This window comes from Megascapheus bottae, chromosome X (assembly GCF_031878675.1).
Source record: "Megascapheus bottae isolate mThoBot1 chromosome X, mThoBot2.hap1, whole genome shotgun sequence".
NCBI lineage: Eukaryota > Metazoa > Chordata > Mammalia > Rodentia > Geomyidae > Megascapheus > Megascapheus bottae.
In genome coordinates this window covers 79,632,637-79,776,815 of record NC_143547.1, presented here as the reverse complement: position 1 = coordinate 79,776,815, position 144,179 = coordinate 79,632,637, and the positions used below count along the sequence as shown (strand labels likewise).

At 41.3% G+C, this 144,179-nt stretch overlaps 2 protein-coding genes and 2 long non-coding RNA genes across 5 annotated transcripts in view; all 4 read right to left on the bottom strand.

Annotated features, from left to right (window-relative positions):
* LOC150041404 (uncharacterized) overlaps positions 1-44,764 on the bottom strand; it is a 47,648-nt gene extending 2,884 nt beyond the window's left edge. Inside the window, exons 1-5 of the long non-coding RNA XR_016533727.1 lie at positions 44,644-44,764; positions 14,229-14,381; positions 7,418-7,539; positions 5,804-5,979; positions 581-642 (exon numbers count right to left, since the gene is read on the bottom strand). This is a non-coding gene — a long non-coding RNA (uncharacterized LOC150041404). The remainder of the gene's footprint in view (positions 1-580; positions 643-5,803; positions 5,980-7,417; positions 7,540-14,228; positions 14,382-44,643) is intronic.
* On the bottom strand, positions 35,831-37,977 carry LOC150041405 (uncharacterized). The gene is made up of 3 exons (XR_016533816.1): positions 37,892-37,977; positions 36,432-36,496; positions 35,831-35,918 (listed from the first exon to the last, which is right to left on the bottom strand). It is a non-coding gene; the product is annotated as an uncharacterized LOC150041405 (long non-coding RNA).
* Positions 44,765-56,468: 11,704 nt separating the features above from the next.
* On the bottom strand, positions 56,469-59,391 carry Zcchc12 (zinc finger CCHC-type containing 12). The gene is made up of 3 exons (XM_090327061.1): positions 59,010-59,391; positions 58,728-58,838; positions 56,469-58,233 (listed from the first exon to the last, which is right to left on the bottom strand). Exon 3 carries the CDS (start codon positions 58,110-58,112, stop codon positions 56,922-56,924), a length of 1,191 nt encoding a protein of 396 aa, XP_090183187.1. The 5' UTR covers positions 58,113-58,233; positions 58,728-58,838; positions 59,010-59,391; the 3' UTR covers positions 56,469-56,921.
* A 12,571-nt stretch (positions 59,392-71,962) lies between these two features.
* On the bottom strand, positions 71,963-143,889 carry Il13ra1 (interleukin 13 receptor subunit alpha 1). 2 transcript variants are annotated; one of them, XM_090325676.1, is made up of 11 exons: positions 143,706-143,889; positions 120,201-120,340; positions 106,744-106,882; positions 103,609-103,729; positions 95,079-95,266; positions 92,443-92,594; positions 89,452-89,493; positions 89,044-89,179; positions 87,815-87,911; positions 86,520-86,604; positions 71,963-73,051 (listed from the first exon to the last, which is right to left on the bottom strand). In XM_090325676.1, exons 1-11 carry the CDS (start codon positions 143,770-143,772, stop codon positions 72,956-72,958), a joined length of 1,263 nt encoding a protein of 420 aa, XP_090181802.1. In that variant the 5' UTR covers positions 143,773-143,889; the 3' UTR covers positions 71,963-72,955. The 2 variants fall into 2 exon arrangements, with proteins under 2 accessions (XP_090181802.1, XP_090181803.1); XM_090325677.1 differs by having other exon boundaries at positions 71,963-73,048.
* Positions 143,890-144,179: the final 290 nt, after the last annotated feature.

Below are 144,179 nucleotides of genomic sequence, written 5' to 3'. Positions count from 1 at the left end.
TACCCTAAAATTCTCTCATAAATAAGATTTCTCCACCGGAGCCTATGGAGATTTTTGCTTGGTTTTATCTTGCTTTTGTCAGTCATGGGGCTTGAACTCAAGGCTTGAGTGCTGTCCATGAGCTCTTTTGCTCAAGGCAAGCACTCTATCACTTTGAGCTGAGCCTCAGTGCTACTTCCAGTTTTCTGGTGGTCAATCAGAGGTAATCATGGACTTTCCTGCTTGAGTTGGCTTTTAACCACAATCCTAAAATATTAATGTCTTGAGTAGCTAGGATTACAGGCATGAGCCACAGGCTTCTGGCACGGGGCCTATTTTTCCCTTATTGAAGAACCCTTTCTTTGGGAAAGGTATTATTTCTATAAGTTCTCCGCTAAAATAACAATAATCTTTAAATCAAACTATCAGTGTAATCAAAAGAGTATCCTACACTGAGAATTTGAGTCTATGAAATCTGTGGTTAGCTGCACTCCAAAACATGTTACCTTTTTAAATCTTCAAATAATTTATGAGGCTCTAGAGAAATGTCTACTTTTCCTTCAGAAAATGGCTGTAAGGCCCTAAAGGAACAAATCCCTACCTTTGAACATTTTCAGCCTGTGTGATGGAGGACAGGTAGTGACTGAAAGGTGGAAACATGGCCTGGAGAGAAGAGAACAGAGTAAGGCCTCAGCAGGCCCAAGGCAGCAGCATCAGTGAATATGCCTAAGTCAAGGAGACCCAGGGGAAAGGAGGGAGGGAGGCAAGATGTTCAAATGGTAGAGACTCAGGATACCTTGGGATCTTATGGCACAATAATATAACTTAAATGACCATTAAAGTCTATGTTTAGATTTTTAATATTGATCGCAGAGCAACAGGATTTATCATAGTTGTGATGGGGAAACGTTTTCATTTTGAGAACCTTTAGAAGGTTCCAACTGAGTTTGGAAACCTTAGGTATTACATACGGCTAAAAGGCTGGTATGTGTGTGTATACACACATATATAGTATCATCTTGTTATTGATATATTACCAATCTAGTAATATTGATTTGTTATCAGCAATAAAAACATATACAATATTTTATATATTTATACATTTATGTATATTCAAAATGCAGATTTTCTTGATAAAATGTATATGCTTGTTTGATTGTTCCACTCAAGATCTATGCAGCAGATTAAAATAATCACTCTAGGACAAACTTGGGAAGGGGAGAATATGACAGCTGTGTGCTCATTCTGCACAATTCAGTGGTATCTTCTCCATTCCCTAAATATTATAAACTTGAAACTGAAAATTCACCTCAGCAAAATAAACCTGCAACAAATGCCATGTACAGCATGTCAACCTGGTTATAAGCACTATATTCTCCATGTATCTTTTTTTTGCCAGTCCTGGGCCATGAACTCAGGGCCTGAGCACTGTCCTTGGACTTTTTCAAGGCTAGAGCTCTACCACTTGAGCCTCAGCACCACTTCTGGCTTTTTTCTATGTATGTGGTACCGAGGAATTGAACCCGGGTCCTCATGCATGCAAGGCAAGCACTCTACCACTAGGCTAAACTCCAGGCCCTCCATCTCTTTTATTTATTCTTTTCATTTCTTTTTTGCCAGCCCTGGGAATTGAATTCCGTGCCTTGTGTTTGCTAGGCTAGTGCCCTGACACTTGAACCACAATCTGCAATGCTTCTGTCTCCTTTTCTTTCCTTTCCTCCTTTTTATTTTTTTCCTTTGCTGGCCTTGGGCTTGATCTCAGGGCCTGAGCACTGTCCTTGGGCTTTCCTTAAGGCTAGCACTCTACTGCTTGAGCCACAGCACCACTTCTGGTTTTTCTTTTCCTTTTTATTTTTTGGTCATTAATTAGAGATAAGAGTCTAGAGAACCTGCCTGTGCGGGCTGACTTTTAATCCTGATTCTCCGAGCTCAGTTTCCTGAGTAGCTAGGATTACAAGTGTAGTGTGAGCCTCCAGAATCCAACTATCTCCTTTTCTTAAGAAAATAAGTATGGGTTGGGGATGGGAGTTTGGTAAGAGTCCTTACCATCTCCTCTAGACCTCAATATATACCCTACTTCTTGCTTGCCCATTGGTCCAAAAAGCTTAGATCATGTCATTTGGAAGGTTTTCTCTCTTCACATTTTTTCTTTTAACCAGTACTGGCCTCGAGCTCAAGGCCTGGGCACTGTCCTTGGACTTTCTCAAGGCTAGTGCTCTACCACTTGAACCTCAGCACCACTTCCAGCTTTTTCTATGTGTGTGGTACAGAGGAATTGAACCGGGGTCTTTGTGCATGCTAGGCAAGCACTCTACCACCAGGCCCTTCTTTTCACGATTTTAATTCCTCAAGATAACCAGTTGATTTATTTGCACTTCCCAGAGGATAAACTGAAAATATAGGAATATATATATATATATGTGCGTATATATATATATATAACTTTATTGTCTCATATTAGGCTTATTACCTTAAACCCATTTTCTTTTTTATTGTATTCTATTGTTGGGGTAATGTATAGCAGGGTTACAGGAGTAAAACCCATATTCTTGATGAAGTGAATCCTTTGCAGAATATACAAAGGGGGATGGTGAATTAAGAAGGCTCTGAAAGGGTTTTTCAAATTCTTTTTCCACATTCACAGAAATAGGATTTACCAAATGTTCAAAAATAATAATGATGAATCATAATCGTGAAGAAACAGTTTTGTCGTTATTACGAAGTTATTTTTAAAGTGTTTCTTCATGAGTCATACAAAATAACCAATTGCAAAATAAATTGTCATTTTCAGAATTACTTGAGACAAGGTAACTCAACTTGAAAAAAGAAAACCAATATTAATTGAAGAATAGCTCTGCCAAATAAAAGAAATGATGTAGTAATAAACAAAGCAATAAACTTCCCAAATGTAGGTAATACCATTATGAAAGACTACTTCTCAAATTTGATTCAATTTTAATCCCTAGTATAGCTTTACATTATCTTAGAGAAATTGCAAGCCCTTTTAGATGGCTCAATTCTTTTAGGATAACAGAATTTCTACTGTAGTTCTTTAAACTGGAAGTTTTTACACAGAGATATATTAATGATCCAGTTTATGGATGTCTAGAATTCTATCTATGCACAGTAAACCAACATTGTATACATCCAAGACATTAGCATGGCATGCTTTTCCTTTGCTAGAAAAATATTAAAAAGGAGGGACCAGGAGTTTGGCCTAGTGATAGAGGGACTGCCTAGCATGCACAAAGCCCAAGGTTTGATTCCTCAGTGACCACATACATAGAAAAAGCTGGAAGCGGTGCTGTAGCTCAAGTGGCAAGGCTCTAGCCTTGATAAAGCCCAAGGACAGAGCTCAGGCCCTGAGTTCAACCCCTAGGAGTACAAAAGAAAAAAAAAACACAGAAAGTATCTTACAGGCTCACGCCTGTAATCCTAGCTACTCAGAAGACTGAGATCTGAGGATCACGGTTCAAAGCCAGCCTGGGCACCAAGTCCTTGAGAGTTATCTCCAAATAATCACTAGAAAACCAGAAGTCGAGCTATGGCTCAAGGGGTAGGGAGGTAGCCTTGAGCTGAAGAACTCAGGTACAACACCCAGGCCCAGAGTTTAAGTCCCACGACCAACAAAAAAGAAAAAAGTCCTTGTAAAAGGGCCAGGAGTTTGGCCTAGTGATAGAGTGCTCACCTACCATGCATGAATACCTGGGTTCAATTCCTCGGTACCACATACATAGAAAAAGCTGGAAGTGGTGCTGTGGCTCAAGTGGTGGAGCTCTAGCCTTGAGAAAGCCCAAGGACAGTGCTCTGGCCTCGAGTTCAAGCTCCAAGACTGGAGCTTGTATGTATGTATGTGTATATATATATATATATGTATATATATACACTTACATATAAAATACTTTAATAATAATACCCAGGTCCTTCGGTTTTCAGGACTCCTCAAAACATCCGGCATGTAGTTGCATAGACATTCTTGTTCTTAGGACAAGTGGCAGGCTTATATAATGAGATCTCCCAAGCCTTGCACTAGCTCAGCTTGCTTGCTCAGTTGGTACCCTACCATTTATATCCAGCCCTGTTTTGTTTATTTTGGAGATGGAGTCTTACTGGCTTCTCTGCCCAGTCTGGCTTTGAACTGCAATCCTCTGGCTCTCAACCTCCTAAGTAGCCAGGATTACAGGCATGAGCTACAGGAGGCTGGCTCCCCACTTTTAACCTGGTAACATTCTGAGCATTGGAGAGATAAAGTAATTTTCCGTTATAGGTATTATATGTCAGCAAAACTCACATCATTAGTATATGAAGGTCTATCTTCTTGCTGTTTGGATATAATTTTCTTTTGCAATTCTGGGGTTGAATTCAGGGTCCTACATTTGCTTAGTAAGCAGTCTATCATGTGAGCCATGCTCACAAACCTGTTTTGCTTTAGTTATTTTCCTTAACTGGAGCTGGAGTTAGACTGTGATTATCCTACCTCCAGCCCCTGATACAGATGGGACCATAGGCATATAGTGCAATACTTTCTGGTCAGAGCCTTCCTTGAATCACAATTACTCTGCACAGTTTGTATTGTAGGCACGAGCCACTGCACTGGGCCTTGCTTTGGTAATTAAAGTACTTGAATAAATGTATCAAATAGGGCCTAATCAAGAGTAAGCAATCACATTAGCTATTTCATAAAAATGTAATATACACAATTATTCATTAAGCATACAGTTAACTAAGTAACTGAAAGAACAAAAAAGCAAATTTTTACCCAATAGAGGTTAAACTGTCACTATTTATGCCTTACGAGTATTTGAAACCTGGTTAGTGCAAATAAGGAACTGCATTTTAAATTTTATTTAATTGTAATTTGTTTAAATTTAAAACCTGAGATTAGATAAGCCCAATTCTGGCCAATCTAGAATAGCAAAGACTTGATTTATTCTCCTTGACACAACTGAATACTGGACAAATTATATGAAGTCATTTTTTGAGGCACTGAAAAGCAAGTAAGAGCAGAGATTCCTGAGAGAAGGAAAGGGGTGAAGTAATAAATAATTCGGGGGGTTGGAAGTGTATCCTAGTGATAGAGTGCTCACCTAGCATGCACAAAGCACTGGGTTGGACCCTTCGGTACCACAGACTCAGAAAAAGCCAGAAGTGGTGCTGTGGCACAAGTGGCAGGGTGCTAGCCTTGAGCAACAAGTATCCAAGGACAGTGCCCAGGCCCTGAGTTCAAGCCCCAGGACTGGCCCAAAAAAGGAAAAGAAAAGAAAAGAAATAATTAGGGACTGTCCTCCAGCTTTATTTACTTAAGGGAGTTTTCTGGGCATGGAATGTGGGGTGGGCTAGTTTTAGAGTGCTTGCCTAGCATGCATGAAGCTCTGGGTTCGATCCTCAGTACCACATAAACAGAAAAAGCTGGAAGTGGTGCTGTGGCTCAAGTAGTAGAGTACCAGCCTTGAGCAAAAGAAAGCTCAGGGACAGTGCCCAGGCCCTGAGTTCAAGCCCAAAGACTGGCAAAAAAATGTGCTCTTTACCTGACTTATAGAGCTATAATCTCTCTGTACATCATCTTTATAGTAACAATAAAAACAATTTTTAAAAATCTATACTTAAAAAAAAAGTTTCCTTGGTTGTGCTCCAGAGAAGCAGAGGCAGAGCCTGGAACTCTTTGACTTGAGAACAAAAGAGCCACAAGTTCACGATGCTCAAAGCAGTTAGATTTTTCAGGACAAAATACCATGAAGGCGAGCATGTCCCAGAAAGATAATTCCAGAAAGCTGCTGAAGGATCATCCTTGAGTACATGGAAAATATGTGAGGAAACTACCAACCTATTGATGAACCTAGAAGAGCACCTCCTTATCCCCAAAGGCAGACTGGAAAACTAATCATTCATGGTGACTTGAATAGAATACTCCAAAGGGTCTTGTCTCATTAGAAGGGGATATTTAGCTTGGCAGTGGAGGAGAAGGGCGAGATAATTCTTTGCTGCAACCTAAAAGAAAAACTGAAAAAGATAAAACTATGTGTAAGAAATTCAAAAAAGAATTAAGCTGACCTATAATTATCACCGATGGTAGAATGAGCTAACCAGAACATTTCTAAATAGTCAAAAAGTTATGGAGAGGCATGCAAGATATTACAAAAATGGAAACTGAGTTTTAGACATGAAAATCATAACGTCTAAGGTAAAAACACTGGATAAAGCTGGGTGCCAGTGGCTCACATGCATAATCCTAGCTAGACAGGAGGCTGAGATATGAGGATAATGACTCAAAGCCAGCCTAGACAGGAAAGTCCATGTGGCTCACCTTTAATTAACCATCAGAACACTGGAACTTGTGCTGCTGTTCAAAGTGGTATAGTGCTAGCCTTGAGTAAAAAAGCTCAGGGATAGCGCCCAGACTCTGAGTTCAAGCCCCATGAACAACATTAACAACAACAACAACAACAAAATACTAAGGAGAAGAAGGGATCAAATATATGTCAATACATCAACAGATTTAGAGAAAAAGACTTAGGCTAATTGCTTGAAATATACAAACTATTTCACTAACTGGACATGAAATAGACATAGAAAGAACCAAAGTATACAAGAAGTGCACATTTCTTTATTTTTAAATAATTGCTTGTATGCAAAAAACAAAAACAAAAATGAAAACAAAACCCATTGCAACTACAAAAAGGTTCTTCATTGGAAGTGGCTCCATCCTTCTCCCATGGGGCCTTGAGCGTGCTACCTGGAGGGAGACCCCGGATGCCAGGGAATATGAGGAAAACTTAGTCATCTACTTCTCTACACTGAGCCTATAAAATGACCTCCTCTGCCCTGCTCTCATTCAGAAGCCCTTATTTCAAGCTGCTTCTCTGGAGCTACCCTGGAAGCGCAATTCTGTTGGAGTTGGGAGACATCCACAGTCCCCACTCCCCTGCAAGTGCAGCTGTGGACATAATAGAGCACTGAGTACTGATGCCTGTCCTCCTTTCCACTCTCCAAGAGATAAGCAAGCTGCCTGGGATAGACAAGGCGGTTGCTTACACTCTTCCAGAACATGTGTCAGGGCATCAGGGCCTCTTCAGTGGAGGCCCCTGAGCTCCATGGAGCCATAGGTTGAAGGGGAACAGCAAGGAAGGCAGGTATTAACACTGCCCCCATATCTCTGAAATGAATCGACATTGCTGAGTAGTTCAATATATAAATAACAGAGCATTTACAATATGTAAAGATGGTGGAGAGAGTGCATTTGTGCAAAGTTTACTGGGAGAATTATGAAATTATCGCAATGAAATCCCTTCAGCATTACAAATATATGTTAATTCAAAAACAAAGTAATAAAATTTGAATAGTTATGGATAAATCAGACAAAAGATGCCTAAGATGCTTTTTGTTGGAAACAGTAATCTATTACTGAAACTAAAGAAAATCTACATAAAGAGATTTATACCATATTCATGTGTCAGAGGATTCAATATTGTTCAGATGACATTCTTCTTTCCAAATTGATTCACACACAACAAAATCTCTTGCAGACTCCCAGAAGACTTTATAAAAACTCACATGCGAATTCTAAAATTCAAATAGAAATGTAAATGACCCAAAATAGCCCAAAGAACTTTAATAAAAGAACACATTTAGGGGGGAGGGAAATGGGGACCAAGACATGTGAAAGGGTATTAATGAATGGGAATTAATGCACCATCTATCTGGCAAATATCATGTAACCCTTCTATTAATTACAATAAAAATATATGAAAAAATAAAAAAAAAGAACACATTTAAGGGCTGGGAGCTAGCCTAGTGGTAGAGTGCTCACCTAGCATGCATGAAGCCCTGGGTTCGATTTCTCAGTACAACATACACAGAAAAAGCCAGAAGTGACGCTATGGCTCAAGTTCCAGAGTGCTAGCCTAGAGCAAAATGTGTTCAAGGACAGTGTCCAAGGCTCTTGGTTCAAGTCTCATGACTTGCAAACAAAAAAAAAACAAAACAAAACAACAACAACAACAAAAAACAAAAACAAAACACATTTAGAAGGTGAACACTATGGGCCGGAAGTTTGGCCTAGTGGTTAAAGTGCTTGCCTAGCATGCACGAAGACCTCGCTTCGATTCCTTGGTACCACATACATACAAAAAAGCTGGAAGTGGTGCTGAGGCTCAAGTGGTAGAGCTCTAGCCTTGAGAAAGTTCAAGGACAGTGCTCAGGCCCTGAGTTCATGGCCCAGGACTGGCAAAAAAAAAAAAGAAGGTGAACGCTACTTAATATTAATAGTTATTATAAAGTTGTTGATTTTAATGCTTACAATAAAGCTATATTATATTCAAGATAGTGCGCTATTAGTATCAAATAAATATAGTTATGGAACAGAATAGTGTCTAGAAATATACCCACAAACATATAGACACTGCTAATGTTTTTTGTCAGTCCTGGGGCTTGAACTCAGGGCCTGAGCGTTGTCCTTGGGCTTTCTCAAGTGGTACTGTGGCTCAAGTGGTAGAACTCTAGCTTGAGAAAGCCCAAATACAGGCCCTGAGTTCATGCCAGGGATGGAAAAAAAAAGACTAGAATGATATGTGATTATTCAAATAGCAAAACAAGAAAACACTAAACTAAATGCTGATGTGAATGCCAAGAAATAAGATTTCTCATACTGGTAGAGATGTAGAATGATATAGCTACTCTGTAAGCCATTCTGATAGTTTCCTTTAAAAGTACATACAGTTATAGCTGGTGCTACAATGTTTCATGTCTATAATCTTAGCTACTCAGGAGGTTGACATTTGATGATTATGGTTTGAAGCCAGCACAGGCAGGAAAGTCTATGAGACTCTTAATTCTACTAAACTATATTAAAAAAGCCAGAAGTGGAGCTGTGGCTCAAAAGTGTGACCCTTGATCAAAAGAAGCTCAGGAACAATGCCCAGATCTTGAGTTCAAGCCCCAGGACTGGCATACACAATAAGAAGTATATACAGCTGTCATAAGGCTTAGCAATCACACTCTTAGATATTTGTTTAATTATACATTCATGCCTACCCCAAAACCTGTACCTGCAATTCTAGCACTCAGTAGGCTAACGCAGGAGGATTGAGTTCCAGGCTACACTGCACTCCATAACCAGACTCTGTCTGAAAACAGTCAAATGTTCATAGTTCTTTCTTTTTATCATAGGGCTTGAACTCTGGGCCTAGGTGCTGTCCCTGAGCTCTTCAGCTCTACCACTTGAGCCACAGAGCCATTTCCAGTTTTCTGGAGGCTAATTGGAGATAATAAATAGTCTCATGGACCTTTCCTGCCCGGGCTGGCTTTAACTGTGATCATTAGATCTCAGCCTCCTGAGTAGCTAGGATCACAGGCATGAGCCACTGGTGCCTGGCCAGATTTTTTTTGTAGTAGCCATTTTTTTTTAAGAAACCAAATGTTCTTCAATAGTGGAATGGTAAAAATACATGATCAAAAAAAAGATTTCAATGAATCTGAAGGCAGTTTTATGCTCAGTAAAAATGTCTGTCTCGCTGGTAGCAGGTGGCTCATGTCTGTAATCCTGGGATCTGAGGATTGCAGTTCAAAGCCAGCCTGGGCACAAAATGTCCATGAAACTCTTTTCTTTAATGAACAACCAGAAAATCAGAAGTGGCATTGTGGCTCAAGTGGCAGAGCACTAGCCTTGAGCTGAAGTCAGAGCTCAGGGACAGAGCCCAGGCTCAGAGACCAAAAAGAAAAATAGTCTGTCTGAAAAGGTTACATCTTCAACCTGGAACTGGACAACACCTAGGTCCTGAGTTCAATCCCCAGGACAAACAAATCTTACACACACACACACACACACACGCACACACGCACACATGCACACACATATACAAAAGGTTATAGCCTCAAAATCAAAAAAGAGATGGAGAATATATAAGCGACTGCAAAGGAGTAGGTCAGAGTAAAGGTAGAAGTGATTATATATCTAGTGATGGAATGATTCTATCCCTTGATTGTGGTGCTGGTGGTAACTTTACACGGCTGAACTTTGGGGAAAATGCCATATAATCACAAAGATATAAGAAAATGAGCTGGATGCCAGTGGCTCACAACTGTAAGCCCAGTTACTAAGGAGGCTGAGATCTGAGGATCATGGTTCAAAGCCAGCCTGGGCAGGAAAGTCTCTTACCTCCAATAAACTACTCAGAAAAAGCCAGAAGTGGTGTTGTGGTTCAAGTTCATGAGCACTGAGTGAAAGAAGCTCAGGGACAGTGCCCAGGCCCAGAGTTCAAGCCCTAGGACTGGCTAAAAAAAGGGAAGGAAGGAAAGGAAAGAAAGGGAAATGATATGCACATGCTTAAATGGGTGAAATCTGATTGAGACCTTTAATCTACTTTGTTGTCTGATGTCACCAACGGGGCAGGTTGTGTAATGGGTATCTGGACCCTTTCTCCTGCTTGTTGCAACTTTTTGCACCTAACTATTTCAAAACTAGACATTAAAGTTGATGCTCAAGTATTAGAAAACCTTTAGGTATGTCTAGAAACACTTGTATGTGAATCTACATTTTTCAACTCTAACTTTCGTGAAAACCAAAAAATTGCCATTAAAACTGAGCTATACTAGAGGTGTAAAAACAATATTCCTGATTTCAAAGACATCATATAAAAATGTAACCATCATCTTATTTGTAATTTTCATACTAGAATAAAAGCAGTGCATATATAATGCATGAAATATACCATTAAATTAAATTCACTGGTTTCTTTTTATTACTTACTGAGGCTGCTAGAAAATAAAAATCTTGTGGACCATGCATCTTCTATTCCTATTGGGGAGTGCTATCTCTAAGGTATCACAAAAATAAAAGATGAGGCGCCAGTGGCTCCCTACCTCTGATCCTAGCTACTTACTCAGGAGGCTGACATCTGAGGATTGTGATTCAAAGCCAGCATGGACAGGAAAGACCGTAAGATTCCTATCTCCAATTAAACCACTAAGAAGCTCAAAGTAGAACCTTGTCTCAAGTGGTGGAGTGCTAGCCTTGTGCACAAAAGCTCAGGGATAGTGTCCAGGCCATGAGTCCAAGCCCTAGCACCACAAGTAAAGAGATATAGTAAGCAAATATCACCTCTAGGGTATGGAGTGGGTACAGGGAAGAGTATATAATTACTTAAACTTGAGAGAGGGGTTCTGTAAGCTAACACTTGTATTTCTGAAAAGGAATATCCACTGACAGGTTCTGGAATCTCTGGGCTTAGATGAGGCTGCCTGGATATTCTAGGACCCAGACTTCTGAAGAAGGGAACAAAACTTTGGTGCTTCTGAGAAAAGTGTAATGAATTACTGCAAACTGGTTTTGCTGATGTTAAAGGAAGGGCCACAGACACACAGGAAATGCACAAGAAGTAAACAGGTAGAAAAAAATCTTGTCCTCCTCCACCATTTTTGCAGCCTCTCTTCTACTGTCTTCTATTGGGAAAAGCAAAGTCAGAGGCAACAGACCAAGCAGAAACCTACTTTCCTGCATCAAATCACTAATATAAAGCGGGGTACAGACCAGTCTATTTATTACTGAGACAATGGCTGGTACTATAGAACGGGGACAAAGGATGTTTGGCTAGCCTCCAAATATCCACACCATTCCTTTATCGTGCTTAATTGTGGCTTTGAAGGAAGTGGCTCAGCACATGGGAACTGCCATTTCTCAGATTCTCTTCCATCAAGATGGGACTGGCTGTGAAATTCTCAGCAATGAGATGGTATTCAGACCAAAGTCTGAATCTCCATTCGTGCTCATTTTCCATCTGTGGACTGCATCTAGGGTGAGTTGTCTCATACTATTTTTCTGGTTGTTTTGCTCAAGGCTAACACTCTACCACTTTAGCTATAGCTCTACTTCCAGCTCTGTGTGTGCATGTGTATACTTGCGTGCACATGTATGTGCCAGTCCTGAAATCTCAATGGAGGGCCTAGACTCCCCCTGAGATTTTTTCCCCTCAAATCTAGTATTCTACCACTTGAGCCATAGCTCCACTTCTGCATCTTTTCTCCCACGTCTGGTAGTTTATTGGAGACTAGACTCACAGAAATCTTTCCTTTCCTGGGATGACTTCGAATCTTAATCATCAGATTTCAGCCGCCTGAGTAGCTATGTAATCACTAGTGCGTGTTCAGCTTGCCAAGAACATTTTAAAATGTATCAGAAGGGCAGTCACAAATGCTTATCACAACGACTCCAAATCTTGAGCCACTTTTTATATAAGAACTGCACTTTTTTTTTGTTTTCCCCCTTCCCTATCCAATTTCAAATAACCAAATACAAATATATCTAATATATCAGATAACAAAGTAAGATACTGTGGGGGTGGGGGGACGAAATGGGGACCAAGACATGAGAAAGGGTATCAATGTATGTGAATTAATGCACCTCTATCCGGCAAATATAGTATAACCCTTCCATTAATTACAATAAAAAATATATGAAAAAAATAAACGGGGTTACAGTCTAAAAAAAAAAGAACTGCACTTTTTGCCTTTTGAACTTATTTAGTTGAGGAAAAGTGGATTCTCTTAAGAGTTTTTAAAGAATCCCTTCACGCATCCTAAGTACTTTTTAAAGTACTTAGCATTGAGAAGGTTTCTAGTATAATACGGAAATTACAATAGGGTACTATTAAAGCTGTTAACAAACTCTATGTAATTTTATGTAAAACACTGGGTGGGGAATAGAAGGTAGTGATGAATTCTGGTCCTCCACTTGAACAAAAGTGTTTTGTTCTTAAATGAACCAATGTGAAAACATTAACAAGATACCTCTTCAGAGTTTTACTGAAGTTATATATTAACATACAATTTGAAATTCTACCACCTTCACTCAACAAGGGTGTAAATGGTAAAACTTTGTTATGGGAATGGCTTTTAACCATCAATTTTACACAGAGCTATAGTCAAACTTCTCTTGAATATTGGGCTCAACTCAAATATAACAGTCACTTTAAAATCTTCCATCCTTTACAAGAAAAAGTTTGGATTGGCCAGGAGTTTGGCCTAGTGGTAGAGTGCTTGCCTAGCATGCACGAAGTCATGCGTTCAATTCCAAGGTACCACATACACAGAAAAAGCTGCAAGTGGTGTTGTGGCTCAAGTGGTAGAGCTCTAGCCCTGAGAAAGCTCAAGGACCATGCCCAGCTCTGAGTTCAAGTGCCATGACTGGCAAAAAAAAGAAAAAGGAAATGAAAAAGCCTGGAAGCTCTACAACAAAGCCACAATTCTCTTCTAGGTGAACTGAATGTCGTTCCTTTGAGCCTAGCTTGGAAGAAGAAACTAGAAATGGCTAACATAGAAAGGAAGTAAATGCCATGGGCAAACACTGTTGAGAAACTTCAGGTTTGTATCAGAGGACCTGCAAACTTCAATTCTCTTTGACTTTGTTGAATTATGTTCAAAGTTCATATTTTCAGCCTTTAAATTTTGACAAATTGGTCTCATGTTCTTAAAAAGGTACCCAGGTTGAATGTTGGCTCAAGACAGCAGAGAATAGGGTTGGATGTGTGTGGCAGAGCACTAGTCAATGAGTGAAAGTGGCAGGTACCAAGTTCAAGTCCTGGTTTTGAAAAGGAGGGTGGGGAGCAAGCCAGCTGGGTGGTGGTGGCTAATACCTGTAATTCTAGCTTCTCAGGTGGGTGAGACCTGAAGATTGCAGTTTGAAGCCAGCCCAGGCAGGAAAGCCCATGAGACTCTTATCTCTAATTAACTAGCAGAAAACCAGAAGTGGAGCTAAGGCTAGCCTTGAGCAAAAGAGCCCAGGTCCTGAGTTCAAGCCCCAGGACCAAAAAAAAAAAAGACTAAGGCAGGAGCCGTGGCTTTCGCCTGTAATCCTAGCTACTCAGGAGGCTGAGATCTGAGGATCAAGGTTCAAAGCCAGCTCGGCACAAAAGGGCCTGAGACTCTTATCTCCAATTAACCTCTAGAAAATGGGGAATTGGGGCTTGGCTCAAGGGTAGGGCAGTAGCCTTGAGATGAAGAGCTCAGGGACAGTGCCCACGCTGAGTTCAAGCCCCATGACACCCCCCCCCCCCAAAAAAAAAACTAGGAAGAGAATTCAAATGACTTTGGTAGCCAAGGACAAGCACCAGGAGGGCTCCTATCCAGTTAGCAGAATCCAGTTAATGGGTATGAGGAAACACCAAACTTACACATATATTCATTCCCTACTTTCCTCCTTCCCTGCCTCCACCCTCCTCCCTTCCCTCCTCTTCCTTTCCCTCTATCCCTCCTTTTACCTCCATGCTCCACAGGCTCATGTTTGCGGGCTCTCTGATATAAACCCAAAGTTTCTCAACAGTGTTTGTCCATGACGTTTACTTCCCTTTCTATGTTAGCTATTTCTAGTTTCTTCTTCCAAGCTAGGCTCAAAGGAACGACATTCAGTTCACCTAGAAGAGAATCAAACTTTACAAGGTTTGGCAGAAGTATATTAAAATAAAACTTTATTCAAATTCTGTGTCAGTAGCAAGAAGTTGTTTTTTTGTTTTAAAAATTTTATTAACACTGATTTTTATATCATATTTCAAATGTCATGTTAACAAACAAGTATTCAAGAAGGGAATTTCTATATGCAATCACTGGCACATAGATTTTAGAACTTAAAATTAAGTTGATGTTTTCTATGTCATAGATACATATTAATTTATATAATAAAACACTATATCTATAGAGTACATATCCAATCATAGAATTTTATGTCTATGTAGTTATGTTTATATCTCCAAGACCATGTCTATAACCTTGGGTACCCAAAGATTGAGTAATTGCTCTTGTACTGTTTGGATCTAATATCCACATATCAAGGAGACCATGTGCCTTTTGTTCCTTTGGTCTTGACTTATCTCATGCAACATGATTCGAGTAGCAAGAAGTTTTACAAAAACAGTTAAACAGTTTACCCACAGACGCTTAAAGGGCTATCAAGTCATTCAAGATCAATGTGGATTAAGGGACACAAAGAGATTAAACTAGTTGTATCTAGTATCAGTTTGCGGTCTCCAAAATATTTCCTTCAGCAGCTTTCTACCATCCTTGAAATTTTTTTTACCAACAGAGCCACTTGTAAGGGCCATCTCAAGAGATAAAAATAAGATTCTAGAATCTTAATCCCTAGAACTGCAAAAAAACAAAAATTCTCTTTTCTAGCTGGGTGTGGTGGCTCACTCAGGCGGCTGAGATCTGAGGATCTTGGTTCAAAGCCTGCCTGGGCACTAAAGTCTATAAGGTTCTTATCTCCAATTAACCACCAGAAAACTGGAAGTAGCGCTATGGCTCAAAGGGTAGGGCAGTAGCCTTGAGCTGAAGAGCTCAGGGACAGCACCCAGGCACAGAGTTCAAACCCCACAACTAACAAAAAAAATCACTTTTCTGTCAGGTGATGGTGGCTCATGCCTGTAATCCTAGCTACTAAGGAGACTGAGATGTAAGGATCAGGGTTTGAAGCCAGCCAAGGCAGAGAAGTCTCTGCAAGACTCCTATTTCCAATTAACCACTCAAAAACTGGAAGTGGTACTGTGACTCAAAGTGATAGAGCACTAGCCTTGAGCAAAAAGCTCAGGGACAGCATCCAGGCCTTGTATTCAAGCCCCACGACCAACAACAACAACAAAAATGCTCTTTTCTGTATTTTTTTGTCGGTCATGGCTCTTGAACTCACCTCACTTCTAGCCCAGTGTTGTTTTATAGGGGTAAACATTTTAGAATTCTCATGTTTCTGAAATGATCAGAGTGTGCTTCTGACAATTTGGACAGAAAAACAGATGGCTATCTCAACCTTGTTCTAAGCATAAAACCTTAGCTAATTATGTGCACTGTGTATACTGGCTCACAGCCAGTCCTCTTTCTCACCACCTGGGATCCTCTGCTAATCATTCTCATCTAGACAGAGACTTTCCTGACCAGGCTCACATTGCAGCCATCATTCCATTGCATCAAATTCCATCAGTAACTAAGAATTTAGAGCCTTCTAACCAGTCATTTATTTTTTGTGTGGTGGTGGTTATAAGGTTCATGGGAGAAGAGAAAAAAAACTGGCAAGTCAGGTCCTGGTGGCTCAAGTCTGGAAGCCTAGCTACTCAGGAATTTGAGATCCGAGGAACATAGTGCAAAGCCAGTCCAGGCAGGAATGTGTCTACGACATTTATCACCAATTAATTACCAAAATAAAAGCTGTAAGGACAGCTATTGCTCAAAAGGTAGAGCACTAGTCTGGAGCATAATAAGCTCTGGAACAGCATCCAGGACCCGAGTTTAAGCCCTAGAAGTGGACCAAAGGGAAGAAAAAAAAAAGGAAAAGTGGCAACTGAACATATCAGAGGTTTAATCAAACTGCTGGATTTTAGGCTACAACTGGGATCACATGCTCAATTCCATTTATTTCACTTCCTTTTTCCACCACAGAATTTTTTCTGAAATGTGCTCACTGATGGTAATGGTTTGACCTAGAGGCTCTGCAAGATCCTGAACAAAGAAAAATCAAGTTATTTGATCTCCCTTCTTAATGCAAAAACAGTAGGTTCTGAAGCCAGAAAAGATTTTTCCTCAATCTGCAGGTAAGCTAAAACTCTGCCTTCCATTCTCATCATAAGTAGGTTGTCTTATTTTCTGGTAGACATGTTATGCCTATTTCGGCTTTCTTGTTGCTCCTAGATACAAGCACATGGGCATTTAATTTAAGCCTGGGATTTTTTTTTGCCAGTCCTGGAGCTTGAACTCAGAGCCTGGGCACTGTCCTTGGGCTTTTCTCAAGGCTAATGCTCTACCACTGGAGCCACAGCACCAATCTGGCCTTTTCTGTATATGTGGTTCTGAGGAATCAACCCTGTTTCGTGCATTCTAGGTAAACATTCTACCACTAGGACACACTCCCAGCCTAAAGCTTTTTTCTTTTTTTTCTTTTCATGATGCTTTCCAAAGGTAATGAGGCCATGTGTGACAAGTGCATTTTTCATCCAGTTACCCAGGGAAATTTCCAGCAGAAAAGATTTAAGTCATAGGACACCTCGGAAGAAATCTACATAAGAATTTCACAACCAGAGGGCAGGGAGTTTAGCCTAGTGGTAGAGTGCTTGCCTAGCATGCATGAAGGCCCGGGTTTGATTCCTTGGTACCACATACACAGAAAAAAGCTGGAAGTGGCACGTGGTCTCAAGTGGCAGAGTGCTAGCCTTAAGCAAAAAGTGTCCAAGGACAGTGCTCAGGCCGAGTTGAAGCCCCAGGACTGGCAAAAAAGAGAGAAAAGAATTGCAGGAGATTAGTTCTTTTTTTTGCCAGTCCTGGGCTTGAACTCAGTGCCTGAGCACTGCCCTTGGCTAGAGCTCTACCACTTGACCCACAGCACCACTTCCAGCCTTTTCTGTGTGTGTGGTATCTAGGAATCGAACCCAGGTCTTTGTGTATGCTAGGCAGGCGCTCTACCTTTTGGCCCTGCATAAGATTATTTCTCATGTTTATGCTAAGATATATTTTAGTTATCTGAGGCAAACTAAAATTGTAATAATTCAATTCAAATGTTTATTTCTTAGGTACCATGCTGGTTTGCTAGATAGAGACAATAATAACCATCAGGAATTACTAAGAATATTTTTTTTTACTGTGAAAGTCACTCCACCATGTACTTTAAAGACATGATCCTATCAGGAGTGTGGCCTAGTGGTAGAGTGCTTGTCAAGCATGCATGAAGCCCTGGGTTCAATTCCTCGGTATAGATATAGCAAAAGCCAGAAGTGGTGCTGTGGCTCAAGTGATAGGTAGAGTGCTAGTCTTGAGAAAGCTCAAGCACAGTGCCTTGGCCCTGAGTTCAGGCCTGGCACAAAAAAAGGACACCATCCTATTTTGTTTTTTCCAAGGTTTTTGGATTGCCATTTGCCCAGATGTGAAAAAAAAAAGAATCATACAATGGTTAAATATTATGCCTATGGCTGAACAGCTAGTATATAGCACAGATAGACTTAACCCCAGGTCTAATTCAAAATCCTATGATTTTAACGACTATATTATGTTGCCTCAGATACTACTAAGTTTAAGAGATTTACAGTAGAGCAGCAAAATCATATACAAAGGCCTGTTTTCAAATTTTAAGGACAAAATATTATGTTAAGTGAAATACATCAGGCCTAGAGAGAAAAAAAGAAAAACGCTTTCTCTTATATATGGAAGGTAGACTTAGCTTATCAACTCATAAGTAAATATATCGAGGGATATGCAAATATAGACAAATGTATTAAAAGAAATATGGTAGATTCAAGGGAAAACCCAAAATGATGTAATTATTTAGAAAGACAAAAATCAAAGTTCAGCAAAAGAAAACAGTAGGAAGCAGGTACTTGAAAAAGGTTCGAGGGGAAAAGAATAGACAAATAAACAGGAGAAAAGTGGAAAATGCAGACAAGAATCCAATATATAGCCTACAAAGATAGGAAGAGGGAGGGAAGGGATGGAGTAGGGGAGGGTAAAAATATTGAAAGGAGTGATATTGACCAAGACACATTGTTATTCATAAGCTGCTTTGTTAAACAGCAACTCCTTTGTACAACTACTTAAAGATAATAACTTAAAAACACAACCTTACAACTTCTACATTTACAAGGTAGATGTAAACCTGTAAATACATGAACAATTACTGGCATCACTTACATATTAAAGATACAATGAATAAAATTAAATTCAACTTACAGTAAAAAAAAATAATAAAAACAGAATACAAAGCTGGGTTCTGGTGGCTCATTCCTAGCTATTCAGGAGGCTGAGATTTGAGGACTGTGGTTCAAAGCCAGCCTGGGCAAAAAAATTTGTGAGACTCTCCATCTCCAATTCATCAACAAAAAAGCCAGAAGTGGCACTGTGGCTCAAAGTGGTAGAGAGTAACCAGGCCTTGAGTTCAAGTCACACTACCACCACAACCAACAACAAAAAGGAATCCAGAAGAAAAGTTATTGAGAAGCAACATAGCAAGCACATGGATTAAGAGCATATGGGGACCAGGAGTTTGGCCTAGTGGTAGAGTGCTTACCTAGCATGCACGAAGTCCTGAGTTCGATTACTCTACCACATAGATAGAAAAAAGTGGTGCTGTGGCTCAAGTGGTAGAGCTGTGTAGCCTTGAGAAAGTCCAAGGACAGTGCTCAGGCCCTGAGCCCAAGCCCAGGACTGGCAAAAACAAACAAACAAATCAAGAGCATATGGATTGCTTGAGCCCAGGATTCCAATACCATTGTAGGTAACATAGCAAGACTCCTATACCAAGAAAAAAAAGAAAGAAAACCAAAACAAAGCAAACATATGGAAGTAAACTCCAAACCAGACAGCCCAGGCTCCAGGGGGATATCTGACACTTACAAATTATGTGAACACAAGCAAGTTAAACCTGTAATGTTTCTAGTTCCTCATCTGAAAATGGGATAATAATAGAACCTAATTCATAAATGTGTGAAGATGAAAGGTGTTTAGAATGATTCTGGGCATGCAGTGAGCACTAAAGTATTAAACAACTAAGCCTCACTCTGAAAGGGTTACAGGAAATCATTTTGAAGGGGCTGCTGCCTGAGCTGAAATCACAGATGATGAATAAAAATGAGCCAAATGAAGAGAGCTGGGAAATCTGCCCTAGGCAGAGGTCAAGCATTAGTCCCTATCACAGGCAAACTGCAGTCAATACTTTTTTTTTGCCAGTCCTGGAGACTGAACTCAGGGCCTGAGCAGTGTCCTTGGACTTTCTCAAAGCTAATGCTCTACAACTTGAGCCACAGCACCACTTCTGGATTTTTTTCTATGTATGTGGTACCAAGGAATTGAACCTGGGTTTTTGTGCATGCTTGGCAAGCAGTCTACCACTAGGCCAAACTCCTGGCTCAGTCAACACGGTAAAGGCCAGGTCTTGGAAGATATATATATAAAACTTAAAGAAAGTTGAACCTTACTTTGTAGGTAGTAAGGAACCAGAAAAGAGAAAGGTTTTATGTGAGAACAATGTGGCAGAAATACATGGAAGGATAAATTAATTATCTACATAAATATGTACACAAGTCCACATGCAGTTAATATCTGAAATACCCCCCAAGAAAGAGCACATTGTGGTGGCACTGAGTTCACATCTGGGTGACCTCAATTAATATAGTCCAAGTCCGGAAGCAACTACTGGAAAGCTTTAACCAATCTTCCTAAGTCTACAATTGACATCAAGGAATCTTTCACTGGTGAAATAAATGGTATTCTGTATGTATGGATCAATCCTTCAGTCTGACCTCAAATGAACAAGGCCTAAGGAGCTGATAATTGCAGAGCAGCATTTCTAGGTCTAAGAAATCAACCAGGTTTCCCATTCTGACACTTGGGGAAAGATTCTGTTGCCTGGCCTAACTAAACACTTACCTAAACTATTACTCATGGAGAGTTGCTGAACTTGCTTCAAGTGAGCCTTTCCTCTTTGGGCTCAATGGAGCTTATGAATCCAAGGTACAGGGCTGAGAAAAGTGTATGACTGGCAGAACTGGGTCACTATGGTGTTTTCATTAAAACCTATCATCCAATGTGGATATTAGCAGGGATGATATTCACTGTAAAATCCTTGATGACATGAAAGGTTAAATTGTCTTAGACTGAGTTATGAATAAAGAAAGATAATTGCTTAAAAATATCAAATCTTAGCCAGACACCTGTGGCATATGCCTGTGACTCTAGCTACTCAGGAGATTGAGATATAAGGATTATGGCCAACTTGGGCAGGAAAGTCCATGAGACTTTTTGTTGTTGTTGTTGTTGGTCATGAGGCTTGTTGGTCATGAGGCTTGAACTCTTGGCCTGGGCACTGTCCCTGAGCTTGTCAGCTCAAGGCTAGTGCTCTACCACTGGAGCTATAGCACTTCTGGTTTTCTAGTGGTTAACTGGAGATAAGAGTCTCATGGACTTTAGTGCCTGGACTGGCTTTGAACCAAGATCCTCAGATCTCAGCCTCCTGAGTAGCTAGGATTACAGGTGTGAGCCACCACACCTGGCTTGAGATTCTTATCTATAGTTAAAACACCAAAAGAGCCAGAAGTGGAGCTGTGGATCAAGTGGTAGAAATCAAGCCCAGGACCAGTACTATACATACATATACATATATACATATATACATACACACACACATACACACACATATATATACCAGTACTATATATATGTATATACATTAGCACACAATAATAATATAATAGTAATAGATATGATAATCACACTGATTGGTGTTCATTTCACAAACTACATGTATATCAAAATATTCAGATGCCTACCTTAAAACATAAACAATTTAGCTGGGTGCGGAGTAGCTAGGACTACAGGCATGAGCCACCTGTGCCCAGCTGCTTTTAACAAAGTTTAGTGGGCTTTATGATACTATTTTCATACATATATTTCTACAGTATTCACTCCATCCCCCACTCCTCCCTACCTCCTGCTGGTGGCTGTTCCAGCGATTCCCCCTTTTACAATCATGTCGTATCATATTTTTTCAGGTCTGGATTCTACATTTGAACAAAAATATGTCATATTTGTCATTCAGTGCTTGGCTTAGATGAAATAATAAGAGCTACTAAATACAAAATCAAGAGATGACATTTTAAAATGTGTGCCAAGAAATAGCAAGCTATGCAACAGTATGGCAATATTTCAAAAAGTAGTACAACTACTACATGAGTCACAGTATCAGTCACTAACGTCAAGAATTGTTCTTCTAAAGTTGTCCTCTCAGAAGTATACACCCCCAAAAAGTAAAAAGAAGGACTTGAAGAAGTATTTGTACAATTCTTCTTATGGCAGCATGTTTCTAATAGCCAAAAGGTGCTAATAGCCCAACAATGTGCCGCATTCTTATACAGGAATGTCATTTAGGAAATTCTGATCAATACTATAATATTGATAAAGCTTTAAAACATTATGCTGGGCCGGGAGTTTGAGTAGAGTGGTAGAGTGCTTGCCTAGCATGCACTAACACCCGGATATGATTCCTCGGTACCACATACATAGAAAAAGCCAGAAGTGGTGCTGTGGCTCAAGTGGTAGAGCTCTAGCCTTGAGAAAGCCCAAGGACAGTGCTCAGGTCCTGAGCTCAAGCCCAGGACTAGCAAAAACAAAACAAAACAAAACAATTTTGCTGAGTGAAAAAGAAGGAAAAATCTTGTATGATTCCTAAGAAAGCAAGGCTGGGCACACTTGTTGGCACACATCAGTAATCCTAGCACTTCAGTGGCTAAGACAGGAGGATGGAAAGTGTAAGGATAGTCTAGGCTACATAGCAAGACTCTAGCTCAAAGAGGAAAAAAAAGAAGAAAAACAGAAATAATGTCACCACAGACTAGAGGAAGAAAGTGGTCTGCGTGTGTGTGTGTGTGTGTGTGTGTGTGTGTGTGTGTGTGCGCGCGCGTGCGTGCATGCGCTTGTGCACCTGCCAGTCTTGGGGCTGGAACTTGGGGCATGGTTGCTATCCCTGAGCTTGTTGTTGCTCATGGCTAGTGCTCTACGGCTTCAGCCACAGTCTCAATTCCAGTGTTGGCTTTCTGATGGTTAACTGGAGACAAAAATCCCATGGACTTTCCTGCCTGAGATGGCTTAGAACTGTCTTCGGTCTCAGCCTCTTATCAGCTAGGATTAGAGGTGTAAGCCACCAGTGCACAATTTACTCTTTTTTCTTAAGTGACTGATGGGTTTCCCACATTTTTTTGCCAGTCCTGGGCTTGGGCTCAGGGCCTGACCACTGTCCCTGGATTTTTCTCAAGGCTAGAGCTCTACCACTTGAGCCACAGCACCACTTCTGGCTTTTTGCCACATATGTGGTACCAAGGAATCAAACCTGGGTCTTCGTGCATGCTAGGCAAGCACTCTACCACTAGGCCCAACTCCTGGCCTCGGTTTCCCACTTTTTTTATGAGATAAACTGTTCTTCATTCACAATTCCAGATATATATATATAGGCTGGGAAGTTATTTTTTCATGGATAGAGTTTCAGTTTGAGATGAGGCAGAAGTTGTGGAGCTGGAGAGTCTTGTTGATGGCTATTCAAAAACATCAGACTTAATGCCACTGAAACATACATTTAACGTACTTAAACTAGTAAGTATCTGTGAACATCTTACCTCAATATTTTTTTCTTTTTTTTTCCAGTCCTGGGGACTAAACTCAGGGAGTGGGTGCTGTCCTTGAGCTATTTTTGTTCCAGGCTAGCACTCAACCACTTAAACCACAGAACCACTTGTTTTTTTTTGTGCTCCTCAGATCTCAGCCTCCTGAGTAGCTAGAATTGCAGGTGTGAGTCATGGGAGCCTGGGTAACATTGACATTTATTTTTTGCCAGTCCTGGGGCTTTGGCTCAGGGCCTGGGCACTGTCCTTGGACTTTCCTCAAGGTTAGTGCTCTACCACTTAAGCCGCAGCACCAGTACTTGCTTTTCTATATATGTGGTACTGACGAATCTAACCCGGGTCTTTGTGCATGCTAGGCAAGCTGTCTACCACTAGGCCAAACTCCCGGCCCCAATAATGTTTTCTTTTCTTCCTTCCTCTTTTTTGTTTTTGGTCAGTCATGGGGCTTGAACTCAGGGCCTGGGCGCTGTCCCTGAGCTCTTTTACCCGTTCTACCACTCAGAGCCACAGCTCCACTTCCGGCTTTCTGATGGTTTATTGGAGATAAGAGCGTCACACACTTTCCTGCCCAGGCTGGGTCTGAACAGAAATCTTCAGATCTCAGCCTCCTGAGTAGCAAAGATTACAGGCAAGAACCACCAGTACCTAGCTTTCTAGCTTGCTTGCTTCTTCCTCTCTTTCTCCCTCTCTCTTTGCCAGTTCTGGGGCTTGAACTCAGAGCCTGGGCACTGTCCTTTCTCAAGGCTTGCACTCTACCAGTTGAGCCACAGCACCATTTCTGGCTTTTTCTGTGTATATGGTACTGAGGAATTGAACCCAGGGCTTCATGAATGCTAGGCAAGCACTCTATCATTAGGCCACACTCCTAGCTTTCTCCCTTTCTTTCTTTTTCTTTCCTTTCTTCTTTATCTTTCTTCTTATTTTTCAAGAACTTTTAAAAGAGAGAAGTAGTATATTTTCTAAACAAATAATGTAAGTAGCCTAAAGAAAATCTCAAAAAGTGATTGTTTCTGGGAAGTCAGAAATGTAATATGGACCTCTGGATAAAATTACAATCCTTGGCATTCTTCAAAAAACTATGAGCATGTATGAAATTGATGGAGAGGAAAAAAATTAAACTATAAAAAAGAAAGTAGATGAGATCACTCAAGAAAAATCAGAAGAGTGTGGAGGAAGAGGTACCTTGGGGAAAAGACTGTAAGAAAAAGCAATCCTCTAAAATAAAGTAATAAAAAGAGAAGGTTATTAGAAAGATAGAGGGGAATAATACTTCAACTTAATGCAGCAAGTATAAGCACTGCAGAGAAAGGTTTCTGGGTATCTTCTCATAAATGTTCCCCCTTCCTCTAGCAACACTCCCCTCTCTCCTTTTACTGCTTTTCACATCTCTTCCCCTTTCTTCCTTTTCTCCTATACATCTCATGATCTATTTTCCGTATTCTCCACGAATATGAGCTTATTTAACTTACTCATTTATTCATTTTTAGGACAGTCCTGGGCCTTGAACTTAGCCTGGGAACTGTCCTGACCTTTTTTGTTCAAGCCTACTGATCTACCACCTGAGCTTGAGCCCTAGCTCCACTTCTGGGCTTTTTGATGGTTAACTAGAGGTAACAATCTCATGAACTTTCCTGCCTTGGCTGAATTCAAATCATAATCCACAGATCTCAGCCTCCTGAGTGGCAAGGATTACAGGTGTGAGCCACCAGTGGTGCCTGGGGGTATTTTTATTTTTGTCACACACATGGTACAGGTACCTTCTCACTGCCAAGCAGCCTCCCCTATTCACTCACCCACTCTTACCTGACCACAGGGAGTCTATGTGACCTCCTGACCCGGCTCCCTCAATTACGTACCTCATCTCGCCACCTTCTTAGGAAAGAGAGTGTACTCCTACATGCCAGGTATTCACTGCAGTAAGAAACCCATTGCTAGTTCAACTAGCTGCATCCCAGAGCTTTATGACTACTCCATGAAGTAGCTCAATAAAGGACAATTTAAGCTGAATATTAACCTCACAAAATAACTGAAACCAGATTAGTTCCTTGAAAATAATCAGAGGAATACATAAATGCAAAGAGTGGTTTAAAAAAACTTTGGAAGAAATTATATTAAGGAAAGTAAGCCAGACCCAGAGAAGTGGATTGCATCATTTCTCTCACTTGTGGTAGCTAGAGCGTGCCTATAAATCTACAAGTGAACACACTGGGTGGTAAGCAAGGGGTTACAAATGAATTAACTGGAGTGTAATAGACTCTAAAAATAAAACATGGGGGGGCAAGAGTTTGGCCTAGTGGTAGAGTGCTTGCCTAGCATGCACGAAGACCCGGGTTCGATTCCTCGGTACCCCACATACATAGCAAAAAGCTGGAAGTGGTGCTGAGGCTCAAGTGGTAGAATGCTAGCCTTGAGAAAGTCCAAGGACAGGGTTAATGCCCTGAGGTCAAACCCAGGACTGGCAAAAAACAAAAACAAAAAAAAAAACAAAACAAAACATGGAACAGAGAGTTCTATGGAGGTAAGTGGTTGAACAGTGATGAATCCTGCAGAGCAAGATCACTGAAAAGAAGAGAAAGTTTCCATTGGTTGTGGATAAAAGAAAAAAAAGAGGTGGGTGCTGGTGGCTCACACTCAAGAGGCCAAGATTTGAGGATCATGGTTCAAAACCAGTCTGGGCAAATAAATCCCTAAGACTCTAATCTCCAATTAACCATAAAAAAAAGCTGGGAATGGAACTTAGCCTCCATTAGAGCTCTAGCCTTGAGCACAAAAGCTCAAGGACAGGGCTCAGGCCCTGAGTTCAAGTCCCAGGACCAACACACATGCAAACATGCACCCACGTGCACTAAGGAAAAGGAAGGAGGCACAGTATCATTATAAATTATTCTTTTGGCCAGGAGCATGGCCTAGTGGTAGAGTGCTTGTCTAGCATGCATAAAGACCCCGGGTTTGAAAAAAGCTGGAAGTGGTGTTGTGGCTCAAGTGGCAGACATCTGGCCTTGAGAAAAAAAAAGCCCAAGGATACTGCTCAGGCCCTGAGTTCAAGCCCTGGGGCTGGCAAAACAAAAACAAAAACAAAAACCCTATGAGTGAGTCTCAATCTGATTGCTCAAAATGAATAATAAGTGAGTCTAAATTTTCCTATTGTTTGTATGGTTCTGAATGTTTCCTTAATACTTAATTGGCTATACTTCCCAGGAAGCCCATCTAATGACCTTTACAGATCTTAGATAGCAAGGATAAGATGTAGCAATGGAGTCATATATTCTGGAAAAACTATAGGAATGGGAAGGGAGGCAGATCTCATGATCCCATCTCTGCATTTGTTTTGCCATGTAAAAGTGAAGAGAAAATTCAAAAAATCCTAGATAATCACAAATTATAGTAAGTAAAAGGAAGTGAGTCAAAGGAGAAATGTGATTAATCTCTAGCTCCTTCCTATCTTGTGCCCAGCTGAACAATAGTACGCTGTTTCCTCTTGAGATGAGATCATTGGCTGACTCAAAGGGTGAAACTCAAATTACTTTTTTGGGTCCTAATTAAAAGAATATTAATTTCTCACACTGCTAATTTCGTGTTTGTATATGTCTGTATGGTAGTCTTGGGACATGAACTCAGGGACTGGGTGCTGTCCTTGAGCTATTTTTATTCTAGGCTAGCACTCAACCACTTGGGCCACGGCACCACTTCTGGCTTTTTTTCTATGTATGTGGTACCGAGGAATCATATCCGGGTGTTAGTGCATGCTAGGCAAGCACTCTACCACTAGGCCAAACTCCCAGTCCCAGCATTGCTGTCTTTTGAGGAGATATTGGAATTGTTCTCTCTACAATAAGGCTGCCTTGATGTAGTATAAGATTATAGTATAAAGTAAACAGCATTTAAATATTGTGTCTGGATAAGTACACTGTCTTATCTTACCAACTCATGCTACCAAATGTTCTAAAGCTTCACTGGTGACAATGAAGGTGGGAGTATAAGACTGGGATCAGTGCCCTGTCTATCTGTTTCCATACTTGCCAGCTAGACATATTTTTTTTCTTGTGAAACGGCTATGCTCCTAACTTCTACTAAGAACATTGAAAATATTTTAGGGTCAGGCAATGGTGGCTCAGGCCAGCTTCTCAAGAGGCTGAGATCTGAGGATCATGGTTCAAAACCAGCCTGGGCAGAAAGTCCATGAAACTCATCCCCAATTCACCATCAGAAAACCTGAAGTGGTACTGTGGCTTAAAGTGGTAGAATGTTAGTCTTGACTGCAAAAGCTCAGGGTCAGTGCCCAGGCTCTGAGTTCAAGCTACAAGACTGAAAAAAAATCCAGGAGAATAAATGTGAATAAAGTCATATTATCCTGTCTATGGAAAGATAGCAAACTGATTTATGAGTAAACCATGTCTTTTCAGTTCTTTTTTTCAGAGGTAAGGATGGGATTATTCTGTATCTTCCACATTCTCTCATATGACCAAATAGCATTGAGTGTGTGTCCAGTATTAGAGATAAATGCAATTACCATAGTTAACTACTTCCTTTATACCTGCCAACTACTCTGATTAAATTGGCCATGCTATTTGGTCTGCGACTGAGGCAATATGTAACATATTGCTGAACCAACAGAGCTGAATCTCAACATTTTGGTGTGGAGCCCTATCGACAGAGGAGAAATAATTTGGTTCTTTCTTTTATTTTTTGTCGGTCATGGGACTTGAACTAAAGGCCTACGTGCTGTCCTTACGCTCTTTTTTGCTCGACTAGTGCTCTACCACTTTGAGGCACAGCACCACTTCCTGTTTTCTTGTGATTCATTGAAAAGTCTCTGGACTTTTGTGGTGGCTTTGAACTGTGATCCTCAGATTTCAACTTCCTTAGTAGCTAGGATGACAGACGTGAGCCACCAGCATCCAGCTTGAAATGAATTAGGTCTAAGTGTCTTCTCCAACCTGTGAAACTGATTCAGTTGCTTGAGCAGGGTCCAGGGGACATCTCATGGCCTTCTGCTTCGTGTAGCAGGGCAGGCAGCGGCAAGCCACAAGTTTGGAAGCCGAGGATTGCTCATCTGCCAGCTTCTTTGGCAGATGGTATCGCCACCATGAGATAATTAGTGTGCAGCCCCACAGAGGGCTGGGTATGGAAAGAACAACTGAAATGGAAAATTAGATCAACAGACATGGAGGGAAGGTTGCTGCTCCAGCTGTGAATGTTTGTGCCTCAACATGAAAGGGTCCTAAACACATTAGTCCTGTATATGCATTTCTGTCCTGCTTTCAGTGGCATCTCAAAAATGCCTTCTTAGCTTCCTAGGTATATTTATTTCTACTCTTCTTCAAGCAGTACTACTTTTTTTTTTACTGTGAATTTGAATTTGGAGTACCTGAATTCTCTGATCTCCTTCTTCCTGGGTCATATCTAAGCATAGGGACCTGGCATACAGGTATGCCAGGACTCTTCATGAATGAGATGTGACTCTTTACCTCAGTACTTCTGCTGTCAATTTACTGCGTTGCTTATTTAACGAAGGCCTGTCCCTAAATGGTTTGAGTCTAAGAATTAAGAAGCCAGCTCCTGGTGTCTCATACCTGTAATCCTAGCTACTCAGGAGGCTATGATCTGAGGATTGGGGTTCAAAGCCAGCCCCAGACCAAAGTCCATGAGACTCTTATCTCCAATTAACCACCAGAAAACCAGAAGTGGCACTGTGGCTTAAGTGGCAGACTACTAGCTTTGACTGAAAGCTCAGGGACAGCACTTAGGCCCAGAGTTCAAGTCCCATGGCCAACCAAAAGAAAATGTCTCAGAGAATTTCCTAACTGGCTTTGAACCATGATTCTCAGATCTCAGCCTCCTGAGTAACTAGGATTACCAGCATCAGCCACTAGTGCTTGGCCTAAATACAGTTTTTCATTAAATTGTGTTTCAAGGATTTTATCTGGTAGGAAGATGAGGCAAATGCAAGCAAGGCACCTAGATATCCAACTCAATAGTAGGGCCCATTGGGGCAAAATCGAGATCCATTTATGAAATAGGCCAATTTTGTTCTCAGCATGGTCTAACTCCTACTCTGAGGAGTCCAGTTTACTGTGTGACTCACTGCCTCCAACTGATAACAGATAGGCCTGTTCCTTGCCTTAACTCTTCCTTTCTGCTAAGGTTCCCATTCCTTAGCACTTATCACATCTCCAGACCTCTACATCCTAGCTACTCAGAAGACTGAGATCTGAGGATCACAATATGAAGCCAACCATGGAGTAAAGTCCATCGAACACTCATTTCCAATCAACCACCAAAAAGCCAGATATACCTCTGTGGGTCAAGTAGTAGAGTGCTAACCTTGAGCAAAAATAGCTCACAAAAAAAATCCTGAAGTGGCACTATGGTTGAGTGCTAGCCTTGAGCATAAAGGAGGCTCAGGGACAGCTCCCACTGTTGCAATTCATCTTAGGAACTCCCTCTGCTCTTCAGTTTTGTGAATTAAGAGTCCAGGTTTCAACCCAGCCATACCATTCCTGGGCATCTACCCAGAACATCACGAGCTAGGATACCACAAAGACACTTGCTCATCTGTATTTATTGCTGTACTATTCACAGCAGCCAAGTTGGGGAAATAGCCTAGATGCCCTACAATAGGTAAATGAATAAAAAAAATATGGTACATATACAGAATGGGACTTTACACAGCCATTAGAAAGAATAATATTATGGCATTTGCAGGGAAATGGATGAATCTAGAACTAATCATGTTAAATGTGGTAAGCCAAGCTCAGAGAGACAAATGCAGTATATTTTCTCTCGTATGCAGAAGCTAGAATTAAAATATACCATGACATAATAAATCATACAGGGGTCTAAGCATTCACACACAGCAAGAGCAAAAGAGAATACTCTTAGGGGAGGAACACAAAGGTACAATATATATGTGTCTCTGGTCATATAAAATAATATTTATGAACATGAACTCCAGGAAATGGAAACAGAGGGGTTTTTTCTTTCATTTTCATTTTCCCTTGTTTGTTCATTTATCTGTCTTGCCTATAATCCTAGCTACCTAGGAGGCTGAGATCTGAGGATCTCGGTTCAAAGCCAGCCCAGGCAGGAAAGTCCTTGAGACTCTTATCTCCAAATAACCACGAAAAGTCAGAAATGGAGCCGTAGTTGAAGTAGTAGAGTGCCAGACTTGAGCGCAAAACAAAAAACACCTTATACTCGCTTAAATTTCTGTTTTGAGGGCATCAATTACCAAAAATAAACAACAGTGCTCTTTAAAAAAAATTCCAATTTTACAGGGCAAAATAGGTATCTTGTTTTCCTTTGTATGACTTTAATTATAAAGAATGGTAAACATTTTAAGCTCTCTATTAAGCTTATATGGCAATTGTCTGTTCCCAGAGCGGTGTGTGTGTGGGGGATCCATAATGAAACCCTTAAGAGATTTTGAAATCTTCATAGATTCTGAAGGGAAAACAAGGATATTTCTATAGAAATAATTCACATTTGCATACTTATTTGTAATCTCTTTATTTGGTGCTAATTCTGGAGCTTGATCACTTAGCTTATTTGCTCTATCACTTTTTTGGCTCTACCACTTGAGCCACCGTGCCACTTCTGGCTTTTACGGTAGTTAATTGGAGATAAGAGTCCCATAGAATTTTCTGGCTGGGTTAAAACTGCAATCCTGGCTGGGAGTTTGGCTTAGTGGTAGAGTGCTTGCCTAGCATGCATGAAGACCCGGGTTCGATTCCTCAGTACCACATACATAGAAAAAAGCTGGAACTAGTGCTGAGGCTCAAGTGGTAGAGCTCTAGCCTTGAGAAAAATCCAAGGACAGTGCTCAGGCACTGAGCTCAAACCCAGGACTGACAAAAAAAAACAAACTGCAATCCTCAGATCTCAGCCTCCCGAGTAGCTAGGATTACAGGTGTAAGCCACTGGTGCCCAGTCTCACAGACAATTTAATGCCATAAAATTTTCAATTAGCTGTCATGCCTTGGAGAAGCAGGTGAAGGGCCAGAAGAGAGGAGGACAACGAAAGATTAAGCCAATGCATTACAATTGCAAGGGCTGAAACATGTTTCTGACTGCTTTATGGGTTTCTGCAGCCTCACTGCTCCTTTGCTTTGAGCCAAGTCAGTCACAGTCTGTGTGATAGGGTGGGGGTTGGAGGCCAGTGAGAGGAGTGAATAAAGCAAACCTTCTTGCTGACAGTTACGTGACCAGGCTATTAATCAGCAAGCAAAAGAAGAGAGGTAATTGCAGATGCATGTGATGGCAGCAGAAAGTTCTGGCCCAGGACTTGCCAGTTCACAGCAACTGATGAGAAAGCTCATGGCCATGTGAACAGGATAGGCTGCAAGAGTGGAATGTGCATACCAGCTTCCCTGCCCCACCTGATCTGACTCAAGAGACTAGTTCTTCAGCACAGTGAATTTGGGAATAACCAGGCAGGGATGTATCTAAGGTTTGGAGTTGCTTCCTATTTAGGATCCTCAACCCTGATTTATATTCCCTTCCAGCTCAGGCTTTGACAGAGGATCAGTGGCTCATGAGCCATGGGAAGAAAAGCCATCAGGAAGAAAAGCCCATGAGCAGCTGAGGCAGCCTCTGATAAAGTCTGAAATGTCCTATGGAACGGGAATCACAAATGTGGGCTACCAAACCTTGCTTATTAATTGAGATGCGTTCTCGTGAACTTTTCACCTGAGCTGGCCTCAACCATCTACCCCTCCATTTCCATCCCCTCAGTATCTAGGATTATAGATATGAGCTACCATTCCCAGCCTCTACAATTAGGAGAATTTTGAAGTTTTATAATATTTGAGATTTTAGAAGTCTTCCTTAAAAACTTTGGGGGTGGGCCAGGACCATGGTGTAGTGGTAGAGTGTTTGCCTAGCATGCACAAAGTCCTGGGTTCGATTCCTCAGTACAATATACATAGAAAAAGCTGGAATTGATGCTGTGGCTGAAGTGGTAGAGTGCTAGCCTTGAGAAAGCTTAAGGACAGTGTCCAGGCCCTGAGTTCAAGCTCTAGGACTGGCAAAAAAATTGGGTAGGCTGGAGGCATGTCTTTTGTGTTTTCCTTTTTTGAATGTTTGTTTCTGTTTTGCTTTTCTTTTTATTTTTAAGTTGTGGGGCTTGAACTCTGGGCCTGGCCACTGTCCCTGAGCTCTTCAGCTCAAAGCTATTGCTCTAGCACTTGAGCCAGGATGCCACTTCTTTTTTTTTTTTGCCAGACCTGGTCTTGAGCTCAGGGCCTGAGCTATGTCCTTGGACTTTCTCAAGGCTAGAGCTCTACCACTTAAGCCTCAGTACCACTTCCGGCTTTTTTCTATGTATGTGGTACCAAGGAATCGAACCCGGGTCTTCATGCATGCTAGGCAAGCACTTTAACCACTAGGCCAAACTCCCGGCCCAAAGGATGCCACTTCTTGAAGGTGAATTGGAGATTAGAGTCTCACAGACCTTTGTGCTGAAGCTGGCTTTGAATTGTGATCCTCAACTCTTAGTCTCCTGAGGAGCTATGATTATAAGCATGAGCCATTGGCCCTGGCTTGTCTTTGTGTTTTCTGTTTGTTTGCTTTTTGGTAATGATCCTGGAGCTTAAGCTCAGCCTGGGCGCTGTCCCTGAGCTTTTTTGCTCAAGGCTAGCACTCTACCACTTGAGGCACAGCTCCATTTCCAGGTTTTTATGGCTATTGGAGATAAGAGTCCCATGGACTTTCTTGTCTGGGCTGGCCTCAAACCATGATCCTTAGGTCTCTGTTTTCTGAGTAGGTAGATCTACAGGCATAAAGGAGCAGCATCTAGCTGGCTGCATATCTTAAGAGGCAGAGAGCTTGCCTAGCAAATACAAACCTTTGAGTGAAAACTCCAGTGCCACTAAGTAAAACACCTTGCAGGGGACAATAACAAATGCAATTTATAGCAGTATTCATCATGTGTGCACAGTTTGAGGATTTATTATAAATATAAATAGGAAAGTGACTTCTAATCTATAGAAAAGGCCATTCCCTTTCCCAAAACTAATAAACCAATCACTAAATTGAGCTTAGGAGAGATTTCTCAGAAGAGGAAAGAATGGCAGAGAAACATGTGAAGGAATATTCATCCCTAGCCATAAAGGAAATTCAAAGCAAAACAACCCTGAGATTCGATTTCACCACAGTTAGATTGGTCAACATTAAATTCAAAAAACAACAAATGTTGGTGAGGTTGTGGGGGAAAAGAACTCTACTGTACTGTTGGTGGGAATGTAAACTAGCACAACCATTCTGGACAGCAGTTTGGAGGTTCTTAAAAAAAAAAAAAAACAAAACTGAAAACAGACCTTTCCTATAATCCCGTACCACTTGTAGACATCTACCCTGATCATCATAACCCAGAATATGATAAGGACACCTGCTCAGCCATGTTCATTGCTGCACTATTCACAACAGCCAAGCGATGGAAACAACCCAGATTCCCCACTACAGATGAGTGGATCTAAAACATGTGAATGGAACTTTACCTAGTTATTAGAAAAAAAATATTATGCCAGGAAATGGACCTAGAAAAAAATTGTGTTAAGTGAGGTAAGTCAAGCTGAGAGAGACAGATGGCACATGTTTTCTCTTATATGTGGAAGCTAGATCTAAAACACACCAGGATATAATAACTTACACACAAGTCTTTAGGCATTCACACACAGTGAGACCAAAGGAGGGTATTCTTAGGGGAAGAACAGAAAGGCAGTACCAAATGAAAAGAAGTTCAAAATGCACTCCAGGAAATGGAAATGACTTTTTTTTCTTTCTTGCTGTTTTTGTTTTCTTTGGTTTTTGTCTTATTTCTTTGTTTTTGGGGGGTAAGTAGAGATATAAATGGACAGGGGCTAGGAATGTGGCTTAGTGGTAGAGAGCTCGCCTGGCATGCATGAAGCCCTGATTTCTCAGTACCACATACTCAGAAAAAGAAGTGGTGCTGTGGCTCAAGTGGCAGAGGGCTAACATTGAGTAAGATGTGTCCAAGGACAGTGCCCAGGCCCTGAGTTCAAGCCTCATGACCAGAAAAACAATAAATGGAGGGACAAAGGGTGATCAAATGCAGCAGTGGATGTTGAAAATGGACTATGCAATGTGTGGGGGGAAGGGATGGGAGAAAATGAGGGAGCGGTGACACTGCTCAAAAAAAATGTACTCATTATCTGACTTATGGAACTATAATTCCTTTGTATATCACCTTTATAATAACAGGGGCTGGGTGTTTGGCCTAGTGGTAGAGTGCTTGCCTAGCATGCACGAAGACCTCAGTTCAATTCCTGATACCACGTACATGGAAAAAGCGGGAAATGGTGCTGTGGCTCAAATGGCAGAGTTCTAGCCTTCAGAAAGCCTAAGGACAGTGCTCAGGCCCTGAGTTCAAGCCCCAGGACTGGCAAAAAATAAAAACCATCAGTTACTACATTAAGAAATAACACTTGAACACTTCTCTATTGCTGTGGTCTACAATACTCTCGGTAGTGAACTGCCTACTACGTGTACATTCTCCTTAGCATTTCACTGGGAAAGCTATACCACACATCAACTGCCAGTTGCGCAGTGTATAAAAGGGATCTGAGGTACTATGGTCCCTGCCTCTGAGCTCTGCCTCTGCCAGAACATTTTCCATAGTAGTGCATAGCAGTCTCTGTCAACGGATCTCAATCTTTTCCAATACAGAAAGGAGATAATAATGCAGAATTCACAGGCCATCATTTCATTATTTTGTGGTCTAGACATCAAAGAACCAACAGGATACAACAATGAAAAAGTTATTTACCACCACTGAGTCTTCAGCTATGTATCTTCACATTTATATGTAAAATGACATAGAAAATATATGTATATTCAATGTACAACCTATTTTGTTGAATTTATACACTGTATCCTTTCTTAAATTGCAAAGGATATGTATGACAGGACAGGTGTGGTAGTGCATACCTAAAGCCCTGCATTCAGAAGGAAGGGGTAAGGCCAGCTCAAGCTATGTAGTGAGACCTTGCCTCAAAATAATAAATATGCAAATAAGGCAAAATTGGTCCTTGCCCCATTCCCAGCTATTTGGACATGGTAAATGAAGAATGATGGAGTATTTAGTTTTTAAGTGGATTACCTTGAATCTCTTGGAAAGATCACATAAATCTGAGTGATTCTAACTAGCTTAAGTTAGACATAACAACTTAAAACTTTTATTACAATTCATACACAAGAATTCAAAGTAAGGATACAGAAAAGAAAAACACTTAGGATCTGATTGTGAAGAAGGGAAGAAAACTTAGTGAAGAAAAAATCAATAGCAGGGACATGAAAATGTGTAACCGGTGAATTCAGATGCTGATAACTGGGGGAGAGGGAAGAAATGTATAAACAAGTTATCCTAGGCATAAAGTTTGAGAGACAGTATCACAACACAAAATGCTGGATTCAATGGTGCAGTTGGGAAGCACTAACAGGAGGATCATAGATCAAACTCATCTTGACAAAAAGTGAGACCCTATCTCAAAAATAATCAGAGTAAGAAAGGACTCAAGGCATGGCTTAAGGTAAATGGCATGCCTAAGTAAAAACCAATCATCATGGCCCTATCAGCTAGGGCCTTCTTTACCTTTCCCTTCTTACATTTGTGCCCTTTCCACTCTTCTAAATCAACCTATCAGTTTTTTACAGAATAAATAACTTACAAGGGCTTACCTTTCAAAAAAGAAGTATATATGCCAGAAGCAAAGAAGCTGGGACTCAGCTCTGGTAGATTTCTTCTCCTTGGGTTGAACTACACTGCCATCTCTTACTTATTTCCCAAGGAAAGCTCTAAAAGCAGTAAGAATGAATTATTCATTTCTTTTGTTCATTCCTGAGATTCAAATGGAAGAGGTGGGCCAAAGCTGGGTGCTTATAGCTCACAGCTGTAAATCTAGCTACTTAGGGGGCTGACATATTAGGATCACTGTTCAAAGCCAGCCAGGGCAGGAAAGTCCTCAAGTCTTTTTTTTTTGGTAGTCCTGGGGCTTGAACTCAGGGCCTGAGCACTGTCCTTGGGCTTTCTCAAGGCTACAGCTCTACCAGCTGAGCCACAGTACCACTTCTAGCTTTTCTATGCATATGGTACTGAGGAATTGAACCTGGGTCTTCATGCATGCTAGGCAAGCACTCTACCACTAGGCCATACTCCTGCCCCCTCCAAAATTTTTAAATTAAAAAAAAAGCTGGACACATAGCCTAGTGGTAAAGTGTTCACCTAGCGTGCATGAAGCCCTGAGTTCGATTCCACATAGTCAGAAAAAGCCAGAAGTGGTGCTATGGCTCAAGTGGCAAATTGCTTACCTTGACCAAAATGTTTCCAAGTCCAGTGTCCAGGTCCAGACCTCAAGCCCCATGACAGACAAAAACTAAAATATAAATAAATAAAATGACAGAAGTACTTAATCTGGGGATAATTCTTACATTCTTAGGAGTATGATTGTTAGGATTAAAGCAGGAAGGATAATTTGTGTGTCAGAAGTCAATGGTCAGTTGGTGCAAATACAGCAGGCTATCAATAGCCACTGAATCTAGCTATGCCTCTTCATATCCCAGGCTCCCTTGAAGTTAGAATGAAGCAACAGAGTTCTTGTCAATAAAGTGTATGTAGAATTAATGCATGTCACCTCTAGGATGAGGCCAGAAGGACCTGTTGGACTTCTAACCGTCTTTTCGTTTGCCATGGTGTCATTGTGCTTCTAGCAGCATTGCTACATGGTAGATTGCTACATGATAGAAGAAGGCCAACCAGTTTACACAAAATCTACGTGAGCCACATATAAATGTGTTATTTGTTACTGCATCGGAGTCTAGCCTATCTTGACTAATACAGGAACCAAAGCAGTAGTGCATCAAGAATAACAGAGACTTCAGGAAGTTCAACTAGCCATGCCCACAATTCTCTCTTCAACAAACGGTTGTCTTGGAAGGACATAGATTTTTTTTTTGAAATAGTAACTTCAGAGATAGTCATCTCTTCTAAAGATACAAATCTTCTAAATATCATAGAAAATCTCAAGTTTTATTGAATAGGTCACAAAAATATCTTTTGATAGACCCATCGCTTTCTTCTGTTACTTTCTATTTTACAGACAGCACTAGCTATGAATGCTGGCTTACATTCTCCATATATAGAACTTCCTCATACATGCATGTCCCCATAAAAAAATAGACTAAAGACATATAACTAAGTTCATCTCTTTCAAAAACCATCTTGACTTCTCGTGGGCATGAGCCCAATGGACTTTTCTTTTGATGCAGCTGCTGGGACTTAGGACTTAGGTTCTATCTTCAGCTTTTCTGCTTAGAGCTAGTGCTGTACCACTTGAGCCACAGTTCTACTTTTGGCTTTTTTGGTATTTGATTAGAAGAGTCTCGGGCCCAGTACTGTTGGCTCATGCTATAATCTTAGCTAATTAGGAGGCTGAGATCTGAGAATCAGGATTTGAAACCAGCCGGGGCAAGAAAGTCTGGGACTCTTATCTCCAACCACCAGAAAACCAAAAGTGGCACTATGTCTCAAAGTGGTAGAGCACTAGCCTCGAGCAGAAGAACTCAGAGACAGTGCCTAGGCCCTGAGTTCATGCCCATGACAAACAGCAACAAAATAAAACTCTCAAGGGACTTTGTTGCCTGGGTTGGCTTTAAACTGCAATCCTCGAATCTCAGCCTCCTGAGTAGCTTGGATTCGACGTGCAAACCACTGTGGCAGGCCCCAAAGCTCAGGGCTGACCCTCTATCATGTGACCCACAGCTCTACTTACATTTTTTTGTTATGATGATTAGTTGGAGATAAGAGTCTGATGGACTTTCCTGCTTGGATTGGCCTCAAACCTTCATCCTCAGATCTCAGCCTCCTAAGTAGCTAGGATTACAGGCACGAGCCACTGTTAGCCAACTTCAATGCACTTTTAAACTTAGAAGAGCAAGAAGAGGAACTTCCCTCATTAAAACATCAAAAGCTAGCCTCTGGACCAGAAGTCTGTCATGAGAGAGGATTCATGTGTTTTTTTTTAAGTCAATTGTGGGACTTGAATTCATGGCCATTGTTCCTGAGCTCTTCAGCTAAAGGCTACTGCTACCCATTGAGCTACAGCACCACTTCCAGCTTTCTAGTGGTTAATTAGAGATAAGAGTCTCAGGTCCTTCAGTGCATGGGCTGGCTTTGAACCTTCGATCCTCAGATCTCAGCCTCCTGAGTACCTAGGATTACAGGCGTGATCACCACACCCAGCAATCATGATTCTTTAAAATAAGATGGGGACAAGCCAGGAGTCAGTGGTTCATGCCTGTAATCCTAGCTACTCAGGAAGCTGAGATCTGAAGATCATGGTTCGAAGCCAACCAGGGCAGGAAAATTCTGGGACTTATTTCCATTAACTATCAGAAAACCAGAAGTAGAACTGTGGCTCAAAGTGGTAGCATAGTAGCCTGAAGGGGAAAAAAATGCTCAGAAATAGTGCACAGGCCCTTAGTTCAAGTTCCATTAACTAACAACAACAAAAAAAGCTGAGGATAACTTTGGCTCAGCATTCTTCATGGAAAAAAAAACAATATTTTTTCCTGTTTCTTTTTTGTAGTAACCAGTTAAAAGTCTACCTTTTCGGGTCTCTACTTACTAAAACAACAAGGGCCTCATAATGACTGCTTATTGCACATGACCAAATTATGTGTTTTAAACTACTTCTTTTAAAAGCAGGGAATGTTTGAGCATTTATATGCACATTCAACAATATTTGTCTTGGGATAGAGACTTGATGGAAAGTTTGATATTTTTCAGGCCCTAAAGAAAGCAGTGGGGGCCAAGGGTTTGGCCTAGTTTTAGAGTGCTTGCCTAGCATGCACGAAGACCAGGGTTTGATTCCTTGGTACCACATACATAGAAAAAGCCAGAAGTGGTGCTGTGGCTCAAGTGATAGAGCTCTAGCCTTGAGAAAGCCAAGAACAGTGCTCAGGCCCTAATTTCAAGCCCCAGGACTGGCAAAAAAAAGAAAGAAATAAAGGAGTGAGGAAGCCTGTCTGGTGGCTAGGGTCTGTTGAGGAGCCAGGCCCTTGTCCCTGTAGGCAAGTGTGCCTCTTGCTGAGTTCTGTTGCGAAGAGAGGATGAGGGAAGCCTTTACACGTCAGATCCAGAAGGCCTCTTCGGAGCATTGCCCAATGCTCCTGTTATACAACATGCAAAATAAATAATCAGCCTAAAAAGTCAGGGAGCCAAAGCTCTCCTCAAATAATAAGACCTTTTACAAGCTGCTTATCGCCTGCCAAAATCAGCTCTAGAGGAACACCAGGGACTCTAAATTCTATTGTTCTCATTAGCTACCATGGAGAAACAGACAAGCTTCAATGGCTTTATTGGTTTTCTGAGAGACAGAGACATAAAGGTTTTCCTCTGGCCTTGATCTCAATAATTTAAATATAGCCCCAATGCTATGAGGACTGAGAGACCCCTATTGAAAATGTGAGCTAGAAGAAGGTCCCTATCCTTTTCTTAGAAAACACTGTTGTGATGAGGAGGAAGAAAGCCGGAGTGCCAATCTTTTCAGAAAATGGATTGAGAGGCAGGACAGAGGGATCTAAAATGTATTCTGGTGCCTGCGAGGGCCCTCTTGCTAAAGTGCAGAAGGAAACAGGAGATTTGCCCAAGGAATACTATTCAAAACCATGTTTGTTGCATTTGGGAAAGGCTAGCCACACAATGTTGGCCCAGAGTAGCTTCCCTGGGTTTCAAAATACTAGATGGGGCCTCTTGTGAAGGGAATTTGATGGAAAAAAATCTGTTTACAAAATTCATTTCTGATGAACTGCAAAAGATTTTGTTATTTGATATCAATATCCTAGGACTTGTTAGCCCACAGACACAAAGCTGAAGATTTCCTAAGAATGGCCAATACACTCACAAAGAAATGCTCCACATCTCTGGACATAAAAGAAATGAAGAACCAGGAGTGTGGTCTAGTGGTACAGTGCTTGTCTAGCATGCACGAAGACCTGGGTTCAATTACTTGGTACCACATACATAGAAAAAAAGCCAGAAATGGTGCTGTGGCTCAAGTGGAAGAGCTGAAGCCTGGAGAAAACCCAAGGACAGTGCTCAGGCCCCAAGTTAAAACTACAGGACTGCCGCAAAAAAAAAAATTCAAATCAAAACAATTTTGAGATTCCACCTCCCTCCAGTTAGAATGGCCATTATTAAGAAATCTAATAACAACAGATGCTGGCAGGAATGTGGCCAGAAGGGATCACTACTACACTGTTGGTGGGAGTGTAAACTTGTTCAACCAATTTGGAAAGCAGTATGGCAGTGCCTCAAAAGAATAAACATAGATCTTCCCTATGACCCAGCAATCCCACTCCTTAGAATTTACCCAAATGGGGGCTAGGAGTTTGGCCTAGTGGTTAAAGTGCTTGCCTAGCATGCACGAAGACCCGGGTTCAATTCCTCAGCACCACATACATAGAAAAAAGCCGGAAGTGGTGCTGAGGCTCAAGTGGTAGAGCTCCAGCCTTGAGAAAGTCCAAGGACAGTGCTCAGGCCCTAGGCTCAAGCCCAAGACTGGCAAAAAAAAAAAAAGAATTTACCCAAATGTCCAGAAACAAGGACATTCTAAAGCTACCAGTGCAACTATGTTCATTGCAGCATTATTTACCATAGCAAAGATATGGAACCAACCCAGATGCTCTTCGGTAGATGGATGGATCAAGAAGATGTGATACTTATATACAATGGAATTCTATGCTGCCATCAGAAAGAATGAAGCTGCCCCATTTGTAAGGAAATGGAAAGACTTGGGAAAAAAGTATATTAAGTAAAGTAAGCCAGACCCAAAGGAATATAGGCTTCATGGTTTCCCTCATTTGTAATCATTGGTATATGTCTAGGATTCTCCTAGCAGAGGATCACAATAGCTCAAAAGCTATGTATATATGGCCACAGCGCATGCATGAAGTCCTGTGTTCGATTCCCAGGTAGCACATACACAGAAAAAGCTCCATAAGGTCAGTGACTTGGCCTGTTTTGATCCAAATGAAGCTCTGTATGGACTACAACCTGACATGAAGTTTACATTTCATATGGACTTGAAGGTGGAAGTAATGAACATAGATTAGGAAGGAAGAAATCTTTTTGAAAAAGTCTATACTTTTGTTCTGCTGCATTATCCTAAAGACACTCTTACCTTACCCCAGTGAAACAGCAGTCAATTTGCCTAGCCACTCAGGAGGCTGAGACCAGGGAGTAGGAAAGTCCATGAGACTTTTTGGCCCATGCTGGGGTTTGAACTCAGGGCCTGGGCATTGTCCTTGAGCTAGCACTCTACTATTTGAGCCACAGCACCACTTCCAGCATTTTCTGTGTATATGGTACCAAGGAATTGAACACAGGGCTTCGTGCATGCTAGGCAAGCACTGTACCAGTAGGCCAAACTCCCAGCCTACTCCAGGACTCTTATCTCTATAATTAACCACCAAAAAAAACCAGAAGGGGATCTGTGGCTCAAGTGGCACAGCATTATCCTTAAAACAAAAAGTGTCCAACGATAGTGTCTTGGCCCCTAAGTTTAAGCCCCAGGACCAGGAGAAAAAGTAGTCAATTCCTACATGCCACACGCTCTTTATCTTTCTAAAGAAAATACAGCAAATGCAAAATCTTTGGTCTAACCTTTCTTAAAAGGGAAAAATCTTGATACATGGACTAGAACTATTAACACAACACAATATGACCAGTGAAATGGCATTTGAGCATCCAGTCCCAGGAGATATTTAGTTCTCACTTCCTACTGTTTCTCCTTTGCTTTGTCATTTTATCTGTGGGAAATCTTTAATTTCTAAAGGGAAAAAATAGATCTATTATGTGGAAAGGAGTGCCCTCTAGTGGACATAACAGGAAGGAACAGGCTTGTAAGGAAGTTACAAGGAAAATGACTAGGGAGAAAGGAAATGACTAGGACATTTCACAAGAAGATTTCTACAAAAAGAAGCAAAAGAAAAGATGCAAGCATGTAGAATTTATTTTACTGTTATACTTCTTCAGAATCAGAGAAAAGTAGTTGAATTAAAGTTCTGTTCCACCTTTTTTTTTTTTGGCCAGTCCTAGGCTTGGGACTCAGGGCCTGAGCACTGTCCCTGGATTTTTCTCAAGGCTAGGGCTCTACCACTTGAGCCACAGCACTACTTCTGGCTTTTTGCTACGTATGTGGTACCGAGAAATCGAACCCGGGTCTTCGTGCATGCTAGGCAAGCACTCTACCACTAAGCCAAACTCCTGGCCCCTCTGTTCCACCTTATATCTAAAAGTAATGCTCAGAGAACCACCTTTATAAATGAATTATTCCCCCTTCTACATGCTTCCATTTCCATGGAAATGTCAAAATGCAGCCTAAAAGTTGGGTGCTGGTAGCCAGTTCAGGCAAGAAAGTACTGAGACTTTTTTTTGGTCATGGGGCCTGGACTCTGGATCTGGGCCTGAGCCCTGACGCTGAGATCTTCAGCTCAAGGCTACCACCCTCTCCCTTGAGCCACAGCACCACTTATGGTTTTCTAATGATTAATTGGAGATAAGAGTCTCATGGGTTGGCTTTGAACCGCGATCCTCAGATCTCAGCCTCCAGAGTAGCCAGGATTACAGGTGTAAGCTACTGTGCCCGGTGCTCTGAGACTTTTTTTTCATATAGTTTTTATTGTAAGTATTAGAAGGGTTACATTATATTCACCAGATAGAAGGTGCATTACTTCAAACACTGATATCCTTTCTCATGTCTTGGTCCCCATTTCGCCCCCACCCCCACCACTGCCTCTCATCTTGTTTTCCCCCCTTCCCTAGCCTATTTCAAATAACCAAATATGCATATATACAATATATCAGATAACAAGGTAAAATACTGTAACAATATGAGATAACCAAGGGACAGCAAAAGAGAGCTAACATAGTACATTAAGGACAACAATCACTCATTATATGGCTTTGTTTCTATATCCTAGAGGTCCTTTCATTTAGCATCATACTATATGGACTCATGTATCTAGGTTTTGCTCTCTTGTAAATCTCTGCTAGGAGAGCCCAAGGTTTCTACTGATTATGACAAATGAGGGAAACCATTGAGCCTATGTTCCTTTGAGTCTGGCTTACTTCACTTAATATGTTTTTTTTCTAAGTCTTTCCATTTCCTAACAAATGGGGTGATGTCATTCTTTCTGACAGCAGCATAGAATTCCATTGTGCATAAATACCACATCTTGTTGATTCACTCATCAACTGAGGGACATCTGGGTTGGTTCCATATCTTTGCTATGGTAAATAGTGCTGCAATGAACATCGTTGTGCTAGTGGATTTAGTATGTCCTTGTTTCTAGACAATTGGGTAAATCCCAAGTAGTGGAATTGTTGGGTCATAGGGGAGCTCTGTGTTTAGTCTTTTGAGGAACCGACATACTGCTTTCCATAGTGGTTGAACGAGTTTGCACTCCCACCAACAGTGTAGTAGTGATCCCTCCTGGCCACATTCCCTCCAGCATCTGCTGTTATTAGATTTCTTGATCATGGCCATTCTAACTGGAGTGAGGTGGGATCTTAGAGTTGTTCTGATGCTCTGAGACTTTTATCGCCAATTAACTACCAGAAAACTGGAAATGGAGCTGTGGAACAAAGTGGTAGAACACTAGCCTTGAGCAAAAAAGCTCAGGACGGTGTCCAAGCCCTGCCCAAAAACGCATCCTGAATCCATCCATCCCTCTGTATCTCCCCTACTATCATCTCCCTGTTGCAGAGCCTCTGACTGGTCCCTCAACTAATTCTGGCTTCTCTAAAAGCCATACTACACAGAGCAATCAGATCACCCAGGGATATTTGGATGAAAGTAAATACCTCATATTTTACTATCAAGTTTTCATTCTGCATATTTTACTATCACGTTTTCATTCTGTATTAACTACAGACATACCAGAAAATTGCCAAAAACAAAGAGTCTCCATCACCTTTCACTGAGCTACTGAGATTCTCCAAATGTTAACAGCCAACATAACCACAGTAGAGCATAAGGAAGAAATTAACACTTAAGTAATTATCATCGAATCTGTAGATCATACATGATTTCTTTAATTGCTCCACCAATGTCCTTTGTCTGGACGATATAGGTCTCCTTGAGTTTTTTTAACCTAAAATGATTGTTCAGTCTTATTTCCACTGGCATACACATTTTTCACAAATACTAATTAGTTTCAGTTTGGGGTTTATAAGTCAGATTATATGTTCTGGCCAGGTGCTGATGGCTCATGCCTTGCATCACAGCTACTCAGGTGTCTGAGATTTGATGAGTTTGGTTCAAAGTCAGCCTGGGCAAGAAAGTCTGTGACATCCTTTTTTCAAATAAACTGCCCCCCCTTCAAAAAAAAGCCAGAAACAGAGTTGTGGCTCAAGTGGTAGAGTGCTAGCCTTGAACAAAAGAAGCTCAGGGACAGTGGACCCTGAGTTCAAGCCCCAGGACTGGCAACAAAAAGAAAGGAAAAAGAAAACTCGACTTACCAAACCACTCCACAGGACTCCAGTGGCGGCAGCAGTTACTGTTCCAGAGCTGTTTCTCAGAGCTCCTGCATTCCTTGTTCCCTTCCTCCCTGAATACAAGGTAATATCTCCACATTTACAGTTGTTCTTCAAGGGAAAAAAAATAACAGGTGGAGAGATTTGACATTCTAAACACTTGCAAAGGCAACAGCATGTAAACTCCATGAAGATTACAGTTTGTTTGTTTGTTTAGTTAAAAATAACTTTGGGGAAAATATTAACCTTCCATGTTTACATAAAAATATGTATAATCATTGTAGAAAACTTGAAAAGGAGAATAAGTCAGTATAATCACTATAGAAAACTAGAAAAATATAAGTCAATCGAAAATATTGTATTCCTACCACTAAAAAAATAGCCATTGTTAGCTGTTATTAAGGAGGCTGAGATCTGAGGATCTAAGTTCAAAGCCAGCCCAGGCAGGAAAATGCCATTGTTAGCTGGGTATTCCTAGTTATTAAGGAGGCTGTGGCTCAACTGGTAGAACACCAACCCTCAGCAAAAGGAATCCAGGGACAGTGTCCAGGCCCAGACTTCAAGCCCCAGGACTAGAAAAAAACCTTATGGGCTTGGGGAGTCTACCTTGAAGTTTTCACATAGCTCCATCACCCCTTATCACCTCTTGATAGAAAGGGCAGTAAAGAGATTAAATCTTAGGTATCACACTTGCTGGGAAGGTTGTTCTACCACTTGAGTCACACCCCCACCTCCTCTTTGCTTTAGTTATTTTCCAGGTAGGATCTTAAATCTGGCCTGTGATCCTACTTGTGCTTTCCAGTGTCAATGGGGACAACAGGCATATGCCACAACCCCAGCCATTGTGCTTTCCCTGTAGCTGGAATATTATGGACATGCCATCTCACATAGCTACTGCTTGAGGTAACAGTCCCAGAAACCTATGTCCCAGCTGGCCTTGAACTTTGATTTCTTTGCCATCTCTAGCCATTCTGTCCCCTCTCCCCAAATAGATAGGATTACAGGCTTGAACCAGAGATACCTCACCTGTCTTTAGTCCCATTTTATAAGGAATTGAAAATAAAAACCAAACGATCATAGTGACTTTTCAAGGTGATCAAGGAAGTATGTGGCCACTGGTTTCTATTCATCTTTTTATTTCATTAAACCAGAAGTCAGTAAACTCTTCTGTCAAGGTTAGGTAATGATTTAGTATTTATGGGACAAGGAAAAGAAGCAGAATATTCTATAGATACTTTATGAAAAAAATCTATAACTTCTTATTAAATTCCAAATATATTGGGGCTGAGAGTGTAACCTAGTGATAGAGTGCTTGCCTAGCACGCACAAAGCCCTGGGTCCAATTCCTCGGTATCACATACACGGAAATGGCCCGAAGTGGCACTGTGGCTCAAGTGGCAGAGTGCTATCCTTGAGCAAAAAGTGTCCAAGGACAGTACCTAGGCCTTGAGTTCAAGCACCAGGACTGCCCCCCCCCCAAAAAAAATCCAAATATAAGCTCTTGTGGTCTAGGTTTAGCAGTCTACTAAAGAAAGAATAGACTGGAATAACTATTTGCTTCACAGAGGATGAAAGTTGCTACACCATATTAGCAAAGTCATTGTTAAAAATGAAAAAAACTAGCCAGACACCAGTGGCTCATGTCTATAAATCCTAACTACTCAGGAGGTTGAGATGTGAGGATCGTGGATGGAAGTCAGCTCAAAGTCCACAAGACTTTATCTGCACTCAATTAGCAAAAAAGTGAGACTACAGGAGTGGTTTAAGTGGTGGAGTGCCAGCCAAGCACATGACCCCAACAAACATTAAGATCCTGAGTTCAAACTCCTGTATGGCTAATCACTTGTGCTATATCATAGAGCTTTTGAGGACTTTAATTTTGCTATTCATGTAATAACAATGAAGAAAGCAAGTTAAATGATCGGTTTTAAAGCATATGCCTTGTGGTGTTGAAGTCTCTCATTTCTCTTTGCTTAGCATGTCTGTCTTTCATTTAGATGGACAAGGCAGACAATTTGAGGATGACTAATTTCAAAATTACTGCATGTGAGAGTGATGCTGGACTAAGTTATGGCTATTAAAGCCAGCCAGGGAAAGAAAAATCTAGAAAACTCTTATCTCCAATTTCCTGCCTAAAAGCTGGAAGTGGAGCTGTGGTTCAAGTGGTAGAATACTAGTTTTGAGCAAAAAAGCTCAGGGATAGTGCCCCAGGACCTGAGTTCAAGTGCTAGAATTGGCATAAAAAATAAATACACACACACACATATATATATTATATATATATATATACATACATACATAAAGACATCCCCTAAGGTGTGTAAAAGTAGATAAACTTAACAACAACATGCTCAGTTTCGGCAAATTAAAACCAAAATGAGACAAATCAAGAAGATAAAAAAGTGTGGTTGAAGATGAGCTGTAATTGGAATCCTCACTCTTAGTAATGGGAATACACAATTATGCACACACTTGGGTAGTGTGATAGTTTTTTTTTTTAAAGGCTAAACCTTTTAAAAGGTTAAACCTTCACTTACTGTGTGATCCAGCAATTCCATTTTTAGGTATATGTCCAAGACAAAACGTGGGTCCACAGAAAAGTTCTTCCAGAAATGGTCACAGAAAAAAAAAAAGCAAAAAATAGGGTGGGGCCCCGAGTTTGGCCTAGTGGTAGAGTGCTTGCCTAGCATGCATGAAGACCCAGATTTGATTCCTTGGTACCACATACATAGAAAAAAGCTGGAAATGGTGCTATGGCTCAAGTGGTAGAGCTCTAGCCTTGAGAAAGTCCAAGGACAGTGCTCAGGCTCTGAGTTCAAGGCCCAGGAGTGGCAAAAAAAATAATAGGGCTGGGAGTTCAGCCTAGAGTGCTTGACTAGAAATGGTCACAGCAGGATATTTGTAATCACCAAAAAGTTGAAAAAAAATGTCCACCAACTGATGAAATACTATTCAGGCAGAAAAAACTTAATTATGCTAATATAATAATAATATGAGACTATAATGGTATAAAAGTCATTCACAAAGGAATATATTGTATGAAATGTATTCCTGTAAAATGCCTAGAAAGCTAGGCACCAGTGGTTCCTACCTGTAATCCCAGCTACTTATGAGATCTGAGAATCACTGTTCCAAGCTAGCCTGGGCAGGAAAGTCTATGAGACTCTTTGTTTCCAATAAACCATTCATAGAAAGGTAGAAGTGGTGGTGCGTCTTAAGCACAAAGAAGCTCAGGACTTCCTAAGTTCAGGCCAGATGACCAGTAAAAACAACAACAGCAACAAAGCAACAACAACAAGAAAAACAAACAAACAAACAAATAAAAAACAAAAATCGGGACACACAGGAACTAAGTGATTGTTTAGAAAGAAGAGGGAGAAGGGAAATTTATTGCAAACAGACTTTAAGGAATTTTTGAGGAGTGATCAAGATGTTCTAAAACCATCTTGTGGTGATAGTTGCCCAACTAATTAAAAGGCACTGCACACTTAAAAAGAACAGATTTTGTGTATGTGTAGCCAGAGGCTGGGGAAAATGCATGTGTTTGTTATTGATCTCTGCTCGGTTCAGCCTGGGTACCTGCAGCCTCATCTGCAGGCCAGAAACCCAGAACCCGCACTGGGGTCCCTCACTGCCCGGCCCAGGCCGGGCCCAGGCCAGATCGGGCACTGCTCTAGCTCGGCCCAGCCCTGCAATGTGGACGACCCCATGACCTCACTTTGGGGGTGCAGGGGGGGCGTCCTGCCGCAGCCGCCAAGATCCAGGTGCGCCCCCACTGCCGGCCACCTTGGGGTCCTCCGGCGAGGACTCTAGATGGTAGGCAGCTCCTCCCCGCAGCACACTTGGCTACTGAGTGCGTGGCCTTCTCCTTCCCAACCCTGTTCTGACCCCAAACTTCCCAGACCCCAGGACCAAGAGCTTCAATCTTGCCGTCCCAGGTCAAGTGGAGGCAGCGGCGTTAGGCAGCGTCCCCTGGCGGTCAGGAGCGGTCATAGCAGGCGCTGCAGCCCAGTGTAAAGTCCTTCCCTTTTGTTCAACTAGTCTGCATGTTGTGATAAATCAGAATCTTTCTGAAGGACTTTACACTGATAACACGATGAGGAAAAGTGGCAATGGACATGAACATTATTTTAAAGTAAGAGTATGGGCCGGGAGTTTGGCCTAGTGGTAGAGTGTTTGCCTAGCATACATGAAGACCCGGGTTCGATTCCTTGGTACCACATACATAGAAAAAAGCCGGAAGTGGCGCTGAGGCTCAAGAGGTAGAGCTCTACCATTGAGAAAGTCCAAGGACAGTGAGTTCAAGCCCCAGGACTGATAAAAAAAGAAAGAAAGAAACAGTAAAATGCCAGAAAAATGAGGAAATGCCTTCTAGCTATTGACGAGTGGGTATAAGCAACCCAATGCAGACTTCTTACCAAGAAGAAGACTACAGATTTCTCCTAAGGTTCGGAAATCGGTAACCCCACTGTATGGGGGGGGGGGAAATCCTCTTTCTAGTCTTCTTGGTGAGTTCCAGCTGTCTAGGCGTGTGGTTGCGCCATCGCTCATTTTCCACACAGCCCCGGAGGTCTTTCGGGAGGACGAGGAGGAGCAGCCGTCCCACGCCTTCGCTTTTTACTCAGGGTCCCCAAGAAGAGGAATGGGTGTCTCCTAATCTGCCTATTTAGTTCTAAATCTCCCGCAAACCTTAGCGCCGTCCAGTCAAACCCAAACGAGTCTAGCGCAATCGAACAAGGTGGATGGGCGAGACCAACTCAGCCAGAGGGGGGCTTCGGGTAAGCAGAGTACAAAGCAAACACTATACAGAGGATCATAGGCAAGCAAGTCGAGTGCCGATGGAGCCGGTCCCATCATAAACAACCGGAGTGCAGCCGAAGATATGCAAAAACCCAGCACAGCCCAAAACAACGAACTGAGCCAACGCAATTCGTAACCAACAGAACCCAAACAGAGGAAGTTGTATACAGCCCAGACAAGTATAGCCAAGCACCAGCTGCATCGAGCCCCACCTAGACAAAGGCAATCGAGTGCAGCCAAAGGGAGCCAAGCATAGTGGAGCCTGACCTAAGGCTGCTAACCACAGTCGAATGGAGCCGAAGAGTTGAACGCAGCCGACTTAGATAAATCACAGTGCAGTCGATGTCAGCCTAGCGCAATCGACCCCAGCACAAGCAACCTGATCATTGTCGAAGATAGCCGAGTGCAGCCCAGACTCGCCTTGCCGAAGAGCTGAATGCCTCCATGCCGAACCCAGCCAAAGGCAGTCGAATGCAGCTCAGGCGAGCGCAGCCAAGCGAGTCCAGCTGGTCGAGGGCAGATTAGTCAAAACCGAACCCAGCCGAAGACACTCGGGCGCAGCTGAGCCAAACCAAAGGCAACTGAGTACTGCCGAGGAGCTAGCGGAATAGATAAAGTCGAGCACAACTGAACCTGAAGCCAACCAAGGTAGCTAAGCTTTACCACCTCAGTATACCGAAACAAGACGGAAGCAGCAAGAAGAGTCGAAAATAGGCCTCTGTCTGTGCAAGTGAGACAAATATCAACACGCCCTTGGCCTCTATAGTGGAAACAGCCGAATGTCTGGCTTCTCACCACCAGGGGGCAGCCTAAAGCCCCAGCTAAGATGATTGGGGGCCTAATTTCTACTTCCCAGAGGGAAGAGCATTCCCATGTTGACTAAATGGCCAGATAATGAACTTGAAATGAAATTCCAGCAGGAAGGAAGGAAGGAGGACAGTATTGTTTAATAAGAAGCTTTTTGTGGACGGAAGTGTGCTCTACTGGTAGAGTGCTTGCCTAGCATGCACAAGGACCCGGGTTCGATTCCTCGGTACCACATACATAGGAAAAGCCAGGAGCAGTGAGTGCTGAGGCTCAAGTGGTAGACCTCTAGCCTTGAAAAGGCCCAAGGACAGGGCTCAGGCCCCGACTTCAAGCCCCAGTTCCCCGGGACTGGCAATAAATTTTTTTTTTCTGAAAGTATGTATTTGCACCCAAGATAATAATCCACCTAAAGGAGTTAGCACACTGGCCAAAGCTAGCTGTTTAATGTATTTTTCTTTTTCTCTCTCTTTTTTTTGCCAGTCCTGGGCCTTGAACACAGGGCCTGAACACTGTCCTTGGGTTTTTTCAAGGCTAGAGGTCTACCACTACAGCCACAGCACCACTTCTGGCTTTTTTCTGTGTACATGGTACCGACAAATCGAACCTACTACTAGGACACACTTCTGGCCCCTGTTTAATGTATTTCTTGTGCCTTAGCAAACAGAAGTGGGTATTCTTTACCATTGAGTTGAAGAAAATAAATTTTAATTTAAAAATTGGGTACTATAAAATACAAGTTAAGATATATTATTAATAAAAATATACGTACATGAAAATTAAAATCATTTCTCCCCCACATTCAGCCTGTGTGCTGAGAAATCCATTTCTTGGTAGCTACCCAAAAAAGACTTTGCTAGGATTACCCTGTCTTCCTATGCATTATTTTTCCATGACTCTTCAGGACAGGCAAATTGTTTCTGCATTATTGAACCCCCATCCCATCCCATAGATGAAAATTATCCACAACTTGCCTCCAACAACGTGACTACTTGCCCTTGCTAGTAACCAAGCCTAGAGTTTTAGTACTATGATCCACACCCAATCTCAGCCAAATACACACATTGAAAGACTCACCAGTGTGTGTGTGTGTGTGTGTGTGTGTGTGTGTGTGTGTGTGTGTGTCACACAGTGAGAGAGACAGAGTCCTGTGTCCTAGAACTTGAACTCAGATCCAGGGCATTGTCCCTCAGTTTTGTTTGCTCAAGGTACCATTTGAGTTACAACTCCACTTCTGGCATGTGGGTGGTTAATTGAAGATAAAAGATTCACAGACTTTCCTACCCAGGCTGCTTCAAACCTCAATCCTCAGGTCTCAAGTAGCTAGGATTACAGGCATGAGCCACCAGGTCCAGCCTACATTCAGATTTCTAAATGTCCACAATCCCTTTGCCTGTGTGTAGAACCAAATTTATTCAGCAAACCATACTTGTGGTCCTTCATTCACAGCTTTTGTGTGTGTGTGGTAGGGATCTAGGGCGGTACTGTACCACTCCTTCGTGAATATACCTGTACCTGTTGCATGAGATGTACTAGTGACCATGCTTTAGCAGATCTCCTTTTTTATTTTTTGAGCACTGTCCTGAGCTTTTTAGCACAGAGCTAATGCTCTTCCATTTTGATGGCTTTTTGGTGATGAATTGGAGATAAGAGTCTCACATACCTTCCTGCTCAGACTGGTTTTGAATCACGATCCTCAGATCTCAGCCTCCTGGGTAGGTAGAATTACAGGCATCAGCCCAGCCACTGGCGCCCAGCTCCAGAACTCCTTTGAATGCTACTTTGATCTCTTTCCAGATGATGATGATGATTGAGAAGCTGATAGAGAAACTGCGCTAGGTCCACGTGACTTCTATAATAAGCTAGTGAATGATGTAGAAGAGAGCCTTTCATGGGAAAGCAGAGAAGGAGAGTATGAAGGAGAAAGCTGGGAGGCCAGCTATACAGTTGTAAATGGCCTGTTCCTTGAAAAGGCAACTTGTGAGCAAAATCCGAAACATTGGGAGGAGTCCTCACCACTCTGTGTAGGAAGAGCAAACCCGCGACTGTGTTTGCAGTATGTCAGGATATACTTACTGTGTTGTGCTAGACACCGGACTGTAAGCCTAATGGGGAAAACTATTCATTGCACAAACCAATAGGATATGGTAAGCAGTAACTAGTAGATAGGAAACAAGCTCTGGTGAAGTCAAGAAAAGCTGTCCCAAGGGGATGCCTGGTGAGATGAGACTTGAATCTTGGCAAGCTTCACGTGGTAGGTGAAGGAGGGGTCTGACATGATGCAACAGTAGGTTCATGCCTGTAATCCTAACTACTCAGGAGGCCAAGGTCTGAGGATTGAAGTTCAAAGCTAGCTCAGGCAGGAAAGTCCGTGAGACTTGTATCTCCAGTTAACCATCAGAAAGCCAGAAGTGGCACGCACTGTGCCTGAAGTAGCAGAGTGCTAGCCTTAAGCACAAAGAGGCACAGTGACGATGCCCAGGTCCTGAGTTCAAGCCCTACAACCAACCAAAGAAAAATGCACAGAGGGTCTGATGGAGTGGTGCTTTTTTAATGAAACATACATCATATTTTAAAACAATGATCTGACATCGCACCCGCACGTATACATATATAATAGCATTCCACTGTTTGTCTGGAACCGGATTTATTCAACAAACTTACTTGTGGTCTTTTGTTTTCAGTTTTCCCACTGTTCACTTCCTCTCATCCCCTCATATCCCTAAAAGGTCTACAGTAAACAGGGTCCCAGTGGCTCATGCCTTTAAACCTAGTTTCTTATAAGGCTTAGATCTGAAAATCATGATTCAAACTCATCCTAGGCAGGAAAGTCTGTGTGACTCTTATCTCCAATTAAGCACCAAAAAAACAGAGGTGGAGCTGTAGCTCAAGTGGTAGAGTGCTAGCTGTAAGGGGGAAAAACACCTCAAGGATACCATCTAGTATCAGTACAAAAACGAAAGAAAGCACAAGAAATAATGGTGTAATGATCAAGAAGAGGAAGAAAATTGAGCAATGAAGACTGAGAAATGACCACTACAAAGGCCAAGGAGGGGGAGCCATCAAAGGAGGGTGTCATGGAAACCAGGAGAAAAGATGCCAGGGAGAAAGAAAATAATACAAAAGGGTGCCCGGAGGCCAGCTTCTTCTAACAAGACAAAGAGTCATTTTCATCCCTTAGCAACCAATAGGGATGGAGATAGGAGAAAGAAAATACGCCCATAGCTTGAAATGAGGGATGTAGACATTAAATCCTCTAATAGCCTTCTTTTTGTGAAGCCCATTAGTCTCTTCTGGATAACTTAGGTAGCCAATTAGAGCAAATGCATATTTCTTGCATGAAGGAAAAGCCAATGTCTCACAAAAAGAATTTTTTTAAAAAATGAAATGCTGATTTATATCAGGTGAATGAAATACACTTGTCAGTTTCGAGTGTATAGAAACAGGGAAGAAGCTAGGGAGAGGAAAGAAAATGGGGGTGGACCACATAACATGTTTTACAAAGTAGAATCTACAGAATACTGCAGCTAATTTGAGTGAAGAAGAAGCTGGTAATTAACACACAGAACTGATTTCTCCTTTCATTTTTCTAATCTGCCTGGTGCCAGAAAGAAATGATGGCAGCCTAAATCTTTATCTCAACAAGTATTTATAGAGTAAAATTGAAAAATAGTGACCTGGAAAGGAAATCTTGTTTTAAAAAATAGACCAGAATCCTGGCAACAGTGCCTTATGCTTGTAATGCTAGCTAGTCAGGAGGCTGAGATCTGAAGATCACAGTTCGAAGTCAGCCCAAGGAGGGAAGTCTATGAGACTCTTTTATCTCCACTAAACTACTTATTAAAGAAAAGCAGAAGTGGCAGTGTGGCTCAAGCGGTAGACTGCTAGCTAGCCTTGAGCACCAAGAGGCTCAGGGATTGCACCCAGGTATTGAGTTCAATCCCCATGATCAGAAAATAAAATTGTTGAGTCATGAAATGAGTAGGAGCAAGAAGCCAAAGAGGAGCTAAAAGGGTGTTTCTGCAGAGAAGTACTTCAACCCAGAGAGAGCTTCTTGAAGCTCTTGGTCACAACCTCTCCCTCAGGACTTCAGCCTGGGTTCCCTTTGTCCCTTTGTCTCTGGGCTAAATTGGTAGTAGCATCATTAGGACCTCAAGGGCCTTCTCTGGGGATTCCCCCCCCCAACCTGTGCCAATCCTGGTACAATCCAGCCCAGGGTTTTGCATGCAACCCTTGATCCAATTTTTATAAGGCTTCCAGCCCCTGACAATCCGCACGGGAGGCCCCGTTGTTCCCCAACCATATCTCTTTCATGCTTCTCTGCTGACACACCAGTATTCCCTTCATTGTCTGGGAATCACCACATCGCTCAGGAACCCCAGATCCACTGTAGGCATATTTGCCATGTTTCAGGTTGACAGCCTTCATCTTGGGACATCCACAGGCCAGGCCCTGCCACAGTCACATATCTCCACCAAACTGCACCTACCTCCAGCCCAACTGTGTCATGCTGTCGCCTTGGAGTCAGTTCCCATTCCTGCTCACACACTATTTCTAGTGTCCAGATGCAAGGTGCCCGGACTTGACCATGCGCCCCCATATAGTATGTTTGCTCTGGCTATGGGCTAGCTACAGAAAGTATTGTTTCGGCTAAGTGCTAGATATAGGATGCTTTCCTGGCCATAAACGAGCTATAGGATATTTGGGCCTGCCCGGCTGGTGTCTCCATTGTTCAGCTGCAATCACAAAGATTTCGGGTTACCAGCCCCTTCCTTCTCTGGACTCCAACCCCCTCCATCTTATAACTGCTCCCATGCCAGAGAGCACTTTGCTCTTGTCTTTCCCGAGGGTGTTTGGCCTGTCTGCTTTGGTCATTAAATCTTGCTCTTTTCTCCGTCACTTGTGTGGGTGTGGTTTTCTGGGTCAGTGCTTGCACCCACCCATTCAGTTCACTCTGTCTCCTTTGTACCCTACTTGCACTCCCTTCCACTCTTCCACTCTTCCACTCCATTCCACTCTCTTCCTGTTCTTGAATGCCCAGCCCTGTCCTGTTCACAAACATAGGGATCCATAGGGTCAAAGGTCACACTGTTCTCTTTTGTCATCCTTCAAATGGAGGCCTATGGGAGATTCAGGGTGGGCTTCTACGGGGCAGGTTCCTAGGAAATTCCCGCTTTCCTTCCCTTTCCCACAAATGTCCTTCGCTTTGCTCTGATGGCAAGTGGGGCTTCCTGGCTGGCTGATTCCCATGGTTTTTCAACTGAGCTGGCTATGAGATTGTTTTCCAATTTACCTATGAAAGGGTTATAGTGCAAGTGATCTTGGATTGCAGTGGGGTTCCTTGCGAATCCTTGGACTACCTGTAACCTGTGGCAGAGCTCAGCCTGCTGGTGCTGAGTTCCTAAGAGTTGTCCTTTTCTCTTTGCTTAATCATGGGAGGGCAGATTCCTTGTCAACAGAATGTTGTCTAGAAGCTGGGCACCACTGATTCAGGCCTATAATCCAAGCTACTTAGGAGGCTGAGATCTCAGGATCATAGTTCCAAGCCAGCCTGGGAAGGAAACGCCATGACACTCTTATCCCAAATAAACTACCAAATATGTTGGAGGTGGAGCTGTGGCTCAAGTGTTTAGAGTGCTAGCCATGACAGAAAACACTCAGGGACAGCATCTAGTTCCTGAGTTCAAGCCCCAGGACAGGCACCTTTAAAAAAATATTGTCTAGAAGCAGCAGCAGAAATTTAAGGAATCCACCAGAGGGAGAACTTCCCTTCACCAAAGGGAACGGGAATGGGATCCCTGGAATTCTCTTGTGGGTCCAGAGCACCAGATACCTTGCCCCACCCCACTCCTCTAGCTATAATACAAATGAAACCAGTGGTGTACCATCATTTAGTACAGGCCATAATCTGGCTCTATGCGGTAGGGGATAGGTTAATTGTTGTAAAGGGATTTTTTTCCCCTTTGGGAAATATTTCAGCCCATTTCTTCTTCCTTGTTTATCTGCAATGAAGCTGGCTGAAAAAAAATCCTCAGACTAGTACCCCACCCCTTTATAGTTTTTCATACATTTTTCTTCTTTTCCCTTTACATCTTCTTAAAATACTACCACAGAGGTGTTAAATAATACCACAGAGACATTAAGGTAGATGTTGATATACTTGTATACATACATCTATATCTATGTATTTGTATTTTTTACAGACAGAAGGCCACAACATGTATTATTTGGTGAAAAAATACAGCATATAGAATAGCACTTATATTTCATCACGTATCTATAATATATATCTATCTGTGTACAGAGGCATAGAGAAATATCTAGAAAGACATTCACCAAAGGACTGACAATGGTTATACAAGGGTGGAGAGTTCTAGATCACTTGTTCTTTACCTTTTATAATTTTCTCAAGTAGTTGAATACTTAACAATGAAAGATACCGTTTTTCATCAAGACACCAAAGCCAGCAGGGCAAGGGGCACACACAGAATATAGGATCTTCAGCAATGGGGGAAGAAAGCAAGGGTGAAGGGCAGGCCATTTTCTTCCACCTTCCTTCTCCATCCAAAAGAAAACAGCTTTTTGGATTAATTCATGCAAGTTACACATTTCCCCCCATCCCATAATTTCCCAGACAATACAGGGAAGGGCTGTTATATTTAAGGCTGGGGGCTAGCACTGTACTGTAACTCACAGGAGCCATTAGGTTTGGCAGGTCTTAGCCCCTGCTCTCTATGTGTCAGCTCCTGGAGGGTAAAGATCAGATTCTCAAAGGCTTCGGTCTTGTTGCTGTTCTCACAGGTTTCTATTGAATGGCCATCATCATCACAAGAGGAACAGCCACTTGTGTGTTTTCGCTTCCTGGCTCTCCGCTCATCACCATGGCTGGTGGAAGGAGACTCCGTGAAGGAAGTGGTGGGGGAGTCAATGAAGAGCACTTGGTCCTGATAGATGGCGCCATCCAGGATGGGAGGGGACACCAAGGATTCGAGTGGAGGGTCCTCTGATTCTATCAGGATCACATCCTCATCCGACTCATCCACCGTATCATCTATCTCTATCACATTACAATCAGCATGGCTCATGGCGATTGAGGCATTGTCCTCAAATATCACCGGGCTGCTTACAATCTCCATCTCTGATTCAGATCGTTTGGGCTGCTTTGGTCTAATGAAAGTATCATCCCAATCTTCTTCCTCCCTTATCATCCTGATTAACTCCAGGAAATCAGGAAGATGCTCTGGCTCATTTGCATACACCCTGAGAAGCCCCTTCAGCCTGCACTGCAGGTCCCTACTCAGCTCAGCCCCTACCAGGAACTGGTGCAGACGAGTCTGGTTTGCATCTCTCTCAGACAGGACGCCTGCCTGGATGGCATTTTGGAGCTGCACCTCTAAACGGATCACATAAAGAGAGGCTTTCTCCCCCTGTGCCTGCAGTGTGTTCAGAAATTTACCATGGGCAGTCACTGTGCTTTCAGACTCCCCAAAGACCAATTTCATTGCCTGCAAAAAATCTGCCACGCTTAGGTTAGGATTGGCAGACTGGAGCAAACGCATAACCTCTCTGGCAGGACCCCTGAGGGTTTTCATCAAACGCTTGAGTTTTTCTTCCTCAGGTATATTCCAATCTGGCAGGACCCCATTGACTTGGCTCAGCCAGTTTTCAAAGGTTTCTTCCCCTGGGACTGGCACTGCCTTCCCTGAGAACAATTTCAAATTTCTCTCTGCTATGTAGGCCATCAAAGGGCCAAGACTTCTCCCCATGGATCTCAGCAAGGAAAGGGCCCAAGGGGGCAAGGCTGCATTCTGGTCCTGGCTGTTACCCACTTGTGCAAGGATGTTCGCCATGTGTGCTGATGACACAGAATCTCAATACAAAATCCTGGGCTTTTTTGGGGGGGAGGGGTGGGGGGAGAGCCTAATTTGCAGGTGTGCAGGTGACTGTGTCTTCCTTTTATTCCAGTATGGTCTGTAATGAAAAGAAGTAGGGGGCGGGGAGGGAGCAGTTAATAAACATTCTGCAGCCATGTTTACTCCCTACCTGAATATCCTTCATTACAGTGCTAGCCTTGAGTAAAAGTGATCAAGGACAGTGCCCAGGGACCTAGTTCTAGCCGTAGGAATAGCAAAAATGAATAAATAAAAATAAAATAAAACGTCTTGCAAGAGGTAGACGATGCGTCTCCCGGTGCTAGCATCAGGTGGTTCCTAGGCAGCCAAAGCGATCCCCTCCCCCACCCCAGTCCTTCCAGACGAATGGCAAATGTTGTTTCAAATTCTAGCTTTAACGGTGTATGGAATCTATACGAGGCTCTCAAAATCGACCACCTTGCTCACAGATGCGTGGAAAGAATACAGGATGTCAGTAATGTCATCATCTTTTGGCTTCAACCACACCCCCTTCTGACCTCACCATCCTGGTTATTAATCCTCAGATCCTTACAGCTTCCGAAATGAGCGCACCTTTCTGTCCAGTTGGTGAAATGTGTGCAACTCCGGAAGCAAGCTTGCCTCTGGGGTTCGCTCCACCACACACTGCAGAATTCGCTGATTCCGAAGATCCAGGTGTCAAAACTGCGCCACAGGGGAGGCGGGCAGGGCAGGGGAGGGTCTGAGGTAGCCTTCGCGTCATCCCACTCTTCCCTCCTCCTCCCACCGCCTCTGCAGTCGCCAGGCAGAAAATGTCCTCTCCCACCTTCCCGATACGATCCCCAATGACCCTTCCCCATTGGAGCCCCAGCATACCAGATCGACCATCAGTGAACACAATTCCACCTCAGATTCCGCTTTGATGAGCTGCTTTAGAGAAATGGAACAGGACTTGGACACACCCACCCCAACAGTCTCCCCAGGAAGCTGTGACGAGGTGCAAAAGGGGTTCAACACAAGGGTATGGGGGTCAAGGCCAAGCCGATTCCTTCTCCCTCCTCTCTTGCATGGCTTCTCCTCCTTCCCCTCCCCCCAATCCAAGCAAATGGAACCCAGTCTGCAGTATCCAGGTGAACCCCGCCTCCTCTCTCAAAGCAGCCAGGTTTTTTTTTTTTTGGGGGGGGTGCTTCTTCCCTTACCTCGCAATCGTCGATTCTCCAAATCCTGTGCCACCCACGACTGGCAGCTTTCTCCCTCCTTCTCCCCGCAACCAGTTAAGGAAGACCGCCCTTTACCTGCATGTAGCTAGTGAGCTCAGGATATTTGGGCGCTTACCGATCCGATTGCAGCCTACTGGTCCGGCAGCCCTGCTGAAGGGTGGAGGGCGGGGGGAGAACGCGCACCGCTTTCGCCGTTCAGCGATCGGGGGCGTGGGGGGGTGAAGGGAAGGGGGTTGCTTCGCAGGGTCAACCAGCGAAGGGTCCCCGACTAGACGGCGCGGTTCCCTAGGCAGCCGCGGCAGCTTTTATCTTCTGACCACAATGACAGCAGAGCGTGACGAACAGGTCACCGCAGCCAATCAGTGCAGTGCGGGGGCGGGCGCCTGGCTCAGCTTTGAGCTAGGTACCCCAAACAAGGGGGCCCGGGCAGGGCGCAACAGGCTCAAGGACCAAGTAAACCTCTTGAATACAGGAAGCCAATTGCAATTTAGCCCAGAATTTAATCACTTTCTCCCTCTATCCTTCCTTTCGTCCCCTGACTCAATTCGGTGTCTTGAGCTGGGTACTAATGGCTCACACCTGTAATCCTAACTACTCAAAACTCTGAGATCTGAGGACTGACATTCAAATCCAGCCCAGACACTCATCTCCCATTAACCACAAAAAGCCACAAGAAGTCAAGCTGGAGCACAAAACCTCAGGGACAAGCCTGATATTAGTGGATCACATCTGTAAGCTTAACTATTCAAACGGCTGAGATCTAAGGATTGTAGTTCAAAGACAGCCCAGGCAAAAAAGATCATAAGACTCTTATCTCCAATAAAGCACGAGAAAACCAGAAGTGGCCCTATGGCTCCAACTTGGTTGAGTGCTAGCCTTGAGCTGAAGAGCTCAGAGCCAGGAGCCAGGAGTGTGGCATAGTCATACACTGCCTACATAGCATGTGCAAAGCCCTGGGCTGCATTCCTCGGTATCACATACATAGAAAAAGCCGGAAATGGCGCTGTGGCTCAAGTAGTACAGCCTTGAGTTGAATCACCAGGAGTGCCCACCCCCCAAAAAAACAAAAAAAACTCACCCCAAACCAAAAAAGCTCAGAGACGGCATACAGACCCTAAGTAACCCCCCCCAAAAAAAACCCCCAACAACTCAGGGACACTGTGCAAGCCCTTACAACATGGCAAATAGGCTCTATTTGGTAGTGAGGCTCAACAGGAAATGACAGAGAGTGATGGATGGAATTTGATCAAGGCACATTGTGTATAAGTTTGTAATATATGTACGTATGAAAATGTCACAATGAAACCCCCTTTGTACAACTGATAAATGCTAATAAAAATCTTTTTCAACCTGGCAAAGGATCTTAGTAGACATTTCTCCAGCATATAAAAATGACAATAAATACATGAAATGCTGCTCCAAGTGTTAGACATCAAGAGAAATGGAAATTGAAACCAGAATGAAATACTACTTAATGCTGACTAGAATAGCTCTAATAAGGAAATACAGTAACAGGTGTCTGCAAAGAAGTTAGAATCCTCTAATATTGTGGATTGGATTGTAAAGAGCTGTATTCATTTTGGAAAACAGTTGAGAATTTCCTCAAAAGTTAAATATAGAAACATCACATGAGTCAGCAGTTGCATGCTTAGGTGCATATCCAAGATAGTTGAAAACATCTATACAGAACTGTGTACTAACATTCATAGCAGTACATTGATAATAATCATAACCCAAAGTGAAAGCTCTCCCAATGTCCATCCATTAATGAATGGACAAAAGGAAGGAAACACTGATTCATGCTCATAGATGAACCATGAAAACATGATGATAGATGAAAGAGGACAAACAGAAAAGAGCACATTTTGTCTGATTCTGTTTACATAGAATGGTCAAAGACACAAATTAACAGAGACAGGAAGTACATTAGTGAATACTATGGGCTTCAAGAAGACTACTAATAGGTATACTATTTCTTTTTTTCCCAGTCCTGGGGCTTGAACTCAGGGCCTACGCACTGTCCTTGAGCTTTCACAAGACTAGCACTCTACCACTTAATCCATAGTACCACTTCTGCCTTTTCTGTGTATGTGGTAGCAAGAAATTGAACCCAAGGCTTCATGCATGCTCGACAAGCACTCTACCACTAGGCCACACTTTGGGCTTCTATTTCTACAAGATAAAGTTTTAACATTGATAGTGATTATGGTAGTACAGCTCTGAATTTATATAAAAACAATTGAACAATACAAATTAAAAGAATGAATTTTTATTTATGGTCTATCCCAACAAAGGTGGCTTTTCAAAAAAGAATTATGGAAGACTTATGGATCTGTGCATATGAAGCTCAGGCCTGCAAGAGATTAAAGTATACTGTGCATGCATACAGAGATGCTAAAACCAAAGGAAACAAGAATTATAACCATAAAAGTCAGGATGGTGGGAGCCAGGTGCCAGTGGCTCATTTCTGTAATCCTGTTCAGAAAGCTGAGATCTGAGGATCAGGGTTGGAGGCTAGCCTGGTCAGGGATGTTTGTGAGACTCATTTCCCATTAACCAATAAAACACTGGAAGTGACGTTATTCACTAATACAGCACTAGCCTTGAGCAAGAAGGCTAAGGGATAGGACACAGGCCCTGGGTTCAAGCCTCAGTACACACACACATACACACACACACACACACACACACACACACACACACACACACACACACAAAGTCAGTATAGTGGGGCTGGGGATGTAACTTAGTGGTAAAGAAAGCATTTGCCTAGCATGTATAAGGTTCTGGATTCCACACTCAGCACTGCAAAAAAAAATCATTTTTTTTGAATGGTCCTTCTGTTTTTCTTTTTTGCCAGTCCCGGGTGTTGAACTCAAGGCCTGGGCACTGTCCTTGGGCTTTTTCAGGATAACACTCTGCCACTTTGAGCCACAGCACCACTTCTGGCTTTTTTTCTGAGTACGTGGTATGGAGAAATCAAACCCAGGGCTTCATGCTGCTAGGAAAGCACTGTACCACTAGGCTATGCTCTCAGCCCCCTTTGAAAGGTACTTAAGGGTATTTTTTTAATGTGACCCAGACTGTCTAACCCAGATATCTAAAAGATTAATAAATTAAGTGTCTCTCAGCTTAAAAGATGAAGTAGAGATGGAAAGAGATTCAGTAGAACTCTAGAATCCTGCAGGGAAGGACTTTGCTGGCTCTAACATGTCCTCATGATTTTACATGTGGCCACCAGGGGGCGGCAGTGTGTTGCTCTTGATCTGGGAGCAGGACCATACTGGGCTTTGACTTAGAACTTGTCATCTCATGACTGCTCCCATAGCAAGCTTAGCTTTGGGGTTTTCTCACCAGTTCTGAGAGGGCTTTGCAATGTCTTCTGGTGATGTCATGGGTGATAGAAGTCTGAGCTGGATAAAGCACACCACATTCATCCAAGAAGAGAGGAAAACTTTGATGCCAGAGAGACTAGCAGGCTGACTCCATCAGGACAGAGAGAAACAGGGAGCCTGCAAGAAGATGAGGGACTGCATTGTGAACTGGAGGTGAGGTTAACATTAGTGGCCAGGCCAGGGTGACCTTAAGACACAGACAGCTAGGCAGAACTCAGGCTATTGGAATGGTGGCCCTCATAGAACCGACAACAATGGGTATTGCTAGGGTGGCTTTGAGACTTCCATATAGCTGTTCTCTCATTGCCACACTGAGTGTTCTCAGCCCTACTGAAAATCATGATACAATGGTTCCTTCCAGCACTCTATAGACAATATGTCCAAAATAGATTTCATATCTTTTTTTTTGCCAGTCCTGGGCTTGGGCTCAGGGCCTGAGCACTGTCCTTGGACTTTCTCAAGGCTAGCACTCTACCACTTGAGCCTCAGCACCACTTCCGGCTTTTTACTATGTATGTGGTACCGAGGAATCGGACCCGGGTCTTCGTGCATGCTAGGCAAGCACTCTACCACTAGGCCAAACTCCCGTCCCAGATTTCATATCTTTCATGCACCTCCCCATTTCTCTATATCATTTTTCTGTGTGTTTTGTTCTGTGTGAGGTAAAGTCTTGCTATGTAGCCCAAGCTAGCTTCAAGCTCCGATCCTCTTGCCCCAGCCTAAGTGCTGGAATTTCAAATATATGCCATCAAATCGGGCTCTTCTATCTCATTTTTATCATCATCTACCAAACTGTGGTGACTTTCATCTCTAAACCATAAAAGATCTACACCTTCTCTCCAGTTTGCTAGATACAAGGCATATCCTCACCATTTTCTTCCCTAATATTAGCTTATTTGTTTATCTTCATCATCTTCCCCTCACAATTCATCTTGCTATTAGGATTTACATCTTAAAACTCCACCCAAGGGCTGGAGTGTGGCCTAGTGGTAGAGTTCTCACCTAGCACACACCAAGTCCCGGGTTCGATTCCTTAGTACCACATACACAGAAAAAGGCAGAAATGGTGCTGAGACTCAAGTGGGAGAGCTCTAGCCTTGAGAAAGCCCAAGGACAGTGCTCAGGACCTGAAGTGAGTCCGTAGGACTGGCAAATAAGTGAGCCAAAAAAACCCAAAAAATAACAACAACCCCCCCCCAAAACAAAACCTGAACCCACCTAAGTAGAGGAACATCCTCTTGGTTCATATTTTTCATCTTCTACCAATCATTAAGGTTTAGCTCTACTAGCTCCTTCTCTAAGAATGTTTCTGGTCCCAACATCCCCATCAGTCTTTTCATTGGCACTGTACTATACTTTTGAAACGTTGCCTTATAGTTTATGTGTTGTTTTTCTAGCTGAGGATCCCACTTCAGCCTTTAGGCATGGATATTAACTCCACAGGACAAAAGCTTCATCTCTGCCCACCTTCCAGGGCTCAAGGAGACATCATTATAACATCTTCCCTCTGAGCACAAATTCAACCTCCAAATTCTTCTCACAATATACTCTAAGCAGAACTGGATCACAAGATGAAACAAATTTGTCATTCCCGAGGGCAGGAATATATATAATATAAATTGTATAGGTTATATAAGAATATATAATATATATCATACATTATATAATGTATATTATAAAACAAAATATACTATATGACATAATATGTAAAATATAATTATATTACAGAATATATTTTATATTACACATTTATTTTATGTATTTATAACACATTTATTAAACATCAAATATATAATCATAAAATTTAAATTGTGTATATAATAAATAACATATAAAATGATCTATTATCAATTTGCATTTATTATTTATACATATATTAATATTATATAATGTAGCATATTAAATATATATAAATATATTTAAAGGCTTCTCTTTTTTTGCCAGTCCTGGGACTTGAACTCAGGGCCTGAGCACTACAGTTGAGCTTTCTCAACGCTAGATACCACTTGAGCCACAGCCCCACTTCTGGCTTTTTCTATTGTATGTGGTACCAATGAACTGAGCCCAGGTCTTCGTGCATGTTAGGGGAGCACTCTACCTCTAGGCCAAACTCCTAGCCCTATCGCTTCTTGAATAAATGAATTTAAAAAGTCAAATAGTAATAGCTCAACAGCTATGTACATATGACCATATAAAATGATGCTAATTGAAATGAACTCCAAGATATGGAAATACATTTTTTAATGTATTATGTGAAGCTGCTGCTGCTGCTTCTCTTCCTCCTCCTCCTTCTTCTTCTTCCTTTTCCTTCTCCTCTTCCTTTCCCCTCCTCCTACTCCTCCTCTCCCCCCTCCTCCTCCTCTTCCTTCTTCTTCTTCTCCTTTGGTTTATCCCCAGTACTCACTGTTTTTGATTGTGTTACCCTGTGTCTTGTACATATGTTTATCTGGTTTGGGGAAAGGAAGGAGAATGACAAAATGGTGAGACAAGGGACAAAGGGCAAACCAATGCAACAGGGATACTCACAAGACACTATGCTAGAAATGAACTTTACAACTCAGGGTTTGGAGGGGAAATGGTGAGAAGGGAAAGTGGGAGAAAATGAGAGAGGGGGTAACACTGTTTGACAAGAAATATACTCATTACCTTACTTATGTAACTGTAACCCCCACTCTGTACATCACCTTGACAATAAAATTAAAATTTTTAAAAGGTCAACTGGAATAGGACAGTTCCCAAACTCTTAGTTCAATGTAATCTATCAAATGTTAGCAAAACAATGGGCCAGGAGTTTGGCCTAGTGGCAGAGTACTTGCATAACATGCACGAAGACCCAGGTTCAATTTCTTGGTACCACATACATAGAAAAAGCTGGAAGTGGTACTGTGGCTCAAGTGGTAGAGCGCTAGCCTTGAGAATGCCCAAGGATAGCGTTCATGCCCTGAGATCATGCCCCAGGACTGGAAAAAAAAGATGAGATGAAACAAGATTAAGCATATTGATAATTGTTGAAGTTGGATGATGAGTATATAGCCAGTTATTGTAATCGTTGCTTTACTTTTATGTATATTTGAACTTTCTCCCAGAAAAATATTTTTAAACATCCAGCATGAAAGTAGTAGCATACTTCAGTGGTTAATTGGAGAGAACAGACTCATGGATGTTTGCGTGGACTGGCTTTGAATCATGATCCTCAAATCCCAGCCTCCTGAGTAACTAGGATTACAGGCATGTTACCAGCACTCGGCTACCCTTTTTCCACGTGAATGTTCCCTCTTGTCTTCATTCCAGATTGTTTTTTCAATCAATTTTGTACTTTTTTCCCCCTTTTTCTTTTATCATTTTGTGTTATTTTTCTTTTTTTTTGTTGGGGGGATGGGTCTGGGCACTATCCCTAAGCATTTCAGCTTAAGGCTAGTGCTCTACCCCTTTATCAACAGCACCACTTTTACTCTTCCTGTGGTTAATTGGAGATAAGTGTCTCATGGCTTTGAACCACAATCTTGAGATGTCAGCCTTCTAAGTATATAGGATTACAGGTGGGAGCCACCATGCTCGGCTCATTGTGTTATTTTAAAAAAGATATCATAGTAAGCATACCTAACAGATGCTGAAAACCAGAAATAAAGTATTTTCCTCTTGCTAATGACACAGATGTGACCATTGTGAAGAATAGTTAAAAGGGGCCGGGAGTGTGGCCTAGTGGTAGTGTGCTTGCCTGTCATGCATGAAGACCCGGGTTCAATTCCTTGGTACCATATACATTGAGAAAAGCCAGAAATGTTGCTGTGGCTTCAGTGGCAGAGTGCTAGCCTTGAGGAACAAAGCCCAAGGACAGTGCTCAGGTTCTGAATTCAAGCCCCAAGACTGGCAAAAAAGAGAAGACAAAGAATGTTCAGCACTGAGGTTAAAAGTGTTCTAGGCCCTGATATGCTAGTCTTTTGAGGATAAAAGTTGTACTTTGAAAAGAAGGGGAATCCAGGGTAATTTTTAAAAAGTAAATTACTCTGGAAAAGGAGCATGTTTTCATCATTCTGGTTCCTCACTCCCTTTGTGAAAAGATCAATGTGTATTTTCCATAGATATAATACATATTCATTTATGGACTTCATTCATTATATCCATAACCTGAAATGTTGAATTTAAACTCCTTTATACAATTAAAGATAATATTTAAAAAAATTTCCCCCTTTACCCAGCCTGTCGTCATGCAAAACAGTAACTCAAAACGGATCAAAGACCTCAATATCAGACCTGAAACCCTGAAACTGCTACATGATAGAGTAGGAGAGACCCTAGAACTCATAGGCACAGGCAAAGACTTTTTGAACAGTCTCAGGGTCACAACAGATGAGAGAGACTTGACAAATGGAACTACCTAAAAATAAAAAGCTTCTGCACAGACAAAGGCATAGCTACTAAAGTACAAGACAGCCAACCAACTGGGAAAAAATATTTATCAATAATACATCAGACAAATGCTTAATATCCAGTATCTACAGGGAACTCAACTAACCTCTCACAAACCTAGCAAACCAATCATAAATGGGCAAGGAAACTAAAAAGAGACTTATCCAAAGAAGAGGTTAAAATGGCAAACATATGAGAAAATGCTCATCATTCATGGTCATAAAGGAAATGCAAATAAAAACAACCCAAAGATACCACCTTACCCCAATCAGAATGGCCAATATTCTGAACTCAGACAACAACAAATGCTGGCGGGATGTGGAGAAAGAGGAACCCTACTGCACTGATGGTGGGAATGTGAACTAGTTCAGTCACTCTGGAAGGCAGTTTAGAGGTTTCTCAAAAAACTTAAAATAGACCTTCCCTACAATCCTGCCATACCACTCCTGGGCATCTACCCTGAACATCATAACCCAGGATATGATAAGGACACCTGCTCAGCTATGTTCATCTCTGCACTATTCACAATAGCCAGGCGATGGAAACAATCCAGATGCCCCACTACAGATGAATGGCTACAAAAAAATGTGGTACATAAGCAATGGAATTCTACATAGCCACCAGACAAGATAAAATAATGGCATTCACTGGGAAGTGGATGAAAATAGAGCAAATCACATTGAATGAGATAAGACCAAAGGAACAAAAGGTACATGGTCTCCTTGATATGCGGCTATTAGATCCAAACAGTATAAGAGCGATGACTCAATATTCGCGTACCCAAGGTTATTGCCACAGTCTTGGAGATATAAATGGAAGTACATAGACATAAAAATCTATGACGGTATATACTCTATTAACGTAATGTTATATAGACCGATATCTATCTATGACATACAAAGTCTCAGCTTAATTTTAATTATGTTCTAAAATTTATGTGCCAGTGATTATATATAGATTCCCTTCTTGAATACTTGTTAAACATAGCATTTGAAATATGATGTAAAAATCAGTGTTAATAAAATCCTTTAATAAAAAATTTCCCCCATTAAATGAGGTTTCTTAAGCAAGCAAACAACCGTAATTACCTGGAGATGGATTTCCAGAGTCTCCATGGATACTTATAAATGTATATAAAAATACTCTGACCAGTCAGGGGTTCATACTGTTATCGTAGCTATTCAGGAGGCCGAGATCTGAGGAGTCTGGTTTGAAGCCATTTGGGGCAGGAAAGTTCTTGCCACTAATGAATTACCAGAAAAAACCCCACAAAAACCCCACAAAACAAAATCAACCAACCAAACTACAACCAAACTTAGGCTGGTAATGGTGCTGTGCCTTAAGTGGTAGAGTGCTAGCCCTGAGCAAAAGAAGCTTAGGGACAGAGCCCAGGTCCTAAATTCAAGCCCCAGGACCAACACACACACACACACACACACACACACACACACACACACACATCCCAATATCAGCCGTTACCCTAGGGCTGTAGAGAGATTAACAACTGTGGTCTAGCTACAGATTAATTAGCAATATAAATGAAAAAATCTGTATATATTTAAATGTTAAATGTTATAGGAAAAGTTAAACTATATTACCAACTCTGCAAGAGGACAGCTGTAGAAAACCAATCCTTGGCTGGGAATATAGCTTAGTGGTAGAGTGCTTGTTACCACATCCACAGATAAAGTTGAGCGAGGCTCAAGTGGTAGAGTGCTAGCCTTGAGCAAACAGAGCTCTGAGACAGTGTCCAAGCCCTGAGTTCAAGCCCTAGGACTGGCAAAAGAATAAAGAAAAAAAAAGAGAAGAAAATCAATCTTGTTTCAAATCCAACTTGGTAACATAATTAACTTGTATGTAAAAGGTTGTCTATGATATATATCATGTATATATAAGGTATATGTATATATTAACATTTACTGTCATGGTATTCATGACAGTAAATATATTGTGATATTTTCAGCTTAATAGTATAAAGGACCAGCTCTCTACTTCCATAACTATTATAATTTACCAAATACTTGTCTGTTTGGGTGCTATTTGTAGTCTATGCAAACATTAAGCCAAAGACACACCTATCTTTATCAAAAAATACACACAGCCCAACTGCAAGGAATTTCATGATAAATGATTGTCAGATAAAACATCTAGACCCCAGTGGCGCATGTCTGTACTCCTAGCTATTCAGGATGCTGACATTTGAGGATTACAGTTTGAAGCCAGCCCAGGTCAGAAAGTCCATGGTACTCTTTTCCTGCCCCCTACCCCGTGGGTCTTGATGGGGCTTGAACTCTGGGCCTGGGCACTGTCCCTGAGTTCTACCACTTGAGCTATAGTGCCATGTCTGGTTTTCTGGTGGTTAATTGGAGAAAAAAGTCTCACTGACATTCCTGCCTAGGCTGGCTTTGTACTGCAATCTTCAGATCTTAGCCTCTTGAGTAGCTAGGATTACAGGAGAGAACCCCTGGCTCCTGGCCAAGTCCAATTAACCACCAAAAAGCCTGAAGTGGAGCTGTGGCTCAAGAGGTAGAGTGCTATCCTTGAACAAAAAAGCTCAGGGAGAGAATCCAGACCCTGAGTTCAAGCCTTAGGACCTGTATGCGCGCACACATGCACGCACGCGCGCGCGCGCACACACACACACACACACACACACACACACACACACACACACACAAAGGGGATAAAATAGCTTCCTACTTTTACAGTGTTTATTCTTTTAACTCACAATTTTTTTTTACCACCCAGTCCCCCTAACACTTTTCCCAAAATAAGATCAAAGGAAACCATTTAGGTGACATACAAAAAGACAATATTTATTTGACTCAAGCATTCCTAAAAGAAGTTTAACAAAAAATGACCCCTCATTGAAGACATTACCAAAAATGTTAACATTATTTCACATAATCCTTCAGTGCCCAGATACAGAAAAAACTTATCTCAATGAAAATATAAGAATGACTGCCCCACCACAGGTTTGCTTAGCTATATCGTTAGACAAAATGGTAAGTAAACCTACTAGTTCCCTACAGGTGATGGACTAGTATCTCTGAATGTTGCCAAGCCAGGAGACCCCAGTGCACAACAAGCAAAGGTGTTCCTATGATTTACTGCTCCCTTCCCTTCATCAATTAAAAGAGGAGAATGGAAACAGTCTGATCCTCCCACTCCAAAGCCGTGTAACTGTACCTGAGGATTCCAAAGCATTCTCCTCCTCCTCAAATAGGCTTACAGTAAAAGTGGCTTTGGAGGAGTCCTTTTTGTTATTATTATTTTTATTATTATTATTTCGCTGGTCCTGGGACTTGAACTCAGGCCCAACGCGCTGTCTCTGAGCCTTTTTGTGCTCAAGGCTAGTGCTCTACCACTTTGAGCCACAGCTCCACTTCTGCTCTTTTTTAGGGGGTTAATTGGAGATGAATCTCATGTCTTTCCTACCAGGGCTAGCTTTGAACATGGCCCTCAGATGTCAGCTTCTTGAGTAGCTAGGATTACAGGTGTGAGCCACCAGTGCCCCTCAGGTAAGAAACTAAATTCATCCCTCCACAAGAAAGCTTAATATTCTTTCAAGTGAAGAGTGGAACAAAGGGGAATATATATATATATATATATATATATATATATATATATATATATATATATTCATGTATGTGTGTGTATGTCCTGTGTCCCAGCCTCAATGTGATGGCAATAATAAAAGCATGAAGAGGAAATATCTTTACAGCTACCGTTAAATATCTTTAATGCTTCCTAACATTAGCATGCACTCAAATTGCCTCTGAGATGCCAGAGCTCCGTGCTCCCCTAATATAATGGAAGCAGGCTGGCATTTTTGCACAGATCTGTTCAGAGCAGAGGTCTAGTTCTCTGCCCCAGGAACAGGACTCTGTGAGAGAAGGAGATATCTCTCACTTCTCATTGTTAGTTTAAATTTGGTGGAAGTAAAAGAAGTAGAGGGTATAAATATACATGTGCACTTTGTGGGGATGGGGAGTATGGAACTCTAACATATGCAAAACAAAATGAGTAAGTATACAGTACAGGCCTTGCATGGTTTGTTACGAATATAACACACAAAATCTAAGCAAGCATTTGTAGGAGGGAAAAGAGGAACCCCAGAGACTCATCTTGCAATGAATGGGAAGGAGGTATAACTATTTTTAGCTTAAGCAAACAGCTAAGTTCTAAGTGAAGATACACTATTTAGAAAATCCGTAGAGAAACATTAAGAGCTGAAAAGCTTCAAACGAATGGAAGAGACCTAGGGGAAGTTAAGAAAAATGTAAAGATTTAAATCAGTTTGCCATTCTAGGCAGCCAACTTGAGATGGAAGTGATTCCCTGTTCCGCTTAATTGTCAGTGAACATCAATCAGCTACAAGACAGGGAATGATGGAGAAGGCAAATGTGGAAAGCAGTTATAGGAGCTAGGGAATTGAAAAGTCTATGAATTGGCTGGTGGGAGAACAAGAAGGTGGTCAAAATTGGGGAGTCCCAATGAGACTGTAAACCCATTTTTTTGGGGGGGGCTAGCTCCAGCCAGTCAATATTTGATTTGAGTAGTAAAGGTTAAGGAAAAAAATCTATTTATAGAAGACTCCTTGGTTCCAATTCTAATATCCAATGAGTCATTCTGCGTCTGCTGCCCTGCAAAGCCTTGGTAAGATATGGGATGGTCTTGGAAAAGGAGCTGCCTAGACTTTGTGTCTTGGTTATTAACACCAGGGCCATCACTGATTGCTGGTTCTTTTCATTTTTTTTCAGTCTGTTTCATTATTTCTGGGTTTTTATTAGGAGAGTATTAGGGTTTTTAAATTTTGTGGGTTTTTTTTTTTTTTGCCAGTCCTGGGCTTGAGCTCAGGGCATGAGCACTGTCCTTGGATTTTCTCAAGGCTAGAGCTCTACCACTTGAGCCTTAGTACCATTTCCGGCTTTTTTTTATTTTATTTTATTTTATTTTATTTTTTTTGCCAGTCCTGGGCTTGAGCTCAGGGCATGAACACTGTCCTTGGACTTTCTCAAGGCTAGAGCTCTACCACTTGAGCCTCAGCACCACTTCTGGCTTTTTTCTATGTATGTGGTACTGAGGTCTTCATGCATGCTAGGCAAGCACTTTAACCACTAGGCCAAACTCCCGGCCCCATTTCCGGCTTTTTTCTATGTATGTGGTACCGAGGAATCGAACCCGGGTCTTCGTGCATTCTAGGCAAGCACTCTACCACTAGGCTAAACTCCCGGTCCTGCTGGTGCTTTTCAAAGCAGAGGAAAAATGCTACTGAAGTGGATGATGATTCTAGATGTTGAAGAATTTCTATAACAGCTCCCAACATTCCTCAGTGGGATCCCAAACAATAGGTAGTTACCAGATTATATCAGTTTGATTTGCTAGATGTTCTATGTGAGCCACATTTATACCCAGAAACAGTTCCCTCACACATCAAAATATCTTGGTCTTATCTGACACAAAACAAGCATACATCCCTTGGGGAGTCATCATAACTCTCGCTAAGATTAACTTGTGGGGTGCCATCCACTTTTACTTGGTCCTCCAGTTTGAAGACTTCTCAAAAGATGTCTGCTTTTACGATTCAATGAGAATGACTCCACTTTCATTTCCAAAGGGCTCATTATTTTTACTTTTTTCCGTGCATGGCTTACTTGGCTTCCATGAGCTGTTTTTTTTTTTTTTTAAGGGTCCAGTAGTTTTTGTTTCCATTTACCAAGTTCTGGGATAACAAATGGAGAATTCTATGAATCTTCACAAGGAAACATTGAAAGTCAAGAATAAGTGATTTCCATCACGGAGTGACTTTCTTTAGGTTTTCTATCAGCACTACAGAGTCAGTTTCTTCTTTGGACTGCTTCTCACAAATGTCATACTTCTTCCAGTGCTGCTAGGGAGAGAAAAAAACAAAACAAAACATACATGATCACTTCTCTAAACAATGTTCTTTCCATGAGAAGCCATAAATGCCATGTTTTCGTGTTTTTGTTTTGTTTTTTTTTTTGGACTGGAGAATATTCATTGATTTGAACAATCAACAAAACAATTAGAGAGAGGAATATTAAAGATGGGGAAGCATCTCTTATTTATCAAGAGAAAAACACATTAAGACATTTCTTGAATTGGAAATAGGTCTTTTGAAGATGAACTAAGGGGGGTAATGATGTGTGTGTGTGTGTGTGTGTGTGTGTGTGTGTGTGTGTGTGTGTGTCCTCAACCTGGGGCTTGAGGCACAGCTCTACTTCTGACTTTCTCTGAGTAGTTTATTGGAGATAAGAGTTTTACAGACTCTATTTACTGGGCTAGCTTTGAACTGCAATCCTCAGATGTCAGGATCCTCAGTAGCTAGGATTACAGGTGTGAGCCAACAGCACTAGAATTGCTATATAGTGTCCGACCTCATCTTAAGTTTTTCCAATGGACTCATTTTAATATATGGTAACCTCACATGTTTATTGGTACTTTGTCCTTTTTTTTTTTTTGGTTGTTCATGGGGCTTGAACTATGGTCATGGGTGCTGTCCCTGAGCTTCTCAACTCAAGGCTAGTGTTCTACCACTTGATCCACAGCTCCACTTTCAGTCTTCCAATTTTCTGGTGATTAACTGGAAATAAGACTCTCACGGACTTTTGTGCCCAGGCTGGCTTTGAACCGCAATCCTCAGATCTCAGCCTCCTGAGTAGCTAGGATTACAGGCATGAGCCACCAACGCCTGGCTGACTATCTGATTCTAATACATAACATTCTGGAAAAGACAAAAGTTTAGGGACATGATGTAAAATAATCTATGTGTGTGTGTGTGTGTGTGTGTGTGTGTGTGCGCGCGCGTGCGCGCGCACCAGTCCTAAGGCTTGAATTTAGGGACTGGGCCCTATTCCTGAACTTTTTCACTCAGAGATAATACTTTACTACTTTGGACCACACATTTCATTCTGGTTTTCTGGTTAATTGGAGATAACAGTCTCACACACTTTCCTGCCTGGACTGGCTATGAACTGCAATCATTGGATCTTAGTTTCCTGAATAAGTAGGATTTTAAGCGTGAGCTACCAGTGCCTAGCAAATAGTCTATTGCTTCACTGGAGTCGTAGCTACAAAAATGCATGCATTTGGAAAAAACTTCTAATTGATATAAGCTCTAAGATCTAAGATCTAAGATCTAACCAACTTTATTTCATACAAATTATACATCAAAAATCTAGTTTTTTAAAAATATTGAATGCTTTGGTTATCTGAAATTGGATAGGGAATGGGGGAAAACAAGATGAGGGGTGGGGGTGGGGGGGAGGGAAATGGGGACCAAGACATGTGAAAGGGTATCAATGTATGGGAATTAATGCACCATCTATCTGGCAAATATCATGTAACACTTCTATTAATTACAATAAAAAATATATGAAAAAAATATTGAATGCATGTCTGTGTAGTCAGATTCTAAAGCAACCATGACAACGGGCTACACATTTGAAAAACAAAGTTACTCTACTTCATAAACTACCCCAATAAAAATCCCTAATGGGTTAAAGACTTAAGTATAAAATAAAATCAGGCTAAGTTCTAGAAAAATACATAGGGGAACAATTATATAAATCTGAAGTGGCAAGGGACTTTCTACGTATAAAAAATGAAGGAAGATTTTTTTTTCTACAGAAAAAGGAAACTTACAAATTATTAATCACTTCAAATATAATAAAAAGCAAAACAGCTGACAGAATGTTACTATATAAACAATTTTATAAGCCACTAAGGAAAAGATAAATATATAAGGGGGAAAAGGAGAAAGAATAAGAATTTCACCAAAGAAACTCAAGCCAATAAACTTATGAAAAATATAAAACCCGACATACAAAATTAAGATGTCCTTTATGGTAAAGACACATGCACATCCATGCTAATTGCTGCCCTATTCACAATAGCCAAGTTATGGAAATAGTCTAGATACTCTAGAATAGATGAGTGGATCAAAAAAGGTGATATCTATACATAATGAAAATATACTCATTGGTCAGAAAGAGTAATATGTCATTTGAGGGGAAATGGATGGACCTAGAATAAATCATGTTAGGTAAAATACGCCAAGGTCAGAAAGACAAACAGCACATGTTTTCTCCCATATGTGGAAGCTAGATCTAGAATACAACTAAACATAACATATCTGGGCCTCTAGGCATTTACATACAAACAGCCTAACTAAAAGAGAATACACATAGGGGAAACATGCAAAGGTATAATGCCTCTGAAGAGCTAAAGTACTCTTTATTTAAAAAAAATTCCAAGAGGGCTGGGAGTTTGGCCTAGTGGTAGAGTGCTTGCCTAGCATGCACGAAGACGTGAGTTCGATTCCTCAGTACCACATACATAGAAAAAAAGCTGGAAATGGTGCTGTGGCTCAAGTGGTAGTGTTCTAGCCTTGAGAAAGTCCAAGGACAGAGCTCAGGCCCTGAGCTCAAGCCCAGGACTGGTAAAAAAAATTCCAAGAAATAGAAATGCTTCTTTTTTGTTGTCTTTTTTGTGTGTGGGGGGGGGGTGGGCAAAGAGGGAGGCATAGGAATGGAGGGAAAAGGGGGTGAGCAATTGCAGGAATTGTATTCAATATATACTATGCAAAAAATGAACTATGTAACTTATTGGTAGGGACGGGAGAGGAAAATGGGGGAAAGTGAAGGAATAGATGACATTGTCCAAGAAGCATTGCAATGATAATCTGACTCATGAAACTGTAACTCCTTTGTACAATTCCTTAAAAATATCAATTAAGGGGGCTGGTGTTTGGCCTAGAGGTAGACTGCTTGCCTAGCATGCACAAAGACCTGGGTTCGATTCCTCGGTACTACATACATAGAAAAGCAGGAAGTGGTTCTGTGGCTCAAGTGGTAGAGCCCTAGCCTTGAGAAAGTCCAAGGACAGTGCTCAGGCCCTGAGATTAAGCCCCAGGACTGGCAAAAAACAATTTAGAAAGAAAAAAAGATAAGATGCCCTTTTCTCATCTATCAAAGTTGAGTAATATGGTTTTCTTCTTTTCTTTTTTTTGGCCAGTCCTGGGGCTTGAACTCAGGGCCTGGGCACTGTCCTTGGGCTTTCTCAAGGCTAGCACTCTACCACTTGAGCCACTGTGCCACTTCTGGCTTTTTCTCTGTGTGTGGTACTGAAGAATTGAACCCAGGGCTTCATGCATGTTAGGCAAGCACTCTACTACTAGGCCATGCTGTCAAGCCTGAGCAAAAAGTTTTACTTACTTTTTATTAGGAGCTCAGTGCGAGTGCCTCATACCTGCAATCCTAACTCCTTAGGAATCTGAGAGCTGAGGATTGTGGTTTGAAGCCAGCCTGGACATGAAAGTCCATTAAGACTCCTATCTCCAATAAACTACCAAACAGCCAAGAGTGGATCTGTGGCTCAAGTGGTGGAATGCTAGTCTTGAGCATAAGAAACTCAGTCAAGTCCCAGTACCAACACACACAAAGTAATTTATTTGGGGACTAGGAGTGTGGCCTAGTGGTAGAGTGCTTGCCTAGTGTTCACAAAGTCCTGAATTTGATTCCTGAGTACCACATACACACAAAAAAGCAAGAAGTGGTGCTGTAGCTCAAGTGGTAGAGTGCTTGCATTGAGAAAGCTCAAGGACACTGCCTAGGACCTGAGTTCAATCCCAGGACTGGCAAAAAGAAAAAAAAGGAATTTATTTGTTGCAGCCTACTTGTAATCTATGCTTTCTGTTAATCTTTCCTCCCTACCATTCTCTCTCCTTTCATTTTTTTCCTTCTTTTTGCAGTACTGAGGTTTGAACTCAGGGTCCTGCAATTACTTGGTAAGCAGTGCTACCACTAAGCCACATTTTCAGTCCTATTTTTGGTTCTGGTTATTTTGAGACTGGTCTTGAATTCTGTCCAGGCATGCACCTGAACTACAATCTGACTGTTCCAGGCTTCCTGACATAGCTAGGATGATGAGCTGCTGTGCACAGCTATGTATTGAGATAGCATGTGGAGAATTATCTGCCCGGGCTGGCCTTGAATCACTTTCCTCCCATTCTCATCTTTACAAGTAGCTAGGATTACAGTGCCACGCTGAAAAATTTCAATTTTATTTTTTTTAATTTTTTTTATTTTTTTGCCAGTCCTGGGCTTGAGCTCAGGGCCTGAGCACTGTCCTTGGACTTTCTCAAGGCTAGAACTCTACCACTTGAGCCTCAGCACCACTTCCGGCTTTTTTCTATGTATGTGGTACCGAGGAAGCAAACCCGGGTCTTCATGCATGCTAGGCAACAACTTTAACCACTAGGCCAAACTCCCGGCAAAATTTCAATTTTATATATTCTAATGGCCTGATTTTTCTTAACAGGAAAAAAGAATCCTAATTTTATATAAGTAACCTAAGTATTTCATTTAGCAAAATCTTATGTATGTGTAAACATTAGAAAATAGATTCTCTTCATAGTGTTTTATTTCTGTGTAATATTTCACTGCATAAATATCCCACAAATTAATCAGTATCCTTCTTGGGTATTTTAATTTACATGATCTCTTATGATGAAAATGTCAATACCAATTAAAGTTTAAAATGGAACCGAGGGTGTAATACAATGGTAGAGCATTTGCCTAGCATGTACAAGACCCAGGGTTCAATCACCAGCAGTGAAGAAAAAGGTAAAAAGCTACAAAAACCCCTATGTGCAGGTCAAAGGTTGTACAAAAATAAGCATCAAGTGGCAATTTTGGGCATTGGTATTTTACAGACATTATTTTTTTTTGAGGAAGATGGTGATGACAGTATGGTTTTTATTTTGTGCTGATATTAAAGTATGCTAAGAGTTAGGGCTTGGGCATTCTTCCTTAGTTTTTTTTTCACTCAAGGCTAGCACTCTACCACTCGAGCCACAGCTCCACTTCTAGCTTTTTGGTGGTTAACTGTAGAAAAAGAGTCTCACAGATTTTCCTGCCTGGGCTACCTTTGAATTTCTATTTTCCTATGTCAGATTCCTAAGTAGCCGGGATTACAGGTTTAAAGCCACCAGTACTCACCCCAAAATAGTTTGTTTTTCATTTCTTCAAATGCCACCATTAGAAAGTCAGATATAGAGCTTAACATTGGTGGTACATGCCTGTACTCCTAGCATTGGGGAGACTAAACCAGGTTAGAAAGTTACAAGCCAGTCTGGACTTCATAGCAAGACTCTTGCATGCACACATGTATGTGTGCATGCATACACACACACACACAGAGAGAACTGGGAAAGCACAACAAATCAAAATTCACAGATACAATCCACAACTAATATAAGATGCAATTTACTGTTTTTTGTTTGTTTGTACTGTCAGTTGTGGAGCTTGAACTCTGTGCCTGGGCATTGTCCCTGAGCTCTTTAACTCAAGGCTAGCACTCTACCACTTGAGCCACAACAACACTTCCAGTTTTCTGGTAGTTAATTGGAGATAAGAGTTGCATGAGACTTTTGTGCCTAATTTTGAACATGATCCTCAGATCTCAACTTCCTGAGTAGCTAGGATTAAAGGCTTGAGCCACCAGCATCAGGCTGAAAATGACTATTTTGTGTACCCCAAATAATAATGAATGGGGAATAACCAGAGACAACTAGAAAAGTAAAATGGTATTAGCACTAAATGTTAATCAACTTTGCAACCAAGAGATCACAGAAGTCTAAGTAATACACTCAAATATCAGTTAGCTAAATTGCAAACAATAGCTAAGTACAGAAGAGGTTTACCCCTTCCAAAAGTGGCCAAATGAAAGGAGTCCATTGTTTACCTCTATGAACTCTGCAAACTCATCATGCAAAGCTTGCTTATAGGGAAGAGCTGTACTCTGGGGGGGGGACTATAACTGGCAATAGACTCCCACTAGCCAGTGGAGCAACAACAGAGACAAAAATTAAAGATAGAGGGTGGGAGTTTGTCCTAGTAGTAGAGTGCTTGCCTAGCATGCACGAAGCCCTGGGTTCAATTCCTTGGTATCACATGCCCAGAAAAGGCTGGAAGTGGTGCTGTGGCTGAAGTGGTAGAGCACTAGGCCTTAAGAAAGCCCAAGGAGAGTGTTCAGGCCCTGAATTTAAGCCCTGGGACTGACAAAAAAGAGAGGACCAAAAAAGGGGAAAAAGACAAAATGGAACAATAACCAAACAAATGTGAAAGAAAAGTACAGGACAGAGAGCAATAGGTTTAAGAGATTTCAAAAAAATAATTCACCATAATCTTCAACCTCTCTTAAAAGTTATATAAGAGGAAATTCTACAGTGATGAAATTGGGGAGAAAAAGTTCAGTGAAACATTTTAACATAAAAATAAGCAACAAAACATTATATTGCAGAATTAAACATGCCAGAAAGGCATGCCCACAAGGATCAATGGGAAGTATAATCTACCCTTTCCAAATACTGTCATAAAAATTGCATGAGAAAATGTAAATGACAGGGAAGAATGTATAAAAAGTCAGAGCTAGTCAGGCACCAGTGGTTCATGACTAATTCTAGCTACTCAGGAGGCTGAGGATTATGGTTCAAAGCTAGGTAAGGCAGGAAAGTCTGTGAAACTGTTATCTCCACTTTGTCACCAAAGACCTGTATGTGGAGCTGGGGCTCAAGTGGTAGAGCACTAGCCTTGAGCACAAAAGCTCAGGGACAGTGCCTAGGCCCTGAGTTCAAGCCCCAGGATTGGCACAAAAAGAATCACAAGCCTCCATCCCAAACCACACTGGATGAAGGATGGACAGTGTTAGCAGAACACTACACAGTACTTCCCAGTGGTTAGGAGTGGCAGTGGCAAGAAGAAACATGCTATACTACCTGAAATGTAGTAGTCAATCTCATCATCACTAAATGGTGGCATGGTTAGATGCTATGAGTCCCCAGACGACCAGAACAGTTGGAAAAATCTGATCATGGGCTAAGTATTACATAATATAAAGGAATTTATAATTTTTTAAATGCAGCAATACTCTGCAGGTTATTTTGGAAAACATTCTTTGTTCTAAAAAATAGTCACTGAATTAAAAATATATATTGGGAAGTTAAAGGGCTGCTTTCTCATGAGGAATGTAAAATTGGCATAGCACTGAACATGTAATTGGTTTCTAAGAAGCACCAAAAGAAGATATATATATATATTTTTTTTTTAAAGGATGAAAGCAATGCAAACTGGAGAGGCAATTCCCTTTGCACAATTTCCCCCATGCTGAATATGGCCAGCAGCCCAATTAGTCACAAGGAAAAGGCAAATAGCAAAGCAACAGGAAGACATGGTGTTAGCCAAAATGTTACTACAGTGATAACCAAAACATCAACAAAACAGTACAAATCTGAGGACTGCTTTCAGGGTAGCCACATCTACATACTTTTTTTAATAGGGGCATTATTGGTGGTGCAGTGGAGAAGTGAAGGGTGTGGAATATTTGGCTTAGGAGGTGGTAACTTTGGGTTCTCTCTGGTTGTAGTCAAGCTCTTTAATCACCTCTAACCGATAGACCTCCTGAAGTCCATGCCTCCTAAAGTCCTCTGTATAGTGAGATACTTGGATAAGAATTGTATGTGTGTGAACGTTTCTGTGCCAGAACTGGGGCTTGAAGTCAGGCAATTCTCAGATCTCAGCCTCTTGAGAAGCTAGGGGACTGCAGGTGTGAGCTACCTGCATCTGACTGAAAAATCAATAGTTTTGAAAACTTGTAATCAAAGGGAATGAAGTACGCATGTAAGCATCCATCTTGTTAGGACCAAGTTTATTCTTCAAGTCAATGATTCCAGAAGGGAAAGGCTAGTCTTTCTGTTGGTTATACTGTTTCCTTTGTGAGGCTTACTGCCATGTCAAGAAAGCAGATGAAGCCAGGCACCAGTGGCTCACATCTGTAATCCTGTAATCCTAGCTACTCAGGAAGCTGAGATCTGAGAAGAAGGGTTTGAAGCCAGCCTGGGTAGAAAAGTCTCCATGAGACTCTTCTCTCTAGTAATCCACTCAGAAAAAGCCAAAAGTGGCACTGTGGCTGCAGTGGTAAAGCGCTAGCCTTGAGCACAAAGAGACCCTGGGACAGTGCCACAAAAAAAAATAAATAAAAATAAGGAAAGAAAGAAAAGAAAAGAAAAAAGAAAGAAAATGGATGAGTCATTTGGCTGAGAGCAGACAGGAAATTTTGTCCTCTTACCGTTTCCCATGCCTGGCATTTTTATTATATATTTAGATCACACACACACACACACACACACACACACACACACACACACACACACACACACACACACACACACACACACACACACACACACCCCTGATTTTAATGGTCTGCAGCCACCATGAACAACAACAGCATGTTCAGTGGTCCATCTTGTCAGTATCTACCTTACTAAATTACAGAATTATCTGACTCATCAGGACAAAAGCAACATATTCTCATCTACACAGTAAATTGAAAAAAAGCAATTTTCCCATCTCTGAGAAAGATAATTGATCTGATTTTGCTGTCAGTCTATTACCCAAAGCTGAAAAGTTGAAATGATTTTTTACTCTCATCACCTTTCATCATCCACCAAGTTACCAATTCATAATGAGTTTCTTTTAATAATGTCTCTCCCATCAATCTCTTCTGTTATCATGTAAGTTCAAGTCACTATTATCTCCCAGGCTTGGATGACTATGGTATTCTTTCCCTTTGTAAAAGTAATACATGCTTATTATAATCAAATTGGAAGTTTCACAAAGGTAGACAGAGAGTCATATTACCCACAATTCCTCTGGCTAGAGATGAGCATTCATTCTGACCCATTTCCTACTGCTTATTGCTCCATGTGTGAATTAATACATTTCTATAAAAATAGGATTGCAATATATTATAAACTTATAATTTACTTTGTACTCAAGTATTTTAGATAATAAGGCTTTGAAAACTTAACTTTTAAACACAAATTCTTTCTTTTTTTGTGTGTGTGTGTGGGGGGGGTCATGGGGCTTGAACTCTGGGTCTGGGCACTGTCCCTGAGCTCTTCAGGTCAAAGCTACTGCTCTATCGCTTGAGCCAAAGCCCCACTTCCCATTTTCTAGTGATTAATTGGAGTCTCACATTCTTTAGTGCCCAGGCTGGCTTTGAACCCCCATCCTCAGATCTCAGGCTCCTGAGTAGCTAGGATTACAGGAATGAACTACCGCACCCAGCTTAAACACAAATTCTTGACTGTTGGTGTTTCATTAGTTTCTATTTTTTCACGGTAGAAAACAAATGATGTGCTGAGAGTTTGGCGTAATGGTAGAGTGCTTACCTAGCATGCACAAAGACCCAGGTTTGATTCCTCAGTACCACATACATAGAAAAAAGCCAGAAGTGGTGCTGAGGCTCAAGTGGTAGAGCTCTAGCCTTGAGAAAGTCCAAGGACAGTGCTCAGGCCCTGAGCTCAAGCCCAAGACTGGCAAAAAACAACAAAACAAAACAAAAGAAACACAATGCATTGATAATACTTAAGCCATTTCCTTCCTTCCTTCTTTCTCTTTCTTTCTTTCTTTCTTTCTTTCTTTATTTCTTTCTTTCTTTCTTTCTTTTTCTTTCTTTCTTTCTTTTTTCCTTTCCTTTCCTTTCCTTTCCTTTCCTTTCCTTTCCTTTCCTTTCCTTTCCTTTCCTTTTTCCTTTCCTTTCCTTTCCTTCCTTCTCTCTTTCTTGCCAGTCCTGGGGCTTGGGGCTTGAACTCAGGGCCTGAGTACTGTCATTGAGCTTTCTCAAGGCTAGAGCCTCTACCACTTGAGCCACAATACCATTTCCAGCTTTTTCTATGTATGTGGTCCTGAGGAATAGAACCTGGGTCTTTGTGCATGCTAGGCAAGCACTCTACCACTACGCCAAATTCCCAGCCCCTACTGGATCATTTTCTTATTACATTTACCAAACTGCCTTCAAGAAAGGACATACAAAGGATACAATAAGTATCCCTAATCCAAACTCCAAACTTGAAATGCTTCCAAATTAGAAACTGTTTTTATTAAATAATTTATTAACATTGATTTTTACATCATATTTCAAATGACGAATTTAACAAACAAGTATTCAAGAAAGACTCTCTCTATACAATCAGTGGCACTTAGATTTTAGAACATAATTAAAATTAGGCTGAGGGTTTGTATGTCGTAGGTACACATTAATCTATGTAATAAAACATTATGTCTACAGAGTCATAAATTTTTATGTCTATGTAGTTTATTTTTCCAATACCATGTCCATAGCATTGGGTACGCAAATATTGAGTCCTAGCTTTTGTACTGTTTGGATATAACAGCCACATATTAAGAATACCATGCACCTTTTGTTCCTTTTGTCTTGACTTGTCTCACTCAACATGACTCGCTCTAGATTCATCCACTTCCCTGCAAAAGCCATTATTTTATCTTGTCTGTTGGCTATGTAGAATTTCATTTTGAGCACTGATATGAACCTCAAGAGTTTTAGATTTTGGAGTGTTTGAGAGTTAAGACTTTCTGATTCTGGGTGCACAGTGAGGAAAGTTTATGTAAATATTCTAAAATTTGCAAAACTGAAACATTTGAAATCTGAAACATTGAAATTTGGAACAAACACTTTTGGTCCCAAGCATTTCATTTAAGTAAAGAACATTCACCTCTATCTACTTTGATGCAGCAACCAGTGCTACATAAAAAATGCTGCTTCTGCTGGGTGCAGTGGGTGGCTCACCCCTATAATCCTAGCTACTCAGGAGGCTAAGATCTGAGGATCAAGGTCCAAAGCCAGCCCGGGCACAAAAGGACCAGAGACTCTTAGCTCCAATTGACCCCTAGAAAACGGGACGTGGGGCTTGGCTCAAGGGTAGGGCAGTAGGTAGTCTTGAGGTGAAGAGCTCAGGAACAGTGCCCAGGCTGAGTTCAGGCCCCATGACCCACACAAAAAAAGAGCTTCTTCTCAGCTGGGCACTCGTGGCTTGTGCCTGTAATCTTAGCTACTCAGGAGGCTGAGATCTGAGCGTCACAGTTCAAAGCTGCTCACAGTTCAAAGTCCAACAGATTCCTATCTCCAATTAATCACCAAAAGAAAGCAGGGAGTGGAGCTGTTGCTGGAGTCATAGAGTACTAGCTTTGACGAAAAGAGCTTAGGGAAAGTGTCCATGCCCTGAGTTCAAGCCTCAGGACTGACAACATAAAAATACGACTTCTCACCTACTTGTTAAAAACTAGACATTACTTCTGTTTATTTGTTTATTTGAAATAGGGAAGGGAAGGGGAAAAACAAGATGATTTGGAGGGTGTGGGGGGAGGGAAACTGGGAGAAAAACATGAGAACAGGTATCATTGTTCAAGAAGTAATGTACTCACTATCTGACAAATGTAACTGTAACCCCTCTACACATCACCTTGACAGAAAATACAATAAAAAAGTAATACATATAGAAGGGTAGATTTCATTAGCATGTACACTGATGAATCCAAGCATGTTTGCACAGACACTGGGCATTTGTGTCAAGACATTTTAACTGCTTCCCATTTTGCTAAGAACAGTAGCAAACCTTTCAAGTATCTGGCATTTTGGCCAACATACGGAACAGTGGAAATTGGGAATAGCAATGTAACAGAATATTAGAAAGTATATTCTCTGTCTATGGCTCTAAATGTTAAGATTTTTTTGGGCAGTACTTCCTTAGTTGCTAGGATTACAGGCATGAGCTACCAGTGCCTGGCTATTTTTGTTATTGATCAAATAAGGTCTTGTTTTTTGCCTTTGTTCAGTCTGGACCACAACTGTGATACAAGTGGTAAAGTGCTACTCTAGAGCAAAAAAAAAGTGAGTGTGTGAGGCCCTAAGTTAAAGCTCCAATATAAGTGATTGCATGCATATGCATGCATGCATGCACACAGGAGTGTGTGCATGTGCATACCCCTCCCACCCACACACAAAAGTAAGTCATCACCAAGCACTTAAAATATGCCATATATGTCAATTTTACTGTATTAAACTAATTGGACCCAAATAACCCAATATAAGGTAGAGATTATTGTAATTTCCACTATATAAATAGGAAAGCTGAGTCACAGAGAGGCTAAGGAAATTATCTAAGGTCAAAAAGATGGTAAACGATCAAGCAACAATCTGCATGCAGACAATCTGACTCCAGAGCCTAGGCTATTATCTAGTATACTTTGCTAGTTACCTAAATTAACTACCTTATGTCTGTTATTGCTAATTTAAGATATATACAATAGTGATATTTATTTCATTAAATATCTTCATTATCTCATTACAGTGAATGTAGTTACACAAAAACCTCTAACTATTTTCTTCCTATAATGTCTTAAACTTTTAGTCACAAATTCTAGCATAAGAGTCTGGAGGAAACAAACTACAATAGTTAGGGTGGATCTGTTTTTATTTCTATGAGCTTGGAGTTCAGTTTTCTATGTAATAGCATAAAGTGCATTTTAATTGTTTATGCTCACTTTACATTTTCCTGCATTAAGTTTTAAGAATCAGAAGATTAGCTTAATAAAAGAGGCTCCTCCTCCTGTGTGTTTGAATAAAATATGCCTCCTACCACAAAAGCAGAATGGAGCCCAGAGATGAGGTGGGCAAACATGCTAATCTCTTAGACACTTTGCCTGACAGAAACATTTTAAACCAGCTTTTCTTAAATTTTTTCACTAAGTAGTAGTTTAAAATAATTGGTTCAAAGCTAAGCAGAACTGGCGCACATTTGTAATACTAGCTATTCAAGAGGCTGAGATTTGAGGATCATGGTTCAAAACCAGCCTGGTCAGGAAAGTTCATGGGACTCATCTCCAAATAATCAACAAAAGCCAGAAGTGGAGATGTGCCTCAAGTAATATAGTGCTAGCCTTGAGAAAAAAGCTCAAGGACAGTGCTGAGGCCCTGAGTTCAAGGTCCAGAATCAGTATGCATACATGTACACGTACACGTACACGTACACGTACGTACACACACACACACACACACACACATACGAATTTCAAAATGTATATTTTACTTATGCTACAACAAAATAGATCTTGAAAACAGGATGCTAAATAAAACGAACCAGACACAGAAGGACAAATATCACAGGGGTTCACATATGAATTTCCTACAATAGGAAATTCACAAATAGAAAGGGGAATATTGGTTATCAGGGGCAAGGGGATAGGAGAGTAGAGAGTCCCTGTTCAGTGAGCTCTGTTTCTACTCAGGAGGATGCACAAGTTCTACAAACAGATAATCATGATGTAGGACGACATTATAAAAATATTTTATGACATTGAATAGTTCACTTATAAACAGATGAAATGTTTATGTTTATATACACACAGATTAAAAGAAATCCCATGACCCCCAAACTTTAATCAATTTCAATTTCCCATGAAGTCTGTGCTTACCAGGGTATCATCATTTTGGTCTCCAAACATTTCTTTAAAAATTTTGCCAGGATCAGGAATTGGAGGAAATATAATGATCTTGAGCCTTTAAGAAAACAGAGAAAGTTTGTATCAAACCTTCTGGTATACTGGAGTGTCTCACATTAATACAGACATATCAAAAGTCACATTTACAGGGCTAGGAGAATAGCCTAGTGGTAGAGTGCTGCTTGTCTAGCATGCATGAAGCAACAGATTTGAGTCCTTGGTACCACACATGCAGACAAAGCCAGAAGTGGTGCTGTGACGCAAGTGGTCGAGCAGTAGCCTTGAGAAAGCCCACAGACAGTGCCTAGGCCCTGAGTTCAAACCCTAAGACTGGCAAAAAATGTCACCTTTACTTTTCAAAAGGAAACACCTGTAATCTTAGCTGTTCCAGTGGCCAAGATCTGAGGCTTGCAGTTTAGAGCCAGCCAAGGCAGGAAAGTCCATGAGACTCTTATCTCCAATTAACCCCCAAAAAAGCGGAAGTGGAGGTTTGGCTCAAGTGGTAGAGTACTAGCCTTGAGCAAAAGAGATCAGGTACAGTGCCCAGGCCCTGAGATCAAGCCCCACAACTGACAAAACAAAAACAGACAGAGATTGCGAGGCACCAGTGTTTTACACCTGTAATCCTAGCTGTTCGGCAGGCTGAGATCTAAAGTGGCAGGTGCTCTACCAATTGAGCCACCAGCACTTTTTACTTCAAGATCAGTACACAGTCCCTATAGTGAGATCGGGAATACAAAACTTTTTTTTTTTTAAGAAAGAGTAGCATTTATTAGTAGCAATCTGGTAAAGTTAGCTTTTTTATAATACTAGGTAGCAGACTGCTTTGCATTAGTACTTGACAAATCACTTCGTTAGCAATGGTTTTTTCATCCCCTTTTTTTGTTGACAGGGATAGAGCTCAGGTCCTCATTCATGCTAACCATGTGTTCTACCACTAAGTCTGTATTTCTAAATCTTCATTCTAAGACCTATCATCTAACCTGATAAATTAGGTAGTGGAAGAAGTAATTGAACACGGGGCCTCTTTACCAGTGCTAATCATGTGCAAAAGGAGCTGCAACTGAGCAGACCTGTGAAAAAATGTACCCAAGGCTCATTTTCCTCACCAGAAAGTGGACAACACACTTCTTTGCCAGTAGAAGCCACGTGTGGTCACAATTCATCTAATACATAGGGCAAACAGAAAACAGCAGCACCAACAGAAGTAACCATAGCAATAAGGCTAGCAGAAAGAATACAAGCTGTACCAACCACTGCTGCCTCACCTCTTAAGGTAAAGCAGAAGGACGATGATTGCACCTGCGACAATTACTGGGATGATGAGTAACATGCTGATGTAGAATGTAGAGTTGGGCTTCTTACCTACACAGTGGAGAACAAACATCAAGACGTGAGAAGCACCAATACTGTTAGCTAATGAGAGCAGATATATCTATCCCTACCTCATTCCCTTTGCCCAAATTCTTCAATCATCTTACATTCTGTTTCTTTAAGAGTTTCAGAAAATGATCTGCTCTGGTCCTTATACTTTCTGAATCAGTCAACACTGTAAGAGTCCAATCCAGATGTCTTAGCTTGCTTCAGACGTTAATAACAAAGATGTCCTATTATATGTGATAGCTCATCAACAGTGCTTGCCTTTTCTTACTGCTTATCATTACTTAGGAAAAACTAGGTATAGCTCAAGTGATAGAGTGCCTTGCCTTTCAAGAGCAAGAACCAGAGTTCTATCCCTAGCACTAAATAAATAAATTCTTGGCCAGGTGCTCGTGATTCATTCCTATAATCCTAGCTACTCGGGAGATTGAGATCTGAAGATTGCTATTCAAAGCCAGCCAGCACAGGAAAGTCTGTGAAAATCTTTATGTCTAAATAATCACAAAAAATGGCACTGTTGCTCAAAGTATTAGAGTACTAGTCTTGAGAGAAAAATTTCAGGGACAGTCCGTAGGCCATGAGCTCAAGCCCCACAACCAATAAACATAAAGAATATAAAACCTAGATAAAACCTAGATAAAAGTTTATTTCTACTAAGTATTATCATTAACATTGCTCCCCCCTTAACTATATATGATAGGGTGTGTGTGTATGTGTGCATGCACACTAGTAATGGAGTTTGCACTCTTGCTTCGCTTTCTTGTTCACAGCTGGTGCTCTTCCATTCATGCCTCCAGTATAGGAAAGTTTTCTAGCATGGTACAGCTTATGGATTTGATCATGCCTCCTTCTATGTATTTGTTCTGGATATTCATAAAGATGGATATGGGACAGATCAGAGGAGAATACCATTTGGGTTTTAGTTTTCTCAAGAGCTGCATATTGTCAATCAACACTACATGATTAGGCAGTAATTAAGCAGGAAATAAATTTTAATTTTAAGTAGTAATTGGCTGACACTAAGAAAAGACAAGAGTACTTAACCAATGTACTTTATACATCAGCTTAGTTTCCATTCGCTGGTGTTTTATATTATAACAAAATCTGGTTCTCTTACCTATACTCATGGGTTTACTCCAATTACTCCAGAGCTTGACATCATCATAGCAAAACTTATTTGTTTTGACTCTGATTCTGACTGTGTAAAAAGTATCAGGTGTAACACCAGGGACCATCATGAAGCAACTTGTAACCTTAGACATAAAATAAAAAATGCACAAAGAATATTACTAGTTTATTCTCTTTTCTGCTATTGAATCATAATATAAATATTTGCCAAATTCTGGATATGATTAAGACTTAGATGGTAGTTCAAATTATCTTTCACTCTCAAGAAAAAAACTGGCAATAACCCATGGGGAAAAAACTGTTTGCTTAAGCAGTTCAAATTTACTTTGCACTAGGCCTGCCCAATGTCTGTTCCCTTAGTTTTCAAGTCCAAATAGCTGAAGCTGAATTTACTGACCTTACTTCCAAATTCTGAATTCTCACATTTGTTCTCTTCATCCTTGAAAAAAAAAAGAATGGGTTTTAACATTTACAATTTTTTTTCCAGTCCTGGGGCTTGTCCTCAGGGCCTGGGCACTGTCCTTGGGCTTTCTCAAGTCTAGTGCTCTACCACTTGAGCCACAGCACCACTTCTGGCTTTTTCTGTGTATATGGTACTGAGGAGTTGAACCCAGGGCTTCATGCATGCTAAGCAAGCATTCTACCACTAGGCCACACTCCCAGCCCCCCAAAACAGAATTTATTGTCATTTAGCTGTTACCAACAAGCTTTCCATTAGTCTAGTTCATCAAAAGATAGCCACTACAAAAGTTAATACATATCCAAAGGGGATATGTACCTAACCTGACACTATCCACAAGATCAGTTCCAAATGTACTGCACATCTATATATGTAAATAAATGAGCAGATAAAATGCAGATATGTCCAGCTTTAAGATATAGGGCTGGGATGTAGCTCAGTGGCAAAGCGCTTGCCTAGCAAGTGCAACGTCCTGGGTTCAATCCCCAGTGCCAAAAAAGAAAAGACAAAAAAATACAGTTAAAAAATGATGCACATATAGAATATATTTTTTCATGTTAGTATTGGAGCTTGAACTTAGGACTTGGGTTCTATCTCTTAGCTTGTTCACTCAAGGCTGGCACTCTACCGTTTGGATCTACACCTCCATTTTTGGCCTTTTGGTAGTTAATTGTAGAGAAGAGACTCATGGACTTTCCTGCCTGGTCTGGCTTTGAACTTCCATCCTAGCTACTCAGCCAGTTTCCTGAACAGGTAGGATTACAGGTGTGAGCTGAAACTTGCCCACATAGGACATCTTTACAACCTTGAGAAAAGAAAAAAAGAGTTGAGTGCAAGTGACTCACATCTGTAAGCCTAGCTACAGTCTGGGTAGTCAAGTCAGAGACTCTTATCTTCAATTAACTAGATAAAAGGCAAAAAGCTGCAGGTGTGGGTTAAGTGGTAGAGCTCCAGTACCAGCATCAGAAAAAAAAAGGAATACAACTCTTGGCACTTGGAGTAAGAACTTTGCTTCAATCACTTACTGGGAATGTGGCCTTAGAAACAACTAAGATTTCTCACTTGTAAAATGGAGAACAAATAACAGGACAGAAACAGGACTAGTATGAACTTGAAATGGGATATTTCAGAGCGGTTACTACTATTTCTACTATAGAGTAGTCCTTCAGTACACTCAAGTTGCTATTAAATGCAAGAACACCATAAGAGTTGACATCAACTGATTTCTCCCTATAGAAATTTATATTTTCAGTGGAGCGAAAGGCCCACATGTGACCAAGGTTTTAAATAAGCAGGACATAATTTAAGAGGTTACATGAGTTAATACAGGCAGCACATGCTTCAGGATTCCCATGGAAGCCATGGGGGGTGGTGGTGGTGAAAAAAGGTTGGAGTAATCAAGAACAGTTCAGCTTTCTGATAATTCACTTCATCATACCCACTCTCTCCCATCAAGGAAGCCTTTTGCTTTTGTCCTTTATGGTATTTCATGGGACACTATACCCTGTGGTACTAGTAAAGATTGTATGCCAGCAGGCAAAGTCATTTGTAAATACCCAAGAGAGCTTCTCTCTGCTGTGGACCAAGCCAGTCCCTCTGGAGCTACTGACTGTCAACACCAGCTTATTTTAGTAAGTTCCTTGATGAAGTGGACCAAGGAATTAGCCCACGTGCATGATGCTGGACTCTTTTAAAACCTAATAGAGGATATTTTGCATCAAACTTCTAAAACTCAAAAGGCAAAGGGACCAGGCAAAAAACAAACAAGTGAGTGGTACAGTGTCCGTAGTCTTGAGGCACCGCCTTATAAAAATATGCTTCTAGAGTCCATGGTTTTAAATTTGGACAAAAAAATAAAATGTAATAAGCAAAGATGAACTCCAATGTTGTCTGTGGTCCAAACAAAAAATGATGGCTTTAATTGGTGGCATCTATTGGAAAAGTATCAATGGGACTAAGGCCCTGAGGTTATACAACATTTTGGTGAAGGCCTCCCCAGGGTCCTTGATGTGGTATGTTTTGCATTAGATTCTGGGTACCATAAATTCACATAAACAAATACTCCTCCGATTCTACTACATTCTTGACACCAACTTCAAGAAAATGGGAGCCTCTAGGAATCTACACTATCTAATCTCTGCCTACTGCTTCAATGCCTTTTCTTTTTTGCCAGTCTTGGGGCTTGAATTCATGGTCTTGGCACTGCCTTGAGCTTTCTCAATGCTAGTGCTCCACCACTTGAGCCACAGAAACACTTCAGGCTTTTTCTGTGGATGTGGTACTGAGGAGTTGAACCCAAGGCTTCATGTATGCTAGGCAAGCACTCTCCCACTAAGCCACACTCCCAGGCTGCCTTTTCTATTATTTTGGCTACACCTCTTCTTTTCTCATCCGTGTTTCAGACTTTGTATCTGTTGTCTTTTATAAGCCCAGATTTGCACACATCTAACTATTGCTCAGTATTCTGGTCTCATTCAAATGGTATTATTTGATGACTTCAAATAACATCTAACATCCCCTTAGGCTCTCCAGGCCACCCTAGTACCTCACTTCATTTTATTTTCTTCATATTACTCATTCTCTGAAATTAGTTTCATTTTCACATTCTTTCTTTCTAATATGCAAGCTCATGGAGACAAAAGAAATCTTATTCATTCATCACTACCTTAGTTCCAGCTCATAAAACAATACCTGGAATATGGAAGATACTTGGAAAAAAAGTGACTAAGTGAATGAATTAATGAATGGCTTTACCCTTGCAGCCAATTACCGTATACCCTCCAACCTTCTACCATGCCCTATTTCAAATAAGATGTTTATTATATTTACCTGGCAAAAAAATCACTATAACTCTTTGATAATAAAGTGTAGGCAAATTCCAGAGAAAGAAACATGTCCAAAGAAAAATAATGATCCAAAAAAACTTACATAGAAAGTATCATGGGTTTCAGTCTGGCTGTTATTGACCTCTACTTCATAAGATAAACACGGACTAACAAAATTCTGTGGATTCTCCCACTGCACATGTAAGTTACTATCTTTGAAGAAGAGACTTGTAATATGTGGAGGATCAGGTTTCACTGAAAATTAGAAGAAAACAAATTAGCTTCCTAAAGTTTAAATTAAAATACTACAAAAGGGTTTTAATGGCTTTTACAAATTCCTGAAATGCCACAGTTAGTGGAGGAAGCTGGCTAGTAAAATGAGTTTAAGGAACAACTGATAAACAGCATGCACTCTGATCTGTAGATGGTTAAAAATGCCAAGGTTATAAACAGGACCAGGACATCTGTTTGTGTCCAAATGAGCTTCATACCAAGGCCTTCTTCCCTAGCTGTCACTCCTTTATGCCAATCCAAGACTACAATCAAAATATTATTCTAAGTCGGGTGCCAGTGGTTCACATCTGTGTTCCTACTACTCAGGAGCTGAGATCTAAGATCTCAGGGTTGGAGTTCAAACCAGCCCTGGCAGGAAAGTTAATGAGATTCTTATCTCCAATTAACCTCCAAAAATTCAGGAAATAGAGGAATGGCTCAAGTAGTACACCACCAGCTTTGAGCAGAGGGACATCACAGGCCCTGACCACTAGAGCATGAATGAACACATGAACACACACACACACACACACACACACACACACACACACCCTAAAAAGTTATTCTTGCAGGGTGCTGGTGGCTCATACCCGTAATCCTACGTACTCAGGAGGCTGAAATCTGAGTATCATAGTTTGAAGCCAGCCTGGGCAGGAACGTCCATGAGATGATCTCCATTAAATCACCAAAAAGCCAGAAGTGGAGCTCTGGCTCAAATGGTAGAGCACTAGCCTTGAGCCAAAAAAGCTCAGAGACAGTACCCAGACCATGAATCCCCCCAATTATCCTAGTATCTATTACATGTTACAGCATGGATGCACCTTAGAGTAATGATAAGTGAAATAAGCGGGTTACAAAAGGACAAATACTGTGTGATTCCATTCACATGAGATATCTAGAATAATCTAGTTCATAGAAACAGAAAGTATAAAGGTGGTTGCCAAGGGCTTGGGGGAGGGGAGAGATTAACATTCAGTGGGCACAGTTTCAGTTTTGCAAGAGACAAAAGTCCCAGATGGTATTATGCAACAATGTGAATATATTTAACACTACTAAACTATTAAACTGTATAATTAAAATGTTATGGTAAACTATTATAACCATAACTAAGAATAATATAGTTGTTAATAAGTCTCATGAAAGACAATTCACTTTTGCAGGAAACAGCTATATACTGAAAAGCAAGTAATAATAGTAGATCATTAACAGAAAACAACTTGTAGATGTCATTTTCTGGCTGAGAAGGCTTGCCTTATGCAACCAATAATTCCTCTAAAACAAGAGCAAGAAGATTGTCTTAAAACTATCTAGGATACAAAGAAGTGGGCTTTGTTTCATATGCAAACTACCAGAACTCATTCTCTAGATTTAATTAAAAAAAGCCTACCTTTGGTTCTCTCTTAAACATTATTTTGCTTCTAGATTTGAAAGCCTTCATCTAATGATGGTTCTTTACCAGTAAATCATCTGCATACTACTTAATCAGAATCTGAGCTTCCTATTAAGGTATTACAACAAATAAACTGGCATTTTTTTTCTTTAGAAATTTACAAACATTTTATATACTTTATATCATTTGGACTTTGTGACAATTCCTTGGGATAAAATGAGGCTATATACAGCATTTTACAGACAAGAAATGTGAATTTATATTTCAAAAGTTAGGAGAAACTAGTATCTCAACCACATGAGGCCTCTAACAGATCAGAACTTAGTCTTTCCAGGTATGTCTATCCGGGCAAAGTGTTAAATAGTTTGGAATGGGGTGTAACAGTGGCAGATTATGCAGCTGGCATTCTCAAGGCTTTGGGTTCAATCCTCAGTATCTCTCATTATATCATCTTCAATCTAAACTGAGACAGATTACTCAGCAACTAATCATATAAGCATCATCCTCTCAAGTAAAAAAGTAAAAAAGAGACTATATCTTAAGAGTCAGACAGCCTGCATTACAATCGTAGTTCTACAACTGATTGCTCTTAAGTTTTAGCCTAAGGAAACGAAGAGAAAGCATCTGACATATACATTTAACAGAATTTCTAAACTTGCTTCTTTAATAAAGCATCTAGCTTAGGCACTGTTGGTTCATACTTGTAATCTCCCTAGCTATTTGGGAGGCTGAGATCTGAGGTTCCTGGGTCAACAAAGCCTGGACAGAAAAGTCTATGACATGCTTATCTATAATTAACCAGAAAAAGGAAGAAGAAAAGATGTGGCTCAAGTGGTAGAACGCCAGCCTTGAGAGGGCAAAAGCCACAAGGATCTGAGTCTAAGGCATTCTATTGGCATAAAAATAAGGATCTACCAAAGGATATTTTTCAAAAATGTAGTCTGTTTCAGGAAGATCTTAAAATTACCATTTTAAAAATTATTTGCATTAGTTGTTCAAAAGATATACTTTTTTCCATATATTTAAGATATAATATACTTTTATTCATATCTTTACAGAGGGTTTCTAAAACTTACCATGGGATGGTAATGGCACTATAATAAAGGATGGTCTAATTTTTCCTGCATTGTCTTTGACCATTATTTGGACACTGTTTTGATCAAAACTAGAATCATTTCCTTTAGTCAGATCAAAGGAACAATCAATGTGTTGACCTCTTCTATGGATGTTCTCACACTGAAGAATTTTTCCAAGGCTTCTGTGCCTATAAGACAAAAATACATTATTTTGAATAAGGTTAATGGAGAAGAGATTTTAAAGTAGATGGCAATGAAAAGCAATATTCGCAACAAAGTACAATAGCTTTAATTAAATACTCTTTTATCATGTAGTTGATTTTATAATTCTGGAAGAAAAGACTGGTCTTCGTTGCTAGACACTGGAAGTATCCAGAGCCATGGAATCTATAGGAATCCTGACCTCCTTCTATGAAGGAAGACATTCTAAGCCAAGAGAAGTTTTATATTCTTGAAAACACTTGTGTATTGAATTCCATGGTTCCCCTCTTCCTGTTCTTTCCTTTTCTTCACTTGTTCCTCTCCTTTCTCTTCTCAAGAACAAATTCTTTTCCATTTCTGATTCCCTCATCTATTCATCCAAGTGTGCCTGTGCGCGTTCATATATGTGCATGTGCCAGTTTTGGGGCTTGAGCTCAGGAACTAAGTACTGTCCCTGAGCTTCTTTTGCTCAAGGTTAGCATTCTACCACTTGATCTCTACTTCTGGCCCTTGGGTAGTTTTTTGGAGATAAGAGTCTCATGTATTTTCCTGCCTGGGCTGGCTTTGAACCATGATCCTCAGATCTCACCTTCCTAAATAGCTAAGATTATAAGCATGAGCCACCAGCACCCAGCTTCATCACAGTATTTTACTCTCATTATTGTACTATAATTTGTATTCTGGAGCTTCCTAGTCTTTTTTGCCAGTCCTGGGGTTTGAACTCAGGGCCTGGGCACTGTCCTTGAGCTTTGTCAAGGCTACCACTTGAGACACAGCATCACTTCTGGTTTTTACTGTGCATGTGGTACCAAGGAATCAAACACAGAGTTTTGTGAATGCTAGGCAAGCACTCAACCACTAGGCTACATTCCCAGCCCCAAGAGATTCCTAGTTTTGACCTTACATCTCACAGCTAGTCTCTGATTTCTAATTGTTCCATCTGAGTGCTCTACTATTGCCTCATAGCCCATATTCAAAACAGATAATGTAACTTTCTCCACCATGTTGCCTTTTTCCCCAATCTTTCTATTGCCATCACTTGGAGCTCATTTTTCTCAAGGCTCCTTAGATACTTAAAATTACCTTTTGGCTCCTTTCTCTATATTCTATCACTCATTCTGTTTGCAAAGTTGCTTAGAGCCTTATGTTCTGTGCTCTTCCCATTGCCCACACCCTCATTCATGATCTCACTGCTTCAGGCTTCATATCTTTGCCAGGCAGACCTCTCTGACCTTCATTCTGAGTGCCCTCCGATTACTACCAGGTCGATGTTCTAAAACACAATGGTTTTCTGTGTGCTCTCCATCATGTGGCTTTCAATGTCTTCTGAAAGTGTACTGTTGGTATATCCCTCCTCATTTCACCTCTACAGGAACCTTCCACAATGACCATAAGCCCCTACTCTGGCACAGTAAGGCAGAGTGGGCTTATTATACTGTTTGTCTAGGATATCGGAGAAGTCTGTTTCTTAGTAAATGTTAAAAGACTAGGAGTCAAGCCTTACGTCATTAGCCACAATGGGAATTGTGCAAAGATTCTGCAGAAAAGGAAGATACTTTTTTTTTCGAAAAAAATGAACATAGGAGAATTCCAAACTTTTGACCTGTGACCTCAAAATCATCTGTAGTAAGTTAACAGGCTGGTTCCTAGCCAGGGACTACTGGAGGTTCCCGCCTATAATCCTCATTACTCAGAAAGTCTAAAATTCAGAGGATGGTAGTTGAAAGCTGGCCTGGGTAGAACGGTCCATGCGACTTCATCTCCATGGTAAATACATGTGAGAAGGGAAGCTTAACAATTTCAAAGACTTGAGTTCAAACCCTGGTTCTAAAAACTGCTGTTTCCTTAAACCTCCCAAAGATCTGACATAGAAGGTTTGCTCTAGGTTAAAAAGCAGTATTTGGACAGAAATTCTCCCTGGGATTCTGCAGCAAATCAAGAATATTTTTGCAGTACTGGGTATTAAACTCAGGTCTGCTACTACCTAAAAAGTCATGCACTCAGCCATGTAAAGCCTTAAAATTTTAGAGCTAATGCATTTTTGTCCTTTAAGAGATATTATAAGCTTGCCAGGAGTAGTTCACACCTGTAATCCTAGCTACTTAGGAGGCTGAGGTCTGAGGATCATGTCCAAGTAGGAAAGTCCACGAGACTTCCATCTTCAATAAAGTCCTAAAAAAATGCCCAAGTGGATGTAGTGTTAGCCTTCAACAAATGAAGCTCAGGGACAGTACATAGGCCCTGGTTTCAAGCTCTAGTACCAGCACACAAAACAAGATATCTTACCACACTTTTTCTATTACCTGCAAGTCTTCATATTTATGAGAGAAAACTTTAAAATTAAGTTATTGTCATGACTGGTTTCTGAATCAGACAGTCCTGGAATATTTTCCATTCACAGTCTGAAACAAAAAGTAAAGATATGAAAGACCTTTCCCTTACTTTAAAAATAATGAAATATGGGGCCGGGAGTTTGGCCTAGTGGTAGAGTGCTTGTCTAGCATGCATGAAGACCTGGGTTCCATTCCTCAGTACCACATACATAGAAAAAAGCTGGAAGTAGTGCTATGGTTCAAGTGATAGAGCACTAGCCTTGAGAAAAAGTCCAAGGACAGTGCTCAGGTCCTGAGTTCAAACTCCACAGCTGGCAAAAATAATAATAATGAAATACATTTTTTGATGGGTACTCTTTTAGCACCCTTGTTCATTTCTGTGCCCTAAGCATTTCATATATAATCACATCTAACATGTAAAACCATTTTATTGTAATTTGGAAGCACTAAAAGGGAATATATTAGCTCTGAGCAGACAATCTTTAGGAATATTTTGGGGGAATGATCAGATGAGAAATCCAAGCTAGCAGGTGATTTTTATGAAAATTCCCACCCAGAATTTCTCTGCAGAATTCTACTACAGACATGAGGAAAAAATGGAAAAATTAAAGACTAAGTTTCCAACTGTAAATATGATTGATATGGTAAGGGGAGCAAAATCTCCCTAAAATTCATCACCCTGGCTAGTCTGGAGCTTTACAGGTTAGGTTCCTTTTAACAGCAGACTATCCCTTCAGGAACATAAGTCATAGCACTAGGGCTTGAAATAATTATTCTGAATTCAAAAATTGAATGCATATTTTCTGATTGGAAATTGAGGGAAATAGTCTTGGCAAGTTGTGTGGTATAGTTTGTATCCAACCTTAAACTCTTTCTAGGTGCTTGCAAATGAATACATCTCTTGACTCTCTGCTTTTTTTACATTGATTGGAGGATTTCTCTTTCTAGGGGAGAGCCAGAGTGGGAAGACATATGGGATCGATACCAATTCTGTGTGGTGAAAGAAGAGACCTGCACTGCATGTTGATATTCTACAAAGGAGTGGGGATAAGACAACAAGAAGGAGAACTACCAAGTGTGGAGTACTTACTGTATACATGGTACCACTTACTCACAGCACTATTATCAATATCCCAATTTTCACATTATAAAAATGTGGCTCAGAGAAAAGAGACTTGCTCCAAATCACATGATCAGAAAGAAAGAGAGCCAGGATTGGAACCCAAGCAGTATGGCTCTAGAAAGAATGCATACCAATATCTGTACTGGAAAATTAAAGACACACAGGTTGCTAAAAAAAAAAAAAGCTGGCTAGAGGACGGGCGTGGCGGCTCACACCTGTAATCCTAGGTACTCAGGAGGCTGAGATCTGTGGCTCAAGGTTCAAAGCCAACCTGGGCACAAAAGGACCTAGGGCTCTTGTCTCCAATTAACCTCTAGAAAATGGGAAATGGGGCTTGGCTCAAGGGTAGGGTGGTAGCCTTAAGCTGAAGAGCTCAGGGACAGCACCCAGGCCAGATTTCAAGCCCAATGACCCACCTCCCCCACCTCCCCCCCCAAAAAGCTGGTTATTGAGCTATTGAGGTTTGGGGTTTTTTTGGATTTTTGTTTTGCCAGTCCTGGGCTTGAACTCAGGGCCTGAGCACTGTCCTTGGGCTTTCTCAAGACTATTGCTCTACTTCTTGAGCCATACCACTACTTCCAGCTTTTTTTGTGTGATACTGAGGTATCGAACCCAGGGTTTCATGCATGCTAGGCAAGCACTCTACCACTTAGCCATGCTCCCAGCCCATCCAGCGTTTTCTGTGATTAATTGGAGATAAAGAGTCTCATGGAATTTCCTGCCCAGGCTGGCTTCGAACTTCAATCCTCAGATCTCAGCCTCCTCAGTGTCTAGGATAACAGGCATTAGCCACAGGCACCTGAGCAGATTGCTTTTTGAGCCAGCTCCCATTGTATGACAGACTGTGCCTTGCCAAAAGGCATCAACAGAGGGCTGAAAGCCAGCTCAAGCACTATCTGCTGTCAACTGTGGAACAAGAACCCATATCAGCGCAGAGAAAGGGGAATGCCTTTCAAACTGCTCACTTCAGTTTCTTTTTCCAAATTACTCACCCCAGGGGAGACGTCTATGAAATTTACACTGAGACTTGGTTTGGGAAATTACATCCTCAAGATACTTCCCTATTTTTCTTTTATTAGAACCTTGAAGACTAGGCCACCTAACCTACTTGCATGCAACCTCAATTCTAACAGCAAGGCTACTTGCCCACAGTCTGTCATGTAATGACAAAAATTTTACAACATCTTCCTCAGCCTAATACAGATTCAGACTCTTTAAAGGATTTCCCTGTTGTTTTACCCATGATGACTCTTGGTCCTAATAGGATCATAAACACAGTGATGCTACCAAGTCCAGAGGCATGTAAAAGCCTGAAGTCATAGCTATCCCAAATTTTCACTACTATGCCTTAGGCTTTGTTCTTTGCTCATTTACTAGCAAGCCTTCAGGGAGCCGGAGCTATGCAATCCTCTCTGATTCCTCAGCTATAATTTTCCTCAGGTGCCCAGACTCCTGAAATCAGCACAACCCTGGAATGCCCTCTAGGTTTTGAATCCTATCCAATAGTTCATCATCGATTTATGGAACACCTACTCTATGTGTCACAAGACACAGCCTCTGCTCTCAAAGAAGATTGAAGCCTGTGGCCGGCAACCTCCAAGTAAATAGGAAATGACAACCCAGTGTGCTGAGCAACAAAACATGTAAAAGTACAAGGTGTCGTGGGATATAGAAGAAGGGAAGGTCTCTAGACTTGAGGGGTCAGGGAAGGCTTTCTACAAAGGAAGTAGCATCTGAGGACAAAGAAGAGGCAAAAGGGGATAGGCTAAGGCATGGGCTTGCAATGAGACAGAACATTCCCATTTTCTGGTGTGAACATTCTGTTTGAATTCCTCTCTTGTCTGAGTGTCTGAGGAGCCAATTTGAGGAACTGAAAGAAGTTCTATGTGAGCTGGGCAGTGGGCAGAATGAGAGGAAGGGGATAAGAAGGCACAAGAGAGATTGACAAGGGTCAGGTCATAAGTGGGTTTGTTTGTCATGTTGAAGAATAGATTTTTATCACAGAAGGGTTTAAGAAAAGTAACAATAAACTGGGAGTGATTGAGAGAAGAGATGACATTATATAATACTCTACCTGACTTAAAGAATTGTAACCCTTTTATACATCACCTTTATAATAATAAAAATTAAATTAAACAAGGAAAAGAGCAATAGCGGATACAAAAGAGGAAAGAAAAACAGTAGGTGAGGGGCCAGGAGTTTGGCCTAGTGGTAGAGTGCTTGTCTAGCATGCATGAAGACTCAAGTTCAATTCCTTGGAACCATATACATAGAAAAAGCCAGAAGTGGTGCTATGGTTCAAGTGGTAGAGGCTTAGCCTTGAAAAACCCAAGGATAGTGCTCAAGTTCCAGGACTGGCAAAAATAAACAAAAAACAGTAGGTGAGCCAAGAGCAAGACTGGCTCACCTCCATTTCTAGCCATTCAGGAGGATGAGATCTGAGGCTCCCAGTTTGAAATCAGCCCAGGCAGGAAAGGCCATCAGAATCTTATCTCAAATAAACTGCCCCTCCCCCTCTAAAAAGCCAGAAGTAGAGCTATGGCTCTCATGGCAGAGTGCTAATTAGCCTTGACCAAAAAGAAGCTCAGGGAGGGGCCAGGAGTATGGTCTAGTGGTAGAGTACTTGCCTAGCATGCACAAAGCCCAGGGTTCGATTCTTCAGTACCACATACACAGAAAAAGCCAGGCACGGTGCTGTGGCTCAAGTGGGAGAGCACTAGTCTTGAGAAATCTTAGGGACAGTGCAGAGGCCCTGAGTTTAAGCCCCAGGACTGGAAAAGAAGAAGCTGAGGGACAGCACCCAGGCCCAGAGTTCAAGCTCCAGGACAAGAAAAAATTAAAAAAAAGCTTAGCCTCTGTGGCTCACGCTTCTAATCCTAGCTACTCAGGAAGCTAAGATCTGAGAATCACGGTTCAAATCCAGCCATAGGCATGCAAGTCCATGAGATTCTTATCTCCAATCAATCATCAGAAAAGCAGAAGTGGTGCTGTGGCTCAACTGGTAAAGTGCTAGCATTGAGCTGAAGAGTTCAGGGACAGTGCCCAGGCCCAGAGTTCAATCCCACCACCAACAAAAAAATAAATAGAAAATAAATATTAAAATAAAAATGTAAAAATCCAAAACAATAACTGGAAGCAATGTGCCTTAATAAATTAGTACTGAAACAGGTGCATCTATATTACCAGATATCTGGAATGTAAATTAAAAACTTTCAATTTATTTTTCTTTTTTTTTCTTCTTTTCTTTTTTTTTATTGTAATTAGTAAAAGGGTTACATGATATTTGCCAGATAGAAGGTGCATTAATTCACATACATTGATACCCTTTCACATGTCTTGGTACCCACTTCCCTCCCCCCCTACACCCCCCACCCAAAACTTTCAATTTATATAACTACTTACAAGATCTCTAGGGTATCATGTTACATTAAAAAAATCCAAAGATGGATGCCAGTGGCTCATACCTGTAAATCCTATCTACTCAGAAGGCTGATATCTGAGAATCAAAGTTGGAAGCCAGCTCAGCCAAAAAAGTCTGTGAGACTCCTACCTCCAATAAGCTACTCAGAAAAATCTGGAAGTGGTGCTGTGGCTCAAGTGTTAGAGCTCTAGCTTTGAACACAAAGAAGCTCAGAGACAGCTCCCAGGGTCTGAATTCAAGCCCCAATACTGGTAACAAAAAGTCCAAGTTTACCAGAGCAAGGAGGTCATACCTGTTATCTAGCTACTGGAGGGTGGACAGGGATCAAGATTGTGGTTCAAGGCCAGCCTGGGGAAAAGTTAACAAGATCCTATTTTGGAGAATAAGCCAGGTCTAAGGGAGACTGTAGACAGGACCCTATTTGAAAAAAAAACTGAAGCGAAAAAGCTTCTGGGAGTATGTGGATGAAGTGGTAGTATGCCTATCTAGCAAGCACAAGATCATGAATTCAATCCCCAGTACCACTAAAAAGCCAGTAACATCCATGAAATGAGAAAACTACAGAGATGGAAAGCAGACTAGTGGGTACCAGAGGACAGAGACTTAAGAGCTAGAAATGCCAAGGAAAAGGGATGCAGGAGTTGGATGTAGCAATAAGATCATTGCAGTGTTGGAGCTATGTGAAGAAATTACATAGAACTTCATACACAGATACACAAACACAACACACACACAAGTACACATGAAACTGGTAAAATGAGAATAAGGCTGTAGAATGTACCAACAATCTGGTTTTGACAGTGAATCGTAATTTCATAAGATGTTATGTTACCACTGGAGAAGCTAGATAAAAGTTACATGGGTTCTCCTATACATTTTTTGCAGTCTCTTGTGTATCTGTACATAAAAATAGAAACTGGTTCTGTGTGTGTGTGTGTGTGTGTGTGTGTGTGTGTGTGTGTGTGTGTGTGTGTGTGTGTGTTGATCCTGGTGCTTGAACTCGGCCTGAGCAATGTCCCTGAGATTTTGTGCTCAAGGCTAGTGCTGTACCACCTGAGCCATAGCTCACTTCTGGCGTTTTTGCTGCTTAGAGACTAAATCTGCCTGGTCTTGCTTCAAACCATTGATCCTCAGATCTCAGCCTTTTAAGGTAGCTAGGATTATAGGTGTGAGCCATCAGTGCTCAGTCAGTGTTTCTTTAAATTAAATATCCAAAGCAGACATATTTTTTTATTGAAGCAAACTATACATCTTCTTGCCTTTGTAGAAAAGAAGAGGCTGGGGCTGGAAGTGCAGTTCAGTGATAGAATACTTGCCTGGTATGGAGGCCATGGATTACACTCAAAAAAAAAAAGAATAAGCCATTTTTCCATTTGGAACTAGGCTGAATTCTAAGGCCTATGCCATCTCACAATCAGTGCTTCATCAAGTTGTCTATGTATACATACTCACCAGTAGTAAAGAGTATAGTTCGTGTCAGGACTTGTATTCTTTCCAGGAAGCCAAGAACATGTCATATAGCTCAAGTTATGCCAAACACACTGGAGCTCAGTCACAGCAGACTCAGGATCACCTAAAATATTCAGTTCAGAATTTAAGATCTTTCTTGTCTTAAAATATAAACCAGCCAATAGTACTGTGGCCTTGAGAAGGGGGCAGTGTTTTGGACGGCTTTACTATCACTAATGTCTCACCCCATGGTACCCAAAAGTCACCCAGAATGGGAAAAAAACACCAACCTTAATTTGTTTACAACCTTTTCACTTACCTCCTGATATACAAAATTTTTTGTTATCTCTGAAGGACCCTAAGTCTTCTACCTCTAACTGAAAAGAGAGGTGAAAGGTCAAGTAGTATTTCAAACATAAGTAACAACTACACAATTCCTCAATGAATGTGAAAATACAAACAACGTTCTTTTTTAAAAAATAAGTTTTTACCAGCAGCATACTGGTGGTTCACATGTGTAATCCTAGCTACTCAGGAGGCTGAGATTTGAGGATCACAGTTCCAAATCAGCCAGGGCAGGAAAGTCTATGAGATTCTTATCTCCAAATAAGCACCCAAACACCCACCAAAGTCCAAAACAGAAAAAAAACCTTATAAGTAGAACTGTGGCTCAACTAGTAGAGTGCTAGGCTTGAGCAAAAACAAACAACAAAAAACCCTCAAGGCCAGTACCCCTGGGGACCTGCAACAAAAAAAATGAACCAGGACCAGCACCAAATAAAGAAAAGTTTTATCAAGGTATAACTTACTTTCCTATTTTTTCATCAATACCAATACATTCCATTTTTTCTTAAAAAAAGTAAACTTTTCTGAGCAGTTCTGGGACAAGATAAGTAGAACTTATGTTTTTACAATTGTTTCTTGTATGTTGTGACTTTTGGAGCCTTAAAATCTTTCCCTTTCTGGAGTCAGAATTTCACATTTCCAGGATGGCCACAAACTCCTGAACTCACATGACCAGGATGTTTTAGTCTTTGAAGTATCTGGAATTACAAGCTTGTCCAACTATTCCATGCCTGAATTAATTCTGACTTGAATTGCTGTCTTTATAAAGCTATTTGAGTTCTCATGTCTATAACTTAAATGCCCTTTTTAAAGCACAAAACTTTATTCCTCGTAATCCTTGGAAGGGTTCTGCACTGACCCATTATCAATCATCTAGGTCATAATATAATTCATTTTCAGATTTTTAAACTCCTATAACTCATTTTCAGATTTTTAAACTCCTAAGGAAATGTGAGTAGAGCAGGAATGACAAGTTGTTATAATCCACAATCTCAGCTTCTTGGCAGTCTTGAATTGTATCATTTTATTTGTTTTTGTCGGTTGTGGGACTTGAAGTCTGGGCCTGGGCGCTGGCTGTCCTTGAGCTCTTCAGTTTAAGGCTACCGCCCTACCCCTTGAGTACAGCACCACTTCCAGTTTTCTGGTAGTTAATTAAAGAGTCTCATGGACTTTAGTCCCCGGTCTGGCTTTGAACCATGATCCTCAGATCTCAGGCTCCTGAATAGCAAGGAATACAGGTATAAGACACCATGCCCAGCTTATTTTATTTATTTTTTAAATTTAATTTTATTGTGAAGGTGATGTACAGAAGAGTTACACTTACATATGTAACATAGTTTACACAGGGGCTTGTAGCTGGTGCCTGTAACCATAGCTGGTAGAAGAGCCCTTCAGATTCTTAACTCCAAGTAACTACCAAAAATGCTGGAGCTGTGGCTCAAGTGGTAGAGTGACAGCCTTGAGCACAAAAGCTTAAAGATAGCTTGTAGGCCCAGAGTTCAAGCCCCAAGGCTGGCACTAAGTAAATAAAAATAAATAAATAAAAACAGTCCTTTACATGTTTTTGATAAGCACAAAACAGGTGGAATGACCTAGAGTACAACCAGGCAGGACTGTCTGGAAGTGGCAAACAGCAGAGCTGAACCAAGAGACAACAATATTATTAACAGACAGGATGTATACAGTATTTACTTTTGCTAGGACCATTCTAAGCACCTCATACATATGGACTTAAATAATCCTCTCAATGATAAAAGGCAGTTAGTACCCTCATGCCCATTTTTGGACATGAGTACATGAGTAGCTGGCAGAGTTGGGATTTAAGCTTAGGTAGATGGTCTCTGGTAGCCCTGCTATTACTCAAGTCTATGACACACTCTGTATGTAATATAAAAGCCTGAAGGAGACTGGAAATTATCTGACTGAAGGACAGAAACCAACCTCACTATTTAACAGCTTTTCCTTGGGTTAGTCTTGTAGTGAAGCTACATCATTATGCCTAATTCTCCTAAACATCTTTCTTGAAATGTATAGTATTTTTTTCTTTTTGTCAGTCCTAGGGCTTGAACTCAGGGCACTGTCTCTGAGCCTCTCTGAGCTCAAGGCTATCGCTCTACCACTTGAGCCACAATACTACTTCTGGCTTTCTCTGGGTAGTTTTTATTGGAGTCTCATGGACTTTTCTACCTGGGCTGGCTTCAAACTGTGATCCTCAGATCTCAGCTTTCTGAGTAGCTAGAAGTATAGGTGTGAGCCACCAGTGTCCAGCTCTCCAAATACATTGTGTATAACAAACTAATTTCCCTTTCCATATAATAATGGTACTTCAATTTTCTTAAAAGACTAGATTCAGAATCTGAAGACCTAGAATAAATCATTGAATTCCTTTTTCCTCTTGAAGCAGACAAGGATAATAAGCTAAACTTATCTCACTTAAGCTTCAGGGGTTCAATTTGTTGCCAGTATGGATGGGGGGAGGTTGGAGTTTGTTCATTTTTCAAATTATAAAAAAAAATCACAACAAGTGTTGGGGATGGAGATCGATGATAGAGTGACTGACAAGCTTGTGCAAGGCCCTGGGTTCAATCCCGAGCACTGTAGTCATAATAGCTAAGCACTATAATTACTGTACATCATTGAGTAAATTTTCTCTGGGCACTTTGAAGGGACAGTACCTAATACAGTTCCTGCCACACATTAGACTCAGTCTAGGAAGTGAATGAATTAATGAATGAAAAATATACATTTGGATTTATTCTCTAGATACCAAGAGACCATGGTTTCAGTTATTACCTTCAGGGGGTGAGATGCACTTTTCCACCAAAGTGCTAGGATTCTCACTTTCATTGGTGCTGCACTGGGACGCCACTTGTAGACAAATCTTCTCATTTAGGGGCACTTCTATTGAACGGCGAGTTTCTGGAGCAATTCGCTAAGGTTTGAAAGGGGAAAAAAAGACAGGCTGTAGACAACATACAAAAAAGCCAAACTAAATAAATCAAGTATTCCCATGCCCAAATGTATATAACAATGCTAAATTCTCAAGATCAAAGATTGTCTGCTAGGGTAATTTTGTCTTCTCTAACCATTCTAGAAGCCATTCAGTAATGTGTAAGGCCACTTCTTATCATAACTTGGAAGGGAAGCGAGTGGCACCTAGTGAGTAGGAGCTATCGTTATTTTTTTTTTGCCAGTCCTGGGCTTGAGCTCAGGGCCTGAGCACTGTCCTTGGACTTTCTCAAGGCTAGAGCTCTACCACTTGAGCCTCAGCACCACTTCTGGCTTTTTTCTATGTATGTGGTACCGAGGAATCGAACCCGGGTCTTCATGCATGCTAGGCAAGCACTTTAACCACTAGGCCAAACTCCCGGCCAAGGAGCTATCGTTATTAAACAGCTTACCAAGGGAAGGACAGCATCCATGCTCCTTCCGGAGAATAATGCTACACCAAGCGGCAGTACCACCGTTGAGAAATTCTACTGTAGATAAAAGTCACTTTAAGCAATCATGAAATTTACCTTTAAGTCAACCACGCTAACACATCAACCTTCTAAAAGCCATTTGAAAGGAGCATCATACAATTATCAAAATTTACTGCCAAGCCCATGCAACATATCTCATCAAATTCAATGTTTTGTTTTTTTTTAAAGCTGAGCACCAGTGGCTCAGGCATGTAATCCTAGCTACTAAGGAGACTGAGATCTGAGGATCACAGTTCAAAGCCAGGCTGAGAAGGAAGGTCCTTGAGACTCTTGTCTCTAATTAACCACCAGAAAAACGGAAATGGCACTGTGGTTCAAGTAGTAGAGCGCTAGCCTTGAGATTAAGTCTCAAGGACAGCACTCAGGACCAGAGTCCAATCTCCACAACCAAAAAACAAGAATCACCAAGATTCTAGTAATCTTGTTTACCTCAAAGAGCCTTTTCATCAAATACTTTGCTGTACTGTTGACATTGTCTAACTTGTGTGCATGTCTATAAAATACAAAGGTGGCCTGGAGTGTGGCTTGGTGAAAGAGAGTGCTCACCTAGCATGCACGAAGCCCTGGGTTTGATTCCTTGGATACCACATACACAGAAAAAGCTGGAAATGGTGGTGAGGCTCACGTGGCTGAGCACTAGCATTGAGCAAAAAGTGTCTAAGGACAGTGCCCAGGCCCTGAATTCAAGCCCCAGGACTAGCAAAAAAAAATTACAAAGGTTTCTAGTTGCACTGAGTATATATGCTCTTATTTCTGAGAGGTATATAAGATTGATAGAAAGTTAACTTATTGTGTATAGGCATCAACCACAAATCTGATATTATGATTAGAATAATTTGACTAAAGGGCTCTCTAGGAAATGAAAATTCCGAGAAGTGATAGGGCTGGAGTAATTAAGAATGTTCTGCTTTTAATCAGAACTCCAAGGACAGCACTTCCTGTTTTGCAATAATTTCTGACCCAAGTTTCAGATATTTACTTTCCTAATATTCTAATAGCCACGAAGGGAGAAACTGCTTAAGCACCTCAAGCAGCTATTTTTACATATCCCAGGCTTGCTGAGAGCTGAGCATGAGGGTAACTCAAGGTATCTTCAAAATAAGGACCTAGTTACTCTCTTGAGAAGTTTCTGGCAAGTCAGCAATGAATAAACTAGAGCAGGCATGAACAAAACCACTTTTTTGGAGACAGAATAGAACTTAAGCCAAGTTGAAACAACAATCTGACAAAGAGATGTGGTCAGCCTGTCAGGACAGGAAAAGAAGGACTGTCAAGCAAAATCCTGGCTGGAAGAAAAGAGTCTGAGTGATTGAGCTACAAGACCATGGAGTATCCAGCCAAACTATGGTTATCCTCAGAGGGACCTCCAGCTATTCTTAGCCAAGGACATTTTTCACAAGGACTTCCTGATTCCTTGCCAAGAAACCTCTTTATCATTTGGCTTCCCATATAGGCTCTGCCTACAGGGATGGAACATACAATATGCTTCAATATTCAGTAAGTCTTCCTGAAACACTTCACCATTTTCATTGTCACATATAGGAAGGACTGGTCCCCTAGAGAAGATTATATACAGGTGCACTGAGATTATTGAGCTTTTGGAGGTGCAGACTTTGTCCCCAGGATCATAGTGATCGAAGACAGTTGGAAGGCTTTGAATACAAATTTTACAAGTTGACAATTTGATTAAACGTAAGTCCTATATATCCCCATGAACCATTCTGACCCCAAGAATCCTTGATAATCCTTGTTTGGAAGCTGCTTTTGCCTTTTGAGGTCACTAGGGAAAAATAATGTCAATGCCATAAATTAGGATGGGGGAAGCTGAATCTCAGGCATAGGCACTTTTCTAGCAAGTGTGATACTGGGTTTGACCTTTAGCACCATGAACAAAATTATGAGCATAAATCAGAGAAAATTTATTATACTGAATACCTCAAGTTAAAACATGCTTTAATACTAAGCTAAATCTTACTTTCAGGCACATTTATATGTCTAAAAGTAACTTAGGATATCCTAACTCACTAGGCTGAGTATCTGAGGATTGCAGTTTGAAGCCAACTCAGGCAGACAAATCTGTGAGACTTTTATCTCCAGTTGACCAGCAAAAACCTGAAAGTGGAAGTATAGCTTAAGTGGTAGAGTATCAGCCTTGAACAAAAATGTTAGTGGAGAAACAAATGCCCTGAGTTCAAGTCCCAGTACCGGTGCACACGCACATGCATGTGCACACGCACACGCGCGCGCGCGCACACACACACACACACACACACACACACACACACACACACACACACAAATAACTTAAAGGAAGACTAAAAGCTGGGTGCCAGAGGCTCACACTAGCTACTCAGAAGGCTGAGATCTGATGACTGAAGCTCAAAGGCAGCCTAGCAGTAAAGTGTGCGAGACTCACTAGGTAACCACCAAAAAATGAAGTGGTGCTGTGGCTCAGAGTGGTAGTGCATTAATTAGCCTTGAGTAGAAAAGCTAAAGGACAATACCCAGGCCCTGGGTTCAATCCTTATAATTGATCCCCTCTGCAAAAAAAAGAGGAGATTTTTTTTTCCATTTTGAAATCTATTATTAATTTTAATACATATATCATAATTTAATGATTTTCCTCCTAACAAACAGCTAGATTGTTTCCAGTTTGGTGGGGTTTTTTTTGCCAGTCCTGGGACTTGAACTCAGGGCCTGAGCACTGTCCTTGGGCTTTCTCAAGGCTAGAGCTCTACCATTTGAGCCACAGCACCACTTCTGGCTTTTTCTAAATATATGATATTGAGGAATCAAACCCAGGTCTTGGTGCATGCTAGGCCAGACCTCTACCACTAGGCCAAACTCCTGGCACCAATTGTTTCTATTTTTTGTTTTTTTGTTTTTGCCAGTTCCAGAGCTTGAACTCAGGGCCTGGTCACTGTCTTTGAACTTTCTCAAGGCTAGTACTGTACTACTTGAGTCATGTCACCAAGAAAAAAATATTTTAAATAATTTTCTAAAAATCTTCATAAATTCAGCTGGGTTCGGTGGCTCACGCCTATAATCCTAGCTACTCAGGAGCCTGAGATCTGAAGATCAAAGTTCAAAGCTGGCCCAGGCAACAAAATAACCTGAGACTCTTATGTCTAATTAACCTCCAGAAAATGGGAAGTGGGGCTTGGCTCAAGGGTAAGGTGGTAGCCTTGAGCTGGAGAGCCCCGAGACAGCGCCCAGGCTGAGTTCAAGCCCCATGACCTACATACACACAAATATTTATAATTTCAAAATAAAATCTTCATAAATTCATAAAGGTCAAAAATATTAAATTGTCATGAATAAAATAGAAGCTCTGAGTCTATCAGAGATCACTAAACATAGTTCTTCTCTATCAGACAAGGAATTAATTTCTTCCAGCAGATCTTGATGAATTATGTGTGATGGCTCCCACATGACTTTTAACTTCGATGAATCATTCCATTGGTAGCTGCTATAATGGCATTATTCTCCACCCCTAAGGGAATCTAGCCTCCTCTGAAATTTCATCAGAAACTAACACCACAGTCCTGAACTTAGCTTTCTCTGTGAAGACCAATGTTCCCTTGTCTCATTACACCTTTGCCGAGTGCAGAATTCCTTTCTCAGAAGGAAAGGGAGTAAGGTACAACTTCTGCTTCTCTGAATGCCTGGACCAAAGGGCCTGGTGATTAATTTGCCCAGTGGGACTTCCTTATCTATTGGTAATGAAAAATACTTAAAATCTAGTGCAAGATGTGGGGAATAATAGACATTGCTAAACCACAGTTGTGGGTCAGGAGCATGGCCTAGTGGTAGAATGCTTGCCTAGCATGCATGAAGTTCTAGGTTCAATTCCTTCGTACCACACACAGAAAAAAACCAGAAGTGGTGCTGTGGCTCAAGTGGTAGTGCTAGCCTTGAGAAAAGCCCTTGGACAGTGTTCAGGTCCTGAGTTCAAGCCCCAGAACTGGCCAAAAAAAAACTAGTGGTGGGGGGGTGAGAGTGTGGCCTACAGGTAGAGTGCTTACAAAGCATGCACAAAGCCCCGGGTTCGATTCCTCGGTAACACATACACAGAAAAGGCCAGAAGTGTTACTGTGGCTCAAGTGGTAGAGTGCTAGCCTTGAGAAAGGTCAAGGACAGTGCCCAGGCCCTGAATTCAAGCCTTAGAACTGGCATAAAGATTACAGTGGTGGAGAACAGATTCTGAGACTTATCCTTTCCTCCAAAACAATCATCTATGAATCCCTGTCTCTGATCTTCATGAGCATCCAGTATAGATACTGAAAATGATCTCCAGAGTTCACATTATCACTTCATCATAACTTGGGAACATTGGTGGACATTTGTTTGCAAAGCCCCTTAATTTGTGTAAACCATCATAAGGGCAACTGCCCAATTTGCTTCAGGGGTATATGCAGCCCTCTTTTGAATATGATGTTAATTCTGTATTCAAAGGTCAGAAAGAGAAGAGAAAAGAAATCACTTTTGCCACTCATAGAGAGCCTCCAGATGGTAAAGTCCAGTTGGTCTAGTCAGGAAACCTCTCATCACCAATTAGAAGGAACAGTATTTATTACTCCTTGTAGGATTGATAGCCATCAGCCCTGTCAAATGGCTAAAATATGCAAGCAGGCCTATGTAGAAGTCATCCTTTATGGTTTCCATCTGGTCTCTTTAGTGGCAAAATGGAGCAAATATGATCAAACAGTAATATAAGGCTGAACCACTAAATACTGACAATATCCAATCCTTTTGTTCTGTGATTGAGGGAATGTCCTCAATTTCAGCTTAACAACACTACCACTAATAAATGCTAACAATGATTTTATCTATGGGATCCATTGAGCCCTCTTCTTCAATGCACACTCTGTACATGAGGGAGGAACTGTTAACACCTCTACATGGCCCCACAGATTTTTGGTGCCAGTGTTGAATTCAGGTCTTGTGCCGTATACCTGAGCTTTTGTACTCAAGGTTAGCACTCTACCACTTGGGCCACAGCTACTCAGTGATTAACTAGACATAAGAGTCTCATGGAATTTCCTGCCCAGGCTAGCTTTGAACTGTGAGCTTTAAATCTCAGCCTCCTGAGTAGCTAGGATTGCAGGCATGAGCCACTGCCCACATTTTAAAAGCAAGTAAACAGAGGCTCACACTTGCCCAAGCTCACACAGCTTAAAAGAGGAAGACAGAAAATTTCAAACCCAATTCTAATGCCTCCTAAGCTTACTTCTTTTGGTAGTATCCAGCTTCATGCTTGTTAGATAAGCGTTTTATGACTGGAGCCATGCTCCATTTCCATTAGTAAGGTTACTTTATTTATTTATTTAGCCAGTTCTGGGCTTGACCTCAGGGCCTGAGCACTGTCCTTGAACTTTCTCAAGACTAGAGCTCTACCACTTGAACCTCAGCATCACTTCTGGATTTTTTCTATGTATGTGGTACCGAAGAATTGAACCCGGGTCTTCGTGCATGCTAGGCAAGCACTCTACCACTAGGCCAAAATCCCAGCACCTAGTAAGGTTACTTTAAAGTGTAAATTTCTATAAGTACACAGAAGAATACATTTCTAGGTTAGAATATAAGTATATATTCCTGACATCCTTAACAAGCTAGGGAAAGGAGACCTAAAAGGTTACTTTTCTTTGGGGTTTTTAATACATAGTCAAATTGAGGCACGATAGACTAGGAGAAAATGAGGCATAGTAAATGGCTGCCAGGAATTAAAAACAAGCTTAAAGCCAGTACATCTTCTTCCCTTAAGATGAAGGTTCTAAAATCATTTAGGGGAAAATGAGACAGGATAAATAGAGGGAAATGAGGCCTGGTGATGGCAACTCAGAAACATAGTATTTTAAAACAAAGAAGCACTGTCTATGTTTCAAAGAAAAGCAACAGGATACATTCCTTCCTGAGAGATGCATTCCTCACCCCAAGAATTAATATTTGTTTGGCAGGATGATATCTAGAACTCAGAAACAGTTAACACAAAGAGTAATTAGAGCCCAGATAAAACACGTATCTTTGCATAACTGTAAAGTCAAACCCCCTGCATTTGCCATATAAACACCCCTAACAGCCAAGGAGTTGTGTGTCTCTCTGTCTTTCCCTTTGAGAGTACCCACACTTAATTAGAGTGTGCCCCTTCCTTTCTGTGTATCCGCTTGTCTGGGGGTTATTTTTGGTCTGCTTGTCTGCTTGCTTTCTCAATAAAGCTCTGTCAAGTTTTCATACTACCATGACTTATCCAGGAAATCTTTTTTTTTTGTCATGAGGCTTGAACTCTTGGCCTAGGCACTATCCTTGCACACTTTTTGCTCAATGCTAGTGGTTTGCCACTTAAGCCTCAGCACCATTTCTAGCTTTTTATGTGTATGTGGTACTGAAGAATCAAACCCAGGTCTTTGCATGCTAGGTGAGCATTCTACCATTAGGCCACACTCCCCCCGGGCCATGAGGCCACACTTGTGGCCCCAGAAATTCTTATTCTGTGATGAAAGTCAATCCCCCTAAGAGAAGAGTTCCTACTTCTTTTGCCAGTCCTCGGGCACTGTCCTTGGGCTTCTTTTGCTCAAGACGACTACTATATCACTTGAGCCACAGCACCTCTTCTGCATTTTTCTGTTTTATGTGGTACTAAGGAGTCAAACCCAGGGCTTCCTGCATGCTAGACTAGCACTCTACCACTAGGCCACATTCTCAGCCCCAAGAGTCCCTACTTTTAAGAGAAATTCACACACCTTCACTGGCATGCCGTGACAAAATGACTATGGTAGTTGCAAAGGTACTTAGCGGCTCCCAACACTTAAGGCCCTTCCTTAGGAGCAATAGGAAACCAACAGCCAGGCATTCGTGGCTCACTTATTCTAACTACTCAGGAAGCTGAGGTTTGGAGGATCACAGTTGGAGGCCAATCCAGGTAGAAAGGTCCTTGAACACTGTCATCTCCAAAACAGCCAGAGAAGCAGGGCTGGAGCATGAAGTGCTAGAATGCCAATTGTTAGCAAACAAGCCTAGTAAGCCCTGAGTTCAAGGCCCAGTATTAGAAGAAGAAAAAAAAATGAAGCCAACAGTATGTAAAGGAGACCAGAATTTCACTAATATTACAGGCGTACTAAGGAGTCGATTTTGAAATGTAAATGCTTCTAGGAAGCCTCAGTTCTTTATACTGGCCCTATGGGGCCAGGAGTTTGGCCTAGTGGTTGAGTGCTTGCTTAGCATGCACGAAGACCCGGATTCAATTCTTCAGTACCACATACATAGAAAAAAGCTGGAAGTGGTGCTGAGGCTCAAGTGGTAAAGCTCTAGCCTTGAGAAAACCCAAGGACAGTGCTCAGGCCCTGAGCTCAAGCACAGGACTGGCAAAATAAAAACAAAAACAAAAACACCTAAGGCATAATAGACAAAGGGAGATTAGCAAATTTCCCTTGGAGAAAAGAGTGGGTTCCAATCTCACTATTAAACATGTACACATATATATTATTTCTTATGTGCCAGCATGCAAGGGAAACTGATGGGACCACATTCTCAACACCAAAATGGAACACAAAGAATCAAGTTAAATTATTTATCCCAACCCTTGCACCAAATACATGAGATGTACTAGCTAGAATCCAGTCTGCCTGACTCCTACAACCAATCAGTGTTAAATCCATGATTTCACAATTCGCTGTTCCCAAGTCTTATGACAAAGAACAGAACTTTAATGAGGCTTTTTGTTCTGCTTGCCCCAAATCATTGACAAATTCAGCCCTGAACACCCCTCTGCAGTGCCCTCACCCCCACTCATAGAAAAAAAGGAATAGCCAAACACCTGTAATTCTAGCTACCCAGAAGGCTGAGATCCAGTGATCACAGTTTAAAGCCAGACTCAGTAGGAAAGTCCATGAGACTCTTATCTCCATTTAACTATCAAGAAAGCCAGAAGTGGAGCTGTGGCTCCAGTGGAAGTGAGGCAGGATAAAATGAGGAAAATGAGGCCTGGTTAAGGCAACTCAAAAACATGGTCCAGACAAGATAAAATAATGGCATTCTCAGGGAAGTGGATGAATCTAGAGCGAATCATGTTGAGTGAGACAAGTCAAGACCTAAGGAACAAAAGGCGCATGGTATCCTTAATATGCAGTTATTAAATCCAAAGAGTACAAGAACGAGGACTCAATAACTGCATACCCAAAGCTATGGACATGGTAATGGAAATATAAACATCACTATATAGACATAAATACCTATGACTCTATAGACATGTTTTATTTCATAAATTAATATGTTTCTATGACATACAAACCCTAGCCTAATTGTGATTAAGTTCTAAATACTAAGTCCCAGTGATTGTAAATAGAGATTCCCTCCTTGAACACTTGTATGTTAAACTTGTCATTTAAAATATGATGTAAAAATGAATGATTGTTGTTCTTAAGGTACTATGTTATCTCTCATCTCTTTTGCTGTTCATTGGTTATCTGATATTGTTACAGTATCTCACTTTGTTACCTGATATATCTGATATATTTGTATTTGGTTATTTGAAATTGGATAGGGAAGGGGGGGAAAACAAGATGAGGGGTGGGGGTGGGGGGGGGGGAAATGGAGACCAAGACATGTGAAAGGGTATTAGTGTATGGGAATTAATGCACCAACTATCTGGCAAATATCATATAACCCTATTAATTACAATAATAAATACATGAAAAAAATAAATTATGATCTAAAAATCAACATTAATAAATTCTTTAAAAATAAAAAACATGGTCCAGAAATTCTGTGATCAATGTCAAAGACCCTACGTAAAGAATCCCTACTTTTAGAGGGAAACTTCACAAACCATTACCTGCTTCCAGTGACAGTAGCATGCTAATCTTGAGCACAAAAGCTTATGGATAGCACCCAGGCTCTGAGTTCAAGCCCCAGAACCAACATAAAAAAATAGGAGACAGAGATATAAAACAGCTGAATAAGATTATCATGTCACACTGAAAACTTTACAGGAAGGAATAGGAGATACACTAGGCCTCCTTGGCACAGGTAGAAACTTTTTTAATAAGGACCAAGAATCACAACAAATCAGAGAAAGACTGGATAAGTGGGACTGCATTAAACTGCAGAGCTTTTGTAAGGCAAAGGACATAGCTAGTAAACTAATCAGGAAGCCTACAGAGTGGGAGAAGATCTTCACCAACCAAACAACGGACAAAGGCCTCATATCTAAAATATATCAACAACTCAAAAAATTGAATCACTCCAAAACTAACAACCATCCCATTAAAAAATGGGCCAAAGACTTAAAGAGAGTCTTCTCTGAAGAAGAAACAAAAATGGCCTATAGACACATGAAGAAATGCTCAACATTTCTGGTCATAAAAGAAATGCAAATCAAAACAACTCTAAGATTCCACCTCACTCCAGTTAGAATGGCCAGGATCAGGAAAACGAATAACAACAGATGCTGGAGGGGATGTGGCCAGGAGGGATCACTACTACACTGTTGGTGGGAGTGCAAACTCGTTCAACCACTATGGAAAGCAGTGTGGCAGTGCCTCAGAAGGCTAAACATAGAACTCCCCTATGACCCAGCAATTCCACTACTTGGCATTTACCCAACCATCCAGAAACAAGGACATCCTAAATCCACTAGCACAACAATGTTCATTGCAGCACTATTCACCATAGCAAAGATATAGAACCAACCTAGATGTCCCTCAGTTGATGAGTGAATCAACAAGTTGTGGTATTTGTACACAATGGAATTCTATGCTGCTGTCAGAAAGTATGACATCGCCCCATTTGTTAGGAAATGGAAAGACTTAGAAAAAATCATATTAAGTGAAGTAAGCCAGACTCAAAGGAACTTAGGCTCAATGGTTTCCCTCATTCGTCATAATCAGTAGAAACCTTGGGCTCTACTAGCAGAGTTCTGCAATAGAGCAAAATCTTGATACATAAGGCCATATAATGTGAAGTTAATTGAAAGGACCTCCAGGATATTGAAACAAAAGCCATATAATGAATGATTGTTGTCCTTAATGTACTATGTTGTCTCTCATCTCCTTTGCTGTCCCTTGGTTATCTCATATTGGTATAGTATCTCACTTTGTTATCTGATATATTGAATTTATTTGTATTTGGATATTTGAAATTTGATAGGGAAGGGGGGAAAACCAAAACAGGTGGGGGGTGTGGGGGGGGAGGGAAATGGGTACCAAGACATGTGAAAGGGTATCAATGTATGTGAATTAATACACCTTCTATCTGGCAAATATCATGTAACCCTTTTACTAATTACAATAAAAAATATGGAAAAAAATATGGTAGAGTGCTACCCTTGAGCAAGCAAGCTCAGGACCGAATTCAGGCTCTGAGTTTAAGCTCCACGACTGAATTTTGATCAAATAAATGGATATGTTGAGGAAACAGATTTATTTTGACTTGAAATATTTTTACTAGGTGCATCTGACATATTTCATTCACGTTTCCAAATACCCTACTCACTTTTTTTTTGTTCCAGTCCTGTGGCATGAACTCAGGGCCTGTGCTCTGTCCTTGAGTTTCTTTTGTGGATCTACCACTTGAGCCACAGTGCCACTTTTGGCCTTTGCTATTCATGTGGTTCTGATGAATTGAACCCGGTGTTTGATGTATACTAGGCAAGCATTCTACCATTAAGTCACATTCCTAGTCTGGTAAAAAAAATTTTCAAAGAACTTTAAACTAAAAATTTGATCAGTGTTTACTGGGTATGTTAAAAACAGTTTATGTATTGTTTTTGGAAGCATGATGAGTGAAACAAATAATGTAGGCAGCTATGTTCTGTTTTGTTACCATCTTTTCTTCTCAATGTCATCTGTATTTCAATTGGAAATTACCATTTTTTAGACTGGAAGTTCCTAATAGAAACTAAGACTATGTAAGTTTATGGTGCAACAACTATGAAGATTGCTCCTCAATGGGTTTGTTATCTTAATAACGTGTTCCATTCTGTGTCTCATGAAATAAAATTCTTTTGAATGAAAAAAAAAAGATTATCATGTCACTGGTAGCACTTGTAATCCTAGCTACTCAGTACACTGAGGTCTGAGGACAGAGATTTGAAGCCAGTCCAGTCAGGAAAGTTTGTAAGACTCATATCTGTTTAATCAGCAAAAAGCCACACATGGAAGTGTGCCTCAAGTATGAGAGCACCAGCTTTGAGAGAAAAAGCTAATGGATAGTGACCAGGCCCTGAGTTCAAGACCCAATACTGGCATTAAATAAAGATTATCATAAAGGACCTGAAATTATTCAATTCTGTAAAAAAAAATCATTTACTACATCCTTTCCCCCTAGGTATCAGGAAATCTAGTGAAACCCACCTGTCACCAGCTTATTATTTCATATTTTATATGGCCACTTACCTTTAGACCAAATAGCAATTAGTAAGATAGCAAACATGAAAAGTTCCCTGAAAAAATTAGTCTTTCTTTTATAGACAGAACTTAATACAGGCAGGAAGGTGCAAAAGAACAAATTTACATAACATAAATAATTAGAAGTAAATGCCCAGTAGCTAAAGATCTCAAATATAGGGGCTGGAAGTTTGGCCTACTAGTAGAGTGCTTGCCTAGTGTGCATGAAGACTGGGGTTCGATTCCTTGAGTCCGCTTACGTAGAAAAAGCCAGAAGTGGTGCTGTGGCTCCAGTGGTAGAGTTCTACCTTTGAGAAAGCTCAAGGACAGTGCTCAGGCCCTGAGTTCAAGAACTGGAACTGGCAAGAAAAAGATCTCAAATATATTTCATTATTAAATAATTACCAAATATTTTTAAATGTTGAACTCTGTCAGTAAAATAAGAATACTGGGGGCAGGGTGCCGGTGGCTCATGCCTGCAATCCCAGCTACTTAGGAGGCTGAGATCTGAGGATCATGGTTGAAAGACAGCCCAAACAGGAAAGTTCATGGACTCTTATCTCCAATTAGCCACCAGAAAACCGGAAGTGGCACTGTGGCTCAAGTGGTAGAGCAATAGCCTTGAGCTGAAGAACTCAGGGACAGTGCCCAGACCCAGAGTTAAAGCCCACGACCCACCAAAGGAAAATAAAAATGATACTGGGTCTAACTGGTGCCATCTTGGCCATGTGGTGAATGATAGGAAATTTGGTTTAATTGGTGCCATCTTGTCTTCATTGTAGAGTCAGGGATGTCCCACCTCCCAAGTGATGGATGGGGACCTGGTTGATAGATTATTAGACTTATCAGTCCTGTATCTCGAACTCGTGACTTGAGTTTCCCATGACTCTGTCCCCTGACCCTGAGCCTATTTAGGCTCTGACCAGCTCAGGTAACATTATGCCCTTTCTTGTGTCTCTTGTCTCCTGGCTCTCCTCCAGTCACCACAGTGTCCCACTTCAGCTCTTCATTGGAGATGATCTGGTTTGTTGGTATTGTTTTTCTGCCTTTTCTTTCCTTTCCTGTTCTCATGGCTCAGTTTTCTAACAGTGTTAAGTGTATTGGAGGAGCTGCAGGTCTTTGTGACAAAGAATCCAATTGCAGTCACCAGATTTCTAATAAAGACTCCCAATCTGACCACTCAAAATGTGGCTTTCTCTGTTTCTCACAACTGAGTTCCTATACAACATTAATAACTATTGAAAATACAATTTTTACCCAAGTAAATTAGGACACAATGCCAAATAAAATTTCAACTTTATGTAAGATTTAGAACTTGCCTCATTCTCAGCCTTAATTCATAATGATGGCTTTAGTTCATCAGTGCCATATATTTTAGTAAACTTACCCTCTCCTTTTTGTCATGAAAATAACTCAAATAGCTGAGACTACAATTTGGACTGGCTCCCTCAGGCGGATTCCACGTCCATATTACGGTGCAGAGGTTTTCAATGGAGACACTCAAATTTGTCACAGGGGGCTGACTTTCTGTGTAAATCAAGCATAAGAAAAAAAATGATCAGTGCCAGCCAGTATTGTTAATAATTCATTTAATCTATCCTCTCTTATTTTAAGCTGAAACATAGTAAGAACTGAGTTAACAATCTCTAACAATCTATACGCATTATTCAGTCTTCACAACCATGTTCGGGATTTAGGGATTGGCAAAGGGTCCAGATGAGGGCTGTGAAGTGTCCCTTTAGAAGTAGGGATTGTCTGCAAAGGGTCACTGACTTTGATTGCAGAATAAGAATTTCTGGACATGTCACAGTGGTTTAAAATCAATCCAAACCAAACAAACAAACAAAAAATCTCAACAACTTGGCAGGGTTTTATTGGGTAAGCAAGTGAGCAGGAAAACAGACTTGCAGACAAGCAGGAGAAACTCAGAGGAATACTCTAACAGAGTATGGGTGCTTTCAAGGGGAGAAACACTGAGCTCTAACATCAGGAAAACACTCTGAGGTGTTTCTCTTTGTTCATAATTACTCTTGGTGTAGTTACACTTCAGAGTTCTTGGAAGACCTTATGTTAGTGACCTACTCTCCAATGCTGGGCATTCCTCTTAAGAAAGAATGTACCCTTAAAGCCTGGCACACTGGCTCACGCCTGTAATCTTAGCTCCTCAGGATGCTGAGATCTGAGGATCAAGGTTCAAAGACAGCCTGGGCACAAAAGGACCTGAGACTTATCTGCAATTAACCTCTAGAAAGTGGGAAGTAGGGCGTGGCTCAAGGGTGGGGCTGTAGCCTTGAGCTGAAGAGCTCAAGGACAGCACCTAGGCCAGGTTCAAGCCCCATGATCCACAAAGAGAAAGAAAGAAAGAAAGAAAGAAAGAAAGAAAGAAAGAAAGAAAGAAAGAAAGAAAGAAAGAAAGAAAGAAAGAAAGAAAGAAAGAAAGAAAGAAGGAGAGGAGAGGAGAGGAGAGGAGAGGAGAGGAGAGGAGAGGAGAGGAGAGGAGAAAGAAAGGAAGGAAGGAAGGAAGGAAGGAAGGAAGGAAGGAAGGAAGGAAGGAAGGAAAAGAAAAGAAAAGAAAAGAAAGAAAGAATCCTGCCACCAAACAAGTTAATTCTTGAAATAAGGAATTCATACCACTGTCTCTCTTAGAAACACAGAAGTTAATGCTAACAATGCAGTGACTGAGGCCCAGGGAGGCTAGTTAAGTCACCTGCCCAGTATCCCAGTGTTAGTTAGTAGGACACCAACCTGCAACATGATTTCAAGTTTATGTTCTTTTTGTTTATCCAGCATCAGCAATTGAACTCAGGACCTCATGCTTACTAAATAAGCATTCTAAGCATGGTGCTGGTGGCTTATGCCTGTAGTCCTAGTTAGTCAGTCGGCTGAGATCTAAGGATCATCATTCAGCCTGAGCAGGAAAGTCTAGGAGACTCTTATCTCCAAAGAACCACCAGAAAACCTGTGCTGTGGCTACAAGTGGTAGAACGATAGCCTGGAACAAAAAGAGCTCAGAGACAATGCTCAAGCCCTGAGTTCAAGCCCCAAGAGCCACAAAAAAGCAAAACCAAAAGCAAACAAACAAAAAAACCCAAGTAGGGGCCAGAAGCATAGCCTAGTGATAGAGTGCTTGCCTCAAATGCATGAAGCCCTGGGTTTGATTTCCCAGTACCACACACACAGAAAAAGCCAGAGGTGTGCTGTGGCTCAAATTGTAGAGCATTAGCCTGAAGAAGCCCAAGGAATGTGCCCAAGCCCTGAGTTCAAGCCCCAGAACTGGCAAAAAAAAAAGTATTCTAGCAATTGAGCCACGGTCCCAGCACAACGTCCCTCTCCCCCAAACAAGGTCATAGTCATAACTATTGCCTTCCCTTAGTGTTTGCCTAAGATTGCTTCCAGGACCCCTGTAGATATCAAGATCTACAGATGCTAAAGCCTGTAATTCAAAATGGCATTTTGTGATTGCATAGAACCTAAGCATGGCCTCGCTTATATTTTAAATAGTCTCTGGGTAAGTTCCAATACCTAACATAATATAAATAGCTCCATAGAGCATTGTTACACTGTAGTACTTTGGGAATAATGACAAGAAAATGGCCAGTACATGTTCAGTACAGACATCATTAGTAGAATATTTTTTATTTGAGATTATCTGGCCTACAGAGCCAAATTTATTTGCTATATGGTGAACATTGTGTGCTAGTCTGGGGCTTGAACTCAGGGCCTAGGTGCTGTTCTTGGGCTTTTTTTTGCTTAAGGCTAACACTCCACCACTTGATCCACAGCTCCACTTCTGGCTTTTTGGTGGTTAGAGATAAGTTTCATGAACTTTCCTGCCTGGGATGGCTTTGAACCATGATCCTTAGATCTCAGCTTCCCTGAGTAGCTAAGATTACAGGTAGGTATGAGCAACTGGCATTTGGTAAGTACAGTATATTCTTAAATACTAGCATTCCTAAGTTGTTTTCCCCCAGAAGTTTGCACCGTCTATTACATTGTATTCACATGCCAATAAATAGCTCAATTTTAGCAGGACTATTGTGCTGGGCAGTACAGGGGTTTGAGCTCAAAGCCAAGTACTGCTAAGCAGTAATTCTACCACTTGAGCCACACCTCTAGCCCTTTTTTGTTTAGTTATTTTTCAGATAGGGCCTCACATTTGTGCCCTAGCTGGTCTTTTATGCTTCCCACTTAGCTTGGATAACAGGTGTATATCACCACACCCAGATTATTGGTTGGAAGGTGTCTTAAATACTTTTGCCCCAATTGACCTCAAACCCTGATTCTCTTTATCTGAGCTTCCAGAGCAGCAAGGATTATACGCATAGGTCATCATGCCTGGCTGTCTGCAGTCCTTTGAATTTAATTAAGAAGCCCATCTACAGTTGTGCTTGGTAACATAATCTGGTCATTGTTTGTGTGTGTGTGTGTGTGTGTGTATGTGTGTGTGTGGTGTGTGTACACACATATATATATCTTTTCCAAAGAAATTCTGAGAAAGAGATTTAGGAGTGTTTTGCTCCCTTGAGGTCTGGAGCAGAGCAGCTAGAGCTAGGGCTTTGGCTAACTTGAAAAGGAATGGGAAAGATGAGAAACTGAAATATCATTGCAAACTTTCCTGAGAACTTCTCTAAATATCTTGACTATCAAAGTCATTGCAAAGAAATTGGGTGGAAGGATGTTGGAACTCTTAGTCCTATCTTTGCAAGTTTCCATCAATTAAAAAAAATGTTTCAAGGGCGCTGGTGGCTCATGCCTGTAATTATAGCTACTTAGGAGGCTTGGATCTGAGGATCACAGTTCAAAGCCAGCCCAGGCAGAAAAGTCCGCGTGAGACTCTCATCTCCAATTAACCACTCAAAAACCAGAAGTGGAACAGTGGTTCAATGTGGCAGCGCTCTAAGTCCTTCAGCAAAAGAGCTCAGGGACAGCACCTAAGGCCCTGAGCTGAATCTCTGACAGAAGAAAAAAGTCCCCAGAGACTAGAATGTAGATTGGCAATAGAGTATTCCCAAAAGGGTGGTAACTACTAATATAAATAATTACTTAAGAACTGTAATTACTAGTCGAACACACCCATGGTTCACTCCTATCATCCCACTCATGAGGCTGGAATTCGAGGATCATGGTTCGAAGCCAGCTGGATGAAAAAGTCCTTGAGATTCTTATTATTTTCAGTTACTACTAACATTATTATTATTATTATTATTAACTTATTAACTCCAATTTAATGGAATTTGGATCTGGGGCTCAAGCAGTGGAGCATTAGCCTGGGAGCAAAAAGCTCAAGGACAGAGCCCAGACCCTGTGTTCAAGTCCTATAACCTGTACACACAAAAGAAACAAGCTATAGTTACTACAGTTACTAATGTACTGTTTTTGTTTTGTTTTATTTTGTTTTTTTTTTGCCAGACCTGGGCTTGAGCTCAGGGCCTGTGCCCTGTCCTTGGACTTTCTCAAGTCTAGAGCTCTACCACTTGAGCCTCAGCACCACTTCCGGCTTTTTTTTTCTGTGTGTGGTGCTGAGGAATCGAACCCGGGTCTTCATGCATGCTAGGGAAACCACTAGGCCAAACTCCCAGCCCACTAATGTACTGTTTTATCAAAACGAATACCGGGAAGAGAAATGTGTTTTGGTGCATGGGCAAAGGGATGGGCACAAGAATTGAGGAAAGAAAAGTGAGCAAATGCAGCCATTATATTCAATATAAATGAACTTATGTAACGTGAGGGCAAGGGTGGAAGGGGAAAATGTGGGAGATCAAAGAAGAAAAAGGCAACATTGATCAAGAAGTATAACCTAACTCATGGAAGTACAACCCCTTTGCACAACTACGTAATACTACCAATAATAACAAATATAAGCAATTTGAAGACAAAACGAACTGTAGTTAAAATACTTCAATCAAAATATAAATGGCATACTCTACCGTAATACTTTGGAATATGCCAGGCCTCTTACATAATTGGCAATTCTTCAACCTTACCTTTCTTTCTAAGCAAACAATTCCATCTGTCCTAAATCACCAAATGCATAGGCACAACACAGCTGGCATTTCTCTAATAAGTCAGTTTCCTGCATAGCACAATATGAGCTCTTCTCTAGTTCTCTCCCAGTTTTTCCCTCTCTTCCCCACCACAAGTTGTATAGTTCATTTTCACTGCAGTGTCTAGTGAGTACCACTGTTGTATTTATTCACCCTTTGTCCCTCCATTTCTGTGTTTCCCCACCCTCTGAAAGACAGATAAGTGTGTAAATACGACAAAAGGAAATGAAAACAACAACAAAGAAAAAATATTTTTTCCATTTCCTGGAGTTTGTTTTGATCAGAGTTAAATTATCTGATCAGAGGCACAGAGTCTATCCCTCGCACCCTTTATGTTCCTCCCCTAAGAGTAGCATTCTGGGCTGGGAAGGTGACTTAATGGTAGAGTGCTTGCCTAACATGCATGAAGCCCTTTGTTTGATTCCTAAATGCCACATAAACAGAAAAGGCCAGAAGTGGCTCTGCGACTCAAGTGGTAGAGTGCTAGTCTTGATTTGAAAAAGAAAAAAAAAAAAGCTCAGGGACAGTGCCCAGGCCCTGCGATCAAGCCCCAGGATTTGCAAAAAATAAAAAAAAAAGCCTATCTTCCTTTGGTTATACTGTGTGTGAATGCTTAGAGTGCTTTTTATTGTGTACCAGTGCTTCATTACTTTTTAAAAATATGATTTTATTGTTATTATTAAAGTGTTGTACAGAGTTACCATTTCCTAAGTAAGGTAATAAGTACATTTTTATTTTTTTTGCTATTCGTGGAGCTTGAACTCAGGGCCTAGGCACTGTCCCTGAGCTTCTTTTGCTCAAGGCTAGCACTCCACTACCTTTCCCCTGTGCTAACTTCACTATTTTCTATGGTTTAACCATTTTTATTAGTGCATATTCATGGTATAAAATAATGGGTCTTTGGATTGGGGAGGTGGCTCAGTTGGTAGAGTGCTAGCCAGTGAGTGAAAGCATCAGGTTAGAGTGCAGATCTTGGACCCCCACCCAAAAGAAAAGAATTCTATTTTGTATATTAGCCTTACTATCTGATGAATGTAACTATAATCCCTCTATACATCACCTTGACAATACTTTTTTAAAAAAAGCTGGGCGTGGTGGCTCACACCTCTAATTCTAGCTACTCAGGAGGCTGAGATCTGAGGACTGCAGTTCAAAGCCAGCCTGGGCACTAAAGTCTGTGAGACAATTATCTCCAATTAACCACTAGAAAATGGCTCAAGAGGTAAGGGCAGTAGCCTTGAGCTGAAGAGCTCAGGGACAATGCCCAGACCCAGAGTTCAAGCCCCACCGCCCACACAAAAAGAAAAAACTAATAAAATAATGTCATTGCTACATTTGCATACATGTATACAATGATCACAGCTTTACCCAAGGCAGAATTGTGGGAAGGCGGCCTTTGAAGAAGTGAGGAATTCCAATCGTACTCACTGCATAGAAACAGAGCTAGTGCTAGGGGTGTGATAGCAGGGAACAGTGACAGAAAGATCAGTGACTCAGGCAACAATGTTATCAACTACAATCTGACATAAACACCAGAGTATATGCCTATTCCTCTCTGGCTATTGTATCACTGAGTCAATAATAGCTCCAAAGACAAATCAGTGGTCAAGGTGAAAGCCTTTGATTCAACACTTAGGTTCTCACTAAAGACTATAAGCTACTTTAAAATTATCTTCTCTATTCTTTACTTTCCAAAACCAAAATTGAGTAAAAAGCCAAGATACCTGGCTTAGTACTCCTATTGATCTAACCACTTCCCATGTCCACACAACAATTAAAGATCTGGTATTAAAATATTACCTATATTTACTTACATCAATTAAGACTATATCCTTCAAGTAGGGCTAAAACGTTTTATTTCATTTTATTTTACTTTCCAAGACCTTGTCTCAAACTCAGTATCTGACGTTTTCAAAGATCCTTGGCTGGGCCTATACCATCTAAATCATACCTCCAACCCCAAGACATTTTCAAATCTGTTTCTCAACTTCAAGTTGGTGTGTGTGTTGCGTGCGTGCGTGTGTGTGTGTGTGTGTGTGTGTGTGTGTGTGTGTGTCTTAGGACTGAAATTCATGGCTTGAGTGCTGTCTCTGAGCCTTTGTGCTCATTGGTAGAGCTTTACCACTTGAGCCACAGCTTCACTGCTAGCTTTTTTGGTGGCTAGCTGCAGGTAAGTCTCATGGACTTTCCTGACTGGTCTGACTTCACACTGTGATCCTCAGATCTCAGTAGGTAGGATTATGTGCGTGAGCTACCAGTACCTGGCATAACCTATCCTAATTACTATCTTTCAAATGACATTTGTTTTTTTGTCAGTCATGGGGCTTGAACTGTGGGCCTGAGCGCGGTCCCTGAGCTCTTCGGCTCAAGGCTACCACCCTATCCCTTGAGCCACAGCGCCACTTCCGGTTTTCTAGTGGTTAATTGTAGTTAAGGGTCTCATATACTTTTTGTGCCCAGGCTGGCTTTGAACCTCGATCCTCAGAACTCAGCCTCCTGAGTAGTTTGGATTATAATAGGCATGAGCTACTGGTACCCAGCTATTCCATCTGCTTTAAAAAAATTTTTTTGCCAGTCCTAGGGCATGAACTCAGGGCCTGGCCACTATCCTTGAGCTTTCTGAAGGCTAGCACAACCTAGCCTAATTACTATCTTATTATTCTAATTACTATCTTTCAAATGACATGAATTTTTCCATCTTTTTTTGTCAGTTGTGGGGCTTGAACTCTGGGCCTGAGCATGGTCACTGAGCTCTTCAGCTCAAGGCTACCGCCCTACCCCTTGAGCAACAGCACCAATTACTTCTGCTATTTTCTATGTGTGTTGTACTGAGGAATTGAACCCAGGGCTTTGTGCATGCTAGGCAAGCACTACCACTAGGCCACACTTCCAGCCCCCCTTCCTATACTTGAAAAAAATATATGTGGGAAGATGGCAAAATAGGAAGCACAAGAAATCAGTCTCCCTACCTAGACAACAACTGCACTGACTGAATGAGTTGGATGTCAATAGTTTGGAACTCCAGAGTCTAATGGAGGCTTGTAATTTTCAGAGAAAAGTTTGAAACAGATAAATTTCAGTTAATTTCAAATTATGGTTAATTGCAGCTTTCAGCATTGAAGTAAGCATCTCAAATTTTAATCTCACCTCAAACCTCAAAGCTCAGGATAGGCAGATATGCACATTCTTGAGGCAATTCTCACTCATCATGCTGGTGCCAGGGTGCGTCCAAATCCTTGTAGCTTGCATTTCCAGTAGAGGCCAAAAGGCCAGAACCACTGTGATTTCAGTGCCTTCCTCTTCAAGCTGAAGTGTAAAGGACTGGCACTCTCTCCTACATCAATGATTTTATTCTTTCTCACATTTGGGGATCCAGATGTTAAAGATTAAAAAAAAACTAACTAGACATCTGGGACATTAAAAAGTAAGCTAGCATTGCCAGTTTAGTGGGTAGCTCAGGGTGTCTCCAATTCTGAGAGACTCCACTGACAATTAACAACAGAATGGTAGGCTGAGTGGCACTGCAGCTCAAAGTGGCAGAGCACTAGCCTTGAACTGCAGAGCTCAGGTACACTGCCCAGGCCCAGAGTTCAAGTCCCACAAAAAATAATAATAAATGAGCTTATGCCAGGTACCAGCAGCTCACACATGAAATCTTAGCCACTCAGGAGGCTAAGATCTGAGAATCACAGTTCAAAGCCAGTATGGGTATGCAAGTCCATAAGACTCTTCTCTGCAATGAATCACCAGAAATCTGGAAATGGTGCTGTGGCTCAAGTGGTAGAGCACTAGCATTGGGCTGAAGAGCTCAGGGACAGTGCCCTGGCCTAGAGTTCAAACACCAGGACCCATCAAAAAAAAACACAAAACAATGCTGGGATGAAGATGTGGCTTAAATGGTAAGGTACAGCCATAAGTAAGCAAGCCTCACAAGCATGAGAAAATTGTTCCTGGTGTGTGTGTGTGTGTGTGTGTGTGTGTGTGTACACAAACCTTCCATGCCCGGGGGAAGCTTCCAAAAGAGTTATGAAGATCTTACATTTCTATCTCAAGCTGATCTCCAGCACAGGAACAAACTACAAAGACTAAAATATCATTAAAATAGATGTTTGTATTAAAAATAGAAAAGAGAAGCATCTGTTTTTCATAATTATATTATTTGATTCAAGTGGCCAATTTTCCACAACAACAAATCTCAAGGCATAAAAACAAAAAGGCAAGTATGAGCCACTCAAAGGAACAAAAAGTAAATTAAGACAAGTCTCTGAAAAGGCAGACATCATACACAGACTTTGAAACAAATGTCTTATAGATGTTCACTGCTAAAGGAAGATGTGAAGAAACTCATGATTTTCAATCAGGTGCCAGTGGCTCATGCCTAGCTACTCAAGAAGCTGAGATTTGAGGAATTCAATTTGAAGTCAGTTGGGGCAAAAAGTTCCCATGAGACTCTTACCTTCAATTAACGGTCAGAAAGCCAGAAGTGGAGTTGTGGCTCAAAGTGATAGTGTGCTAGCTTTGAGCAAAAGGAGCTCAGTGACAGTGCCTAGGCCCTGAGTTCAAGCCCTATGACTGACTACCCCCCTTCCCAAGGGGAAAAAAAGAGAATTTCAACATTCAAGACATAAATGCGATGGAAATTTACAATAAAGAGAGAAAGCATATAAGAAAAATAAAAAGAAATTTCCGGAGTCTGGTACAGTGGCCTCATACCTATAACTATAGCTACTTTGGAGGCAGAGATTGAAAGGATCCTAATTTGAGGCCAGCCTGGTGGGGGGGGAGTTTACAAGGCCCCTATATAAACAACAAAAAGCTGAATGTGGTGGTTTATTCCTGTAATCCTGGCTATCACAAAATAGCCAAAGCAAAAACATCTGGATGCTTGCTTAAGTGCTAGAGCATTTACCTCATAAGCACTAGATCTTGGGTTCAAACTCCAGTACTGTCAATAAATAAATAAAATTCTAGAGATATGAACTATAATAGCTGAAATGAAAACTTCATGATAAATGTCACCAAAGACATCCAATGGAGGATTTGATCAAGCAAAAGAAATAACTAACAAAAGAAAAAATGGAAGAAAATAGCTCTGATATCCTAAAAAGTGTGTGATAGCAACAGATGACAAGTAAATAAATTGGGATTTTCTAGATTTGAAAGATCTGAATAGAAACATTCAAAATTTAGGAGTCACAGTAAAAGCATGTCAATGGGGAAATTTATAGCTAGAAATTTACCATAAACCAGAAAATAGGAGATGGTGTCTCATTCCTGTAATTTTAGCTAAAATTGACACTTTTTAGAGTAACAAAGCAGTAACATTGACACAGCTTTAGTAGATACACTAAAAGAGAGCAAACTGTAATTAGCAAACTCATACATGAACATGATTTTATTACTACTGATTCTAAAGAGAAAAGAAAGCAGTATGAATAACTCTCCACTAAGAAACTGGATAACCTAGATAAAATTCTTAGAAACAGGGAGGCTGAAATCTGAAGATTGCAGTTCGAAGCCAGCCTAGGAAGGAAAGTCTGGGTGACACTTTTATTTCCAATTAACTACCAAAACACTAGAAGTGGAGCTGTGGCTCAAGTGGTAGAGTGCTAGCCTTTAAGCACAAAAGCTCAGGTACAGCATCCTAAGTTCAAGCACCAGAAGTGGCACAAAAATTTAAAAAAATACCAGCCAAGTGAATTTAGAAATAAACTACAGGGCCGGGAGTGTGGCCTAGTGGTAGAGTGCTTGCCTAGCATGCACAAAGCCCTGGGTTCAACTACTAGGTACCACATACACAGAAAAAGATGGAACTGGTGTTGTGGCTCAAGTGGTAGAGTGCTAGCCTTGTGCACAGAGAGACTCAGGGACAGTGTCAAGGCCCAGAGTTCAAGCCTAAAAATAACCAGTGAGGGCCGGGAGTTTGGCCTAGTGGTAGAGTGTTGGCCTAGCATGCAAGAAGACCAGGTTTGAATCCATGGTACCACATACATGGTACCACCAGAAGTGGTGCTGTAGATCAAGTGGTAGAACGCTAGCCTTGAGAAAGCCCAAGGACAGTGCTCAGCTCCTGAGCCTAAGCGCAGGTCTGGTAAAAAAAAAATTAGTAAATAAATAACCAGTGAAAAAACAAGGCATGAGGCCCTGAGGTCAAACCCCAGCACTGCCCAAAACAACAACAACAACAACAAAAAAGCCATCAACTACAGTAGGAAATGGAAAGACATCCCATGCTCATGGCTAGGGAGAACCAATATAGTGAAAATGGCTATACTGCCAAAATTGATATACAAATTCAATGCAATCCCCATCAAAATCCCAAAGACATTCTTTACAGAAATAGAAGATATAATTCAAAGATTCATATGGAACAAGGAAAGACCTAGAATAGCCAAAACAATGCTAGGCAAAAAGAGCAATGCTGGTGGTATTACAATACCAGACTTCAAACTCTATTATAGAGCCATAATTACAAAAACCACTTGGTATTGGCACAAAAACAGACCAGAAGATCAGTGGAACAGAACAGAAGACCCAGAAATAAAACTACATACCTATAGGCAACTTGTATTTGACAAAGGAGCCAAAGATATACTGTGGAACAAACACAGTCTATTCAATTATTGGTGCTGGCAAAACTGGGCAGCCACATGCAGAAAACTAAAAATTGACCCTAGCCTTTCGCCATGCACAAGCATTAACTCAAAGTGGATCAAAGACCTCAACATCAGACCGGAAACCGTGAAACTGCTACATGATAAAGTAGGAGAGACATTGGAACTCATAGGCACAGGCAAAAGATTCCTGAGCAGAATCCCAGGGTCACAACAGATAGGAGAAAGACTCAATAAATGGGACTACATAAAATAAAAAGTTTCTGTAGTTTCAGTCGCAAAAGTAGAGAGACAGCCAACCAACTGGGAAAAGATATTCACCAATAATACATCTGACAAATGCTTAATATCCAGTATCTACAGGGAACTCAAGAAATTAATCCCCCCCAAACCCAATAAACCATTCACTAAATGGGCAAGGGAACTAAAGAGAGACTTATCAGAAGAAGAGATTAAAATGGCAGAAAAACATATGAGAAAATGTTCATCATCTATGGTCATAAAGGAAATGCAAATAAAAACAACCCTAAGATACCACCTTACCCCAACAAGAATGGCCAAGATCTTGAACTCAGACAATGACAGTTGCTGACGGGGTTGTGGAGAAAAAGGAACCCTACTAAACTGCTGGTGGGACTGTAGACTAGTTCAGCCACTCTGGAAAGCAGTGTGGAGGTTCCTTAAAGAACTGAAAATAGACCTTCCCTACGATCCTGCCATACCACTTCTGGGCATCTATCCTGAACAGCATGACCCAGGATATTATAAAGACACCTGCTCAGCTATGTTCATCTCTGCTCTATTCACAATAGCCAGGCAATGGAAACAATCCAGATGCCCTACTGCAGATGAATGGATACAGAAAATGTGGTATATATACACAATGGAATTCTACATAGCCAACAGACAAGATAAAATAATGGCACTCGCAGGGAAGTGGATGAATCTAAAGGGAATCATGTTGAGTGAGACAAGTCAAGACCTAAGGAACAAAATGCGCATGGTATCCTTAATACGTGGCTATTAAATCCAAACAGTACAAGAGCGAGGACTCAATATTTGCCTACCCAATGCTATGGACATGATAACGGAAACATAAACATAACTATATAGATATAAAAACCTATGACTCTATAGACATAATGTTGTTTTTTTTTTTTTTTGGCCCCCTTCTCTTTCTGGCCCCGCACGCTCCTGGCCCCGCTCGCTCCGGCCCTGGCTTGCTCTGGCCCCGCTCGCTCCAGCCCTGCCAGCTCTCGCTTGCTCCTGGCTCTGCTCGCTCCGGCCCCTTCTCGCTCTGGCCCCGCTCGCTCCGGCCTCGCTGGCTCTGGCTTGGCTCGCTCCCGCACGCTCCGGCCCTGTTCGCTCCGGCCCCGCTCGCTCCGGCCACCACTCGGTTGGGCTCCGCTTGCTTGCTTTCGCTCTCTGTCGCTTGTTGCAGTCTCGTCTCTGCCACTTCCGGCTTGGTTGTGTCTCGTCTCTGCCACTTCCGGCTTGGTTGTGTATGTGGGATACCGAGGAATCGAACCCGGGTCTTTGTGCATGCTAGGCAAGCACTTTAACCGCTAGGCCAAACTCCCGGGCCCTAGACATAATGTTTTATTTCATAAATTAATATGTTTCTATGACATATAAATCCTTAGCCTAATTTTGATTAAGTTCTAAATACTAAGTCCCAGTGATTGTAAATAGAGATTCCCTTCTTGAACACTCGTTTATTAAACCTGTCATTTAAAATATGATGTAAAAATCAACGTTAATAAATTCTTTAAAAAAAGCCAGCAACTGAGGCTGGGGCTCTAGCTCAGAAATAGAACAAATTATCTAGCATGCACAAAGCCCTGACTTCAATTCTGAGCACCACATACACACACAAAAAAATCAGTGACCTTTCATAATGAAAGCACTGAACAAATTATAAATAATGAAATTATTTCAATATAATAAAAACTATATATAAACCCCCATAGCAATCATCAATGGTGGGAGACTGGAAACTTTTCCACTGGGATCTATAATCAGGAGGCTTACTTTTGCCACTTGGGTACAACATGTTACTGGAACTTCTTATCAGGTAATTGGACACGAAAAAGAAATTTAAAAGATCCAGTTTAGGCCTGGAGATTGGCCTAGCGGTACCACATACATAGAAAAAAGCCAGAAGTGGTGTTGGGGCTCAAATGGTAGAACTCTAGCCTTGAGAAAGTCCAAGGACAGTGCTCAGGCCCTGAGCTCAAGCCCAGGACTGGCAAAAAAAAAAAAAGAAATCCAGTTTAAAAGGAAGAAGTAAAGGGCGTGGAGTGTGGCCTAGTGTTAGAGTGCTTGCCTAGTATGCATGAAGCCCTGGGTTTGATTCCTCAGTATTACATACACAGGAAAAGCTGCAAGTGACTCTGTGGCTCAAGTGGTAGAGCACTAGCCTTCAGAAAGCCCAAGGACAGTGTTCAGGCCCTCAGCTCAAGCCCCAGGCTGGCAAAAAAAGGAAGAAGTAAGATGATCTGTGCTTTCAGATGATATGATCTCATGTGTAGAAAATCTTATAGACTCCAAAAAACCCATTAAAATGAATAAATTTTACAATGTATTAGAATTCAAAGACAATACACAAAAATGATTCACACTTCTATTCAGCAAAAAGGAATGATCTGCAAAAAATTTTAACTCCATTTACAACAATATCAATATGAGTAAAATACGTAAGAATTGCAAATGGGTCTTTTTGTGCCAGTCCTGGGGCTTGAATTCAGGGCCTGGGTACTGTCATTGAGATTCTTTTTCTCAAGGCTAGCCTTCTAGCACTTGAGCACCATTTCTGGGTTTTTCCAAGTAGTTTATTGAAGGTAAGAGTCTTATCTCATGGACTTTCCTGCCCTTGCTGGTTTCGAATGCAGATCCTCAGATCTCAGCTTCCTGAGCAACTAGGATTACAGGCATGAGCCACCAAAGCCTGGTGAGTCTTCGGTCTTTAGCCCAGGGACTAAGCACTGAGGTGTTTTTTGTTTTTGTTTTGATCCTTGAGCATTTTGCTCAAGACTAGCAATCTATCACTAGAGTTACAACTTTACTTATGGTCTTTTATTGGTTAATAGAAGACTCTCATGGACTTACCTGCCCAGCTGTCCTCAAACCCCATTCCTCATATTTTAGCCTCCTGAGTAGCTAGGAGTACAGTTGTGGATCACCAGTGCCCAGCTAGGAATTACAAACTTGAAGATGTAAATGGAGACATGTTATAGTGTTGAGATGACAATTCCCAAAATGATCTGCCTATGTAATGCAGTTCTTATGAAAATTCCAATCACTTTTTTTTCACAAAAATAGGAAAACTTATCCTAAAATTCAAATCCATAACCTTTTTTTCCAATCCTGGGGCTTGAACTCAGGGCCTGGGCAATGTCCTTGGGCTTTCTCAAGGCTAGCACTCTACTACTTAAGCTACAGTACCACTTCTGGCTTTTTCTGTATGTGCTACCAAGGAATTGAACCCAGGGCTTCATGCATGCTAGACAAGCACTCTACCACTAGGCCACACTCCCGGTCCTCAAATGGAATCTTGAAAGACCCTGAACAGCCAAAACAATCTTGAAAAATAACAAAAAAATAAACCTAGAAGTCTCACTTTTTTAAAAATTTCAAAACTTACTACAAAGCTACAATAATATTTTTTTTTAAAAATCAATATAACACTAGAATAACGGCAGACATCTAGACTAATGGACTAAAGGAGAGCCTGGTAATAAATGATCACATATATGACCTAATGATTTTTGACAAAGGAGCCAAGACCATTTAATAAGGAAAGGATATCCAGGATATGATATGGACACCTGCCCAGTTATGTTCATCTCTATACTATTCACAATAGCCAACCCAGATGCCCTACTACAGATGAATGGATATAAAAATGTGAGATATATATATATATATATATATCACAATGGAATTCTACATAGCCAACAGACAAGATAAAATAATAGCATTCAGCCGGGAGTTTGGCCTAGTGGTAGAGTGCTTGCCTAGCATACACAAAGACCGGAGTTCAATTCCTCTGTACCACATGCATAGAAAAAAGCCAGAAGTGATGCTGAGGCTCAAGTGGTAGAGCTCTAGCTTTGAGAAAGTCCAAGGACAGTGCTCAGGCTCTGAGCTCAAGGCCCAGGACTGGTAAAATAATAATAATAATAATAATAATAATAATAATAACAATAATAATAAATAATGGCATTCGCTGAGAAGTGAATGAAGCTAGAGCGAATCATGCTGAGTGAGATAAGTCAAGACCAAAGGAACAAAAGGTACATGGTATCCTTAATATGTGGCTATTAGATCCAAACAGTATAAGAGTGATGACTCAATATTTGCATATCCAATGTTATGGACATGGTATTGGAAATATAAACATAACTACATAGACATAAAAATTTATGACTCTATAAACATAATGCATTATTACATAGATGAATATGTATCTATGAGATACAAACTCTCAGCTTAATTATGTTCTAAAATCTAAGTGCCAGTAATTAGTATATAGAGATTCCCTTCTTGAATACTTGTTTGTTAAACACATCATTTGAAATAGGATATAAAAATCAATGCTAGGCCGGGAGTTTGGCCTAGTGGTTAAAGTGCTTGCCTAGCATGCATGAAGACCCGGGTTCGATTCCTTGGTACCACATACATAGAAAAAAGCCGGAAGTGGTGCTGAGGCTCAAGTGGTAGAGCTCTAGCCTTGAGAAAGTCCAAGGACAGTGCTCAGGCCCTGAGCTCAAGCCCAGGACTGGCAAAAAAAAAATCAATGCTAATAAATTCTTTAATAAGGAAAGGATAGTCTTCTCAACAAATGGCACAGGGAAAACTGGATATGCACATGGAAAAGAAGATGTATCTGAACACCTAAAAATGAACTTGTAATAGACTAAAAGAAAGAGGAAGATAGAGGAGGAGAGGAGGAGGAAGAAGCAGAAGAAAAAAAGTAAAAGATGTTTAATAACTTAATCTACCTAACACTGCCATTTAGTCTATATCAGCAAAGTTACCTTAGCCCATAGTTGGGTAAAATTATCTAACACAAACCCTATTTTATCATAAAATGTTGAATATCTCATGTAATTCATTGAAAAGATCAAAATTCAAAATGCAATGTAGGGTTTCTATTAATTCATATTTCTTTCACATCAGTGTAAAGTTGAAAAAATATAAGACCATGATTAAAGTTAGGGATCATGTATGTTTTACCTTAGTAAAAAATAAAAAACAAGCGTGGCTGGGAGCATGGCCTAGCGAGAGTGCTTGCCTAACATGCATGAAGTCCTGGGTTTGATCCCTCAGTACCACATACACAGAAAAGGCCAAAGTGTTGCTGTGGCTAAAGTGGTAGAGTGCTATCCTAAAAAAAGCCCAAGGACAGTGCCCAGGCCCTGAGTTCAAGCCCCAGCACTGGTAAAAAATATGCAAGGGTTAGAAATTCAGTATGCCCTGCATATGTAAGACTATGGGTTTAATTCCTAGCAGTACCAAAAATAACATACACATAAATAAAATCTCCAAATGTTTAACTACAAAATACATGTGAGTTATGTGTATAACATACCTGGACATATACATAAATAAGTGATGACATACTTACAAAAATGTTGAGGCATCAATGAAACTAAGCAACTTAAGGGCAGTGAGGAGCGGGAGGAAATGGAAGAGAAAGAGGGAAGAGTTGAAACTAAGTAATAGAAAAGAAATGTACATATCGCCCAATCAGGAAGAAATAAGTTTATCATTAATGTTTGAACAGTTAAACTTTCTTCCTATGTAAAACTTGATGTCTTTGTATTTTTCGTTATTCATAAGCTTTGTAAATCAGAATGATGATCCTTATCGGTATGAAAGTAAAAATGGTTAGGTATATAATTACTCAATCTCAATAAAGAAAAAAAAAGGTGCCTGGGTTAGCTGGGCACCAGTGGCTCATATTTGTAATCCTAGTTACTCAGGAGGCTGAGATCTAAGGATAGAGGTTCAAAGCCAGCCCCAGCAGGAAAATCTGTGAGAGTCTTATCTCTAATTAATCACAGAAAAGCCTGAAGTGGCTCAAGTGGAAGAATGCTAGCCTTGGGTAAAAGAGCTCAGTGACAGCACCCAAACACAGGTTTCAAACACCAGAACTGGGGGAAAACACACCTAGCTGCTCTGTACATTTTAGGGTAGTATAGTAATACGAAACATAGACTATGGAGCCAAACTGTCAAGTTCATATCCCTGTACTGTTGACAATTTACTTAACCTGTTTCCAGTTTTCTCTACAACATGAGAATGATAATAGTAACCTATTCCAAAGGACTAAATTAGTCATTACTGGTAAAGTACTTAGAAGAGGGCCACAGCAGCAGAAATGCTCCTAAAGCCTAGCTATTTTCTTTGTTGAGACAAAAATGCTTCTCAATAGTTGCTTGGTTTTCTGTGAAACTTCTTCATCCTGTTGGGCTTTGGGACAGAATACATATCCCTTCTGCCCTCCATAAGTTTCTGCTTTCAACCATTACTTGGTGGTTGACTACTGACTTCAGAAAGGGAAGTGGGAAAGAGGAAGAGGCCTCTTCCAGCAAAACTGCAAACCCCAGCCCGGCACCAGTGGTTCATGCCTGTCATTCGAGCTGAGATCTGAGGATCACTGTTCGAAGCTAGCCTGTGTAGGAAAGTTGGTGAGACTCTTAACTCCAATTAACTATCAAAAAGCCAGAAATGGAGCTGTGGCTCAAGTGATAGAGTGTCAGTTTTGAACACAAAACCTCAGGCACCCAGACTCCTGAATTCAAATCCCAGAACCAGCACCAAAACCAAAACCAATCCAAACAAAACTCCTATAAACCCTGAGTGCACATCATGCCACCATGTCATATGTGAACAAGAAGTTAACAAAATCAATATTATGATAAATATGCTTGGCTTACAGCTTTTGCACTCTCTTGTCCAATGTGAGGAGCTGGCAGAGATATGCATATTTCGGGAAAAATTAAAGAAATCCCAAGTCACATGTGAGTCATCTGGCTTCTTTCTTCACATCCACTCAGTCATCAACTGCAGTCTATTTTTTTTCTTGCAACATCTTTCTGAATCAGTCCAATCACACTAATGTGCTCTGTTGAGCCACACTTGAGCAGACACAAGTATGGCACTGTTCTACAACAGAAGGTGTGCACAACACATCTTTCTTTTCTTTTTCTTCCTTCTCCTTTTATTTCCTTTCTTGTTCCTTCGCTTACCTCCCATTTTCCCTCCCTTCCTCCGTCCCCACTTTGGTCTCTCTCTCTCTCTCTCTCTCTCTCTCTCTCTCTCTCTCTCTCTCTCTCTCTCTCTCTCTCTCTCTCTCTCCTCCCTCCCTCCCTCCCTCCCTCCCTCCCTCCCTCTCTTCTTTCCTACACTCCCTTTTTTGTCACTGAGCATAAACCCAAGGGCATGTTCATAAGTGTCCATCACTTGTCAAGTATGTGTGTGTGTGTGTGTGTGTGTGTGTGTGTGTGTGTGTGTGTGTGTGTGTGTGTGTGTGTGTGTGTGTGTGTATACATGACTGTATCTTCACTTCTCTTTGTTTTCATTTATTCCGGGTCAGGTCTGGATAGTGATTTTCCTATTTACATTTCCTCTGTAGCTGGGATAACAGGTTCACACACTACATTCAGAACTTCCTTTTGAGAAGGGGAGTGTCATTAACTTTTGACCCAGATTGGACTCAAACTGTGATCCTCCTAAGCTCTGCCTCCTCAAGGAGCTAGGATTACAGACATGAGCCAATATGCCTGGCCCACAGTACATCTTTCTCCCCTCTGCCCTTTTTTGAATTAGCATACTTTTACAACACAATACCTTTGTTTTATGGGGGGGAGTATTGGAGTTTGGACTCAAGGCCTCATGTTGGTTCATGGCTGATGGAGTCCCATTTCAGCCACATCTCAAGTTCTGCTTTATGCTGCTTATTTTAGGATGGAGTCTAATACATACTTTTTTTTGCTCACATTGGCCTCAAATTGCAATCTTCCAGATCTTAGCCTCCTAAGTATCTAAAATTATACATGTGAGCCATGGGAACTGAGCTCATCACAGCACATTTTTCAAATGGGCCCCTGGACCCCATGATTCCCATGAAAGTCATTGGCTCCTCCACCCAAACAAGTGTTCTTCCTGGCTTCTCCTCCAGTGTCACATCCCTCAGGTTGCACACTCCCCATGGCCTCCATGAACAAGTAACTTTCTTCTGTGTGGATAGATTTGTGCCAACATCGCTTCCTGCCAAGCTTCTGTACTCTTACAGTCCCCCTACATGGAAAATCATGTCTCTATCTCCTCAAATTTCACCTGTTATCAAGGTCAAGCTCAAGTATGAGCTCCTTTGTACAGCTACCAACTTTCATAGCTTCCTCTCTTCTGAGTGCCTATGGGCACTTACTGCTTGCAGTAAGTACATACATGGTCCATTAGAAAGTCAGTATGTAATATAGGACCAATTGCTGCTGATATTTTTTTTTTTGGTCCTGGGGCTTGAACTCAGGGCCTGGGTACCATTCCTGAGCAATTTTGTTCAATGTGAGCACTCTAGCGCTTTAAGCCATAGTTCCACTTCTAGTTTTTATGGTGGTTAATTGGAGATGACAGTCTCATGGGACTTGGGTACAGGTGGCTCATGCTTATAATTCTAGCTACTCAGGTGGCTGAGCTCTAAGGATCAGGGTTCAAAACTAGCACAAGCAGGGAAGTCCATGACTCTCATTTACCATTGTAAACCCTAAAAACTGGAAGTAAAGCTGTAGCTCAAAGTGTTAGAGTGCTAGCCTTGAGCAAAAGAGCTCAGGAACAGGGCCCAGGCCCTGAATTTAAGCCCCCAACTGCCAAAAGCAAACAACAAAAAACGAAAAACAGGGGCCAGGAGTTTGGCCTAGTGGTAGAGTGCATGCATGAAGACCAGGGTTCGATTCCTCGGTACCACATACATAGAGGAAAAAAAAAAGCTGGAAGTGGTGCTGTGGCTCTAGTGGTAGAGCACTAGCCTTGAGAAAGCCAAGGACAGTGTTCAGGCCCTGAGTTTTCCCCAGGACTGGCAAACAAATACAAAAACAGTGTCTCTTAGACTTTCCTTCCAGGGCTGTCTTCAAACCAGCAATTCTCAGACCTCAGCCTCCTGTGTAGCTAGATTAAAGGCGTGAGCCTGGCTCACTTGCTTCTTCATAAATCCTCTGCACATAATTTCATGGGTCCCAACTAGTCTTTTTCTAATTCCCTGGGAAGAATCCCATTCCTTTGTCAGCCAAGGACTCCCCTCCATCGCAGTGAGAGGCATCAAGTTCAGTAGTGAAAGACATAGCCTCTCAGGCTGCAGGAGTTAAAATACCTGTTTTTCCAGTTTGAAGAAGGGTCTCTGCCTTACTGTGCCGCAGCTTTGGTTGTTTGTAAAGATTAAACGAAAGATAAGCAAATCACTTAGAAAATTGCAAGGCAGGGTAAACGGTATATAAATGGTAGCTATTATTGGGCTACACAGACTAAACTAAGCCAGTAACCAAATCATTCTTCTGGTTTCAGATTTTTTTAAATCTTATCAATCACATTTATTTTCTTATATTTCTATTCTAAGGAAATGTACAATGTTGAAATAGCCAGTGATCATTTCGTTTGTGTGACAATAGCTTTCAGGAGTTCTGTGTTGTTTTAAGACAGTCTTTCTATATAACCCATGTTGGCTTAGAACTCAGAACCGTCTGCCTCCACCTCCAGAGTTCTGAAATTACAGGTGTCACCACATTCATCACCTGATCACTTTTAAATACTCAAGAGGTTCAGGCCTAGAGTTCTTTAAAAAAATCCAGGAGTTCAGTTTCTTCATTTCACGGATAAAACTGGCACAGAGTGGGGGAAATGATTATTAGCCTTGAGTCCCCCAGCAGAAAATGTTAGAACCACTAAAATTCTAGCGTGTCTAATACTAGTGAATGCATTCTCTACCAGGACGCAATGCAATTCTACTGATATTTCAAATGGGGAGAGTTTCTACATTCTAAGTAATCAAGTTACCAACAAACCACTGTGACAAAACTAAGTTACATGTTGACAGGATTGTCTCAAAGGCCAGCTGTTGTTTCAGCTGTGTGGGGGTGAGAGGTTGTAGGAGGGAGGATGCCTGAGTGGCACAGGGACTAATGAAATGTGTGATGTTAGTTAAGTCCCTTCCCGTTTGTGGACTGCAATTTCCCCATATGTGTATGCAAATTAAGTGTCCCCAAAGGAACTAAAGGCACTGTGGAGGCAAGCACTGTGGTGCTTTGCTAAGGCCCTAAGTATTTTCTTAGCCTGGTTCAACACTAAACAAAGCAAAGGTGAATAAGTATTGAAAGCTGATGATAGAGTACTTGTCCAGCCATGGGTGAGATTCTGCATTCCATTCCCAGCAGCACAACAATAATACTGACTGATAGCTCATGCCTATAATCCTAGCTACTCAGGAGGTTGAGATCTAAGGATCAGGGGTCAAAACCAGCCAGGGCCATTAACCACAAAAAAAAAAAACATGTAGTGGATGTTCTGCTCAAGTGGTAGAAACTTGAGGGGAAAAAAAGGCTCAGGGATAGTACTCAAGTCCTTAGTTCAAGCTGCAAGACCAGAACAAAACAAAATATATGGATTTACAAACTGCAAGCATGCCACCTTTTCAGAGACACCGTCCCATTCCACTCTTTATAGTAACAAACTCTCTTCTCTCTTCCATACTTCGTGCGTTGAAATATAGCAGGTATTTTACATTTTTTCCTGTCTCTGTGACTCAGTCAATAGCATACTTGTTTCACAGGGAAGAGGCTTAGTCTGTTTGGCACAGAGCTGAGTGTACATACATGCTGTTGATGGAATTCGTGGATAGCATGGAAATTCTTATGTTTTTGACATGATTTTGAAAGTACAGTACACTGGAAACAATGTAATAAGCAACCTGTTGGCATATGTGTTAGTGTGATAATAAAACCTGTAAGCTGGGTGTGGTGGTACACACATGTAATACTAGAATTCTGGTGGTGGACGCAGAATGATTTGAAGCTGCAAACCAGCATGAGCTACAGAGCAAGACTTTAAGCTCAAGAAGTCCAATATAGAGGAACAAGATCTCATATATATATATATATATATATATATATATATATATATATGTCTGCCTATCAGTGAATCATAACGAAACTTGCCAGACAGTGTTTGTTAAAGGATTGAGGAGACATGGGGGATGGGAATATAATAGACGGAAAGAATTTACTCCTAATACACTATACACATATATGGAATTATCTTGGTGATTTAAAAAAATATGTAATTACTCAAAATGCAATCAGTCAGTAAATGTAATTTGTGAAACTGGAAGCTACTACTATAACCCATAATGCCCAGAGGCCATGCATTCCAAAGCTTTGTCTGGCACAATCCATGAGGAAATTAACCTTCAATTTTCCCAGCAACTCGGTCAAGTGGATCAATTCAAAAGTGCTCCCACAAGAGTGTGAGGAATACAGAAACTTCCTGACCAATATTTGCATTTCCCATAAATCTCAGATTATTATGAAATATAAAGTTTATTTAAAGGGTTGGGGGGGCATCTGCGGGATTGCTATGGACGGTTTCACCGTGGACGTGGAGAATGCACAGATGCTCACGTCGGGTTTCTACTGGAGCTGGGACTTTCAGAGGTTCTGCTCCATATCCATTGCTTAAAGCTACAGTTCCAAAGAAACTATGGTCGCGACCCAGAAAGTTCCCAGCTTGCTTGAGTTGGGATTCTCGTCCCACTTTGGTCTCTCATCGTCTCCCCTGAACTGTCGGAGGCTCACAAGCAAAGTCACCCACATATTTCAGTCCCGCCCGCCCCCCTCTGGGAGCCTGCCTGCGTCCCGGGCTCGTCCCAACTGTGCAAAGGAAGTGAGATCCGGCAATTCGTGGTCCTGGGGCTCGGCCAGCGCGCCTGGGAAAGCCCCGCCGCCGCTCCCGAGTCCCTCAGGTCCAGTGAAGCTGGAGCGCTAAGCCTGACGAGCCGTGATGGCCGAACTCTACCCAGAGCCGCGAGGACAAGTCCCAAGCACTCGCCCCATTGCGTCCCCTCGTGCCGCTCGACCCCAGGGTCCTCCTTCGTGGGCCTCTCGGTCGAGACCACCGCCCTCACTTCTCGCCCCCCGCAACCATGGCAGCCTTCTGCGACCTGGCGCCTGACAAACTCACCTGAGAGTGCGGCGCCTGCGCAAAGCAGCAGTGCCCACAGTCCACACAGCCAGGTCGGCCGCTCCATGCAGCCCCTCGCTTCGCCTCTCTTCGCCTGGGAGGCTGGCCGGGCTCAGCCTAAGAAGTCTCCGCCTCCTTCACTCCGTTCAGCTTCTCGCCCTTCCACTCTCCTCCTGCTCCCACTTCCCGGCTCTGGCGCCCTGGAGGGAAAGGGGGCGGCGCAGACGGGAAGGACGCCCCGCCCACGGCCGCAGGTAACCTGAGCCACGCAGCGCCGGCGTAGTGGGCGGGGCGTCACACCTGGCGTTGGCCTCCCTCCCTGCACCAGCCTGTCCTTTGTCCCTTCTAGGGCCAAACACAATTTCCTCCAGCAGCCTCCTGGGCTGTTGCCCTATTTCCGAGTGACCACCAAGCAAAGATGCTGGAGTCACACCGGTGGGGCTCTGGAGGGACCCCAAGCCTGTGCTCTGCTGG

Coding starts and splice junctions, on each gene's coding strand:
- Zcchc12 (XM_090327061.1), bottom strand. CDS start 58,112: ATGGCGAACATCCTTGCACAAGTGGGTAACAGCCAGGACCAGAATGCA.
- Il13ra1 (XM_090325676.1), bottom strand. CDS start 143,772: ATGGAGCGGCCGACCTGGCTGTGTGGACTGTGGGCACTGCTGCTTTGC. Junction 103,730..106,743: donor GTGCATCTCACCCCCTGAAG/GTAATAACTGAA, acceptor TGAATATTTTAG/GTGATCCTGAGTCTGCTGTG. Junction 86,605..87,814: donor CTTCTGCTTTACCTTAAGAG/GTGAGGCAGCAG, acceptor GTTTTCTTAAAG/GCTCAAGATCATTATATTTC.